The sequence below is a fragment of the Camelus bactrianus genome, chromosome 19 (assembly GCF_048773025.1).
Source record: "Camelus bactrianus isolate YW-2024 breed Bactrian camel chromosome 19, ASM4877302v1, whole genome shotgun sequence".
In the NCBI taxonomy this organism is placed as follows: domain Eukaryota; kingdom Metazoa; phylum Chordata; class Mammalia; order Artiodactyla; family Camelidae; genus Camelus; species Camelus bactrianus.
In genome coordinates, this window is record NC_133557.1 from 10132397 (window position 1) to 10258356 (window position 125960).

The following is a 125960-nucleotide window of genomic DNA, read 5'->3' on the forward strand; positions in this document are numbered from 1 at the left end:
CAGGGTCGGGGCGCGGCTGAAGCGTGCTGTGGGAGCAGGATGACAGTGAGGGCAGGGCTAGGAGGGGGCAGCACCACAGATAACTGAAAGAGCAAGACGAGCCAGGGCGAGAGTGTAGCGTGCCCTGTGAAGGCAGTGCAAGGGACACAGGGCAAGGGACCCGCCCGGGGCTGAGCGACTGAGGAGGAGCTTAAGGGTAGGGGCGAGGCCGGCGGGCGGCTAAGCAAGGAGAGCTGGGCGTGGCCAGGGATAACTGACAGGACTGGGCTAGGACTGGAGACGGCGGAACGCAGACTACTAGGTAGAGCCCAGCCGGACGGGGGCACAGTGACTTCCCGAGGGTCGGGGAAGTACGGCTGGCAGCTCGAGGACTGGGAAGGAGGGAGGAGACGCGAGACGTAGGTGACGAAGTATGAGTGACAAGGCAGGTGGCGGGACCTAGAATAAGGGCCGCTTGTGGGTGGGGCTAAGGGGCCATGAGTGACAGCCAGAGGGGTTGGCCTCAAACGTCCTTCCTGGCGCTCTGTAAGGAATTCCTCTTCCGGCCGAACACCGTGGGCTTTGGGCATTTCGTGCCCCAGGATGTGGTGGTGCAGAGTTTTCAGGCCCGCCGGAAGGAGATTTCTATCTTCCAGTCCACCGGTCCCATCCCATCCCATTGAAATCCATCCGAGGGAGTCCACCTGACCCTGATCGCGTTACGGGGTGGTTCCTAGGGCCAGGAAACCCGCCATTAGCGACCGTCCCCGTGGCAGCCATGGTCCGGCGTCAGTTCTGACCCTGCCCGCCTGTCCACGGTTGCAGAAGTGCTTTCTGGACTGGCCTGTGCTGGATCTGCGGGTCTTCGCGAAACGTCCTCCGAAGCGCTGCCGCCCCGGCACCTTCACTCTGGCTCTGCCCTTCGCTAAACAGGCCTCAGTGTTCCGGAATCACAGCATCTCCGGAGTCCGCAGGTTAGCATGCTTTCCAGCTGGTGAGAGGAACAGGCCTAGCCCCTCTGTCCTGACCATGCCCACTCTGTTCACCGGCCCCTCCCTCCGACCAACTGGCCGCACCCCCTTAGTGCCTCCGTTTCCCAGCTCTTCTCTGGGCCCCTTTTTACACGCAGTCCCCGCACCTAAGGATAAGCTCCGCCTACTTCTACCTTTCCCTGATCCTCAGTTCTGTGCTCCGACAACCCTCATCTCTGGCCCCGCCCCTCCTGTCCTGGGTCTCCTCCTAAAGTTCAAACTGCTCCAGGCTCCCCATGGGCCGTGACGCTTTGTCCAACACCTCTTACTACTTTCGCCTTCGGGTCTTCCATGAGGTCAGGGTCTTCCTGAGTGTCTTCTCTGGGCTGAGGGCTAGGGGTGGGTCCTGCATGAAACCTGAATTGGGCGGGGGCGGAGGGGTAGTCAAACCAGCAGGATGCTGAGATCATGGCTCAGGTCTTCGTGTCTGGGCAGAATCTCGGGGGCTCCCTAGATCTGATCAAGTGAGTGAGCGGTGCCCCTTTCTATATGGGTTTCCACTGGGGCGTCTGAGCCGCAGGGAGGCTGGAAAGGGACAGATCCCTCTCACCTCCCAACCCTGCTGTTTCTTCAGTCTCAGCCTGCATTGACATGTAGGGCCCACTGCAATGAGTGGTGTGTAATACCCCATCCGGAACCCCTCTAGTGCCCACCAAATTTCCCGGGGAAGACTCCTACTCCTTAGACCCGGGGAGCCCTAAGTGACCTGCCTTATAGGAGAGTCTGATGATTCCCAAGCTCCAGACCTTGAGAGGCTGCCTGACATCACCCCCCAGGCACTGGTGCTGCCCTATATCAAGCTTGAGCTGCCAGGGCAGCCGTCACCATCAGCCCTGGGGGCTGGCTTCCCCAACAGCTGTTCCTTGTCACAGTATCACCCCACATCTGGGGCCTGGAGTTCCCACGGAGGTGGGGGTGGGAGAGGGCAGAGAACAGAAGGGTCGAGTTCTCCAGATGTCTTCCCTTGGGAGGCCCTGTGAGACATGGGGAAACTGAGGCCCCGACATTGTGTCACTGCAGAGCAGCCAGCACTTATCCGCCCCTGGAAAGGTTTAGACTCAAGGTGTGCCCTCCCCAGGTTGCCTGAAGGAGGCTCTTCCCGCATCCTTAGGGCTACTCTTTAGGACACCCTGGATAGCATCCAGAGGTAAGGTGGTTCTCTTGGGGTTCTCTCAAATCTGGAATTCTCTGGATCATAGGGAAGGGGGAGGAGCAGCCCCAGAAGTAAGCATGGCTAGTTCTGGGAGCTGGGGCCCTCTTGGACACCAGGAGACTCCCATGCTGCCTTCTCACCTCCCAGAATGAAGGTGACATGCATCCTGCCCACTCTAGGGTCTCTCTAGCACCAATTCCTGAGTCCCTGCCCTGCTAGGCTCATCTGCCCCCAGGGAACTAAGCCCTTCTTCCAGACACTTGCTAGACTGGGTCTCTCTGGCTTCACTGGGCTACAGGAACCCTGATAGATGGGTGGGTGCTCAGCACACCTCATGGGCCGAGTGCTTGGAGAAAGCTCTGGCCCCTGGCCACAGAGGGCACCCACAGCCTTCGTCCATCAGTCCACCAGCAGTATTCTAACAATCCCAAGCCACATCTACTGAACTCATGTTCTGCTCCATTTAACTACATCACTCCCCTGCTTACCTTTGGTGGCTTCCCATCTTTAAAATAAAATCCAAGATCCACAGTGTAGCCTGTGAGGCCCTGATTGGTGCTCCAGCCCCTTTCCAGTGCTCTCTTTTGCCCCTTACACTCTGGCCAAGATGGGCTCTCTCTGTTCATTGAACACACCTGTGTTTTTCTGCCTCTGGGCCTTTGCACAGGCTTTTCTCTGCTTGGAACAGGATTGCAAGTCCTATAATGACAGAGACTGTGTTTTGTTTTGTTTGTCTCTACAGCCCCAAGCATTTAACCTGTTAAACAATAGATACAGAGTAAATACCAGCTGTAATAGGTCTTAATAAATAATTCTTGAATAAACGTACCTGATGCTTTTCTGTTGACTTACTTAATCTTTACAACAGCCATGCAAGGTAAGAACTATCATTAGCTCCCTTTTACAGAAAAGAAAACAGAAACTCAGGGAGGTTTGGCCATTGCTGAAGGTCACACAGTTAAAATTTGAACCCCAGAGGGAGGCTTTTTTCACCTCTCCTTGGGTATGGGGGCATGAGCACCAGGTGGTACAAGCCAGTTCCCAGATTCTAGATGCTTGTAGGCTTACTGGAGCAAGGGGCATTGGGTCTGGGCTGGAAAGTTGGAGAGACTTGGGTCCTCATAGGCCCTAAGAGAGCATTCTAGGTGGAATAAACAGCAGTGAGCAAAGCTGTGGAGGTGGGAAGATTCACCTCCTGGGACTACTGTACTCGGCGGACTGGGCCAGCCCTGGACACACAACACATCCAGCTGGTCCCAGGGTGCTGTCAGCTGGAGGTCTCCGGAGGCAAGACCCTTGTGGGCAGGGAAATTGATGCGGGGAGTCACTGTGCACTCCCTCTCCCCAGGCTGTGGCTGGGAGCCCCTGGGGACGCGGGCTGGGCGCTCCCAGGCCCCGCAGAGGCGGGAGGTTCCCACGCAGGGGCGGCCCTGGAAAGGGTTGTGGGGCGGGCCCCTGGGACGGGCGCCAGCGCTCCAGTCCCTCTGCAGCCGGTTCTCCGTTACTTGGAGCAGCTCGGGTCGCTCTCTCTTTCCTGCCTAGCCGCGAGGTGAGTGGGTGGGAGAGCCGGGGCGCCCCAGCCCCGCCGGTGGGGGATGTGGTGGGAGACGCGGCTGGGACTCTGGCTTTCACCACCCGGTGAAGGCCCGTGGGGGTCGCTGCTATAGAAGAGGGTTGGGGGGTGGGGTGGAGTGGGGGGTTACTGGCAGCTCGGAGTTGAGGGCTCCTGGGGAAGTCTCCTCTGTCCCCATATGGGGCGCGGTCTCTCCTCAAATGTAGATTACTCCTTCCCTCTCCCCCGTACGTGGAACTCTTCCACCGACTTATCACCGATGGGGAGCACGTCCTTGCCAGATGTGGAGCCCCTTCCCACTTACCACATGTGGTAACTCCTCCCTCTAATTATTGGGTGCCTCTCGCTATCCCTAGATATGGGGGCCCTTTCTCTTTCCGGAAGTGGAATACCCCTTTCTTCTCTCCAGATGTGTGCCCTCTTCCCCTCTCTGACCCAGTTTGGTCCTTGTCCTCCTCTAAATCCCCTCCTCACCCCCCTGGGATGCCAGCCCCTGAGATTTTTCTGAGAATAGTTGGGGTTGGGGTTGGGGTTGGGGTTGTGCTGGCCCATCCCCCTCCCCCACCAGGTCCCACAGAACAGGCTCTCCAGGCACTTAGGCAGCTAATTATGGGGGAAGGGGTGGGGGCCAGACCATCTGCAGGGAACCTTGGCAGATGGCCCTGTAGCAAAGAGAGTCCTGCTCCCTCCCTACCTGGACTCCCACCCTGTTTCCTCTGGGAGATAAACAGCTGAGGGAGGTCTCCCAACACAGCCACCCTGAGCTGGGGCTGGGACCAGAACCCAGGACCCCAGCCCCAAACTGTTCAGACCCTGCCTTAAGAGTTAGGCCTCCTCCCACTTCTCAGATGGTAAATTGAGGTCCCAGGAGGGGGCTCCAAATGTCTAGGACCCCCATCAACCCCCACAGGTATATCATACAAAATTAGAAAGGTCAGGGACAGGAAGTGACCTTGAAATTCTGGGACCTGCCCCCACCACACCTGTGAAAAAGGTGTTTGAGTCCTGAGCGGACAGGCAGGGGCCAATGTGGGAGCAGGACTCATCCACACATGTGCCCCAGATGTCCTTCAGAGCAGCCTGGAGCTTGGTGCTGAGAAAGGGAGGACTTGGAATTCGAGGGATCCACAGCCCAGGAAGCACTGGTAAGACCTGGACACACTCTTCTCTCACCTAATTCCAAGGCCAGGGCCAGGGGTCCTGTCTGCAGGCTGCCCTGGTCCCTTCCAAGCTGCCCTGGGCCTGCCTGGAACCATTTCCCACAATTCCACTCCTTGGTCTGGGGCCACGTTTCTCCAACAAATGGAGACTGGGGGTGCCCAGATAGCAGCCCCCTCTGTCCAAGCTTTCTCAGGGCCTGACCCCCAAACTTTGGCCCCTCAGGCCTTTGTGTCCTGAAGTGGAGGGTGCTGACAGAACCTTGGCCCTCCTTTCCAGACCCTTGTGTCTGTAGTCAGAAGAAAGAGGCCTAAAGCAGGAGAGACTTCAGTCAGATAGCAGAAGGGCTTTCCTAACCCTGGGGAGAATAATAACAGATAACATTTATTGAACACTTACTGTGTACCCTGAGCTGTGATAAACATTTTACGTAGGTTAACACATTTAGACTTCACAGCAACCACGTGAGGTGAATGCTGTGCTGTTATCTCCATTTCTCAGATGAACAAACTGAGGCCCAGGGACCTAGATATTAAAACAGCCAGGACTCCTTGCCCAAAGCCATTCCCATGCTATCTGGGCAAGGCGGTGCCAATGCCTTCCCTGTGGACATCTCTGATGACAGTAAACAGGAGAAGCTTTACTGAGACCCTTCTAGCACCCAGCCCTGTTCTGGGTACTCATACAGAGCCCCTGAGGGCTTAGCCATAAAGGAAAGCTTCCCAGAACGGAACCCAGAAGTAAAACCAACCTCCATCTATCAGTGTAATTTACGGAGCATCCACTGTGTGCCAGGCACTGTGTTAAGCCTTTTGAGTGTGTTTATCTTGAAGCTTCCACAACAGTGTGAGGTAGGACCTCTTATTATCCTGACTTCTCAGATGAGGGCACTGAACACAGTGAGGTGAATGGGCTCATCCAAAGTCATGCCCTTGACCACTCATTCAAAGCATGTAGATAGCGCTTAACAGTTTGCAGAGCAGTTTCCCATCAGTCTTCTCAGGCCTAACATGCCCTCCTCACCTCAGATCTTCCAAGGGACACAGGATTTGAAGACAGAGGGGCTGAATTGCAGCCCTTGCCCGACTCCCTGTTGCTCTATGAATTTCAGCAAGTCCCTTAGCTACCCTGTCCGTAAGATGGAAATAATACCACTGACTCAGAGTGATGCCCAGTCAATGAGTCAACTCCCCACAAGGCCTTAGAATGGCTTCTGGCACACAGTAAGTTCTTAATATGTGCCACCTCTTTGTTGATATTATGATTAGCACTGGCACATCCCAGGCACAGACTGAACTCAGCTCCTCCCTTGCACCCTGCAGCCCACGGCAAGGAGAAGATGTCTCCTTACACCAACTACCATGCCCAGCGCTCCTACCCCATGCCAGACGAGCCCTTCTGTGCAGAGCTCAACGCCGAGCAGCAGGCCCTGAAGGAGAAGGAGAAGGGCAGCTGGACCCAGCTGAGCCACGCCGAGAAGGTGGCCTGTAGGTCTCAGGGTCGGGCTGGGGTTGACTTTGCAAAAAGGGGCCTGGCCTGTCAGGGAGCAGCAGGCAGGGAGAGCCCCCGGCCTGGACAGCCAGAAACTCCCAAATACCTGAATGCATGCGTGAGAAGGAAAATTGATTCCTTTGTTCATTTATTTTTTTTTAATTCACTCAGTGGCTTATACACAGCCTGATGCTAGGCAGTTCTGGGAACACAGAGGTGAACTACTCGGATGGTTCCTGCCCTTGGGGAGCTCTCAGTCCACTGGGGGAACCACGTAAACCAAGATGACTTTAATATAGGATATGTGGCTAGGGTGAGGTGTGTTCAAGGGGCTGTGAGGACCCAAAGGAGAGAGAGCGATGGGATCCTGGTGAGCTTTCCAGAGGAGGGTTGCTCCAGCTGGCCTTGAATAGTGAGGGAAAGTGTGCTGCCAGGTAGTGGGAACAGCATGGGAAGGATATGGGAGCCAGAGAGCATGGAGAGTCCTGAGCATCACTGAGCAATGTGGGGGTTTGGAGAGAGGCAGCTGAGGTGGGTGGGAGAGCAGGGGCCTGACCCTGGGAAGCAGGAGGGATATGTGACTCCAAGCACTGCCCACCAGAGATGCCCCTTGGAGCCTGGTCACCAGCTCCTGGCCCAGCTTTGTACACAGTAGATGCTTAATAAGAATTTGCTGAATGGACAGCATCTGCTGTAGGGAGGGGGAGGCTGGAGATCCCTGAGGCCAAGAGTCAGCTGGATGCTTGGAATGGATGCACCTGAGGTCCCTTCTCCCCCCAACTCCCCACCTGCCCTCAGTGTACCGGCTTCAGTTCCACCAGTCCTTCGCGGAGATGAACCGTCGCTCCAACGAATGGAAGACAGTCATGGGCTGTGTCTTCTTCTTCTTTGGATTCACAGGTCTGATGATTTGGTGGCAGCGGGTCTTTGGTGAGTGGCAGGGCCTTACCTGGCTGCAGCCCTTGGCCAATCCCTGTGGCCACAGCCTCCAGCTTTTATAGGGGAATTATGCTGACACTCATCTGAAGAGTTATGAAAAATCCCCCAAAGAGGTATAGGGTGAAGGGCAGAGCATGGCTGCCTGGATTGGAACATAGCACTTCTGCCTCTCTGGACCTCAATTCCCTCATCTATAAAATGGGAATACTCGTGCCCACATCTCAGGGTTCTTATGAGGGTTTAATGAGAGGGAGCTGTAGACTAGTGCCTGGCACTTAGTCATGAATGGTGTTGTTACTAATTGCTGTTATTAACCATTAATTTTTCAGTATATTTTTTCAGCTGCTGTAGCAGAGTCTCCAAAAGACTTAAGAGCTTAAACAAGATAGAGATTTTGTTCTCTCTCACACAAAAGGCCAGGGGGAGTATGGGGATTCCACAATATCAGGCTCCTCCTGTCTTGTTGCTCTGTCATCCTTAACATGCAGCTTCCTTCTTGACATACAAAATGGCTTCTCCAGCTCCAGCCATAAAGCCTGCATTCCAGCCAAGAAAGGGAAAGGGGGGACACACTCCTCTTTAAAGTCCAGAAGTGGCACCACGCACATCCTATTGGGTAGAAGCGGTCATATGACTATGTCTAGCCACAAGGGAAGCTGGGAAATGTTGTCTTTAGCTGGGTGATCATGTACCCAGCTGACCATTGATTACTACAGAAGAGTGACTCTCAGAGCATGCTCCCTGGGCCAACAGTTTCATTTGCATCTCAGCCCCACTCTGGATCTCCTAAATCAGACACTCTGAGGCTAGAGCCTAGCAATCTGTGCTGTAACAGCCCTCCAGGTGATTCTGACGCCCAGCTGGGTTTGAGAAGCACTGCTCTGGAAGTAGGGGGAGAGGATGTCGGGGATGAGCTGGCAGTCTCTGCCTCAACTGGCTTCACCTCCAGGGGCCTCACCTTGTTTCCTCTTCTGTAAACGTGAGGGAATTCCTACCTTGTGTGAGGATGAAATGAGAGAGCCTAGGGGAAACATTCTATTCTAGCCCAATATTTGGCACTAATAAGTGTCCATAAAGATCTTTCCCTTTTTTCACACCCACTGGGATGGAAAGTACCAGGGACGAAGTTCAGGATGGCTGAGTCAGCCTCAGGTGCAGATGGTCCAGGAAGAAGGATATGAGCATTGCTGGGAGTTCAGGCCCCCAGACCTTCTCTCATCCACACATCAAGGCACCTAAAATGCCTCCATGAGTTCAGCCTTTAGTTTAAGTATTTCCCTCCCTAGATATTTAAAGTCCTACCTCCTACTCCTAACCCTCTCAGGAAGCATAAGAAATTGTCTTATCCCGGACCCTTCCCAAATGAGTGGGAGGAATCTAGGTGTGTATAATTATAGTAGCTATCATGTATTAGGGGCTTCAGATCTGTCTCACATTGTGCCAAGTGCTTTATAAATACTAACTCACTCAGTCCCTGCAACCCTAGTGGATAGGACCCGTTCTTGACAGGAAACCGGGGCTCAGAGAGATGAAGTGACTTGTTCAAAGTCAACATAGCAAGGGAGTGGTAGAGCTGGGGTCTGGATCCAGACGGACTTCAAACCAGAGTTCCTCTTACCATTGGGCAGTGTAGGTGAGGAAACTGAGGCTCAGAAAGGGGAGGGACCTTGGCCCAGGTCCCGCAGCAAGTCTAAGGCAGAGGTGGGATGATATCTCAGCAGTCCCTGGAGTGCAGTTTTAGTGGGGAGTCTGGTGGGGGATGGACAGGGTGGAGAGGGGTCCTTGGTGCAGGGCACCCTAACCTTGTGCTTGGAGACCCTCGCTCAGCGCAAGGAGGTGGGCCTGGCAGGGTCCTGAGTGCAGCCATCCCTACCCTGGAGCCTTCCCCACCCACAGTGTTCCCTAAGAAGCCCATCACCCTGACGGACGAGTGGAAGGCCCAGCAGCTCCAGCGCATCCTGGACATGAAGGGCAACCCTGTGCAAGGCCTGGCCTCCCGGTGGGACTATGAGAGGAAGGAGTGGAAGAAGTGACCCGCTGTTCCCCCTGTGGCTACACCCCAGCCCAGAGCCTGCCCCCCTCCCCTGCCCTCCCCTTAACCCCAATAAAGCTGGCCTGCTCTCATCTGCCTTTAGTCTCCACTACAGTCTTTACCTGCCATGAAACCTACAATCTATACCTAAGATTAGGCAGGACAGTAGGTGAGGGGCAATAAGCCACTTTCCAGGGGTTCAGGGCCCCACTTATCAGGGAGGGCTTCCTGGAGGAGGAGGGGTTGAGTCCTAAAGGATAGGTGGGATTAGAAAAGACAGGAAGGAGAGGGAAGGCATTCCGGGTGGAAGGAATGGCTTGAGCAAAGGCAAGGGCACCCCTTTATTCAGTCAGTTAACAAATACTTACGGAGTCTCTGCTATGAGTCAGGTACTAGTCCAGGCCCTGGAGACAAGGCAGTGAGGAAGACAGACGAAGTCTCTGGCCTCAGGGAGGAGGCATTTCTTCATGCAGGTGCATGAAGTACGGAAGTACGGAAAATTGAATAAGTAAGGATAATATACAGTACGTCGTGACATGGTAATATGTGCTATGAAGGAACAGAACAGAGCAGAATAAAGGGACAGAATTACAGGGGGACTCGGGTGGTGGGTGAAGCCTCCTGGAAGAGGTGACATGCGAAGAGGTCTGGATGGGATGAGGAAACAAGACTTGTAGCAAAGACAAAACAGCGAGTGCAAAGACCCTGAGATGGGGTTGTGGTTTGTCTGTTGGTGAAACTTCAAGGCAGCCACAGTGAGTGGAGTAGAATGCCTTAGAGAGTAGTAGGAAGGTGTGTGTTGGGGGAGAAAGCAGATTATATAGGGACCCCTACTCCACCCCCAACCAGCAAGAGAAGACTCCTTTCTTCTTGGTACGTCCCCTCCAGCATCCTGTACTGTAAAGGAGGCAATGCTCAGAGTCCAGCTCACTATTGTAGAGGCGGCACTGAGGGGTGAATTTAGACGTCTCTGTGTGGCCTGTTTGGGCTCCCGCAAAGCACAGTGGGTAGGTTCCAAGAGCGAGAGTTCCAAGAGAGCAAGAGGGAAGTGTATTGTATTTTTATGATCTTGCCTCAGAAGACACATAGTATCACTTCTGCTGAACCTTGTTCATTAAGACACTCACAAAGGTCCACCCTGGTTCAAAAGGGAGAGGACATGGGCCCCCCCCACTTGATGGGAGGACATTAAGGTCAATGTAAGATGTGAGATGGGAAATATGTTGTGGTCATCTTTGAAAAAGACAGTCTGCCACCCAAAGTCAAGCCCAGTATCAACGAGGAGAGAAATGTCCTTCAGCACAGTGCACGTGGAGAGCGTGGAGAGGGAAGGCAGAATTGTGAGTAAATAATACAACCTGCCGCAGACGTGTAGAAATAACCAACACAAAATCAAGTTGACAGAAACTAAAACTGACTGTGTTAAATTGGTTATGGACTAAAATTCAAACAGAGAAGAAAAATTTGACATTTAGATAGTCAAATGTGACCTGACAAAATTGGACCAATTAGAAATAATGGACACAGCAGACAACACACAATGGCAGGAAACGGGTGAAATCAGATGTAGACTAAAAATGACTGAGAGAAGAATCAAATCTTCATGGTGGCATTTACTCCATGAAACCAAGTGATTATCATGAAAAAATAATTTTTTAAGATTAAATTTAAAATGGGAAACATTAGCAAGAATTTAACTTTGGTGATAAAATAACTGATTAAGGAATTGAATTGGTTTTATGTAACTTGCTCATGAAAATTCTTTCCTGATGTATTGGATTAGTGTAATTCTGTTAAAAATAGTTGAACCCAAAACTCACAGTTGAAATAGTCTTGGGGTAAACACATTTATGAGGTCAAACCATTTGGGTCAAAATATCTTATAATATTAAAATTTTCAGTGAAAGGTGAGAAAGAAACTCAAAAGACAAGTGAGGAAATAAAAATTATGTATCTGTATGAAAGATAAACGGCTGATTTCCTTAATATGTTTAAAAAAAATCTGCCAAATCAGTAAGAAAAAAACAAGAATGCAGTAGAAAGTAAGCAAAAAATATGACCAGGGAGATTATAGGAAAAGATAAGAAATGGCTTAAACAGTTCTTATGCAAAAGTTCAGATACACAGAAAAGACTAGTCTAACAAACCTCCATTTGCCTTCTGGGAGTCTGCAATTATCTGCTTATGGACAGAATTTCTCCACCATTGCCCCTGAATTATTTTAATGAATCCCAGGCATCATATCATTTCATTTGTAAATATTTCAGTATGTCAATAAGCACCATTTTAATATATATAGCCAAAATGCTATTATTAGACAAAAAGTCTTAATAGTTCGTTAATATCAAATATTCAGTCAGTATGCAAATTTCCCTGGTTGCCTCAAAAATTTTTATTTATTTGAATTTTCTTGGAATTGAGGACCTACCTTAAATCTAGATTGCAGTTGGTCATCTGAATCTTTATCTGGTTTTGGCATCATGGTAGGTCCCTTCCCTCTGTTCTCTGGAAAATATTATCTAGAAATAGTGTTAATTCTACTTCAACCATTTGGTAGAGTTCTTCAGTGAAAAAATCTGGGTTTGGAGATTTTTTTGAGGGGCAGCTTTTACAATGTAAATTCAATTTCTTTCACTTTTAAAAGACTACTAAAATTATCTATTTCATATTGAGTGAATTGTGGTAGCTTGTACTTTTCAAGAAATTGATCCATTCAAATCTACGTTGAATTTACTGCTATAAATTTCCCTGTGAGAACTGCTTTTACAGCATTTTATTTGTCACTATTTTCTGATTTCCTTTGTGACTTCTTTGACTAACTGGTTATTTAACACTGTGTTAAACTTCCACATGTTTGTAAATTTTCCAGTTTTCCTTCTGTTATTTGTTTTTAGCTTTATGCCACTGCGGTCAGAGGATACATTATATGACTTCAATCTTTAAATTTAGAGACTTGTTTTATGATCTAACATACAGCCTATCCTGGAGAAAATTTCACATTCACTAAAGAATGTGTATTCCGGTGTTGGTGGTGGAGTGTTCTACAGGTGTCTGTTTAGGTCTAATTGGTTTTTAGTTTGTTTAAGTCCTCTATTTCTTCTCATTTCCTTTGGTGTATATTTTTAAGATTTTTTAAATGGTTACCATGGGGATTACAATTACATACCATGGGGATTATAATTATAACCATTTAGTATGAATTGTTACTAGTTTTTCTTCAATAACATCTGAAATCTCCTATATAGCTCTGTGCCTCCCCTTTTATATTATTTTTGTCAAAAATTATATGTTTATACCTTGTGTGCCCAATAACATAGGTTTCTAATTTTTTTATGCATTTTTATTTTAAATCATGTAGGGAATAGAGTTAAAAACCAAAAAGGCAATAATACTCCTTTTATATTACTTATGTAGTTGCCTTTATCAGAGTCCTTTATTCATATGTCTTCAAATTTCATTGATTTCTGCTCTTATCCTTATTATTTCCTTCCTTCTGCCTGCTTTGAATTTAGTTTTCTCTTTTTCTAGGATGTGAAGTGGGAGCCTAAATTATTGAGCTTTTTTCTCTTATGTAATGTATGCATAAATTTTCCATTTGGCACTGTTTTAACTGTGTCCCACAGATTTTGATATTTTGTATTTTCATTTCATTTAGTTCAATGTGTTTTTTTATTTCCCTTGAGACTTCCTCTTTGACCCATGAATTACTTAGAGTTATGTTGTTTAGTTTCCCAGTGTTTGGACATTTTCATTTATCTTTCTGTTACTGATTTCTAGTTTGATTCCACTGGTGGTCAAAGAACACACTTTGTATGACTTCAGCCCTTTTAAATTTGTTAGGGTTTGTTGTATGGCCCAGGGTATGGTCTATCTTGATATATATTTAAAGGGCTCTTGCAAAAAATGTGTTGAGTGTTCTGTAAATGTCAATTGTTTGTTGATGGTGTTGTTGAGTTCTTCATATTGTGGGTCATTTTCGATCTAGTTGTTCTGTCACTTGTTGTGAGAAGGGTACTAATTGTGGATTTATCTATTTCTCTTTTTAGTTCCATCAATTCTGCTGCTTTCCTTTGATTATTGATTGTATGGTATACATATATTTTAACATTTTTTTAGGCGGGAGGTAATTAGGTTTATTTATTTATTAGTTTGTTTGTTTGTTTACTGGAGGTACTGAGGATTGAACCCACGACCTCATGCATGCTAAGCATGTGTTCTACCACTGGGCTATACCCTCTACCCCCATTGGTATATTTTTTTTTATTCTTTTTCTTTCAACCTGCCTATATATTTTAAGTGACTTTCTTATAGACAGCATATAGATGGTTTTGTGAATTTACTCTCCTAATATCTTTTAATTTAGACCATTACACTTAATATATTTATTGACATGTTAAGACACACCACCTATTTTTTTTTCCTGTGGGTTCTCTCTGTTACTCATTTCCTTGTTTTCTTTTTTCTGCCTTCCTGGGGTTATTTGAGTGTTTTTTTAAAATTCCCTTTTAATTTATCCATAGTGTTTTTGAGTATGTCTGTATAGCTTTTCTAGTGGTTGCAGTGGGTATTACATATACATAACTTATCACAGCCTACTGGTACCATCATTTTCCCAATTTAAGTGAAGTGTGGAAACCTTACTTTCTTTTATGTCTCTTTACCCGCTTTGGTTATTGCCGGATGGGGGTGGAATTCCAGGCTCCCAGCGTGGTCTCCATTGGCATTGTGGGGAGAAGGGGCGGCAGGAGAGGGCTCATTAACTGGCAGCAGAGAGGAAAGCCCAGGCTCCCTTGGCCTTATCTCACAACAGCCCACAATGGTAGGGGTGTTGGGGCACCCTGAATTAGAATGGAGTCTAGGCTCCCCACTCAGCCTTTGCTGCTGTAGCTGGCCACAGTTTTCATAGTTTTTTGCAGTGGCATTTGGCTGGAGAAGAGCTGCTATTGTCTAAAAATTTTCTGTCTTGCTAGATTGTTTCTTTCCCAATCCTTTGAACAGAGAGACAGGCTTTGGTTGGCGCTGCTTTTTCTTTTCTATGTCCATTGACTTTTTTGGGTGACCTGCTCCAGTTTCTTTGGCCTCAAGTCTGGGATCTCAGAGGCAGAGAGAAAAACCAGGGAGCTTGCCACTGTGTCGTTCCTCAGGTCGTGAGGTCCCCGTCCAGTCTGCCCTCTCTCCACCTTCTGGAGTTTTCTTATGTTTGCTGCATACACACTGTCCAGGGATTCTGGTTTACTTAGCAGGAGAAACAGCAGGAGGCATATCTGCTGCATCTTCCCAGAAGCGGAAGTACAGAACAGGGGTCGTTCGTCCTGAGGAGTTTCCCCTAGTCTGCATTTTAATGATTGCATTCATCTGTATCATTTATTGTGTCCTTCCGGTGGTCACATTTAGAGGCTTTGGTCAGATTCAGATTTGACTTTTTGGAAAGAATATTTTGTAGGTGTTCTTTTGTCAGGAGGCACACGATGCCTCACTATCTGTGTGCTGTTTACAGCCTTTGCTGGTGATTGTGTAGATTCATTAACTTATTAGCTGTACAGACGGCTTTAAAATTACTAAAAGATGTCAACCTCAATTAGAGTTTCAAAAATGAAAATTTAAAGTATGGGATACTATTTTTTCATCGGCCAGATTGACAAAGATCAAAGAATGTTAACACAGATGTTGGCAAGGGTGCAGGAGACATTTTCATAGGATGCTGGTTTTGGGTGTGGCCGTCAAAATGAGGAGCAGCCCAGCAATTCTGCTTCTGCAAATATCCTATGGCTACCACTCACGTGTGCAAAATGATGGATCTGTGAGGTTGTTTATTTGAGTGTTGTTTGGATTAGTGAAAGTGGAGAACTACCAATCATTCCTGCCTCAGGCAGAATTTCCCACCCATCCAACTGGTTTCCTACAAAGTCTTGTAAGTTGTGGCAGATGTCTTGGCGCTCCTGCCATGTGCCTTTGGACCACCCTCGAAAGTCGTGTGCAGCTTTGGTGGACAGTTCTCACTAGAACAGGCACTGTGTCTCCTTGACCTTAGGTTTATGCTTAGCCCAAGCATGGGGCAGGCAGGAGGTGCCAAATGCTGAGGAGAAATAAGCTAGCTGCAGCCCTCAGGCAATGAGGCGTGGGAGTTAGTGGATAAATACCTCTGTGTTCTTGCCCCTAGAATGTTCCATGGGTCTTTCAAAGGATCCCCTGGGAAAGAGCCCCATTGCCTGAGGTGGCAAGTTACTCACCATTGCACCTTCTAGTGACTTCCTGTCTTTCCCAAACTCACTGTCCCCACTGCCCTGGGATTATCATTTAAACTATTTACACTTGAATCCTTTACACTTAGGCTTTGTGTTTGAGGGATATCCATACTAAGGCTAGAGCTTGGGACAGTTGGAGCTCCAGACTAGTCCCCTCAGGGGTCCTTAAAGCACTGGTTGTGAGGGGTGGGAGGTCTGACAACATAGCCTGATAAAATTTATATAATATTTATGGTGCCAGAAACCCTTCTTAAGTACTTTACAAGCATAAAATTTGCATTACATCTGCAATATACCCATCAGGTAGGTATAATTATCATTTTCATTTTACAGGTGAAGAAATTGAGGCACAGACAGGTTAAGTCACTTGTCCCAGGGCCCTCAGCTACCCCAAGCTGTCTGCTAATAGAGTCCTGCTGTTAACCTGTCTCTCCTCTGGCCCGCACTACTCCAGCAGGATGAGCTAAGCACAAAGTTGGGCTCTTTTTTCCTGGACCTCTACTGCAGTGGTCACCTGCATGGCATGTGGCCACCATGGGAGGGCCACCCACCATCCACAAGGACCCTCCACAAAGTCTGTGGAGCCACTAGAGAAGTTAGTTTTCCAGATGCCCAGAGAGCTTGGCACAAAATCTAAGAGAGATTAATGTGCCAACCAGCTATTGGGGGATGTTCCACCACGTAAACGGTTTGCAAATAAGGCCCTTATTCTTAATTTTGTTTATTGTTATTATTTTTACCATGCAATAGGATGGGGCACAGGTTTTTCTTTTTTTTTTTTTTTTTTTCTGTCCTGTTTTGCTTTGTGGCTGTAGGGGTCAGGGGTTTGGGGGAGCTGTTTTCCACATCAGTGCAATTCAAGCCAAGCCTTCCTGATCCAAACACTGGTCATTTCCCACTCAGCAACGTATTTACAAACCTTGCAAAACATCTAAGACAAGGGGTGGATACAGCTCAGTGGCAGAGTGCTTGCTTAGCATGCACAAGGTCCTGGGTTCAATCCCCAACACCTCTGTAAGAAATTTTTTTAATTAAAAAATTAAAAAAAAAAAAAAAGTAAGACAAACAACTGTAGCGGGCTAGGCCACTACATTATGTTACATGTTTTTTCATTTTATTCTCAGAAAACCGTTTTCTTACTTTATGTCCATTTCCTCAGTACCTTAGTGTTTTAAGATTGACTTTCTCAAACTTTAAGACTGACTTGTTAAAAGAAAAAAAAAAAAAAAAAGACTGACTTGTTAGAAGTTTGTAGTAAGACCCCTTAAACTCATAAGAATTCACAAGGCTCTTTATCATGGAATTATTCAAGCTAATTATTCATGTGTGAACCTACTGAAATGGGCTGCTTTAAATAATTTAGGAGGGAATTAATACTCCATATGCCCTGAATTCTAACATTAGTGCAAGGATATTTATTAAAAATCAAAGAAGACATAAATTTGTAGGGACAATATATGTTCATTTCTGTTATTTTCTATATAGTAAGAAAAAGTTCCTGTTATTTTTGCCTCATGACGAAGGCTGTGATGGTGGAGATAGAAAAATGGAGACCTGGATAGTATGTAATGAATTTGATCATGATATAAGTTGCTGATTTTTCTGCATGACTTGTTAATTTTAAAAAATTGCACAAGGAATGCACACAATCATTATCCTAGATGTTTACAGAATTCAGACAGGTATAAAAAAGTGAAAGCTAACTTTCAACCCTTGGCTCACTAAAAGATTTTTTTTAATCATAAATAGGTGTTGAATTTACAAAATACTATTTTGAGATCTACTGAAATATCATAAGGATTTTCTTTGTTAATGTTTCAATACAATGAATTACATGGAAAGATTTCCTATTTTGAGTCAATCTTGTTTACCTGAAATAAACCCTACTAGGTCATGATGTCTTATTCTTTTTATATGATGCGAAATTCCATTCATTAATATTATACTTAGAACTCTGGCTTGCATTTTCATAGTAAATTGGCCTAGAATTCCTTTCCTTTCTTTCTTTGCTTTTCTGCCTCCTTCCTTTCTTCCCCTTCTTCCTTTGTGCTTCACAGCCTCGCTCAGTTTTAATAACAGTTAAATGATTTTCTAAAAAAAAAAAAAAAAAAAGGTTTGAAAGCTCTTGGTCATTTCCTGTGTTCTGGAACTCAGGATTATTTTAAAATACCCAAAATGAAAAAGTTCATTTGGATTTGAAATCCACTTCATTACAACATTGTATTTGTCAATTAAAGTAAGGGAAGAACTACTGGAGCATAGTTATATTTAAATTAAACTTAAATGAAATTAAAATATTTCAATTGTGAACTTTGGAATGGTTTAACATTTTCTTTTATCACCTACATGAGGTTACAAAGTCCTGTTGATGCTGACTACCAAGAATCTGAGATCATGGATAATAAATCTTTATCAGGGATTGTGTAAACCATTCTGATCATTTGATTAAAACCTCAAATAAAAGAGTTACATTCACAGAGCAAGGTCAAATTTCTTAAGAAATAAATTTTAAATAATGCATTTTGATATTTTAATCAAAGCTAATACTTCATACTTCTCTAGTTGTATTTCATTTCTCTCATCATAAAAATACATGGAAATGGAATGAATTTTCCCCCAGGACCCACAAAGACAGTCCAAAACCACTTCCAGCTTTCTCTCACTGTGCAATTCCAAAATATTTTATGTGAGTGTCAGGGCATGTTTAAGGTTGGAGTCACTGAATTCAAGGTCTAGTTAAAAAGAAAACATGGAGTATTACATGGCTGGAAAAAAGAGTGGAGCTGCCCTGAATTAACTGCTGAGGCTGCAGGATGAGTACATGAGGATTCGTGTATGAAAATGGAAACTTCTATAAGAGATACTATTTTGGTAGAAAAAGCAAGGCACTGTGTGTGTCTGATTATGTTACTATTTGCATTTTTAAAAAGGATAAAAATGTATTTATATTTTTGTATTAGCCTGTATGTGAAAAGACGTTTCTGGAAGGATATCAAGCATCTGGGGAAGGGACTTGAGTGGCTACAGTAAGGGGTGGGGGCCAGGGACCTATCGTTCACCTAGGGTTGGCAGGAGGCTGGATGTTTTCGTCTTAAACTAAGGGGAGTGGTGACCCTGAGCCCCAGGAGAGTCATGGAAAGCTCTGAACTCGGTACCCAATAATTGGAAGTGTCGATGTCCTTCTGGTGGGCAGGGCAGGGTCTGGAGGACACAGCAAAAAACTGGCCAGGCGGGAGACTGAGATTGTGGGCACTGTGCGAGGACACCTGGGGTTGGAGTGTCTGTCAGGTGGCATCCCTCGGCCACCAGGGGGCAGTCAAGCACGGGACGGGACGGAGCTTCCGAGGCAGGCCCCACCTCCAGGCCCGCCCAGTCAGCTGGAGTGCAGGCCTCAGGAGCCCTGCTCCCTTTCCTAGACCCCTCCCCGATCTCTGGCCACAGCCACGTGGAACTCCATGAGGAGCGCCTCCTGCTTCCTCCAGGAGTGCTTGATGGCGGTGTTATCACTGCCGCGCCCCTTAACATCCAGTCCCGCCAAGCTTGGCTGGGTTATCTCATTCAATCTCGACCACAGTCGCTTGAGATGGGTACTGCCATCCTATCCATTTCATAGATGGGAAAGCTAGGGATTAGAGAGTCTAGGTAATTTGCCCAAAGACCAGGAATGGTGACTCAGGATACACACCTAGCCTGTCCACCCTCACACTGGAGCATTAACCAAAACTCGGCTTCTCCACTTTGCTCCCCCTCCAGAACCTTCTTCACCTAGCAGCCAGAGGGCGCTTTGGGGACTCTAAGGGGTATATAGCTGACTGACTGACAGCCTTCCTCTGGCTCTCACTGACCTCAGGATCAAGTTCAGTCTCATGACCCCACCTCTCTGGCATCATATTAACCCAGGAGCCTCCAGGCCTACCAGTTTTTCTTCAGCCTGAAGAAAACTCTTGCTCATCTCGTGCACTTGCTTCTTTATTTTGCTTCCTCGCTTCTTTTGGAAAACTCTTACAGACTCTTCAGGCCCTGGCTCTGATGTTACTTCCTCCAGGGTGCCCTCCCTGATTCCCAGACAAGCTCAGGTTCCATAGTAAATATACTCACTGTAAGCCCTTGGGTTGTGCTGGCCTCAGAATGTGCTTCATTTTGTAATTACAATGATATACCACTTTTCTGAAATCTCCAATCACCCTTGGTTCCTCTTCTCTAGAGCTCTCTCTAATCCATCAGCCGATCTTGTGGGATTATCTTTAAGATGTTACTTCAAGTATGACCCCTTCTTTCCTCCTTCCCTGCTAAGCCTTTCATGTCTTGCCATGCTTTCCTCGGGGTCATCCTGTTTCCACCTTTGCCCTGCAACAGCTAGAGCCATCCTGATATTCATGTGGCTGTCGCTCCTCGACCAGAATGGAAGCTCCATAAAGGCAAGAGCTTTGCTCCCTGAAGAATCCCCTGTGCCTCAGACTGTGCTTGCACAGCGCAGGGGTCAGTAAACACTTCCCAAGTGGCCACTTGACTGTTTCTCCCACTAAAATGTCAGCTACTGACAGCAGAGGCTGTGTTGTCCTGTTGACAAATAGCCCCAGTGCCCAGCACACAGCAGGTCTCAATAAAAGCCCAGTGCACAGGTGGAGGAATTCAGGCCCAGAGGAAGGAAGGGACTTGTCCAATGTCCTCCCCTGGAGGCAGCAGGGCCAGCACCAGCACCTGGCTCTCCTGCAGCCTCTCTGCCAGCCGAGCAGCCCCTCCTTCCCTGTCCTCCCGGAGCACACAAGAGCCCAGGCCCTTTGTTCACTGAATTAACAGTTTATTACTGAACACTTTCACCTTCACACAGACTATTTCAAAGAGCTGGAACAAGTGTGGGGTGGGGGTTGGGGGGAGGGACAGGTGTCCCTCAGGAGCCAGGACCCCCGGCTGGCTTCCCCGGACCAGGGCAGGGGAGGGAGCATCAGGCCGTTCAATCTCCGGGCAGCAGCTCTCCACGTGCACGCGCACAGCAAGCCAGCAGCTCCTCACACATAAATACAGACACGCTTAACAAAAATAGTAATATTATCTTCACAAGGAATAAAAACTAGTCTCAAATATGTACAGCAGAGAGCCCGGGGTGGCCAGGGCTAGGCCAGGACCCCCAGGGATGAGACAGGCCATGGGTGGAGCAGAGGAGAGAGGGAGGCCTGAAGAGCTCCTGGCCAGGCCACTCTGACCTTGGCAGCCCAGCTGCCCAGGCTGAACAGGGGTGGGGCACAAGTTCTTCAGGCCCAGCAGGACTGGCCCTTCCAGCCAGCCCTACCTCCACCCCACACACAAGGCTCTCCTTCCTGCCCTTCCTGCCTGAGGTAGGGAAGACCCTAGGGCTCCCACAGCTGCTCCCTGTAGCTCCCCTTCACCTCTGGGCTGAGGCTCCTGAACCCCACAGGCAGCAGCCTAAGGCAAAGATGCCACAGGCTGATCTCCTTGCAAGAAGTGAGGCAGCTGAGGCCATAAACAGCTCTGGGGCACCTGTCTTGGGCCCAGTTGGTCCCTCAGTCATGGTCATGGGAGCCAGGGAAGGGGAAGGGAACTGGGGTAGTGCTACACTGCAAGGGCTACCCAAGCTTTGGCATGGGGTGCTTCCTGCGGCCATAGCCCCCTCCATCCCGCTGGGCTGGCCACTAGTCAGAGGCCTCTAGAAGACATTGAGATTGGGGGTAGGGACTTGGGCCAGGCCAGAGGTGGGGAGGGGGTCCTGGTCCTTGTTTCTTTATCCCAAGCAGCCTGAATCCCTAATTAGTCAGAAGTGGCCCCTAAGTGGCTCTTGGACGGTGGGGATGAAAGGAAAGGGAGCCCAGGTCCGGGAGGAGGAGGAGATAGGAAATGATCAATTCTGAGGCCACAAACATCAAAACGAAGGCAATCTAGTCTCTCTTTCTAGGGAAAAGGGTCAGAAAACTTTCCAGCTCCCTGGCAGGAAAGCGTTCTTGGGTAGGCTAAGGGGGAAGAGGGTTCCACCAACCAGGCAGGGCACTCTAGCCCCCAGCCACAACCCTCCCCACTACCTGTTAGCTTTCATGGGGCAGATTTTGGGGAAACTTTGTGGGTTTCGAGGCCAGGAGAACTGAGGTGTTGGGGAAGGCGGCTCTCACAGAAGCATGGTAGATTCTAGAAAACTAACTGCGGGGACCACGTCTAGGCCCAACCCTGTGATGGGTGGGTGGCCATGGGCTGCATGTAGTGGTTCTCCTGGTGGCAATGGTGGCTGGACAGAGGGACGCGGTGGAGGCAGGATGGGGGTGTGGGACTGTGAGTGGGTGGTCAGTGTCTGGTCATTTCCGACTGAAAAGCGAGCCCAGCAGAACCACACCAGCCACAGTCATGCCTGTCAGGAACCAGCGGTTGAAGCGCTCCTGGCCCTTCCGGCTCTCGGCTGCTGCGTTGTTCCCATAGAGTTCCACAAAAGTGTCCTGCAGGGAGACAGAAGAGAAGGGCACATGCTGTTTGAGTCCTCACAGTAATGTGGGTGGGTGGGACAGAGAAGGGCCAGCGGCAGGCAATGGCCCTGGTGACCTGAGAAAACGGTAGCTGTCCATGCCCACTCTGAGCCAGATGAGGGTTAAGGGCTGCCCTCCTTCCTGACCTTCAGTTGGGGATAACCAATCAATTTTATTATGGAGAAAACAGGTGGGAAGTGGGAAAGAGTTTTGTCCAAGGTCAGACATCTGGGAAGTGGTACTTCAGGAGGTGGGAAAGCAATGGGCAGAGTCAAGGAACTGACAGGAGGCCAAGAGAGGAGGGGAGAGGGGTGTAGGGCTGAGAGATAGCTGGACCACACGTGGTCTGGAAGCCACAGAGGAGCTCGGAGTTGAGGCTGAGGGTAGTGCAGAACCAGCGGGCCTCAGCCTTCCCACTGCAGCAACAGAGGGAGGCAGGCAGAGAAAGGTGACAGGGTGAGATTCCCAGAGTGATTCAAGGGCAGAGCAGGGCAGAGTGGAGATGGTAACAACGATGCAGGACAGGGATGGGGTCTATGAGGCCTCAGCCGGTTCCCCACCCCAGGGGGCTTGACCTTGGTCCCACAAGGAGGTGAGCACCAGCCCTCTGCCCTGAAGCCAGTCAGGAGGGAAGCACATGATGTGGGGAAGGAGGGGCTGCGGGTTAAATTTACCCAGCCTAGGGTGGAGCCAGCCTGCGGGGCAGGGAGAGGGAGCTTGGAATACCCTTTAATGAGTGAGCTTTGCACCCCATCTGTCCTTTAATCCGCTCAACAATGCTGCAGTGCAATGCTGTTTCTCCTCATTGACAGGCCAGGAAGCTGGGCCACTGAGCGCAGAAGGACTTGGTCGGGTGAGCCAGATTTGTGGTAGAACCAGAATCCAAACCTGGTGTCTGGCACCTAGAAATCAGTGTGTTTTGTGTCCAGGGAGGGAACAGATCACTGGCTGGTTCTGGAGCTCACACCATGGGCCCACACCTCCACCTGGGCCCAACTGGCTGAGGAGTGGCCGCCCCCGACAGCGCCTGCCATTTCCAGTTGGCCCCACGGCCCACACAGCCAGTTTGCTCACTGTAATAACTGCTTGGCCCAAGTCTAGTCATGACAACATCCCCTCAGTCCATGCTCCACGCAGAGATGTTTAGAAACACAGATCAGATCACGGCTCACCAACAGCTTCCCCTCCCACTTAGAAAGCCAGCATCATTTCTGTTCATATCCCTGGTGCCTAGCAGAGGGCCAGGTGCACAGAGCTGCCAACCTGACTCCAAGAATTCTCAACATTTATGAAGCCATTAGGGAGGGAGCAGTGATGCAGGAGCCAGAGTGACCACAGAGCTTAGCACATGCTGAGGAGAAGGCACCGGGAGGGGAAGGCAGGCAGGTGGGGAAAGACCCACCATTCAGACCATATCCCTCTCCAAGACTCCCCATCACACAGGGAATCAAGTCTTAACCACGCCCAGTGAGGTCCAGTGGGACCTGGCCCCTCCCCAGTGCACATTCCACTCCAGTTGCACTGGCCTCCTTTGCTGTTCCTGGAACATCTGCTGAGCTCAGACCTTGCTGCCCTTGAGTGTGGAGCACCTGACCCCAGGTCAGCACCTGCCTTACTCCCTCATTTCACTCCTGACTCTGTTCAAATGTCATCTCCTCAGAGACACCTTCCCTGGCCACCTTGTCTAAAATGGTTCCCCCACGCCATCTCTCTCTACCTATCCCCTTACCGTGCTTTATTTTTCTTCTCGGCACTTATCATAAGCAGAGTCTACACTTGATCTTTGTATTCATTTGTCTCCTGCAGTGGCCGTGGCTTGCTGAGGCAGAGACCTTGTCTTGTTCCTACATACCCAGTACCCAGAACGGTGTCTGGCACAGAGTAGCACCAAGTGCTCAATAAACACATGAACAGAACGAAGGTCTGCATGTCTCCTGAGTGCCGGGTGCTGCCACCCCATTTTGCCTTTATCAGAATCCCCAGATGTAGAGCTCTGAGCCCCATTTCACAGATGAGGCAACTGAGATTTAGAGTAGGAAAGACCTTGCTTGGAGTCACCCAGCTAACAGATGGCAGAGACAGGATCAAAATCCAGGACTGCCAGGCCCCACAGGGAATGCTGCTACAGCAGGACGTGTCCCTGTGTGGAGGCTGGGGGACACGCAGCTTTGGGCCTGGGGAGAAAAGGGCAGCGGTGGTGGCAGCTGCCAGCGTCCTCACCCTTTGGCCTTGTTGCTGCCCAGTCTCTCCCCCTTCATCCTTGGTTAGCCTCTATGGGTGTTGGCAGACCATAAAATTCTTATAGAAATTTGAATTTTTCTGGTCCCAAGTGAAGTAGGCCTAGGTGAAGTCACAAAAAAGACTGATCTGGGATGGGGGAGAGTCCTGGGCTGTGGAGCATGGGAGAAGGGAGGCAACAGCCAGAGGCCCTGGTTATCCCATGGGGCCAAATGTCCCACAAGAAACCAGGGACACTGGGTTGCAGCCAAAGTGGGAGAGGCCTGGCTCCCTGGATGGGAACTTTCCTGAAGGAGAGGGCTGGCAGCCACAGGAAATTTTCGGCTCTGGGGCTGTGTTGGAGTAAACAGGCCCTGTCCCTGCAAGGGCACAAAGCACTCACTGTCCAGGAACAGTCATTCCAGGGAGGAGGGAACATTCTCACGTCGGTGCCACAGAGACAAGGCTCTGACTGGCCCAGCCCCCACCCATGCATTCCCGGTTGGACAACCTTCATCTCCATTTCAGAAGCTCCTTCTCCTAGGGAGGAGGGAGAGGATCTCGAAGGGCCATGGATTCCGGGGATTGCTTTTGCAGAGAGAGCATAAGCAAAACGGGGCGTGCTGTTCCAGGGCGGGTGCTGGGGAGGCAGTGGTGTGGGTATATTTAGCCCATGGTTCACACGACACACTTGGAAATAAACACAGCCATTTTCTCAGCGGGCGGCTGCTCTCGGTAAATAAACAGGATTGCAGAGCTGCCCTGGTCTGGAAAAGCAGAGATAAGCCCCCACTGCTGCTCAGGGGCTCTCACTGTTTTGAGCCAGGGCTGGCACGGTGGGCAGGGGGTGAGATGTAAGGGTGGGCTGCAGGGAGGTCTCTGATGTCACAGAGGCTTTCAGGAGACCCAGGCCAAAGAGACTACCTGCATACCCAGCTTGGATTAGAGCACAGTGGGCCAAGTTTCTCTCTGGAGCTGTGACCACTACCATGGGGAATCCACGGGGGGCAGTTTCAGGGCCACTGGGGGCAGGCAGTGGCTAATGAGCTCCATGGGAGAACCACGGACTCCTAGGCAGGCAGACCCCCAAGTCAGCAAGGCCAACCTACCCACCCACTTTACAGTTTCAAACAGCCAGTTTGCGGCAGAGCTTGGACTAGGTATTGGGGGCTCCTGACTTGGCATTGGGGCCCTTCTGAGTGGTGGGACAAGAACCAGGGTCCCCAGGAGAAGCTAAGGCCGGACTACTTTCAAGGTCCTTCCTCTAACAATGCTGGCCACACTCATGGAATGGCCCCACCCCCACCCCCCAGAGAGCCTCATGCCACTGCGTCTCCGCCAGCACTGTGTCCTCTAACTGGTCACCCTCCCCACATCTGCCCTCCTCAGTCAGCAACCCTACTCAGCTCATATGACTCCACTATGGAGTCCTGTCTTCCAAGACCTCCCTACTCATCCCTCCCTTGACTCCAGGATGAATGTCTGTCTCCTTTATGCTTCCAGGACTTTCCTCTTTGAACCTTCACTCACGCCGTAACTACTGAGCGCCTACTATGCACTAGAGACACAGGAGTGAACAAGACAAAGTCCCTGCTTTCACGGAGCTCGTATTCTAGGCCACGCATTCTCCATGGGGGGTGGCGGGGGCACAGCACAGAAAGATACACGGCACAGCTGCAGCATTCAAAGTCATGGCAGGGCAACTGAGACAAAAATATCTAAAAAAAAAAAAAAAAGGACTCCTTAGTGGAGGGGTGGCGATAAGGAAAAAAAGGTTGAGAAACACTGTCCTAGTGGGAAGCAGAGAGAATAAGAAGCAAGACAATTTCAGGGAAGATGGGGTTTTGAAGACAGTATGTCCTGAGCAGGTGATAAAGAATACTGGGGCACTGATGGAGGTGAAGTGGTCAGAGAAAGCCTCTCTGGGGAAATGAGGTTTGAGCTGAGACCTGAATGAAAAGGTGGCAGTGGCTGAGGAATGATCAAAAATCTTGGGTTAAAAAGAGCATGTTCCAGCAGGAGCAACAAGTGCAAAGGCCCTGAGGCCTGAAGGAGAGGCAGGGCATCCCTAGGTTGAGGCCCTCTGTGTGTCAGTCCCCCCATCAGTCTGAGGGCTCAAAGCAGATAGGGACCAAGACTGACCCACATCAGAAGCCAGGGGCCCATCCAGACAGGAAGATTGACTTCGGCTAGATCTCTGCCCAGAGACAGCCAACTGAACAATGCAGGTCACCCTGCAGCCACTTGAAACCCTAGAGAAGTCAGAAAATAGGCTGGCACAACGATGCCCCTGGGGCAGTGGCCCGAGTGCCAGGGGACCACCTGCCCTGCCAGGGGCTGAAGTACAGTCCTCCAATTCCCACCCTTCTCCTCTCTGGCCTCCCCCGTCTCCACGCTTCTTCCTAGCAGTGTGACTCTGAGAAGGTTACTTTACTTCTGTAGCCCATAAGTGTCCTTGCTTGTTAAATAACAATAAAATAACTTATTCTAGCAACTGACCTTTATCCCACACCTGAGTGTTGTACCCATGCCAGGTGCCATTCTAAGTGAATCTCTTTGAGAGGAACAAATGAATGACTACTTTCATTTAATCCTCAGAACATTTATCACAGCCTCATCCTACAGATGTGAAAATGGAGGCTTCCGCGTCCACCCACAATCTGTCTCGGAAGTGGTGGGACTGGGATTTGTCTGAGTTCTGGCCTCATGCTCATTCTGCTGTCTGACCCTGCCACCTCTGTCCGAGCTATCTCCACCCACAGAGAACTAGCCTCTGCAGTGGCTGCGGCAGCAACAGATGACATTTCCTGAGTACTTACCTTTTGAGACACTCTTTGTGGTCCTTTCTGTGGATTCGTTCATCTGACCATCTCTACAGCCTGTCGGTCAGTGGGTACTACTGTTAACCCATCATACAGCTGACAGACCAAAGGCCCACAGATGATTTGTGGCTTGGCCAAGGTCACACACTTGGTGGCCTGGCTGGGCTGCCTGCACCAACAATCCGACTCCAGTGCCTTTGCTCCTAACCTCGACACAGCATTCTGCTCACTTTCAAAAGGGCAGTTCTTCTCGAGACTCCATCACGGGCCAAGTGCATGCACTTCTGTTCCTGAAAGAGGTCCTCATTCTAAGCCTATGTAAACTGAGGCTCAGAGACACGAGAGACCTGCCCCAAATGAGTAAGTGGGGAAGCCAGCTCATTTTCTGGGCCAGGTCTAGAGTCTTGAGTCCCTCTAGAAGGAGGAAGGTGGCCTGAGGCCACCAGCTGAATGAATGAGTTCTAGCCCCCAGCCAGCAGAGGGGAACTGGGTGCCACAGGAAAAGGATGTGACGCACTCCAGGAGAGAAAGTGAAACCCTTCCGTCCTGGCTTCAGTGGGGAACAAGTACCTCTGCCAGACGGCCCTTCCTTCCTCTAGGGTGACTCGGGAGGGCCCAGGCCCACCGCTTCCTTCCTGCTTGGTTATTTCGGGAAAGAGGTAGGTGGAGAAGAGGAAGGGGCTCCGAGCAGCCCGGGGAAAGTGCCAGGGACATCAGGAATGTATCTCACCTGGCCTCGTCACAGCCCGGCACGGGCAGGCCAGAGTCCCTTTCTGCTCCCAGCCTCAGTTTCCCTGAGGGAGGGGCTGGTAAATGCCTGCTGAGTAGACAAATGAGGCCTTACTAGGAGATCCCAAGGAGATGGCAGGAAGGGGCATGGGGAGGGGGCAAATGAAGAGACCTTATCACCCTCTTGGCAGGGAGTTGTAGGCGGAGACTCGGAAGAAGTGAGGTTTGTGGTTGGAATCCACTTCCCTTGGCTTTCCCGGGGGAGCTGTTGGCCTGGGCAATGTGAGAGGAACACTCCTCTCTCCTCTACCCCGGGGAATGTGGGCCTGGAATGTGGGCAGCCCAGAGAGGCCACTCAGTGAGGCAGGGGCAAAGGGATGGGGGGCCAGACTGTCCCGGGGCCAACGCCTCAGCCTAGCCAGCCTGGCTGTGGGTGGTAGGGCAACCTCTCTGCCTCTGAGCCCCGGCTTCTCCTGCACTAGTGGTGAGACCGGGGAAGGGAAGACTTGGTAAAGCGAGGTGACCTCGGTGTTAACTGGCTGAAGAGGGTGTCATGAAGGGCCCAGGCCATCTGGGCTTTAGGGAGTATTTGGAGGCATCCTCACTGCAAACTTCGTGTTAATCTTTCTCTAACTGCCCCCATCAGCTGCCAGCCTCTCCTCCTCCGCCTCCTCCCCCACCATTAGTTCTAAGAAGCGCAGCCTGACAGATGTGCTCATTTCTCAGAAAAGGAAGTGGTTGTGCCGAGAGGAGATAACACCTCCGCTGGGGATTGAGAAAGCTATCGTATCGGGCCCAGCAGTGCGAGCGTGGGCTCCCCACCTCCTCAGCTCAGAAGCGGGCACTAGTCTTGGAGGCAGAGAGAGAACTGAGAAGAGCATTCGCTGGGGGCACAGATGCTCACTGAGGGGCTCGTGGCTCCTTCCAGTGGAGTGATGGCTGATATTTATTTGAGCACTTACCACGTAGCAGGCATGGTGCTAAGAGCTTCGTGGTGTAGACAAATTCACTTAATCCTCATAATAACCCCACGAAGTAAGTGCTATCATTACTCTCCATGGTACAGAAGAGAAAACAGGCATGGAGAGGTCAAGTGACCTCCCAAGGCCATGCAGTTCATAAACGGCAGGGTAGGGATTTGAATTCAGGCAGTCTGGCTCCAGAGTCCAAACACTTAATGGCTCCTGGGCAGCTGCTACCTGCTCAGATGCCTTCATGTCCTAGAATTCTGAGGCCTCCCCGCATCTCATCATTGGTAACTCCCTATTCTTTCATGAGTAGATGGCCTTTCATTCTTCTCCCAGTGTCCAGAGTGAGAAGGCCCAAGGCTTACCCTTGAAACAGTCAGACACCCAAAAGTGACCTTTCAACATATTCATCCAACCTTTACGTGATGCTCAAGCTTACCCCTAACGTTCTCATTTCCCAGATGGCGTTCAGAAAGGTGGGGCACCAATCTACAGATTCAGTGCAATCCCTATCAAAATACCAATGGCATTTTTTACAGAACTAGAATAATTATAAAATTTGGATGGAAACACAAAAGACCCTGCATAGCCAAAATAATCTTGAGAAAGATGAGCAAAGCTGGAGATGCCACACGCCCTGATTTCAAACTATACTAAAAAGCTACAGTAATCAAAACAGTACAGTACTGGCACAAAAACAGACACATAGATCAATGGAACAGAACAGAGAGAACAGAAATGGACCCACATTTATATGGGCAATTGATATATGACAAAGGAGGCAAGAATATACAACAGGGAAAAGACAGCCTCTTCAACAAACGGTGCTGAAAAAACTGGACAGCTGCATGCAAAAGAATCAAACTGGACTACTCTCACTATGAACAAAAATAAATTCAAAATAGATTAAGGACTTAAATATTTAAGACTTGAAACCATAAAACTCCTAGAAGAAAACACAGGCAGTACGCTCTTTGACATCAATCTTTGTAATATTTTTTTGGGTATGTCTCCGCAGGCAAGGGAAACAAAAGCAAAAATAAACAAATGGGACTACATCAAACAAAAAAGCTTCCGTATGGGGAAGGAAACTGTCAACAAAACTAAAAGGCCACCTACTGAATGGGAGAAATTATTTGCAAATGATATATCTGACAAGGGGTTAATATCCAAATACACAAAGAATTCAACATCAAAAAACAAACCCAATTAAAAAATGGGCAAAGGATCTGAATAAACACTTTTCCAAGGAAGACATACAGATGGCCAACAGGCACCTAAAAAGATGCTCAACATCGTTAACCATCAGAGAAATGCACACCAAAATCACAATGACCTGTCATTTCACATCTGTCAGAATGCCTATTATCAAAAAGATAACAAATATCAAGTGTGGGTGAGGATGTGGAGGAAAGGGAACCCTCGTGTACTGTTGGTGGGAATGTAAATTGGTGCAGCCACTATGGAAAACAGTATGGAGATGCCTCAAAAAATTAAAAACAGAACTACCACATGATCCAGCAATATCTCTCCTTGGATATTTATCTGAAGAAAACAAAAACACTAATTAGAAAAAATATATGCACCCCTATTTCACTGCAGCACTATTTACAATAGCCAAGATATGGAAGCAACCTAAGTACCCATCTACAGATGAATAGATTAAGAAAATGTGATATATACATATATATAAACAAAATATCAGACATAAAAAAGAATGAAATCTTGCCATTTGTGACAACATGGAGGGCATGGAGGGACCCAGAGGGTATTATGTTTAGTGAAATAAGCCAGACAAAGACAAATATTATGTGATTTCACTAATATGTAGAATCTAAAACAAAACAAATGAACAAACAGAACAAAATATAAACAAAATTATAGATACAGAGAACAGGTGCATGACAAAGTGGAGGGGGAAGGGGTAGGAAAGAAATAGATGAGGGAGATAGGGATACAAACTTCCAGTTGCAAAATAAATGAGTCTCGGGGATGAAATGTACAGTGTGGGGAATATAGTCAATAACTATGTAATGTCTTTGTACGGTGAGAGATCTTAACTAGACTTACTGGGGTGATTAGTATGAAATGTACAGAAACAGTGAATCACCATGTTGTATAACAGGAACTAAATAAACAAACAAATAAAAACTCATAGAAAAAGAGATCAGATTTGTAGTTACCAGAGGCAGGGATGGGGGGCTGAGGGGAGGGGAAGGAAGAAGGTGGTCAAAATGTACAAACTTCCAGTTATAATACTTGGCATATGAGGTAGAACATGATAAATATAGTTAACACTGCTGTATGTTATATAAAAAAGTTGTTAAGAGTAAATCCTTAGAGTTCTTATCATAAGAAATAAATTTGTTTTCCTGTTTAATTGTGTGTCTAAATGAGATGATGGATGTTCACTAAACTTATTGTGGTAATCACTTCATGATGTATGTGATCAAATCATTATATTGTAAACTTTAAACTTATACAGTACGGTATGTCAAATATATTTCAGTAAAACTGAAAGGAAAAAAAAAACGTTGGAAGGTCCAGATCACATAGTAGGTCTGTTTCACTCCAGCGGGTCCATACCCCTGGGAGTTCTAAGTCATCTCCAGGGCATTCTCTGCTTAAACATTTGTGAGAAGGGGCTCCTTCCCTCCTGTGGGGAGCATTTCATCTTTGGGCAGTTCTTTTGGAAAACCTTCCCTTCAATCAGCTCTACCGGAAAACTTTTTCCTTTCCCTCTACCTCCCCCCATTGGCTGGCCTTAGTTCTGGTCCTCTCTCCTCTGCTGCTCTCCTCCAACTCTGAAACCAAGGGCTGCCTAAGAACGCAACATGAGCTGGTGGGACGCCTTGCCGGTCTTGCTTCGGGCCTTGGACCAGGTCCTGCTGCTCTCCAAGTATCAGTTTCCTAATTTGTAAAATGGTGGTACTATCTAGATGAGGCCAAGGTGACAAATTAACTTCTATTTTTCCACCAAGCTGGGCTACCAGAGCAAAGAGTAGGCAGGTACCAAAAGAGTCTTAAAATTAGACTAAGATGTTTAGCTTTGGACCTCTCTATAAAATGGGGATTAAAAATGTACTTATTTCACAAGAACAGTGTGAAAATTCAATAGTAATACATGGCAAGCTCTTAGAACTATGTGTAACACATAGTAGACTTTAAGCAAATGCCAGCTATTATTTCTGTTCTTATTATTAGACCAAGGTTCAGCTTGAGTCTTAGAACCTTCTCCATGGCCTATAAGACCCTGCAGGTTTCCTCAGCCTTGACTAGGGCCAGGCTGCTTCACCTCGCACGTGCCACGTTCTCTTCAGCCTCAGGACCTTGGCTCATGTTGGTCCCTCTGCTGGGCTCTCTCCTACTGATCTCATAGTTCTTTGAGGAGGCCTTCTGCTCTCCCCCTCCACGTCTCCTTCGGCTCTCTCATCAGTTTGCTGAGCTGCTCACTCCTGACCACGAGCTCTGTGCACCAGGCCTAGGTCAGCACTGGGCCCAGAGACAGTACCAATGAGTATGGCTGACAAGTGAGGAGGGAAGGGAAGAAGGCCAGTTCCTTCTCTCTTCATCCCCATCCTCAGTGTCTGGCAAAACTAAGGAGGCCCTGAGACACCAGGTGATTGGGCAGGGTAACTGGGTCTCCACAGACACCAAGTTCTCCCAGGCTCATGCAAAAGTTCTGGATAAAGCATCTTTTGCATTGTGCTGAGGTAATAGGCAGGAAGGACTGGGGTAGCAATCTACAAGGAAGAGGGGCTTTGTCTCTGGGGCCAACCTCCTCCCTAAAACTCTGCTTTCTTCTGGGGTCTATGCCTCCAAGTACTCCATGGTCCAAAGCAGCCACTCCTTCCACCTTTCTGCCTGAAGCTGCCTCCACTCCCTCATCTGGTGCTGATCAATGCCGCATGCTGTGGAGAGCACTGGACTGAGAGTCAGCAGGTGTGGGCTTCACGCCCCAGCTCTGTCACTGGCTTGCTTGCGGTTAGTCCATTCTGCTGTCTGGGATGCTGGCAAAGTCTGGGACTTTCCTCATCTGCAAATGAAGGGGATCACCTCAGAGGGCTCTTACTAGTGCTGCCGCATGAGGAGGATGAAAATAACTCACCCATGGGCAAATATGTGACCACCTGTGTTCCTCTCTCAAGGGTATCCAAAAGTTCTGATAATTTAGTGCGGAGGGTGAGAGGCAACATTCTGGAGTAGGACTTGTTGCCTCCACTTCAAAGCCTGCTGAGCCTTGCCCTCCAACCTGCAGATTCCAGAGGAAAAGGGCAATGGGCAGGTCTGTGACCAGGGCCAGCTCCTCAGAGGGCCAGACCTTGCCGGGCTCTGCCCCAGTGGCCTCAACCTCCTCACCCCAGCACCGCCTCCAACTAGCCCAGACAAGTCCCGGATATTTTCAGCCACCTTTATCTGATCGGAAATGTTTGGAATTCCACAGCAGAAGGCAATGGCTCTGGAGGATTTGGGGACGGTAGCAAATCCACCCCTCCAACATATGAATGCTCACACACACACCCTTGTAACCAAAACCTCAGAGCTGAAGTCTCCCTCAGGCTGCATTTCGTACATTCTGGTTTCTTCCAGTCTTCTCATTTCATCTCCAACTCAGTCCACCTGCCTACCTCAAGGTGCAGAACAGCAAGATGCCTGAGGTGGTGCCAGGAGAGCTGGCATACTCTGTAGCCAATGATGCTGGGGGACAGCACCTGGAGGTTTGCTGTTCATAGTCAGTGCCCACAGGACCAATAAATTACAGATCACCAGCAGCAGCAGCAGGAGGCCCAGAAGCAACTCACTGAGTCACCTGATGTGGCATGGGGACCACTCAGAAACCATGTATCATGATCTGTGGTTGACAGAGATGTCTAGTTTGACCCCGACCCTAGACAGATGGGAAACTAGACCCGAGGAGGTGAAAGGATTACCCCACACAGCCTCTTCACCCCTGGAGCCCAATGGTGTGGATCTATAAAGTGAGAACACTGTCCTTATGTCACAGACTCAGCAGCAAGAATTAAATGGTCCATGGAAAGCACCTAATAAATGTGAACTGTTATCTTTTTATATCTAAACATGAATGACCCTATTTGTGCTTCTCACCTTGTTTTCTCATTATTTACAGCCACAAATAAAAAAATAACATCTCACATTGACTGAGCCCCTGCTTGAATTTTCAAAATCTTGCAAGTAGGTGTTGTCCCCATTTTACAATTTACATTTTATAAGGAAACTAAGACTCAGAAAGGTTAGGAGACCTTGCCTGAGATCTCTGGTAACTGAATGAAGGGGGCTGACTCCACAGCACGCTAAATCTGCCAGTGCAACAGGACAGATGCAGAAGGATGTGACTGAGCTCTTCCTTCCTTCCCCTTTCACCCAGCCACCACCCACTGCTTATTGAGGCTCTTGGGCCCTGGATCAGAGACGACTTTGAGGACAGGGCAGAGGCTTGTCCCCTGGGCACCTTGGAGGGGCGGAGGAGGGGTGGGGAGAGGTATGCAGATGTCAGCTCTGTGCTTCGCCCCACCCCCAACCCAGCCCCTGCAAGGCCAGTCCTTACAGAGAGCCCCTCCCTCCATCTGGTCATTATCTTGCAAATAAAATGATGCCAAGTAGCTTTGGTGGAGCTGTTAGCTGAGTTTTCTAAGATAGACCTTGACCCTTTTGTGGGTTGACCTGTGGGGTCACAGGAAAGCTTCCTGCTTTGCTCTGGACACCCATTCATTCCATAAATTTTTATAAGTGTGCACTAAATGCCAGGCACTCTGTTAAGTGCTGAGGATAAAGCAGTGACTAAATTAGATGAAAATTCCTTCCTGCATGAGTTTATAATTTAATGCAAAGAGAGGCAACAAACATATGTGTCAGATGGTGATAAGTGCCAAAAAGAAAAATCAGTAAGAGAAAGGGATTAGAGAGAAACATGGAAAAGTGCGGAATTAGAACCTGAGGTCAGGGAAAGAGAGGTGACATTTGATCACAGACCTGAGTGAAGTGAGGGAAGCAGCGATGCAAGATCTAAGGAAAGGAAGAGGGAACGGCAAGTGTCAGGCTCCGTCAGGAATGCACTTGGGGAACTCCAGGAACAGGAAGGATGCTGGTATGGCTGAAGCTGAGCAAATGAGGGGAGACTGATAGCAAAGGGGTCTGGCCAAGGGTGAGATTGTGCAGGGGCCTGTCCTTTGAGTGACAAGGGAACACTGCAGGGTTCTGAGCAGAGAAGGGACATGATCTGATTTTGACTTTAACAGAGTCCCTCTGGTTGCTGGGTGGAGACCTCCAGGGGCAAAGGTGGAAGCAAGAGGTCTGATGAGGAGCTGATGCAGTCAGCCAGGAGAAATATGAGGGCGGGTAAGCCAGGATGGTGCCAGAGAAGCTGGGGAGAAGCAGTCAGATTCAGAATTTATTTTTAAAAGTAGATCTGAAAGGATTTGCTAATGGACCGAATGCGGACTATGTGAGTTGCTTGCTTCTCTGGCCCTGTTTCTCATCTACAAAAGGCAGGGGAAGAGGTCTTTGAGGATTTTTTTCCAGCTTGATAACTATGGGAATGCTATGGCATGGAGAAAGAGACAAAACCATTTCTGCTGTCATGGAGGCAAAGCCATTTGCTCACCTGACCTCCAGGTATGTGCAGGATCATGGAGTGGCTGGCCTAGGGGGTGGATTGGGGATAGCTTGATTTATATTGGGAGGGAAGGGGCATTAGAGCTGTGCTGGGTGTCCAGGGCCTGTTTGGCAGAAAGTGCTTAGTGAGTGAGTGAATGAAGCAATGCCAGGAGGCCAGGATGTGTGCAAGAACTTTCCAAGTCCTTCTAAATGAACAAGAGGTTAAGTGTGGCCCAAAAGATTCCTCCCCTGTCATTCCTTCTGCATCCATTACGTTCTAGGGTGAATCTCAAGTCCCCATTCTTCATGAATGGGAGACTTCGAGCTCTGAAATCACTAAAGCAGAATTTTAGAGCTTAAGGAAGCACAGACACATCTAACCACAATTTCATTGTTTTGGCCTTATCCATGTCATCATTTATCATTAACATCTTCCTGTCATTTGATTTACTGTAAAAAAAAAAAAAACTTAAATGTATTGAAAATTCTTAACCCACCCCCCAACTTGTTCTTTCAGCAACTTTTCCCCTCTCAGTGAATGGTAGCACCTTCATCCTCTCAGGTACTGAAGCCTAGAACACCTTGGAGTTATCCTTAAGCCCTCTCTAGCTCCGATCTGTCAGCAAATTCCTCTGGATCTATATCCAAAATTTATCCAGAATCCCATCACTTACCACACCCACCCCCATCATTTGGTCCAAGCCAACATCATTTCCTGCCTGTATTGTTGTAACAACCTCCTTACTGAGCTATCAGCTTCTTACTTTCTCGTATGGTCCCTGCCAATACAGTAGCCAGAAGGGTCTTTCTAAAAGCAGTCGGATCCTCTCTGGTCAAAACACTCCACTGCCTTCCCACCTCACTCAAAGGACGAGCCACAGGGTCTCACACAAACCTTTAACTTCCACCACTTTCTCCTCTGCTCACTCTGTTCTAGCCACACTCATCTCCTCTGCTCTTCCTCAACACTTGCCAAGCACACCTTTTTCACCTTGGGGCCTCTGTACCTGTTCCCTCTGTTTGGAATGTTCTTACCACAGATTGCTACATGTTTACTCCCTCAGGTCCTACAGATCTCTGCTCATGTGGCTCCTCATCAGAGAAGCCTTTCCCAATCACTCTTTTAAAAAAAAAATACATAAATACCAGAAGTTACCTAGCCACCCTCCACCCCCACCATCACTTCTTGTCTTTTGAGAATGTAAACTCCATGAAGGCAGATATCCCCAGCAGCTAGAATGGTGCTTGGCATAGAGCAGACATTCAGTAAATATTTATTAAATGAATAAACGAAATGAAAAGTCAACTTATTACTACTATAAATAGAAAATCAGTATCATTTGCCACAAATGGAAATCAACACAAAATAAAAACACTGACTATTAATAATTTTAAATGTTTATTTGTATATCACCTATAAGTTATCTAGACAATCAATGGTACATGTATTGATCTTGCTCCCACATCTTTATGAGAGAGGTATGTGAGGCCTAGGGCAAAAGAAAGCCTCAGGACAAAATCAGCCAGCCACTCAGAGGCCAGTCCAGAGCAGCCACACAGATGCCCCCTCCCGGCCTTGGAACCACAGCCCCACACCCCAGAGTATACACAAAGACGGTGAATCTTGGGAAGGGTATAGCTAGGTTGGACCAACAGAGCTCGTCTTGACGGGCCAGGAAAGTTCTCCCTTGGGCCAGGCACAGAACTGGCAGCTCTGCTGAAGAGAACAAAGGCCAAGGAGGAGCGTGCCAGGCTGGAGGAGCCTCACAGGGCTGCATTGTGGGAGACAGGCACGCACAAACCTGTAGGTGAAGTCCATGGAGACCAGACAGCTGAGAACAGAAATGAAAACAGGCTAGGTCCCAAAGGGTGGCAGCTTTAATCCTGTAAACACCAGACAGACGTGAGGGTTCAGGTGCAGGCCGGGGGGGCAAGCTGAGCCCAGGGGAAGATGGGACCTTCCCACTCTCCTCCGTCAGTGATGATGACACTAAGCTGAGCTGCGCAGAGGCACCGCCAACCCTGCTACTAGTCACAGCAGCCATCAGACACTAAGGGGGAACATCACGGAGACGCCCTCCGAGTCCCGATATTCCAGACGGTCTCTTCCGGCACCCTCCTCAGTCTCAGCCAGCTCTGCCTCCGTGGGCCCTTGAGGATTTGACCCCTGTTTGGAGAGGAACATCCTTTTCCCATCCCCACAGGGCTTAGCAAACATGGCTGCAGGTGCAGGGGGTAAAGCTAGAGCTGTTATAACTGCCAGGCCAGCAATGCCTGACCTACATCTCCATGGTTGGTTGCACGCAAAGAAAAATACCAGGGATTTCCGTTGGTGTTCACCAGATGCAGCTGCCAAGGGAAGGCTGGGCCTTCTGAAGGCTTATTGTGAGGAGGGCAGGACAAGTGGTGAGCTGGCTGGGAGAGGCTAGGGGGCTGGCCTCTAAATTATTTCCTGGCTTTGAGGACCTCCCTAGATTTCAGAGAATCTATCAAAATTTTATTTTCTCTACCAAAATCTTCCACTGAAGCTCCCCTCCCCTCCTTCTAGTATATTACCTTTACTAAGAATTGGGAGAGAATGAGAATGAGATTCTATCTGGGAAAAAACTCCCCAAACTAAACAGTCATTCTAATTGTAAACTGCTGGCATTTGGAGTGAGCCTTTAGATTTGCATAGAAAAAATGGCAATGTGGAAGTTTTGCAAGGCAATATAAAAAGGATCTGGGGCCTTAGTGCTAGGACACTGGGTTTACTCCTGTCTTTGGTGGCAGAGACATATCTGGCTATGGACATCTCAGTTAAGCATCCTGGCCTCACTCTTCCTATCTGTCAAGTGTGGAGGATGGACCGGAGGGTCTCTAAGGCCCTCTCTCCAGCTCCAAAGTGCATTCTATTCCTAGGCCTTCCTCTAGCACCCCCGCACCCCTGCAGGGGAGCAGTATTGTGTAAGAAAAAGTAAACTCTGTTAGGTGACAAGGGACCAGAGTTCTAATCCCAGTGTTGCCATTTATTAACTTTCTGTGTGGTCTTGGGCAAGTTACTTCACCTCAGGGTGCATCTTTTTTCACGTGTAAATAAAAGACTTGAAAAATGTGTTGAAAAAAAAAAGTACTATAGGTACTTTGGTGTTATCATGCCTCGCTTATGTCATTCACCCCTCAGCATATGCCTGCCTCCCAAATGGCATGGTCTTCACCCTTCACCTGCAATTGCCCCAACCTGCAAACAGTAAGATCCTGGAGACACAAAATGGAAAAAGGGGGTCAGAACCCAGGTCTGTCTGATTGCAGAGCCTGTGTTCTCCCACTACAGAAATGTGGAGGCAGCGTGGATGGTGCAAAGGACTTGGGACTTGTAGTCAGAAGACCTTGGTTCTCTGCATGGTAAGAGGAACACCTCTTCTACGTCTGCCAGCGTAGTCAGAGGCTCAATGAGACAGTGTAAGGACACAAAGAAGCACTGGACAAACCTTAGTCAGTGGTCCTGTGCTATCACTTTGGGACCCAAGCCTGGGTTTCCCACGGAAGAAAGGAGAGCAGCAGGCTCAGCTGTGATATCTTAGGGGTATCACAGCTCCACTTTTCAGCCATTAGTCCTAAACCTCTTCTTGTCTTCTCTTTTTTGGTCTTCTCTCTTGTCCGTATCTGGTCCAGACTCCCTTTACCTAGCACAGAGCCCAAAGCCCACAGCAGTCTCCCCTGAGAGTCTGTGGAGGGGTTCAGTTCTAAGTCTGACACTTATGCGCGCTGCACACTCTGGGCTGATCGCTTAAACTCTGAGTCTCAGGGTCCTTCTTTACAAAAAGGGCATTAGACCCAACCCAGTGTCAATAAGGGTTTGCTACAGGTCTAACTATGTTCTTCTTCCTGTCTCGTCTGAACTCCTCTAACCCTTGTAGCCTTTTCCACTGACTTCAATACTTGCAGTCTCATGACATAGCTGTCGAGAGCTAGGCCTGTACTTTATTCATCTCTTCTTTCCCATGGAAGCAGTGAGCACAAGAGAGGTGTTCAGAGAGCACCTGCTGTGTGACTGGGAGACGGGTCCTTTATGAGGCAGTATCAGTGGGCCATCGCCCAGGATATCACCCACTAATCCTTGGACGTCACACTACAGCTACCCTGGGCTCAACACTGGGGATGGGGTGGGGAGTATGAGGTAAATGGAAGCTATAGGCTCTCTCCTTTAAAGCAGTCAGTGTGAGGAAGAGAACCCAGATTCACCCTCTGAAGGGGGCACCAAACAATATAAAAAAGCAGAGAGAGCCAAGGGAAATCCATGGACGCCAGAGTGAGTGAGTGAAGGAGTCCGAGTCTAACAGATTGCTATTTGGATTCTGTCTTTATTAGCATTTGACCTTGAGACAACTATTTAATTTGTCTTGCTCTCAGTTTACTAATCTGGACAACGGGAACAACAAAATGCTTCCCAAGCAGGATTATGGTCAAGGTTAAAATTACAACACAACATACTTTACTGCACCTTGCACATAATAGGTTCTTAACAAATGGCAACAACTGTATTTCACTAGTATATTAATCATAGATGGGTTACGTCTATGAGCCCCTCTGACAGCCAACAGAGTTCTCACCAAGAACCAGTAAGACTATGGTTCTCTAACAGCAACTGGAGCTCTGGATGGAGAAAAGTTCTCCTGACAGAATCCTAATTAGATTTGGAAACTATCTCAATGGAAGGAAGGGAGGTAGCTCAGAAGAGATCAGAGGCCTCAGATCAGACATGTGGGTCCCATTAAGGACTCCATAGCTTCCTGGCTGTGTGTTCTTTTGGCCACTTACTCTCTCTCAATCTGAGTCCTTATCTGTGTTAGACTCTAAGAGCCCATGTGATTCCTCCTGAGAGGCAGTCAAGGGTGTTCTTTAAGAACACTGGCATTGAGGATTCAAACCTGGGTTTAGATCCCAGCTCTGCACTCACTAGATTGGGTCAGTGACGATGGCACACTATTTAACCTTTCTGAGCTTCAATTTTCTCATCTGAAAACCTTCCTTGTTGGGTGGCTCTGAGTATTACCAGATAATGTGCCTGTTTGAAACACAATAACAATTTCATTTGATACATGAAAGTGTTATCTTTGTATCCAGGGCCTGGCACTGCAAAGCACTCAGTAACTGTGCTGAATTAAACCCTGCCCCAGTGGAAGGGGTGCAGGGAGAAAAGACACCCCTGTAAACTGGCTCTGCACAAGTGCATACACCCTTTGACCCTGCTACTCCACTTCTAGGGATTTATCCTCCACAGATACCTTGTATTCACACATGGGCCAAATGACAGGGCTGTTCACTGAGTATCCTAATTGCAAAAGACTGCAAAAAAGTGTCTACCACTGGGAACTGGTTAAATAAAAGTAGAAGACAGGACCATGTATGCAATGCTATGTAGCTATTGAACAGAATGAGAAAGTTCTTGAAGGACTGATATGGAATGATCTCTAAGAGACACTGTCAAGTGAGAAAATCAAACTGCCAAATAGTGTGTGCACACCATTTGTGTAAAAATCAGGCAAAACATATGTGTTTGCTTATGTCTACAGAATCCATTCTCCCAGGAAGGGAACTAGCTGGCTAGGAATGGGAGGGGAGACATTTGTTCCTTTCAAATTTTGAATCCCATGAATATATTACCTGTTCCAAGTAAATGAATAAAAAGTTAAAGGGAGAGAGGTGGTTTGAGAGAAGAGAGAAGAGAGAGAGAGAGAAATTAATCCTCCCATGAGAAGCAGTTGGGACTCCCCAAAGACAGACCCTTTGGCCAGTTATCATGCTATCAGAAAAGAATGACAACTCTGGTATTTGCATCCTGTGACACCAAAAGAACACCACTACTATGTGACCAACTGCACTAGAGTTAACACCATCTCAGCCTTTAGCCCTAGTAGAGGACCAAGATCCGTGATGAGGTTCCTCTATCCTCTGGGTTAAGTCTGTCCAGGTAGAGTAATAGGGAAAGAAGGTCTTGGTTAAAATAAAAATTATCCCTGAGAGTCTCTGAAGACAAAAGGGAAGGGAGGGAACCTAGTCTTGGAGGGAGTTGGGGCAGTCAGGCTCTTAGGGGAAGGGCTGGCAAGTAGGCCTGAGAAGCCTCCTCTTTTTTCTTCCTTAAGCCCCTACCACACTTTCTCCTATTTTCTTTAACAATTAATCAGCCTGCTGCTAAGTGCACTCTGTCAAGGAGTCCTGGAAGTAGATGGAGACCCAGCTGGCTCTGGAAGAAATATAAATGGCTAATAAAATATTAGAAAAGATGACTTATCTCATAAGCAACCCTGGAAATAGTCCTTGGACATTTTTAACTTTTTATTGAGAATATTTAAACATGTACAAAAATAGACAGAATGATAAAATGAACTACCATCATTCAGCTTCAACAATTATCAACTCAGTACCAATCTGATTTCATCTGTTTCCACTATCTCTCACCCCAGTATTATTCTGAAGCAAATTCTAGACATAGCTTAGTATGTATTTCTAAAAAATAAGGAATTTAAAAGAGAAAAAAACCATAACCACAATGCCATTATCATATCTAAAATTTGAAAGAAAAAAAAAAGTCTTGGAAGGACTTTAAATGTGATCAAAACTCTTTCCCAAAGAGGGCACCTTTGTTCAATATGAAATATTAATGCAGTGTATATAACAAGCTCTAGGTACAACTCATGTTATAAATAATTCAGATTTGTAGATGTTAAAAACCTATTGAAATAAAGGTATTCCCCTAACAAAAATACTAAGATGACATGAGAGTCAATTTCAGATCTATCAAGGACTTAAATGTGAAAAGGCAAAACTTTAAAACTTTTAGAAGAAAATATAAACAAATGCCTCTAGGACCACAGATTAGGAAAGGATTTCTTCAACATAACATAAAGGGTGTAAATCATAGAAGAAAACATTCAACTATGGTAGAATTCTAGTCATCAAAAGCTATCATATACAAAGTGAAAAGGCAAACTACAAAACCAAGAGCCTATGTTATAACACATGTGGACAAAAGTATTCAGTATATATACAGAATTTCTATAAATCCATAAGAAAAAGGCATAAGAAAAAGAAAACAGCAAAGATTTGTACAAAAGAGGAAACATGAATGCTTAATAGATGTAAGGAAAGATTCTCAACTCCACCTGTAATCTGAGAAATGCAAATTAAAACCACAAGATACCATCTCACACCTACCAGCTCTATAAAAATTTTAGTCTGACCCTATCAAGTATTAAGAAAGATGTAAAGTAATGGAAACTCATACACTGCTGTTTGCAGCATAAATTCTCACAAACACATAGGAAAATATTTGGGCATTACCTTCCATCAAGCAATTCCACTCCTCAGTATACACACACAGTACAGCAGTATCTGTCAAAGTGTGGGCCCAGGACCTGCAGCAGCATCACCTGGGAACTTGGTAGAAATGCAATTTCTCAGGGCCCCAACCCAGACATACAGAATCAAACCCTGTGGAGGTGGAGCCCAGCAACCTGTGGTTTAACAAGTCCTCCAGGTGATTCTGATGAGCGGCTAAAGTCTAGGAACCACTGCCTGGGAGAGATTCTTGAACATGTGCATGTGAAGGAGACATAAACGATGTTCAAAACTCAGCTGTTTGAAACAGCAAAAAAAAGGGAACAACCCAAATAACCACTGACAGTAGAATGGTACATAATTTGAGATATAATCATCCAAAGGGATATGAAAATGAATGAACTACAGCTATACAAACAACATCGATGGATCTCACAATGTTGAATGGAAAAAGCAGACTCAAGATGAATACATGAAGTATGGTATTTAAACGAGATTTAAAAGTTTGCAGACTATATATCTATATATATGTATGTATATATATAGTAAAACTATTTTTTTTTTTTAAAAGGCAAGGGAATGATAAACACAAATCCCAGGAGAATGGGTAGGGTATGAATGTAATTGGAGAGGGGGCTCTAAGATGTTCATAGTTTGATTTCTTAAACTAGGTGATGAATTTACAGATGATCATTTTCCTATTCTTGAAATTTACATAGTCATAAGATATTCTCTGTTGTATTTATGATAAATTTCTTTAAAGGGGGGGGGTCTACTGGAACAGTGTAATATATGGAACCAGAACCACAACCACTAAGTGGCTACATGTGTGGTGTCCAAAGGGTTAAACCTTTTCTCAGCCTGTGGGTAGGAGGGCAGGCAGCAGCTGGGGCACAGTGGGAGTTCCTGGCTCCAGCTGGCTCCAACCTAGATCTGCCTGGATCAAGCACCACGCCCAGGAACTGGCACCTGGTGGGGGGGGGGGGGGGCTCCGGACAGGTGGCACCTGAAGCCCTTGATGACCTGAACCATGAGAGGGATTGAGCCCAGTCAGATGGATGGTAGCCTCCTCCTTTAGGAGCCCCTCCACCTGGTAAGAAAGTGTGCTGGTGGCAGCTTAGAGCTGGTGAGGAGGAAGAGGGTCGGGGACTCGGGGTGGGGGTGGGGAAGGAACCGGGTGGGCTGGGCTCAGATACCAAGGGAGGCTGCTGGGATTAGCACCTGCTGAGAATGAGATTAGGTTTCTTGGGAAGGGCTCATCTATCTAATGCCCCCCAAAAGCTGTCTCCCTGTGGCTTTTCTCTGCTGGACAGATGGTGTCTGAGCTGCCTCTTGGAGGGTGGGCTCCTTGAGGGGGTGGTGGAGGTGGGGTGGGAGCTGATGCCTGCTTGGTCATGGGATTCCCTGTCTTCCACAATAATCATGATCAGAGCTCTTACTGAGGACTTACTAAATGCTAAGCACTGTCCTAAACCCTTCACACAAATTACCCCCATTTAGTTTTCACAGCACCCAACTGCCTATGGCCTAGAGGGTAGGTTTACATTTGAGGAAACCTAGGCTTGGTATACTTAAACACTTGCCCAAAAGTTAAACAGTGAACTAGGACTTGCATGCAGACAGCCCTTGCAGGAAACTACAACGATGACATCTTCCCCTTCTCATTAAAGGGCAGCAGGCTCCTTTCAGTTGCTCAGGCCAAAAACCTGGACTCTGTTGTCTCTCACACACCCTTATCCAATCATTAGCAGATCCAGCTGGCCGACCTTCAAATTATATCGATGCTCTGACACTGCTCACCACTTTGGCCACGCCTCTACCCCCACATCATCCACATCACCACCTGCCTAGCTGCTAAGTGGTCTCCTGCTCCCACCCCTGCTCATATAGTGGATACTAGGACTTTGGTTTGTTTACCCTATATGCCCAACTTATAGCTCAGTGCCTAACACATGGAAGCCACTCAATAAATATTTGTCAATGAACAAATGGATGACCAACATCTCTCAGGAAATGACTCAGATTCAGAAGGGAGGAAGGCCTGCCTGAGTGCCTTTAGCTTTCTCAGTCCTGATGACCTCTGGTATCCCAAGGCAGTGGTCAGCGCCCTTCCCTATTATGAAATGTCCTGGGTGTACAGCATCACCACTGTGTCACCTACTCATGCCTGCACACATGCACATACACAGGGACACAGGAGCTGGACAAGGGCTGCTCCTGAGAAGGAAAGAACCTAGGGCACTTATTTCTAGGGGACTGTCCTCCACCTGTCCCTGCACTGTATACACTTTGGTTTTTATTCTCAAGAAGGAAGTCATTGGAGGATTCTGAACTGAAGAATGACATGATCTGACCTCTACTTTAGAAGGATCACTGGTTGCTACATGGATAACAGACAAGAGGGAGGCAAGGGCAGAGGCAGGAAGGTGGCTGGTAGAGTTGTCCAGGCGAGAGAGGGAAAGAGCAATAGCTCTGCCCTCTCACATCCCACGCACAGCCTTTAACCTGGCCAGCTCCCCTGCCAAATAAGAAACAGCAACAGCACATGCCTGGGACTCCCTCAGCATTTCCATGATCAATATAGCACCTCATTAATCAGAGAAGAAAACGGAGGCTCTGAGAGGCAAAGTCACCTGTCAAAGATTTCACAGCAGATTGTCAGCGTCGAAAGTCTGTCTTCTTCCCACCTGAATAGGCTACTTCCAGCCAGCATCCATCCACAGCCCATCCAGACTCCAAAGCCCAACTCCCAGACCTTAACTCAATGGCCTTCCTTTGAGAACCTATCTACAGGGATACCATTCATGGTGCACCCCGTGGGTGCTGGGTGCACTGCTGATTGCTTTACATGTGTTACATAATATCCCAGTGATCAAGGGGCCAGATACCCTGGTGACGTCCAATTTACACATGAAAACAGTGAGGCTGAAGAGGCAAAGTCACAGAGCAAGTAAGCTGTCTATTGTCCTTCTCGCCTGGCACTAAGCCAACTTTTTTTATTACTTTCTTTTGATTTTCTTTCTTCTTTCTTTAAAAAAATGTATTTCACTTATTTTTCTCCCTTTTCGGTCACTGGGTCAAGGGAGGAGATACAATAGATCACCATGTGAAGGATGCTCTGCTCTAAAATGTAAGCTGTCTTTTTGTCCCCTTGACTCAACTCTAAAATGTCTTAAGGTCAAAGTTCACAAATAACATTTGTTTGTCTATCCTACAGTGCTGGGCCTGAGCCTTGGACTTGGGCAAAGGAGATCAGAAGGGTCAGGAGTTCTTGTCAAAGTCACAGGGCTAAATGAAGTTGGAGGAGAGGCGCAGGGGCACTCTTGGGAATCCTACCCCTCAAGGGTTCCCCTAGCTTGAGAAGCCTTGAGGGCACCTTTCTCCAGGAAATGCACCTTCCAGCTTTTTTAAAGCGGGAGAGAGCACTGTTCCAGCTAAGACCCTGCAGACAGGTGGAATGCCTGCACTCAGCCTTGTTCTGAAGAGACTTGCAGAGTGGGAAGGAAGGGGCAATGACTTTCAGTTCCCGTTAATGTGTCTAGAAGCAGCAGCTGATTCAGCTAGATGATGTCACCTTCCCAAACCTCCTGACCAGCAGCTGAGATGGTAAAAGCAGGAAACTGGGGGATACTCAGCTGGCTAAGCCTGAACATGCCTCTGACAAGGGCCAACTGTGACCCCAGGCTCTGGGGCATCCTCCTGCAGTTGAGCACAGAGTGCCCTCAGGTAAGAGGACAGCAGGTGTCCTTCAGGACCCTCATTCCAAGATGCTGCCCAACTCTCCTTTTGCTCGGCAGCCTTCCGCATGTCCTGGACTAACAATGTTTCACTTATTCCGAGGGTGGAGCACTGCAAAGAAGCCTGGATTTGGAGTCAGACTAATTTGGGTCTGAATCCAGGTTCCACCATGTCCAGGCTGCAGGTCCCTGGGCATGGAACTTCCTGTCTCTGATCCTCAGTTTCCTCATGGCAAAGAAACTGGGGCTAACAGCCCCCTCACCCACAGACTGGGTGGGAGAATAAACGAGAAAATGGATGTGGAGTGCCTGGCGTGGGAGAGTGGCTCAGCAGGCGGTAGTCACACTTACTCCCTGTGATCTCCGAGAGGGAGGAGTGAAGGACCCAGAACACAAAGGGAGGGCAAGGCCCAGACTGGGCCCACCAGTGTCAGAGCTGAGTATCTGTGTGGGCCTGAGGCCTGGCCGAGCCAGGTTCAGTCTGCCTTGCTTTTCTGTTTGCAAAATCTTTGCTTCAAATCTTTCCAAGCTGGCTCTTTCTCCTTAATCTATTCTCAGGTCAAACGTCACCTCCTCAGAGAAGTGTCTTGACCTTCTTATATAAAACTGCTTCCCTAGATACTGCATTACCTCAGTTTCTTTAAATCACTAAATCCTCTATCAGGAATCATCTTATTTGTTTATTTCTCGGGCTAGCTGTCTCCCCAGCTAATATAACAGGTCTGCCAGAGCAGAGTTCTTGACAGTCTTATTCATCACAGTGCCCCCGGCACTGAACACAGGGCCTGGCATGTAGTTGGTGTTCAATAAACGTCTGCTGAATCACCAAATGAATGAACGCATTTGGGACGGCCAAAGGCTGAAGTGATGATGATCCCACACTTACTTCTGTGCTCACTGTCAGTTCAAGGTCCTGGCTCTCATTCCAGATGCTGGCACTGCTGCCTGGGAATCAGTGGACTGACAGGTGGCCGGGATGGGCATCCATGCCTGGCAATGACTCACATACTGAGATACCAAGACTGACAAGGAGGGCCTCGGGACTCTTTCCCTGGCACTCAAGGATCGCACAAATCTAGCTCCAGGTGACCAGTTTCTGGCTTTATCACCTAATAAGTAACCCTTCTTCGCACACTCCAAAGTGGACTGCACCCCTATGGGCCTCTTGAGAGTCCACCCCAGCCTGCAAAATTGTGCTTGCTCACGTGGGGTGCCAGCCCCTACTTTGCCTGTCTCCGTGGCAACCACTGCACAAACCTCACCTCCTCTGTGAAGTGCTTCTCTTATTTGGCATTTAGCATCTATTGTGGGCTTTCACAAGATCTCTTCTTCTCAGGTGCATTATTTCTTCTCTAACTCAATTGGAAGTGTTCTGAGGGCAGAAACAGGTCTTCGAATGGCAATATTTCAATTAATCTTCTGGGAAAAGGCTCTCTTTGAAACAAAATTGGCTGGGCCCAGAGGGGTTTGGGGAGAGGACCAGGCTCCTCGTTGCTGGACTGGGCCCTCAGGTGAAGGAGGAGGAAGAGGCCATTATACTGTCTCAGCCCAGGAGCCCAGCTATGAGGCAGCGAGGGAGCCAAAAAATCCTGGACCATCACATGCAGTCTAGGACAATCCCAAGGTCATGTGTATGACTGGATTTTTAAAACACCATCATTTTTAAGAATCTGGGAATAATTTAATTATCAATGATAAAGAGTGAAAGAAAAACTTTGCTCAGTTCAAAGGGACTTTGTAGTACCTGCTTCTGTGAACTAAGCTTAGTCCTGGCCCTAGTCTCCTTACCCATACTTTCCTTTCCCTAGACTCCCCTCGCTATTTTATCCTTTTGATCGTATGAATTTTCCTAAGTTGTCTTCAGCTCTTTGTAAAATAGAGTGAGGCTCCAATAAAACACAAGAGTTGGTCCAGTTTTCTTTTAAATGCCACATGGTGTACAAAAATGATGTTCTAAACAACTCATCAGGACAATTAAAGATAAGTGCCAAAACTCATACATGTGAATCACTAAGTATCATGCTTGGCACTCAGTGAGCATTCAAAAGGTTAAGTTGAAAGAACACACAATTCTTATTAGCATCTCTTCTCTGGGCTGAATCAGTTTTCTCAGGGGTAAAATAAAAACAATGTCTTAAAGTTGTTCATTTTTTCAATCATTCTTTCCAATATCATTCATGGAATGTTTACTGTACCTATAAGGAAAAGCTCTAGGTACCAGAGATAAAATGATGAATAAATCAAAGTCCTTATAATCATGGAGCTTATATTCTAGTAGAAGAGAGGCAGAAAACAAGTAAACAAAAAGAAAATTTCAAATAGAGGTTGGTGCTATGATGAAAATACAAGAATGTAAAAGACTAAAGAGTGATTTAGAAGCAGCTCGGCTACTTTAGACCAAAGGTCAAAGAGAACCTCTCAGAGGAGATGACCTATGAGCTGTCAACTGAAAGAACTAGCAAGACAAGCACCAGGGGCAAAGCACTCCAGGCAGAGGGAACAGCAACCACAGAGACCCTCAGACAGGCACAAGTACGCCAGGAACCAGGAATCAAGCAGGAGCCCCAGTGGCTTGAGTGCAGAGAGGGAGAGAGAATGATGAAGGACGGAGAGGCAGTCAGTACCAGAGATTGCAGGCCTCAGAGGCCTTGGTAAGAACTCTGGGTTTTATTCCACGTGAGTATTGGGTTGTAAGCAAGAATGAAACAAGGTCTGAACTTAAGTTTTCAAAAGACCACTCTGCCTGCAGTGGTGGGGCAGAAGTTGGTTTTTAAGGTCCCTTCTTAGCTCCAAATATCTGACTCTTTTCTCTGTTCATTCTAGGTTTCCATGAACTGGTTGCTTGAGCAAGAAAGATGCATCCTCCTCAATAGAGAGGGAGCAAAGAGAAAGAGCCTTTTCTGCCCCGGCAGAAGCAGGGAATCTGTGTCACCCTGCTCTGCAGGAGACGGAGGGAGTGGCCCAACCAGGGAGTGGTGGGAATCCCAGCTTGGAAAACATCCCCAAGCCACCTGTATTGTTTCTACCTCCCTGTGGAAGTTTCTGTCAATGACACAGTGCTCTGGAATGCTCCCCCCAACCATGCACACCCAATCTTCCGTTTACAGAGGCATAGTTGTACTTTGCATTCCTCCCAGGATTTAGCTCAAATCTAGCCTACAGGAAATGGTCGATAAAAAGCTACTGATTGATTAATGAAGAGAGGGAATATTCTCAGCCATTAGGCAAATATTAATGAGTACTATGAGTACTATGTTGGTCTCTAGGGATACAGGGTGATTAGTATGGGTTTCTTGTCTTCACTGAGCTCAGAATTCAGCAGGCAGACCAAAAACCACAGACAGCTACAATGCTGGATACAGGAGTAAAAGGAGCTGCATTTACTAGACCCTCTTTATCCAGAAGCAGAACACTGTGAGCTCTGGAGCCAGACTGCTGGGGGTTCAAATCATGACTTCACCACTTACTAGTTATGCATCTTTGGACAAATTCCCTAGCTTCCCTATGCTTCTACTCTGTAAAATGAGAATTACAGTAAGAATGCCTACCTCATTGTACTCTTTTTGAGAATTCAATGAATTAACACAGACGAAATACTAAAGTGTAAGTGCTCTATAAATGTTAGCTATTAAAATTACTGTCGCATCTGTGCTAAGCTTGACATGTATGATCTCATTTCATCCTTACAAAAACCCTACAAGGCAGGTATTATTATCTCCGTTTTTTTCAGATATGGGAACTGAGGTTCAGGAAGGGGGGAGTTATGTGCCCAAGATCTAACAGTTGGCATGTGATGGAGCCCAGATTCAAATTCAGCTCTGTCTGACTCCAGAGCCTGGAATTCCAACAGTGAAATGATCCCATTCTCTTAAAAAGCCCCCAACACAGTGCCCAAAACATGGCAGAGGCCCCATAAAGGGAGCTACGGTTATTATTCCATCGTTCCTGGAGATTTTCCAGTAGTAGGTGCTGTGGAGCCTAGAAGAGGTGCCTCTTTCACCCTGAAGGAGTCTGAGAAGGGTTCAAAGGTAAGTGACCTAGGCGCCAACTGCAGGCTCTGCTTTGGAGTTCTATGGGTTCTTCTAACTGAAGCTTGGGGTACTAATTTGGAAACCTACCTTCCACCACTAAGTCAGACCCAGAAACTGCCCCCAGGTGCCCAGACACCTGCATGGACAGGCAGGCAGCTTCCTCAGGGCTGACTTCTCATCTGGCCCTACACATCTCTCAGTTTCACCACTCAGCCACCAGCCTGGGGCCTCAGGCCTGCACCTGCTGCTGGACCCAGTCCCAGGGGACCCTTTCCCAAAGGACCATCTCTGAGTGACTTTCTGGGGACTTCCTTCATATGGTAACCCCTAGGGTTCCATATGAATGTGGGTGCTGTGAACAAACGGAAATTTTTCTCACCAAGTAGCAGACGGAGTGGGTAGAACAAGGAGGGGGGGTGGTTCTTGTTCTGAATCAGAGGTGAGTGTGGGGTGAGGCCCACTGGGCATCCCAGTTTTATATTTAAGCAGCACTGATCCTGGCCAGTCAGAGCTCCTACCCAGCAGTCCGGCTGAGGTGGGTGATGATCTCCTAGGCTGAGGAGATGATAGTCATTTCTATTTCCCATCTGAGTCATACTCAGAGGTCTGGCCTAGCCGGGTAATTTACCTGCAGAAGGCAGCCAATGGCTGAACCAATGACTGACCAAACTTGACAGTGAGAGGAAAAGGAAAGACGCACTCTTTGGGGAGCTTTTACTCCTCACCAGGCTCTGTGCTGGGGCACTTTTCATGCACCGCTCATCATTACGAATGTTTATCAACTCGGACACTAAACACTCAGCCACCAAGTGCTAGGTCCAACAGTAGCTGATGACAGTGAATGAGACGTGGTTTCCACCCTCAATAGGCTCAGAGCACATTGCTCAGCCTTTCTCCCAACAATCCTGTGAAATGAGTATTATTTCCCTTGTACAGATGTCTAGGCTTAGAGAAGTAAAGTAACTTGTCCAAATTCATGAAGCTAGATAAGTGAGAAAGCTGGGATGTTACTTCTACTCAAAAAGCGCTTATTGGTTGAATGAAAGAATGAAAGAATGCATGAATGGCACAGTTATGGTTTTGACCTCAGTCAAGGAGCAGCAACAAGACCAAATATTTGTAGTTCTCAAAGTGCTTTTTCATCTATCATCTCCTTGGGCCTCTCAGCTAGCCCACGAGGGAGGCACGGCAGGCGTTATCTTTCTTCAGCAGATGAGGCAACAGGCTTACGGCCACGCAGCAAACAAGGAGAGGGGCCATCCTGGAAAATTTCCCAGTCCCCATGGCACCTTGTTTAATCATTCGAACACATGTCAAGCATCTACTATGTGTTAAGCATGTTCCTAGGCTCTTTAAATACTCAACTCATCAAGTCTTCCACTCAGTCAACAAATAATGATCGAGCACTTTCTACGTTCCATGTTCTGTGTCAGGATCTAGGGATACAGCAGTGAACAAAGCAGAGGAGGAGACCCCTGCCTTCCTGGAGGCACTCAGCAAAGATCGAAGACAATATGCCCCATTGCCAAATGCCCAGTCGGCAACACTGGCCAAACCCCTACTGTGTACAAAGCATGACTTGAGGTCCCTGTGGAGGAGGCTGGGGACAAGGTTATGAGCTATAGTCCCCAGCTTTAGGAATCTTAAAATCTCCAAGCTCTTGGTTCAAAGGACATCCACATTCTCTGTCAGCCTAAAAGTCTGCTCTTGGAGAGTAGCTTCAACAGTGATCACAGCTACCTGATCACCTGTGAAGGCAATCTGCTCATAACAGCAGTAATAGTGGCCGGCATACCACGTAATTACTATATACCAGGCTCCGCGATAAGTGCTCCATGTATTTTACCAGTTATTTTCAGGATCAAAAGAGTCTTTCAAGAAAAGTACTACATATTATTTTCACCTTTTAATAGATGAGGAAACTAAGGCTGGGGAAGGTTAAGTAATTTGTCCAAGGATAATTAGAGAGCAAGCAGGATTCAGCATTGGTTTGTCCAATTTTATACCTGGCTCTTAACAGTGACGGAATTTCTCCCAGGAAGGCACTGGTGAGGCAGACACCAAGAATACCAATAGCAGCTGCTGCCTGGGAGGGCTGGGGCCTCTGGAACCCCCAGCAGATTCTTCCTCACCCTCTTTTATCAGGTTTGAAGGTCACACTGATATGGAAAGGTAAGGAGGGAACGGTTAGGTATGCTCAAGCTACCCTAGGGCCACAGGAGTCTTTCCTTTGCCGTTGAACCTCCAGGGAAGAAGTTTGTGACCTCCATTTGCCACCACCAACCCCAGAGAGAGACAGAGGGGGCGGGGATGGGGGTAGGGAGGGGGTCTTTTCCCAGAGATAGGGAGAAGTGGGGCACACCAGGGAAGACGGGAAGAAACCTGATTGGCTCCTTCCTGTCTTGAACAAGAGGCCTGCGCATGCGATATGGTGCATGTCCTTCACATGGAAGCCTCATGGGGGAATGCCAGGGTACCTTTTGGACCTAAGAAGCCTCAGAGAGGAGAGACTGGCAAGCCCTGAACTGCAAGCTACGCTAACAATTTCTAAGCATTGTAACTAGGTCATCAGGTTCCTGGAGAAGCCAGCTGTGGCTGGGGGATGGGGAGGGAAATTTTGCAGTCTACAAGATCCTTACTTCCCTTCAAGCTCCGCCCTCCCCGAAATCTGCACCTGCTCCCAAACTGACCCCTCCCCCAAGCTGGGCCCAGCTGTCAACGGCTCCCAATGCCCCACCCCTGCCTTCCATGGGCCAGAACCATGCGGAGGGGGGCATGGGCTCTTGGGCAGGAGGTACCTTATTGCCACCTGAACCCCTTAGAAAGGAAGTTGTGGGGCAGGGAAGGAGTGGCCTCTCCTGGGGGTATTTCTTGTTCCACAAGGGCAGCAAGAGAGCTGGGCCCTGTTGGGCCTGCCAAGGGTACCTTCCTGGCATTGTTGCCGCAGGTGGCAGGAGACAGGTGATGTTTACCCTGCTGAGACCAGAGTTGCCAAAAGGCTTCAATCAAGTCTTTGAATCTGCACCTGGCCTGGAGCCCCAAAATAACAACCAAGGCAGCCTACCTGATCGGCAGGTCACAGGTGCCTCTGACTCTTTTTCCCCTGCAGCTCTGCCTGCTGAGCCCTGGCTGCCAAGGGATTCTCTTTTCCAGTGATTACTGGAGACCTCTCCCCTTTCGGCCCACTTCTACCATCAACCAGCCCCATCCCTCTGCCCAAAGGCCTGCACCTCAGGCATCCTTCCCTTCTTCCTTCCAGAACCCAAGCTGCCTCTTCACTATCTCCCAAATGCTTCGTACACATTCCACCCTCCAGCTCTGTCTGGGTGGTTCTTACCTACCAAGGCTGCCCTTGCCACATTCTTTCCACCTACTGAAAGCCTTCATGGTCCACACCTTCCTAACAGGTGGTAGTAATGCTGCCCAACGCTGACAGAGCACACCATGTTCAGGCACTGTACTAGGTGGGCTACAGAGTCACTCACTCATTCAACAAGTATTTGCTGAGTGTCTCCCATGTGCTAAGCATTCTACTAGATGCTGGGGATGAAGGAAAAATGAGACAAAGCCCCTACACTCTGGGAGCTTAGGTTTTATAAGAGGAGATGGGCAGTAAAGAGGTAAACATGTGTGGCCCCTCTGAAGAGGTGATATCTGAGTTGAGATCTAAATGATAAGATAGCCCTGATCAGACCTAGGGGGAGGGTGACCCAGGCAAGCCTTTGCAAAAGGGATCACCACCACTATCTTCATCAAGGGTTGACTATTACCTTCATTTTACAGATGAGGAAACTGAGGACTTGGTGTGAATTGCACAAAGCCACACGGCTGAGAAAACTATTATTCAAGCCTCTAGTCACCTTTCCCCTTCCTGACACTTTCCAATTCTGTCAAAGAATTGGGCCTGGGCTGGCGATGTAGTTGGAGAGGGAGACGGTGGACACTGATGATGCAGGCTGAGGGTGGAGGCCGCCGGTCTGACAGAGGTCCAGGGCACCTGTGAGATGCAGCCAGTGGGTCTGTCCTCTTCCATTTCTGGAGTCTACACTACAGATTTGGCACAGTTTGCCTGGAGCCATTCACCAAGTGTTGTGGGTCTATTCCTACTGCTTTAAATGAGTTTAGGACAGAGACATCTTTGTAGTCTAACTTGCATCTAATAATAACAACTCTTCATGTTCATTGAGCAGATCCTGGCTGAGCCCTTGCCCAACCCCAGGCCCTGTGCCAGGTACTCAGGGTAAAATAAGCCAGTCTGGGCCTGCAAAGAAGCAATGATGCCATTGGCTTAAGTGTAGGCTTTGGCACCAGATACAGCTGAGTGCAAGACCCAGCTCTGCCTCTCACAATGTGTGTTACTGTGGACATGTTACAGAGCCTCTTGAAGCTCTGGATTCTCCATCTTCCCACAAGAGCAGTTGTGAGGACCAAACAGGATGATTATGTCAGGGGCATAAACATAGCACCTGGCACAGAGCAAGCACTCAACACATAGCATCTGTCATTATTACTAAAAAACACTTCTGTATTTCACTTGCTCATCTGAGCCTCACTTCCTCTGGTAGGCTGGTACTACTCTCTCAGATCTATGGATGAGAATTTAGAGATGATTTGCTTAGTGCCACAGCACCAGCAAAAAATTAAGCTAAGTGTCAAATCTTGAGTGCAGTTTTATCTGTGGGTGTGTCGAAAGTGATTAGTACATACTATAATGAACCCTGCCTGGTGTGTCTGGGAGCTGAGGGGACGGAAGGGTGAAGCACACGGCCTGACTCAGACAGCAGAAGGACAGCAGCAAGGCCCAAGGTGTGGGGCACGGAAACAGGCCACTGAGGGATGGGACCCAACCCCCTGACCGCAAGAGCCAGTCTCCCCAGCACTTAGCAGGTACAAAGCATTCATCAGTATTTGCTAATTTAACAAATGCAATACAACTTGGAGCACAGCTCTGAGCGATGAATCCAGCCTTAGAACACAGAACACAGATTCTCAGCCATTTACTGTGGGGTAAGGCCCCTTGCCTTAGCTTCCGCTCTGAAGTGGGACTGAACATACCCACTTCACCCACCTCACTTTGAAATGATATATACAAAAAGGTGTGGTAAATTATAAAGTATTATCATGCGTATAAGAGCAATTATCCTCATGCTATAGACCACTACGGTGGTCAAGGGTTATGAAGTCAAGCACCTCAAGGTTGAATCCCAAGTTGTCCTGGTACCAGCCTGTGAAGCCCTGAGCATGTCACTTTTCTCTGAACCTCAGTCATCTTAACCATAAAATGAGGATAACACCACCTACCCCGTAGGGTTTTTTAAGAGGGCTTAGAGATAAAGAACATAGGCTTGGAGTATGACAGACTTGGTTTCAAACGCTGACTCTACTTCCCACTGAGTCCCCCCAAATCCCATCATCCTATAATAATGACGTTGTTGGACGGTGACACAGAGAGGACACTGGTAAAAGCCCTGTCACATGGTGAGCACTGGATAAATGTCAAAAATCATTTAGACATTGGTACAGTTGGGGGAGGGCACAGTGTAGTGTTTAAAAGTGGGAGCTTGGATGCTACCCTCACAGGCTTTGTCACTTACTAACTAGGCTACCTTGCATAAATTGCTTAACATCTCCAGACCTCGGTTTCCTCATTTGTAAAATGGGGATAATAATAGTAGCAACTTCAGAGTGTTGCTGTGCGAATGGAATAAATGAATACGTGTAAAGCATTTTGAACAATGTCTGGCACAGAATAAGCACTTGATAAATGTTAGGTGCTATTAATAGTAATGTTAACAATAATATTAATCACCAAGTGGAATAAGAGGGAGGGACTATACAACCCTGGGACATGGGCATCACGTGGAAGAATACCAGGGAAGCCCCTGGGCAGCTGTTGCAGGCCAGTTCTCAGCCTCTGAGAGAAAGACTCTTCTACGGAAAGGACATGAGGCAGGGGGCTCCTGAGCAAAAATCTCAGTCCTGCTGACCAGGAGGCCAGCCTCTGGGGAGGCAAGTCAGGCTCCTTGGAAGGACACAGTGTTCCTGGCCCCGCCTGACTCAGGGGAACAAAGGCACGTGTGTGTGGCCAGGGAGGAGGGAGGGGAATGTTTCCCTTTCAAGAGCGGAACAAAGGATCTGAGGCATAGTTGAGTGCGTTCCAATCCCCTCCCAGGCTAGCTCCCATTCCTCAGATGATTGTCCAACAAGGTTTTCAACCTCCTAGCTTCCTCCTGAAAGGTGACCACGGGGAGCGGTGGCGGGCTCCGCTTCGCTCTACCCTCTGTCATTGGTCTCCCAGAGCAGGGTTTCTATGTGCCAAACCTCTAAGACCTCTCTCAGGAGTCCCAGGCCTGTGCAGGGGGTGGAGGGTGGGGACTCCTAGGGGAACTCAGGGTTAATGGATGACACAAAGCACTGCAAGTGACAGGTTTAATGTCCCTCTAGGGGGAGTCCAAGACTAAAACTGCTACTTAGTGGTGGAGCCATCAGAGAACACGGGAGTTCTGACCAACCCCCAATGTTGAGTGGGTGGAGAGGTCTGACAGAACTCAGTGGAAATACATTTTCTAAAACTTAAAGGGATGATCTTGGGTCAGAGAAAGAAGTTAGGTGAAGGGTGAGGGGGAAGGGAGCAAAGAAAGTAACTGACAAGAAGAAAGGGAAGGACATGGCCAAAAAAAGTACTTTGTGTGCGTGGGGGGGGCAGCCTTTGGGGATACTTTCCAGTTTCCACACTCTCGCCAGCAAGAACCCGGCTGCAGGGCTGGGACAGGAAGCAGTCCATGGAAGTCATTGCAATGGTATTTCCTGAAGAGCAAGAGAAAAACCTCTAGTTCTGAGGGGAGCTCTGGAGTCTGCCCACAAAGCCCTGCAGCTCGGAGTTAGCCTTAAGGCTCCTGCTTGGCTTGAGAGTCTCATCAGGGATGGAACCCAGTAGCAGAAGGTCCCAAAGGCAGTTTCTTTCTGCAAAAACACTATTTACAAAAATCAATATGTAATAAACAGGAAGCCAGATGATGTGACTGAAGGAGCCCTAGAATGTGGCTGCTGTTTGCTGATATGAACAGATACTATTCTGAGAGGCTTAGGACCTGAACTAACTCATGGAATCTTCAGAATAAGGTGCTGTTATTATCGCCATTTACAAGTTAAAAGACTTGCCCAAGGTCATGCAGCAAGTTAAGTGGTGAAGTCCAGATTTCAAAGTCCTGTGTCCTCCTCCTGCTGTAACCTTGGCCAAGTCACTTCATCTTTCTCAGCCCCATTTCCCTCTGCTCACTTTCCTGGACAGTTTATAAGCCTCAAAAAGGCCAGGTGGATAGGAAAGCACTTTCTCAGCTGTAAAGTGCTACGTAAACGTGGGGTAGCATTTACTGTGGGATCAGTGATAAACTACCCTCCATGGATACTGGGATTAGTTACTTTTTAGCAGTCAAAGTGCTGCAGTTGTTCATAGGAAAGAGCCGTCCTAAAGCGTAATAACTACTGTGAAATATGCCATAATGGTGGAATCTGCCACAAGGCCTAAGGCCAGTGAGAACCAGGATTCCTAGACTGTCTACTTCAACCCTCCATCTCACAGATGGGGAAACTGAAGGCTAGGGGTGAAGTGACCTGGCCAAGGTGAGACAGTGAGTTGAAGCAGATTTGAGTGTAGAACTGGGATCCTGCCTCTAAGACCAGTGCTTATACCAACATGGTAAAGAAGCACTACGGAGCTCCTGCCATGACAGCAACCCTGCTAGAGCCTGCCTGCCCTAAGGATGTGCCACAGCGTCACCATGGAGTCCAAACAAGGGAAAATAGATGCTGAAGATCCTGTGAATGGGTATCTGACATGAGTTCTGTGGCAAAGATGATCAGAATTATGATACCAACCCGTGCCAGGCTCTATGCATCTCAGGCAGATCTCATTAGGTCTTTGCCATGACCTTGTGAACAGGTAATATTTGTCCCAAGGATCAGAGAGTTCAAGGAGCTTGCCCAAGGTCATAGAGCTAGACATGGGTAAGCTGGGACCTCAACCCAGAGTAGTGCAGTTATTCAGACAGAAATAATGCTAGAGTAGGGGGAATCATTCAGGATACCACATTTGAAAAGAACTATCCCCGAAGAACATCCAGCTTATTTAGCCCTGATTTATGATCTTCAAGTTGTTAAAAACTGTGGCTTCCAAGGTGGCCAGATCCTTCAATACACCACATGCAAGCCTGGTCTTGTCCTCTAGTCCGTTTTTACTATTTCCACTTTGGCCTCCTGATCCAAGTCACCATTCTTCCTCACCCAGCAGTTACATCAGCCTCTTCCCTGGACTCCTGGCTGCCACTCTTGCAGAATTCGGATCACTTCCCCCTCTCACTCCAGATATTCTCCTGGCCTCTTTCTCACTCAAAGCCACATCCTCATCATGGCCTACAATGGCCTATGTGATCGGGCCCCTGGCAACCTCTCCCTGCTCAGTCCCAACCACTTTCCCTTCTCACCTTTGGCCACTCCCCTTCTGCTGTTTCTTCTCCAGCCACACCGGCCTTCTTGTTCATCCTTGAACCTGCCAAGCACACTTCTTCTTGAGCCCTTCCCTCTGCTTATAATACTCTCTCTACAGGTACCCATAACATTCACCACTGACCTTCTTCAGGTCTTGGCTCAAGTATCACCTTTCAGTGCTGCCTTCCCTGACCACTCTTCAAACTGCAGTCCCACCTCCCTTGCTAGGAATGCCCTATGCCTCAACCTGCTTTATTTTCTTCACAGCTCTATCACCTGGTACATGTTGTATATGTATGTAATTACATGCTGTCTGTCTCTCCCCACTAGAACGTGAGCTCCACAACACAGAAACTTGGTTTTGTTTAATGCTATACTGCTAGTACCTAGGACAGCCTGGCACACAGTAAGAAATCAATTAATACTATTTGAATCCATGAATGAATAATTAGATAAAAGGCAATTCCCATTATGATTATTCCAGTTTGATAACTATCTGTTTCTTCAGAAATGTGGTGGGCAACTCTTTCATTAGGTACCTGCTATGCCTAAGACTTCTGCTAGCACAAAGGAAGCAAGTATGGACAAGATGTGGACTCCACCCTCCGGAAGCTCCTAAACCTGGGAGAGGTATGGTAGTTTTAGAAATGCCTTCTTCACACTCAAACTGTACCAATGTGACTTTCCTCTCATATATCCAAATTCTGCTGGGTACCATGCCATAAAAAGGCTTAGCCCCTCTTCCTACAGATATTTGAAACCAGTGATCATGCTCTCTTGGGTCTTCCCTTCCCCAGGCTAAACAAAAAGACCCAGTGGGATTGTCTGACTCAGATCTGCCAAATGGGAACAGGGAAGACAGACTGTCGGCTGGAGAGGCAAAAGAGGAGCGGATCCAGGAGTAGAGTGACTCCTTCAAAGAAAAGAGCCAGTCCTTGGGGAGGACTCCATGGAATTAGGTTGGGGGTGGGGACAGGGTCTTGCTAATTAAGGTAGTAGATTATGTTTCTATAGCAGAGCAGCCCACTGGGATCATCCCCAAATCTATCTGTGCTAAACCCAAACAAAACCTTGGCTGCTGAAAGAAAGTCCTGTGATGGAAGGCTGCGGGCACTGGAAAAACCAGGGAGGCTGAGCGCAGAGGAGATGCTCAAGCCCACTGGCCTAAGGATGGATACCTGCCAGGGAAGGGACAACTAACAACTGCTGCTTCCTGTAGCCCAAACAAACCTGGTGACTGCCCACACAAAAGTCAAAAAACTCTGGGTTCCGCTGCGGCTGCCTGAAAAAATACCTGGGTAATTTTCTACCAGAAGCTGAAGGGCTCTGTGGGGCTACTGGGGAAACTAGTCCCAGGACGTCTGGAAAACCCTGTGATGGTGATGGAGTTTTAAGGGCAACTTTAAATGTACATCCAGAACTGGGTGTTTTGTTTTGAGGGGGAGCCCCTGAGACACTTCTACCTCACTTTGGGACCTGAATGAGATTACTAAAAATTTCCACGTTTGGGGTTTCTAATGGGGTTTCCCCAAGAAAACCGCAGAATTGCCAGCAGCTGCCGAGACCTGCAAAGGTCACGGAGGTGCTTCATTGAAGCACGTATCAGTGTCAAAGAAGCCAGAACAGGCGAGAAGAAACCTACAGAAACTAGAAGACCATGGAGCCATGAAGCCCGGGAAAGGCCAAAGTATGTTTTCTCCCCCCCACACACACTCTTCATTGCTCTCAACAAGGTGTTTCCATCAAGCTAAGGGGTTTCCCAGGGACAGTAATTCCAAAATGTCCTGGCCCACCTGGGTCCTCACCCCACAACTGTCCAGATTCCCATTGGAAAGCCCCAGAAACATGCTGTCCCTTCAGGGAAGGTCACATCATTTACCATTCTAGGTGAGTATCTCAGAGGCTGGCTTTGTTTCTCCAGAAACTCTGGGGGCAAAGTTCAGTTTTCTGAGGCAGGTAGCCCATTCATTCAAAGAGGTGGCTCCACCCTACAATTAAGCCCAGGAAAAGCCTTTGTTCTAGAGCCTTTACTAGAGTCAAGCTATGGCAGGTGGCTGTCATTATTTCATTTTACAGGTGGGAGAGATGGATGGACCAGAGAGACAGGTTCAGCATCTTGCCAGGTGACTCCAGGTAGGCAGCATGGCTATATGCCTAGAATTCCAGCCCTTAGAGAATCATGCACAACTCAGCAGATATACCTGGAGCAGGCCGCCATCCCGTTTCATGCACACGATATTCATCTATTGGTTTTAACAACAAAAAATTAACCAGAAGCTCACTCTCCCTGGGCAAACCCCTGATAACCCCTTTGAGTTTTGCCAATGCCAGAATCTACAGAGGCTACACCCATACCTCTGGGAACCTGTTCTTCCCGCAGTTTCTGAACCGCTCACAAAGGTGCTGCTCTTCCTGCAGCTCCTGAACAAGGCCAGCATCACAGATCCGAGCAAGCACCTTCACAGGCATGATGTGCTTGGCCCAACAGCATCTCTGGCTCACATGATTTCTCCTACCACAACCTGATATGGATGGAAAGAACTTAGGCTTTGGAATCAGGCCCACCTAGGTGTAAGTTCTCACTTAGTCACTTAACTGGCAAAGGGATACCTGGGGCCAGTCACTTAGCTACCAGGAGCTTCATATGTAAACTGGGAATAAACCCACCTACCTGAGAAGGTTATTGTATGGAATATATGAAATAGCATGTCATTTCCACGAGGGGAAGTACTGTGTCTGGCTTATGGCCAGCACCTAGCACATGCCCACCTCATAGGAGATGCTCAGTAAATTTTGGTTGCATAAGTAAAAGACCTAACACAATGCCTCATGCCTAAGATGTATTCCATAAAGGCTCATTTCCTTTTCCTTTCCTGTAGGGATGCTAAATTTAGAGCATATCCCAGGGTGGAATGGCTCATAACTCTTAAACTCATGGACTCCCCCAGCCACAGCCTCCAGGAAGGTTATGAGATGCCACTGCAGTAGCCAGTCTGTAGCTCAAACAGGACGATACCTGAGAGGGAAGTGGGCAGGTACCTTCTACCCAAAGGATCCCACGTCAAACGTTCTTTACCTCCTGGCCTCAGGGAGAATGTGTGCCCAGAAATGGTTCTGACATAACTGGCTCTTCTGCACACATCCCCTCTGTTCACCAAGAGGAAGTAACATATGGTATGTTGTCCAACTGGCTCTGACAATTCTTGAGCAAAGAGACAGAAGATGGAATTTCAACCCAGGATTGATCTAATGAACTTGCCAGATGCTGTGTCTAAAGCCTCTTTCCGTGTACAATACTGGGTGACTAGCAATTCTCTGATCCAGGTAGCCCTCTCAGAAGCTGGCTGGCAGACCAGGAACCTCTCCCACATTGCTTTTTGTTAATAGCTGGCAACAATCCACCTGGTATTAGGACCACTGGCCAAAGACAATAGTCAGGCGAAGTGGGCAAATGGCCCAAGTCTCTACTTGGAGATGCTTCTGAGGGTGTGTCTGAAGTGCTGGAATCCTGTCCCTCCTGTAATAAGCTGAACAAATATTTGCCCCAAAGAGAATCAAAGCAGGAGGGAATAAGAGAGGTCCTCACACTAACCAAGAGGAACTATTTAATCATTTATCCCCCCAGGGAGTTCATTTACAGAACGGCTTTCAAGTCTGGTCAGCCCAGGCTGAAGAGAGCCCTCCACCTTCACCTTCCCCAACCCTACCCCAGTCATCTGACCCCTACTGACTTGACCCCTTGGCTTACAAGAACCAACAGCGGGAAGAGTTGATGAAGTTGCAAAAAAAATGGGTGGGGTTCCAGGAGGTCCCCGGCTCAGTGGTAAACTGAAGTGCCTGCCACGCCTTAGGCCCAGCCTCTGGATAATTGCATTCTTAACATTCCTGAGTTCATGGTGCATGGCCCTTCCACCTCAGCTCCTTCAATAGATGATGAATTTTCCACAGCCAGCTCCATATTCTGGGTTTTCTGAGGGGAAGGAATACCTCTCATAAGCCCTGCACCTCCCCTAGGCAGGGAGATAAGCAAGGAGATAGGACTAAGTTCACCGCAAAAGAGCAAAAATAGCCTACAGTGACCACTGGTAAAGGCTCTCACCACTATCTCATCCTGACTTGGAGATAGGCAGGGGAATTCTCTTCCCTGGGAAAGGAATGAGGCATGACTCCCGGGCCCAGAAAGTGTATCTGGGACCATTAACAACTACTACAGCAAACTTGCTGGTATCAGTCAGTCGTCTCATATTAGCTCCAAGATTTACAATATCTGCAAGGCAAGGAGGGCTTGCCACACATTTTTAGTGGAAGAGACTGAAGGTAAAACTGGCCTGTCCAAGGTCACATGGCTAATTAAGTGACAGGGCTGGGACTTGCACCCGTGTCAGTTTCCTAAGTCTGCCACTGAATCTCAATGTCCCACAGAGCCCCAAAGACCGGGTTCTTGCTTTGCCAGCAAAACAGTGCTCAGTGAAGAGGCCCCAGGGCCCTGGCCAGAAAGCAACAGGCAGAACAGCTGGAGCTCCCCAAACGACCCCAGGCACTGAGGTGCAAAGTCCCTGGGCTTAATGCGTGTCTCAGCAAGAGCTCCGCAAACAGGCCAACCACACAGAAAGTTGCACACTTTAGAGCCAATGAACACAGGGGTGCAGGAGAAACACAATTGGCCCACCGTAACAGCTTACACCCTAAAATCAGACAATCCTCAGCCATCCAAGCCAGTGGAGCTCCTGCCTGGCCATATAAACCTGAAATAAAGGGAACTCAATTTGGGGGAGGGGAGCTCGGGACACCACTGACATCCTGTGGGAGTAAGATTGGAGAAGCTTGTGGGTCACTGATCCTCCCTATCTCCTCCAGGTGTTACACTCATCACCCCTTAGCGTGGTGAACCATTATGTCAGGGTAACAGGAACACTGGATTAACTTTCAACTCTCAAAAGTTTGGGACCAAATGAACACACAGACTATGTTTTCTTCAGCAGAGAAACTGGAACACAAGTATGAAAGAGTAGGGTCATGAAGATGACCAGAATGAAGATGTCTGGTCCTTGTGGAACTAGGTCATGTGTATTTTAGAACAGTTAACCTCTTGTGGTGCAATGAGGTCAGTACGTCTCCTTAACAATCAACATCTCCAATAATCACCCAGCACAACAGAAAGAGATACAGGGGAAAGGCTGTTAGAGATCTGCCAAAAGGTCAAGGAAAAGGAACACACAAGGGGCGTGGTCCTTACCCAGCCGCCGTTCTCCTGGATCCAAGGCTCTAGGTGATCATTCAGGTAAGTGGCCATCCAAGTTGCGATCCGACTCACCAATACCTGCATCTCCTTGTCTACGCTTTCCACGCACAGTGCCCCACCGAAGGAGAAAAAGGCCACAATGCGACCCCAGTTCACCCCATCCCGGAAGAGTTCATTCACTACCTGCTCAAAGCTCTGATATGCTGTCCCTGGGGTGATGTGGAGCTGGGACGTCAGGTCACTGAATGCTCGCCGGTACCTCAGTTCAAACTCATCACCCGCCTCCCTCAGCGCTTGCTTCACCGCTGCCATGGGGATCACCTCCCGCGCATCCAAGCTGCTGCTGTGGCCAGTGGCTCCATTCACCGCGGGGCTGTCTGCCAGGTGCCAGGATGGGTTGCCATTGATGGCACTGGGGGTTTCCATCTCTGATTCAGTCCCTTCTGGGGCTTCAGTTCTGTTCTCTTCCACATCACTAAACTGACTCCAGCTGTATCCTTTCTGGGAAAGCTTGTAGGAGAGAAAGTCAACCACCAGCTCCCGGTTGCTCAGAGACATTTTTATAATAGGGTTGGGCTCGACCAGTCCATTGTCCAAAACACCTGCTCACTCACTGAGTCTGGTCTCTGCTTAGTGGTTCTCTTCTGAGATCCAAAGTCAAGATGAGGTTCTGAAGAGAGAGAAAGAGCTTCAGGAAAAAAAAAATAATAGATGCATGCTATTTACCCTACAACACCCCATTCCCGCTCCACGTACCAGAACTGTGTTCTCTGTGGCTCTTAAGAAGGTCTAGGTCTAGCTTCCAAGGGACTTCAATGAAGTCAAATTGAAAGCACCAGTGGACTCTGAATCATTACACCGGTCTTTTTTTTTTTTTTAAACCCCAGCCACCCCCTTTTCTCCGAATTGTCTTCCTCAGAAAGTCACCCCCATGGGCAGTCTGCCCCAACCACAACCCCCGCACCACCTACATTCAAATCCGTCTCAGGCGACGGCAGGCAGGTGCAGCCCCCGGAAGATCTTTTGTATCATATAGGTCGGGAGAAGAGGTGGCAGCCGGGATGCCGGTAACTCAGCCGGCCTCGAGGAGGCTGGCAAAAAAAAAAAGGCAGCTCTGGCTGGAGGGATCATACGACCCGGCAGACCGAGAGCCCAGAAGGCGACACAGGAATTACGAAGCTTAGGAACCGGCCCCCTCGCTGGCTTCTTCCTCCATCGCCCAGATCGAGGGCGGCCGCTCAGCAGCCGCGGCCTCCTGCCACCCGGGAGCCCAGCCCCCTCGCTCTTGCACGCCCCTTGGCTCTCCGCCTCCTACTGGGAGCCAGGAGAACTCTCCCGGAGGTGGCTGGTGTGAGGTTTAGTTTTTGTTTTTTTTCTATTTAAGTACCAGCCCAGTGTGAGGCTTCCGAAACCCTGAAGGGACTTCTCAATGAGGCTCAAGGTTTCGATGAGGGACGGAAGGAGGGGGAAACTGCCTCGGATTTGCGGTCTGACTTCGGAAAGGCCATCCCCGGGCCTTTCTGGGAGGCTGAAAGCCGGGGACCCCCCAGAAACGCCGCTGGTTTTCTCTGAATTCCCCAAATGCCCTGGACGTGGCGGTGGCGGTGGGGGATTGCCGGGTCCTCCATTCCCCGCACGGACACAATGGCCGCCGGCGCCCTGCACAAAGACCGGTGAGGGTGAGGCGCCGGGCCTCTCCTCGGGTCAGCGAGAGGGGTTGAGGCCTGCTCGAGGGCCCCCACAGCTGAGATCACGTTTTCCTGGGGACAGGCCCAGGGCGGCTTCTTGGCGCCCCCGGGAAGGCTTGGGGGTCGGGGGCTGCACCTCTTCGGAGCCCGGGGTGGGTGGGCTGCGGCCTCGCGGCTTCCTCCGCGCGCTAGGCCGGGTACCCACCGGGCCACCGCCCCGTTGCTAGGCAACCGCTCTCCCTCAGGGGCGCCCCCTAGACCTTTCTGGGAGGAGGGGTCTCGCCCCCGGCGGCCCGCCCAGGCGTAGCCAATCAGCGAGCCCAGGCAGCACGGAAGCAGGACGGCGAGGGCTCCCATTGGGCGCAGCGCCTGCCACGCACAGGGGAGGCGGCACTCTCACCTGCGAGCCCCGCGAGCCGTTGGGGGCCACATCCCCCCTTCATCGGCCAGGTCGTTTCCAGACGCGAGCGCTCTTCGCGGCCGAGTTCTGCGCCGCGGACCCGGGCCGGCCTACCTGGCTGACGGCTCGCGCTGTCTCTTCCGAACGAACCGGCCTCAGTTTCCCCTGAAGAGACCCGGGGAACTTGCAAGCTCAGTCACTTCCGGTGCCGCGGCAGCGCGCGCGAGCCCGAGACGCAGAGGGAGTGCGCGCCTTGAGGACTGGCGTCAAGACCTGGGCGAGAGCGCCCCCTTGCTGTAAAGCTGGGGAATCCGGAGACGCAAAAAAAAAAAAATCGTTTACATTCACTTTTCCATCCATTCATACGCTTATTAAGTTTCATCCACCTGTCAGTTTGCATATCGAAAAAACATCGTGTTGTGGCTGAGAACCTTGTGTCTGAGATTCCAATTTTGCCAACTGGGGAAGTTACTCAACTGTTGTGTGCCTCAATTATCCCTAACTGTAAAATGAATAAAAACTAACCTTCCTCATTGAGTTATTGCCATGATTAAAAGAGTTGTTATTTGTGAAGTCCGTAGTATATGCCGCATTAACTCATTCAGGAAATGTTTCTTTGCGTTGCTGAAGATAGAGTTAGGAACAAGACAAGACGTGGCCCATGCTTTCACAGAGACTTAAGCCCTGTGAGATGGAGAGACAGTAAACAACTAGGATAATAACAAACAAGGTAATTTCAAATAGTTACTAATGCTATGAAGAAAGCAAATCAGGGTGTTGTTATAAAGAGGGTGAAGGAAGAGGTGCTGCTTTAGGGTGGGTGGTTACGGAGGTAAGCCCTACCCTCCCTGCCCAGGGAGGAAGTGAGGCATTTTTTTCAACAATTGTGCGTAGGGTGGCCAGGGATGCCCTCTTTGAAGAGATGACATAGAACCCAAGGCTTAAGCATAAGAAAATGCCAACTCATCGGAAGAGTTTAGAGAACATCAACCTAGACAGAGAGAACAATTTGTGCAAAATGTCCTCAGGCAGGCAGATCTTGGCACGTCCCAGAAGGTGAAGGAAGGTAGTGACGGAGGACACATGTGAGGCGAGAGGAGTTTGGAGAGTTGACTGTAGAAGTGAGTTGGACTTGATTGTAAACATTGAAAGGTGTCTTATTTTATAGTATTTAATCGATTAAAAATAGAATATTAAAAATATACCAAATAGCATAGAATTAAAAAGTAAGTCCTCATCCCACTCCTGCTATTCAATCCGCAGTTCTTGTCACAGAAGTCATCACTCTTAAGCCCTTTCCTCTGTTGTCTTTCAGCAGATGGTCCGTGTATTCACAAGCAAATTTATATATATAAAAGTTTTACACAGATAGTAGCATGCTATAAACACTTCTACATCTTTTTTTTTTCTGAGCTCTGTGCTTTGAGTCTGCCTCAATTTTTTAAATTAATGCACAACTTTTTAAATATACGCTTTAATTTATTTGCCCAATCCACTGTTTGGGAACACTTAGGTAGTTTCCAGTCTTATCTTATTACAATAAAGCTATAACTTGTCCATTTGTTATTTTGAATATGTGGGAGTTTATCTGTTAGGTAAATTCCTGGAAGTGGAATGACTGGTAAATGAGTATATTAATTGTCTTTGTTTTGTTTTAATGGATATTGGCAGAGTGCTCTACGTAGCAGTTGTACCAGTTTGTCCTCCCATCCATACTGTAAGAGACTGCCTCTTTCCTCACATTCTGAACTACGCAGTGTGTTATCAAACATTTTTATTCTTGCCAATCACATAGATAAAAACTGAGAGGTGCTTTTATTTTTCATTTCTTTCTTTCTTTCTTTTTTTAATGGAGATGCTGAGGATTGAACCCAGGACCTCCTGCATGCTAAGCATGTGCTCTACCACTGAGCTATATATCCCTCCTCCCATTTCTTTTTATTAAGAGTGATATTGAGCAATTTTTCATGTTTATGAGTCCTTTGGGGGGGAGGACTCTTGTTCTGGCGAATTCTCTGTTCATTTGCCCTTTTTTCAGTCAGTCTGTTGAACTTTTTTTTCTCATTGGTTTATAGAATTTTTATCCTTTTTTTCTACATGTAAGTTGTAAATAGTTTTCCAGGTATTATTTATTACCATGGAAAAACTTTTATTTTGTATGTATTTTTATTTATGAGTCTCTTCCTTTGTTGTTTCTGGGTTCTATGTTATTCTTACAAAGACCTTATCCAGTTTAATATTATAAAAGGAATTCTCTGGTTTCTTCTAGTTTTTACATGGTTTCATATTTTATGATTCAATCTTTGCTCCATTATATGGTCGCTTTGGTGTGACATGTGAAGCAGGAGTCCATAATTTTTTTCCAAATAACTACCCAGTTATCCCAGTATTATCCTCTTTTCCCAACTCACTTGAAATGTCTCCATTATCATAGTCTACATTCCCCAGTGTACTGTGTCAATTTCTGAACTTTCTATTATGTTCCGTAGAAGGTTTTAAACCAGAGCAGGACATGATCTGATTTCCAGCTTTAAAATTTGTGGTATCACAATCATTTCAATGTGGAAATTTTCATTATAGAGGTTTATGATGTGCTTTGGGAGCCCAGCAGAGAACAGATCAACTCTACCCAGAGACATGGGCTTAACTGAATTGGTCCTTAAAAGGAGAGTAAGATTTTGCCTGGGAGAGAAAAAAAGTGAGGGATATTTTAGGCGGAAGGCACTGCCTGAACAAAGGCATGGAGGGTTAATGTGAGAGCCCAGGTGTATCCTAGAAATAAACTGGGATGACTGAGAGGGAGTGACGGCAAAGGAGACTGGATGGAAACGTGTATCTACGTGTGCAGGACACTAAATAGACACTGGAGAAGCCAACTGGGCTTTTTGAAAAGAAAGGACATGAAGAGATTTATGTTTTGGGAAGATAGAGATTTTGGGGAAGAGAACTTTGCAATATTTATCAAGAGCCTTCAAAAATGGCTCTGGAAAGATCATTGAGAAATAATCTTTGATTGGAATCAAATTTAAGAAAAGAAGTGAAATGCAACCAAAGATTTACCAACAGAGATACTTACACAAGGTTATTTATAATACAGGAAAGAAAAACTAAAACTGAGCAGTTCAATAAGCAGGGTGATGCTTTCAATGGGTTAAATTCACACAGATTTAATGATGTGGAAAAATGCTCAAAATATAACACTTTGTTAAAAAAATTAACAATGCTATACTGAGAATTATTCTAATTTATTAAAAAATGTACAATTCATGCAAAATACAGAGGAAAGAATTATACCAGAATGCAAAAAGGTGATTATTGCTGCATAGTCAAATTATGGATGATTTTATTTTCTTTTTTATACGTCTCTGTATTATCTAAACATGACTGTATTTTCTTTGATTGGAAAAAACTATTTAAAAAAAAACATGTTTGCTAAGATTTAGATGATGAGGACATGCTTATGGTAATGTTTAGTGAAAATAAAAGTATACAAAATTAGATGTGTGACATGATCTCAACTCTAAATACCATGCAGAGGAAAAAAGGCCGGGAAATCAATATGATAAAGGCACAAGAAAAATGGAGGAAGCCCTGTACAAATGCTAAAGAGGAACAGAAACAGAGTGGTCAATAAACCAGAGTTTGAGGTAGATGCTCAGCCTCACTAGTTATCAGGGAAAATGCAAATTAAAACCTCAGTGAGATACCATTTCATACCCACCAGATGGGCAAAAATGAGAAAATCTGATAAAATCAAGTGTGGTTCAAGAATATGTAATAACTCTGGAAAAAAATGTATTGTTAATGAGTACAACTGAAGATGCCCACAACCTATGACCCAGCAATTCTATTCTTTGATATACACTCAAAATAACCCCCCCCCCAAATAACTCTTGCATATGTGTGAGATGCAGGTATAAGAATGTTTATAGCAATACTACTTGTAATAGCAAAAATTTGGAAACTACTCAGTCGTCCATTACAGCAAATGGTTAACCAAAGAGTAGTATGTTTATACATAGTAATATGATACACTGAAAAAAATAAGCGGATTTAGCTACACTCAGCATGAAGGAATCTTAGAAACATACTGCATGAAAAACATTGTTAAAGAATAATGCAATCGGATTCCATTTATATATAGTTTGAAAATAAGCAAAATTAATCAACATACTGTGTAGGGTTTGTGGCAGCCAGGCTCCTCCAAGATGGCCCCCTGCCTTCTGGTATTCACACCGTTGTGAAGTCCCCTCCCACCATGTACCAGAGTTGTTCTGTGTAACTGATAACAAATGGCAGAGATGTTGGCATGTCATTTCCAAGATTAGGTTACCAATCTCCCTCTCTCTCTCTTTCTCTTTCTCATCACCCTGGAAGTAGCCAGCTGCCATATTGTGATCAGCCTCATGGAGAGGCGCATGTGTGATAGGGAACTGAAGCTCCTGCCTCCAGTCACAGGGGGATCCTCCTGCTCCAGCCAAGCATTCGGATGACTACAGCCAACACTTGACTTTAAACTTTATTTGAGTCCCTGAGTCAGAAACACTCTCTGAATTCTTGACCCTCAGAAACTGTATACCATAATAATATTTGTCATTTTAAGCTGCTAAATTTGGGGGTAATCTGTTCTGCAGCAATAAATAGATAACTCATACAGTGAAATATACCTATATGGTAAAATGATAAAGAAATATAATGGAATAATCAACACGAAATTCAAGATAGCCATTGCACATTAACAGGGGAGGATACAGAATGAACGAGAGAACAGGATAAAATTGGGACCTTGAAAGAGAATGGAAATATTCTTCTTACTAAATTGAATTGGATGTATACAGAATGTGTTGCCTCATTACTCTTTAGACTTTTTATGCATTTTACACGCATATATATTTATATTTGTATCTACTACTATTTATTATATCTAATAAATCAGTTTTAAAAGGACTGGAAGGAAATACACTTAAATGCTAATAGTGGAGATGTTGCCTGTAAAGGCTAGGTTACTTTTTTTTTTTTTATTTCTTCCTTAATAAATTCTGTATTTTCCAAATACTACAAACAAGAAGGTGTTACTTTTGAAATGAAAAAATAAAGACACATGTATAAAAGTATAAAAATGCATGTGTGTGTAGATAGTTATATGAAGGTTTGTATTTGCATCAAAAGATTTTTAAAAGATACACATTCATCTTTCAACACTAGTTTTTAAACTGAGGTGTAGAATTGGCATGTGAAATGGGGGCATTTGCACTTTTGACTTCATACCTATTTATGAACACTGATGGACCTGGCTGCAAATCTTAACTCTGCTGTGTGACCTTGGGTAAGTCATGTCACCTATTTGAACCTCGTTTTTTTTTCCTTCTGGAAATCGGAAATAAGAGCACCTACCTGGTAAGGTTTTTACAGCAATTAAATGAAAGAATAAATGTACAGCATCTAACATACACTCTCACTCTGTCATAAGCATGTATTACTTTTGTAATTTAAAAACTTTTTTAAAATAGAAAAGTCTTAACTATTAACTATTACCTTGACCTAGGCCAGGGCCGACTGCAAATGCAGAGGATGGAATTTCAAGCGATTCCCTTCTTCCTGCTCCCAGAAGAGGACAGAAGCACCACTTGAGCCCGGTTACCGCTGATCTTACATGAGTTTTTTTTTCTTTAAACTTTAACTGAAGTACAGTCGGTTTACTATGTTGTGTTAATGGCTGGTGTACAACATAGTGATTCAGATATACATATATACATATTCCTTTTCATATTCTTTTTCATTATAGGCTATTACAAGGTATTGAATATACTTCCCTGTGCTGTATAGTGGGACCTCACTGTCTGTTTTATACATGAGCTTATTGGGAGAAAATCTGCATCAGTAGTTACTGTCTACTCCTCCAGCCCCCAGCCCCTGACAACCACTAATCTACTTTCTGTCTCTATGGATTTGCCTGTTCTGGAAATTTCATTTGCATGGAATCATACAATATTTGTCCTTTTGAGTCTGGCTTCTTTCACTTAGGATGTTTTAGGTTCATCCATGTTGTCCTACATATCAGTACTTTATTCCTTTTATTAAAGAATACTACTCCATTGTATGGATTTATCACATTTCATTTATCCATTCATCAGTTGGTGGACACTTGGGTTGTTTCCTATAGTCTATTACTTTTAATCACAGTGTGCTAAGGTCTCTGTAGTCCTTCCTCCAAAATAAATTCCGTATCAGCCTTGAAGGAAGAGACTGGGACACCCACAGAGCTTCCTGTGCTTGTTTGGATGGGAACTGTGGAAGACAAGAGAGGTGGCCCCTTCCCCAGGGATCCTTTTGATGACTGTCACCTGCAACCTTCTGCAAGAGGTGTCCGTGAGTGATCACAGCCACCTCTCCTGGAAGTGTCTGAGGGTTGTGTTGCACCCAGAGCCAATGACCAACAGTCCTCTGTTCTCCAAGAAGGAGGTCTCCATTGAGTTGGAAGGCAGGTCCATATTTCTGGCTTGGAGACACCAAATAGATGGTGGAGAGGGTGACAGACACAGAGTGAAGAAGATCCGGAAGGGGCAGGAGTAGAAGTTGGAGCTTTTCCCTCTCACTTTTTAAAACAGAGCCTGAAGAGCCTGAATAATTTCTCCCAGACAGGCTCCCCCTCCACCTCTCTTGTAAAGGGTTTGGCCTCTAGAGTTGGCCTTCCTGGGTTCAAATATTGGCTCTGTCACTTACAAACTTGTGTGTGACCTTGAAGAAGTTATCTAACCTCTCTCTGAGTCTCAATTTCCTCAGTCTATAAGATGGAAATGATAACCTTACCTACCTTCCAAGGTTATTGTTAGGATGAAATGACTTAATACGAGCAAAGTATTGCCAACAGTGCCTGGTAGACGGTAAGTGCCAGGCAAGTGCTGGGTGTTATCACTTATTCACACCCTTGGGAAAGGTGGAGCATTGTTCTGCATATTTTTAAAAAACCTAATGGTTTTGTAATGAATTTATATTAATCAGCAATTTATGTTTTAACTAAAAAATGTGTCTCAAAAATACCTCCCTGTCACTCCAGATCTGTACAAACTCTCTTCGAACTGATGTTTAGTATTTCGCCCTGTAGACACTTGATTGAAATCCCCCCCACCAACAATGGACATTTAGGTGGTTTCCAATTTCTCATGACTTCGATGCAACAGCCTACTCATTGATTTCTCTATGTCCACACTTGTTCGCCTTCCGTCTGTTTTCAGCACAGCAGCCAGAATTATCTCATTAAAAGCACAGACTAAATCAACGCTCCAAACCCTCCCAGGACTCCCACCTCATTCAGAGTGAAAATCAGTTTCCTTACAATGGCCCAGCTGGTCTGCATCCAGCCCAGAATAAATCTGGCCTCATTTACCGGTACTCCCCTCCTTGTCTGTTTGCTCCAGCCACCCGGACTTCTGACCTCTTTCTAAAACGTGCCTCTCTGCTCCTGCCTTTGCACTTGCCGTTCCCTCTGCCTGGAACACTCTTCCTTCAGATATCTGCATGGCTCACTCCTTCACCTTCTTCAGGTCTTCGTCCAAATGTCCCTGAACTACCTTATTTAAAATTGCAACCCCTTTCCCGTGGATAAAGCCAAAAGCATAATGCCTGCAATTGTGGATAGAGTGGACCAGGTGTGTCTAGGCCTCCTTTCAGCTCTAAAATTCTGCTTCAGTGATTTCAGGCCTCAGTCTCCCATTTAAAAAGAATGGTGACTTGCGACTCAGCCTAGAATATAATGGATGCTGAAGGAATGACAGGAGAGGAATCCCTAGGGCCATGCTTACCTCTTGTTAATCTGGAAGGACTTGGTAAATTCTTGCACACATCCTGGCCTCCTGGCATTGCCTCATTCACTCACTCACCTTCTGCCAAACATGCCGTGGAAACAGCACAGCTCTACCACCACTTCCCTCCGGAAGTAAAGTAAGCTACCTTTACCTCCACCCCTACCCTGGGCCTGGTTGCATGTACTTGGAGGTCAGGTGATGTGTCTGCTGAAAGTGGACAGCCACAGCCTGGACAGACTCTGTCCTCCCTTTGTCAACGTCAGCTTCCTGAAGACAGAGATTTTGTCTGCCTTTTCTCTGCTGTTTCCCCATACTTAGCACAGTGGCTGGCACATAGTAGGTGCTCAGAAAATGCTGCAAGTGACTGTGCCTCTGTGTCTCTGACAAAGTTGGTTAAGTGTGTCTTTTGGAATTAAACCTAGAAATAGAAGTCCTAAGTTGCAGGGCACATGTGTTTGACATTTTTAAAAACTTTAAAAGTTAGGTTTATGGAGGTTTAATTGATGTAAAATAAACTGCACATTTAATGTGTACAATGTGATGAGTTTTGCCTTATGTATAAACTATTACCACAAGCGATATAAAGATATCCATTGCCCCCAAAAGTTTCTTCATGCATATTTGTAATTCATGCCTCCCATGCTCCATTCCCATACATTTATTTGCTTTGTGTCATTATAGATTAGTTTGCATTTGCTAGAACTTTACGTAAGTTAAATCAAACCTCTTAAATAGATGTTGCCAAATTGCCCTTTCAAGCAGCCAAACCCATCCATGGTCCCACCTGCTGAGTTACCTTGCACATCCTTGATACCATCAAACTTTTCATTTTGGTCAATCTGATGGGTGAAAAATGGTACCTCTTTGTTTAACCTAAATTTAAATTTTAACTTCAGTATAACTAGTGAGGCCAAGCACCTTTTCAAGTCTTTAATGACCAGTTTTGTACCTTCTTCTAAGAATTGCTTATTTTCCCCATTTTTTTCCTATTGAATTTTTGTCGTTCTCTCACTGACTCATAGATTTTTTTTTACATTCTAGGTTCTAATCCTTTTTTACATGTGTTGTAAATATTTCACCCCTCGATCTTTGTTTTCTTTTTAAAATGTAATTTTAAAATTGTGTTTTGACCAGTCTTTTCCTTTATATCCTAGTTTTCCCCTTATATCTTACTTAAAAAATTTTACCCACTGTCATAAACATATTCTTTTAAACCTTTAAAATTCTTAATTTTTGTACCTTTAGGGTTTTAATTCATCTGAAATTTGTTTTTGTAAACGGTATTGGATACAAGTCTAACATAATCTTTTTCCCAAATAAAAAGCAAATGTCCCAACTCCGTTATTTGTTTGTTTCCATCTGATTTGAAATCCTACTCAGCATTTACTAAATTCTGATATACGTGGGATGGTTTCTGGACTCTTAAAACTTTTCTATACTGATCTGTTTGTTTTTAAGTATTTTGTGGCAATATCCTGCTTAAAAAATTGTGGATAAACTATAAACAACAAGCTCCTACTGTATAGCACAGGGAACTATATTCAATATCTTGTAGTAACCTATAATGAAAAAGAATATGAAAAAAAGCTATCTATATATATATGTATAACTGAATCACCACACTGTTCACCAGAAACTAACACAACATTGTAAATCGACTATACGTCAATTAAAAAAACAAACTGGGGAAAATTTCAAACACATATATATATGTATGTGTATGTATCTATGTATCATGAACCTGTCACTCAGTTTTAACAATTTAATTTGTGGCCAATCTTGTTCTATCTATACTTCCACTTACTTTCCTTCCTGGGAAACTCCTGATTATTTTGAAGCAAATTCTAGAGTCATTTTATCCCTACCATTTCTATACGTATCTCTAAAAATAAGAAGTATTAAAAACAAAAACAAATAAAGAAAAAAATGCCACTCTTGCTGTTTATCTTTTGAAGAAACAAGACCTTTTGTCCTGGAGAGTTTTCCCATCCGGATTTTGCTGATTGCACCCCATGGGGTCAATTAATAACACTTTAAAAATTACTGTAATTTCATAACATATTAATATGAGATCTGGCATGGAAATCCCCCTGCCCCCGCCCAGTCCCCTACTATTTTTCAAAATTCAAATGCCACTTCTTGGGCTTTTCCTCGTCCATACGAATTTTAGAATCAATTTGGCAAATTCCATGACAAAACCTATTGGAATTTTCACTGCAATTGCCTTGAACTTTTCATATGGAAAATGAACATCTTTACAATATTAGATCGCCCTATCCGTTAATTAGGTATGTAACCTTATTTAATTATTTTTATAATTATTCAACAAAGTTTTACAGTTTAAAAAATTTCCTGTAAAAGTCTTGCTTTTTTTTTTTTTTTTAAACTTCGTAGCATTTTTTGTTATTACGAACGTCGATCTTTTTGTTCTCTTCTGACTATTGATGATGTATGGGACCAGACTTTCTTAATTCAAATCCCATCTCCTCCACTTAAAAAAAAATGTGGTTTTAGACAAGTTTACTTAGCTTCTCGGAGCCTCTTCCACAATTGAGGATAATGAAGCCATGGAAGTAGATGGAATTAAAACGGAAGAAACAAGCACACAAAATACCGCCACTTTTGCCAGGAAGAGGGCGTGGATTTGGATAGAGTTTGAGAGACTCCTTCAAGTTTGGCAGACTCTGGGGCGAGTCTATGTTGCATGCAGGGGGCTCCATGATAAAAAGAAGTGAATTCCTATGAATATTCAAGAGACTATGTACAATTTCAGGGAGAATAATAAATGAAGGATTTTCTTCCGCGAAACTTTTGGGGGGGTGAAGGACGTGCACCATCTGTTACCTAAGTGGACTCCCCTGTCTCTTCAGTTGGTAGTACCACCTTTCCCAGTTTGGAGCCGAGCATTTTGGGCTTTGTAGTAATTTCCTCATTCGGGCTGTTCCAACCGGCTCACGCCGTCTTACGAGACTACATTTCCTAGGAGTCTCCGGGGCCGGTTGTTTGCTTGTCCCTCATCCTGACTTCCGGCGTCGCTGCGCTCTCTAGAGCCAATCGGGAGGCTGGGATTGCCGGTTCCCGGCACTCTGATTGGTCCGTTTGACTGAGTCTGGGTTCAAATTTTCAACCGTAGTGAATGAGTCCCGCGGCGGGTCTTCCGGGCGGTTGGTTGTCAACGCTGAGGCGAGGTGAGCCGTGGGGAGAAAAGGGGAGCAGACTGGAGCACGGGGCCACCTTCTCCCTGATTTCCGAGCGGTAGGAGGTCGCCTCCCAGCGCCCAGCGCGGCTCGCGCCTCGAGGGACAGGCTTCTGGGACGTTGTGGTGCGAGGGGCGACGTCCTGTCCGGCGGAGCTGGAGCGGGGCTTCCGGCCTCCCTTCTCTTGGCGACAGGATTCCCCCTGAAGTTCGGCGGCCCGGGTCTAGCGGGCTGTGTCTGCAGGTAGAGGCGGAGGCCGGCGGCGGGAAATAGGCAGAAGGAGGAGTTGAGGAAGGTTGTGGGCTAAGGATAACGGTGACTACAATTAGATTATTATCCTGCACACAAGAAATAAGGATTTACTGGACGAAACACTCTGTGATTTCTCATTTAATTTTCGCCGCAAGCCAGTGAAGTCAGTACTGTTCGTAGCCTTCCTTTATAGGGGGGAAACTGAGGCCCGTAGTCTAGACACATTTCGAGAAATGGGTGAAGCAGCAGTCCTGCCCTCAGGACGTGTGGCAGTTGGTGGGGGAAAACAGATGTGGTTACAAACAACTACATTTAAAAACTACTGTGTAAGATAGAAAGGTAAATGAGGTAGTGTGGGAACATAATTGAGGGAGAGTTTAATTCCACTTGGAGTTGTCTTTCTGTTTTGAGAGTTAAAATTTGTTTTATTCCTATTTGCCCAGCCCTCCCCTTTTGTGGCGAATCACTAGGTATTCTTACCTTTCTAATTTCCTGTCCTAAAACAGGACAGCGGGAAGGAAAAGTGAACCAGGCTATGTAATATTGTAGGATTGTTTTGCTCTCTGTTTTATTAATATGTGGTTACTTTTTCTCACACACAATTTTCCAGTATTTAAGTACCAAGGACTTCCCTCCAGTCAGTCCTGCTTGGGACTTGACAGCATCTGGGTGTTCTACTGATTTTGCTTGGAGTTTTCCCTGGTTCAGCCTTACCTTCTCTTTACATCCTATGGTCTGTCTTTGAATTTGTCACACTCATCAGATGTCAAAATTCGAACTATTTGCTGTGATAATAAGGATATTTTTGTTTTGTGGCCTCAGTGTATCCCATGTCCTGTCAAGCCACCCTTAAATCAAACGAAGTCTTATTGTGGGTATATCAATTCAGTATTAAGTTGTCACACACGGGATCAAAATTATTGTGGCTCCTAGCTCACTTAGCTAATTAAATGACCTTTGAGGTTTTACTATGTGCTCAGATTGGTGTTAGATACTTCGGGTATACAGAAAAAGGGTTTTCTGGTTTGCTTGAGGACAAAAGTCTGATTCAAATGGACAAGTAACAGAAAAGACAAGATAGCATCTGAGTTCTCTATTGTTTTGTACTGTAAGTGCCCTGGCAATTTAGAGGTGAGGAAGATCTCTGAGGCTTAAACAGACAGGGGTGGCTTTGTGAAGCAGGTGGGACATAAACTCCTCTTGAAAGGGGAGTTTGGTTAGACAGGAACTAGAACAGTCTTGGTGCACAGAAATCACCCATTCAATATGTGTTGAATTGGAGAGGCAAGAAGGCGTTGTCTAAATTGACTACAAAATTTCAGGTATGGAAACTGGGTTTAGTGAATTAGGTTGATACACTTGTTTAAACTTTCAAATTATTTAAATGAAATAGAGTTAATTTGGTCAGGCTTATTCTTAAGTCTGTGTATTCCCAACCTTAAAAAAGTTAATTTATCCTGCAGTTGCAATTAAGCTTCTCCAGGAAACAGGATTATGTGCAAAGGTCCTTCATTTCTTGTTTAGGTACCGGGAGAGGTTCAGAGTTCTATAGTCCCTAAATATTTTTTTCTTCAGCCTTTCCTGGATCTCTTCCTTAATTCTTTTTGAATTGCTGAGGAAGAAAGGAGGAGGAGAGATTTAAATGTCCTTTGGCAAACTGAATTTTCTTTGTGGTAGGTGAAGGTAGGCAGCAGAATTGACTCCAGAGAGATTGAACACCCCAATCCATTCTGTGAATAGATTGTGTTTGAAACAGATCAGCAGCCCAAGGTGCTTTGTGAAAAAAGTATAGATGACTGGGAAGGGTTCTGTTTTTGTTTGTTTTCATCGAGAAACTGGATTGGAGAAAATTAATGATTACTGAGAAAGGTATAAAATTGTATGTAGGCGCTTACTTTAGAAATTTTTTTAATAAAATTCTATTTCTACTTTTTTTAAACTAAAAAAGATAGTAAAATGTTTTTCTTATTTTAAGTGTCCCTACTGTTTCTCCTGATGTTTGAATAGGATAGAAGTGCACACTACCACCTCTTGGTGTCAGTGTTCCTAAATTGCAGGGTTTGGAAAGGTTGTTTGTAAGTGGCAGTATGTAATGTAGAAGACACCAGGAGACAGCAACTGTAGACTGAAAAAAATTAAGAACACTTTTATACTAATGAAACAACAATCTGCTAAGTTTGGCATTTGAGGGTATCCAAGCTATTTAGACCTTAGCTCTCAGAAGCACTCTTTGGTTTTAAGAGTGGGGATCCTTGGTCTTTTAGCTCCTCTGTTTTCTGTTAAGCTTTTTTACTAACCTTTTTTCTGCTTCTTCAAGGTTCCTGATAAAAAGTACTTTTTAGACTTCAAAATTTCAGAAGAGAGGTGAAAGAGCGTACTGCAACTTTGAGTCAAGTTTATAGGCAGGTGGGCTGACAGACGGATTAAGCTACAGGTAAGTCTATATCCACGGTGTTAAATTCAAAATAAATAAGGGTAACATTAATATATTAGCTTCGAAAGTGTTAAAATAATTTTAGTTTATTATTATAAAGTAATTATTTTGGAAGAAAATTTATGTAATATGGAATAGCAAAAGAAAGTAATGTTACCCACTATCCCACCTCTCAGATAAACTATGGCTAGCACTTTAATAGATTTCTTTCCAATTTTTTTGTGTGTCTATATTTGGTTTTAAAAGTTAATGTACTAAAAACCTTCATTTTTTTGCTTAATAACTAGGTTATGAATATTTTGTCATATCATTAAAATTTTCTGTAACATTATTTTAATGGCTATATGGTATTCCATAATATGGTGGAACCATTGGTCAAAAAAAATACATATTTTTTGGTATCTAAAAAAAATGATACAAATGAACTTATTTATGAACCAGAAATGGACTCACAGACATAGAAAGTAGCTATGGTTACCAAAGCGGAAAGGGGGAGCAGAGGATAAATTAGGAGTTTGGGATTAACATATACACACTACCATATATAAAATAAATAAACCATAAGGACCTACTATATAGCACTGGGAACTATATTCAGTATCTTATAATAACCTATAATGGAAAATAATCTGAAAAAATACATATGTATGTAGCTGAAACACTTTGCTCTACACTTGAAACTAACACAACATTGTGAATCAACTATACTTCAATTTAAAAAATTTATTTCTCCTTTAATTTGAAAAAAAAGTGCATATTTTTAAGACCTTGGTACATAACACCAAATTGCCTCATAAAGTTATGCTGATTTACATATCCACTAACAGTTTATATTTACACAGACACAATTTTACATTTTAAAAATATGTAATAGATTCACATGGCACAAAAGTCAAAATAATATAAGAAGATTTATAGTTAAAAATCTGCTTCTAACCCTGTCATTGTCTACCTTACTCCCTGCCATCTCATTGGTAATCACTTTTTCAGGTTCCTGGGGAGTGTGTGAGTGTGTGTGTGTGTGTGTGTGTGTCTGTGTCTGTGTCTGTCTACTTTCCCAACCAGATACCTTTTGAGGGATATAAATCTCTACAAGACTGAGTAATTGAGATTTGACTAGGATTATAACCTCCTACAGCCCCACTGTCAACCCTTATAAACTCTTTCAGCTTCTTTTGGAACATCAGAACACTTTGGTATTACAAAGATCTCTGTAATTTGGCCTAGAGGTAGAAGGCATCTTTGATTTCTATCCAGGTTCTAGTAATCGTGTAAGAGTGGATTAAGGTTTACAGAGTTCTGTGGATGAATTTTAAAAAGCAGAACTGAACTGAATTTGTAATCCTTCAAAAAGAGCGGTATGAAACTCATACGTTTGGGAGGGAAATGATAGAAAAATGTATTTGCTTGAGATTTCCGGACAGTGATGAATTAGAACAAGTGTCCATGTGTCCTGTGCTGACTTCTGAGTGCTTGGACAGTGAGGGATAGTCGTTGGATTTTAAATTGACCCAATTTTGGAAGCTTCATAGATCTGTTTCTGTAAACAGATCCGATTTCAGCATAGAAGTTAGCAAATGAATGTGGAAACACAAAGTCCATTAACTTCCTTCAGATTTAGTTTGTGACTCTGGTTAACAGTTAAAATTGCAGTCTGGATTATGTTGCCATTTACTGTCTCATGCCAATCCTTATGTACAAAAAAAAGGGGGGGGGGGTAGAATGTAGGTATTTTCTCCCTGGGTAAGATGAAAATAACTCAACTCTATTTAACTTGTGGTAGTGTAACAGGATCTCTTATCCCTTATGAAAATAGAGTGTCCCTGGATAAATGGCACTGCCTGGGATGGGACCATCTTAACTAACTACACTTCTAATGGGGTCTTGACTTACTCTGTTTATTCTATTGCATTTCCAATTATTTAACTCATGATTTTTCCTCCCACAGAAATAGGCAAGACACAATTCACAAGCGGGATAGTGAGGTGCTTGAGAGCACCGAGGTCTTTGTTTTGCTTATAGAGCTGTCTACTATTTCAGCCTTGCTTAGAATGCACCCTTTTCCAGCTTTCCCCCACCTCCTCTGAACCTGCAACTTCTGATTTATAGAGCTTGTCATGGCTAGTTATTTTTGGTTTGAGAGTGAAGAGAGACAGGAGGCCTTGGAGGTTAATTTCAGATAAATATGAAAATAGGTTACATTGCTGCTTCTTCAGACTTCCTCAGTTGTGTACTTCCCCCCATATGTTTTCCCCTTTCCATTTATCTCTTCCCCTAGAAAAAGTCGATACTCATCTTGAGCCTGTAGAGCTCTGCAGGGCTGTCTTTTATGTATCACTTCCACCAGGAAGCCTTCTCTGACCCACCTCACCTGCTCCCCTTCTCTGTACTCCCATAGTACCCTTTGTTTATCCCCCACTACAGCAAGGGTCACCCTGTATCCTAATTGTCTGTGAATTCCTAAATGGAAGGTATTACATATATCTTTTTAGTCTTTGTTTTTTGGAAACAAAAATGAACTATATGATATGATTGATAGCACTTAATAGGAACTTTCAAATGGAACCTAACCAGTTCATAGCATTTGGAAGAAGCTTTTTCTTCAGGTCTGTTGTAGGATTATTGGTCAGAAAGAGCTATCTTCACTCAGAATGTTTCTAATTTTGCAGGAGTCTGAAGCTGTGGTGGATTCAGATAATTTTGAAATGTGAAGCTGATTCTTTTGCTTGGCAGCTTGATTTGTGTAGGGGAATGTGCTTGACGCATATGCCTTTTTTTTTTTTTTTTCTTCAGTGAAACCTGTTGACAGAAATTCAATCTTGATTAAGGGGTGCAGGAAGGCGTCCAGTTCCACCCTGCTTGGGGCTCTCTCATTTAAACGGTTGGCTTTGGCCCTGGCCTATTCCATTTCCCACTAGGCATTTAATTTTTGAAGGTTTTGAATCCTAATATTTATTATTTGTGGGAGAGGCAGTGTAGTGAAGCTGGCATAACCCAGTAGTTAACTTTTTGTTTTGCTCATCCACTTGTGCTATCACCCGTTATTTAGGAAAGTCAGACTTCTCAATTCATATGTATTTATTTATTTGTCCTCTTTTTTTGGTGGTGGTTGTGGGGTGGTCTCTTGAGTTGGCCATATAAGACCAAAAGATAGCTCAAGAGAAGCTTTTTTAAAAAGAAGTCATTTTTAGAAAATAGGATTTTGGTTTTAAAATATCACCTAAATAAAGATAAGGTATATTTAGGTTTGAGCCGCTTTGCCTTTTAGTAGATCTCAGAGGACATCCCTCCTTCCGATGCTTGAATACCCTTTTCATAGTCTCTTTTACTCTGGAATATCTACTGAGAGGTTCAGACTAACCTCTGTCTTATTTATAGCAAAAATTTATATGCAAGAGTACAAACTTAAAAAAAAGAGAAGTTAAAGGGTGATATTTTACTTTAAGGAAGATTCAGCTCAGAGCTTTCCTGGTGTATTTAGAATATGGATTTTAATTTACCAGAGTGTTCTCTATGAACAACTTGTCAGGGATGCTTAATTTTTGTATAGAGCAGGGTTTATTTTTATATTTGTCTAACAGGTTAGTAAGATTTGGTTACCTACCTAATATTTGAAGGAATATTTATAGGAAATCCTGTATATTATAGTGACCCCAGATTTTGGAATCCTATAACACTGCTACCTGCTAGTTGGTGATCTCAGAGTAGCTTAACTTCTCTGAGCCAGTTGCCTTATTTGTAAAATGGTGATGATGTCATCTGCCTTCTATATTGTTAATGCAGTTCACATGAGATGATTTATGTGATGTGCCTGGTGAAGTACTTGGCCTGTACTGGTAGTATTTGGAAGTTATTATCTATAAATGGTTTTGTCTCTTGCTCCTTGATATTTGATATTGTTCTTTATAAATATCTATTTTTAACTAAATATGAGAGGCAGTGGATAAGGACACCCCCTTTCGGGCCTGTCTGGGTTCCAGTCCTGGCTTGGCTGGTTTTTAGTTGCATGATCATGAACAAGTAGTAAATCTCTCTGTGTCTCAGTTTCCTCATCTGGAAAATGAAGATAATGGTACCTACTTCATAGGATTACTATGAGAATTTAGTGAGTTAATACAAGTAAAACACTGCCAACAGTGTTTGGCATGTCATAAATACTCAGTAATTAATAGCTATTATTATTTTTTAACTTTGTTTCAAGTTTATATACCTTTTTAATAGGTCAATATACAGGAACATTTTACTTTTATACAGAAACATTAAAAAAAATGTGTAGTGTTTGGATATGTAAAGTTAATAGCCAGTTTGCAGGCCATGTAAATGTGAAGCATTATTTCCAAAAATCAAAAGGTTTAACAATTATTGCTGGATTATAAGAATATTTAGTAAAAATTCCAGAAAGCCTAGTGACTTCTGGACTGTAAACAAAGATTTAGGAGGAAATAATACTGCTTAACTAGTTCTTTAAACTGATAAGGTATGCATTTATGTAACAAAACATATACAAAAAGTATAGAAGTTCATGTAGTGAAGTCTTCGCCTGGCCCAGACCTGCCAAGCTTTATTCCCAGACCCAAATACTGTTAACACTTTTGTGTTTTTCATAATTATGTATGTGTAAGGGTATATATGAGTATACATTACCCCTTTCCCTCTTTTTAACCTGAATGGTAGCATGCACTTGTACATTTTACTTTTTTCATTTAATAGCTCTTGGAGTTCATTTTGTACATATCACATATATAAAGTTACTTAATGTTTCATTATATGATTGTGCCATAATTTATTCAAATAATCTATCTATGATGGCTGCTATAGCTCTAGCCATTACATCTGCCTTCAAGGCAAGAAGGATGAAGGGAAAGGGCGAGAACAAGGGCTGCTATGTGAATTTTTTTTATACTTACATATGCATAAATACACATCAATAAGATAAATTTCTACATTTGGCAAGATCTATCAAAAAGGAAAACGCAAATTACCCTCCAAAGAGGCTAGCAGTATAGCTGCATAATTAAAAAAGATAAAAAGGATGTGAGGGGTTAAATTTGAATACTTTCTGGGTGGTTTTCAGCAGCATCCTTTGGTGGAATCATAGTTTTTAGGAGGCTAAGTGGAGTTGCTACATATTACATTCCTGCCTCTTTCCTCCCCCAGCTTTAATTGTCTTCATTACATTCCTGCCTGGGAAGTGTTCCCAGTGACCTGGGTTAGGCATTAAGATCATGGGAATCCAAGATTTTCCCATGTCTTCCAGCATGTTTGTTCACAAGAACAGGGAGACTTCTTCCTTGCAGCAGGGGAATTTTAACCACTGTCAGTTGCGGGAGAATCTTTCAGTAGGGTCCTTTGAATAGAAATGTGGTCAAGAAAAGGAAAACTATCAGTAGGTCGAAAGGCAGTGATTATATCACATGGTAGTGTATTTCATAGCACTCAAAATACTTTCTCATTTGTTTATAGGAAGCAGGTAGGCAGAAATTTGGAGTGACTTGCTTGTTGTCATGCCAGAGACGGGGCTAGAATTCTGGATTTCTATGTTGGGGGATTATTTTTGCCTATATATATGTGACAGAAAATGTGACTTTAACAGCTTATACAAAAAGAGTTTTATTGTCTGGAAATAGATGGTTGCTGATATTTGATTATCAGTGACCAGTATCTCTGATGTCTGGACCATTGTCTGTTATTCTCTTTGCCATTCACTCCTGTGTACATGATGAGTGCTATAGCTCCAGTCATTACATCTGCCTTCAAGGCAGGAAGGATGAAGGGAAAGGGCGAGAACAAGGGCTGTAGCTGTATCAGGAAGGTAAGAGTTTTTCTATGAATCTCTCGGCAGATTTCTACTTTGTTCTCATTGGCTAGAACTGTCCCATGGCTACTCCAAGCTTGGAAGCTTGGTGATATAGGGGGTGACTTCTGTAAGAGTACAGTTACTATTTTGATGGTGTTTAGTGAAAAATATTTTATCATAGCTTGACTTAAGCTTGACTTAGTCTTGAATTCTCTTTATACTTATAGTTTGTACTATATAATTTAAATGTTTATACTGTCGTATTTATTGTGATAGGATTCCTGTCTAGATTTTAAATTCCTTTGTGTTACCAGTATTTACTTCTCTTCCAAGATACAGAATACTTTAAGTACATGTTGTTCTGTGTGAAGACAAATGGCTCATTGTGTTTCATAGGGAAATTATTTGCCAGTGAGTGTAGCCTCTAGGCTGTTTTTCAGATTACTTTCAGCTATTTTCTTAACGCACAAGGTTTCAGCAGGACAGGACACAGGACAGTACTTAAAGTACAGAAAAGTAGGGATAGGCCCATATCTTTGTTTGACTTGTTTCTTTTACCCCATTTGCATGTTGTGCCTTTTATATATTTTTGAGTCTTTCTCTTCATGCCCAGGAATAGTATTTTTATGAAAGCATTTTCTAAAGAAAAAGCTTGTACTTGGCAAAACTGTATTGAACTCTTACTATGCGTGAGATACTGTTGTAAGCACCTTGATGGATGGATAAGGTATACACAAGTGAGTAAAACCCATCCTTGCCTATAAGAACTTAGTGTCTACTAGGAGAGACATTTGCATAGTTAACTAATATAAAATTGGTTGGCAAAAAAGCACTATGCCTTTGGAGAGGTAACAAGTATGTATGATAGCTGGAAACTGGGAAAGAATTTATAGAGAATTGAATTGAACTTTGAATGATGAGTAAGATACTGGTTGGCATGTATAAAATTTAATGGTGTGTTTCAGAAATTGGGTTTTTCAGGGTAGAGAGAAAGTAAATTTAATGTGGGGGAGGCTAGAAATGAGAAAACGGTAGATTGAGGGAAAATAAAATAATGAATGTAAAACACCTGTCACAGCACATGGTGTGTTCATCAAATTTGCCCTTTCCCTAATTCTAACATATTTACCTTAAGGAGTCCTTCAAGTTACCAAAGAAGCAAAGTTAACTTTTAGTGTGATTTGAAAAGTAAGACATACTGCCCAGGTGGTTTTCAGAATTGCAGATATGATAGTAAAAGCAAGGTAATTGCTAGGGAATCAGTACCTTAGATAAATGTACAACCAAGTTTCTGAACCCTTTCTTTCCTTAGGAGGTGACTTATTGAGAAAAGTGACACGAACGCTGGGGAAAACCTGCTCTTCTGCACCAAGGGTGGGGAACAATGTCACAACTTACAACCTCTTATTCCTATGATGCTCCCACGGACTTCATCAATTTTACATCTTTGAATGATGAGGAAGATACCCAAAACATAGATTCCTGGTTTGGTAAGTGTCTGCTTTATTTGGTCACTTTTAGGGTCAGTGGTTTGCTTTGTGCTGAGGACCTTTCAAAAATAGAAAGAGTTTTAAGAAAATAACTAAAATATAAATTTCTTTCTGCAAGGTACTTTGTCATCCATGATATGATAGAAATAATTGAAATTCTCACTATTTTGGGAAAGGACTATCAGTAGAAATCAGTATTTTACAGTTAAGAATGACAAATATTTAAGCTTTAGGAACATATGGGGAAATCCAGATAAGGCAAAGCTGAGTGAAATTCTCAGACATGTCTGTAGTGAGGGCAACCACATAAAAACTTACTCTACTGTCACTGGACATAGAGTATAATATTGCAACTGGGGCAGTGATACTGATACACTCCACCAATCTTACTCACACTTCCCCAGTTTCACTTGTACTTCTTTTTATTTATGTGTATTAAGTTCTTTGCAGTTTTATCACCTATGTAGGTTTGTTGATCTACCCCCACAGCCAAGATAGCAAATAGTTCTAACATCACAAGGATCCTATGTTGCCCTTTTATAACTATACTCCCCTCCCTATTGCTGCCTCTCCCCAGTTCATTTTTAAATGGAGGGATTATACTACTCAGAACCAAATCTCCAAATAGAGTTTGGATTGCTTGTTGTTGGGTCGTGTGGTATGACACAAACCCTGACACCAGGTCAACAAGTAAGGATGTGATTTTGTTTTTATATTACGTTGGAATAAAATATGAGGCCAGTGATATGTCAGGCTAGTAGTTGCTGGGGCACTTTCATTTTTTTCTTTCTCATGTCCTTTTTCTCCTCATTCGGAGAAATCAGTATGTATTGGGGGACAGAAATGAGTCCATTGCAGCTATACTCAACACTTATAATGTAGTGTCTAAATGTGATGGCACATACCATTGTCTTGGAAAAGGACTTTAATGAGATGCGGTGGGGATCCTGAGGGGAGGGGTCTGCTGGGAGTGGTGTAGGAGGAAGGGTGGATGAGACAGTCATCTGCCACTCAGAGGTCTTCCCTATGCCCTTATCCACTGAAACCCTGAGAAGTAGCTGGATTGTCTGACTAGCTCTTTTTCCAAGGTTTTCTTGAAAATCGGAAAGGAAATATAACAATACTATTAAATACAGTTTGGAAGAAAAAATGAATCCCACAATTTTTTCAAAATCACCTTAGCTCTAATATATTACTTCCTAATTTTCTTCTAAATAATCACATCTTTTTACACAGTTGCAATCAGAGTGTATGTTCATAGAGTTAGTGCTGGGACTCACTGCATTCCTGAAGCTTCTATTAGTCAGCTGTTGGTGGAACACACTTTTCACTGCTTTGCCCTAGCCTTTATGTACCGCAGAACCAAAGATAAAATTTTTTGAGAGCCTAGCTCTGTTCCATCCTCACATACCCCACACTCGCCTAGTTGAGGAAGAACCTCAACTCAATTATAGACTGTAAGGTGTCCCTTGTAAGCCTTACAGATCTTGCTGGCTACAGTTTTCTTTAAGAGGAACATGATGTATTTACGTGGTAGATAAGGCCAGTTTATGCTTGTATGGCCCTAAAGTGTATCAAGCAAAGGTAAGCTAATCACAATGCAGAGTCTGCACTTCTCCTTTTTTCTAATACATTGTTGCAGTGTTGCCAGTGTTTTAGTGATAGTTTTTGCAGTCTCTATCTCTGATGTACAATGTGTTCTTATTTCTTCTTGATCACTAGAACTGTGCTAGTACTTGCCAAATGAGTTAGAAGTCTACTGGTAGGAGGCTTTAGGCCCCATTTTAAGTATATGGCACTGATTTATTTTGCTTCTCTGCTGATTGTTTAGATGATGATGGTTTTACTTTTTCACAGAGGAGAAGGCCAATTTGGAGAATAAGTTTCCTGGAAAGAATGGTACAGGAGGGCTTTTTCAGGGCAAAACTCCCCTGAGAAAGGCTAATCTTCACCAAGATTTCACACCTTTGAGACCAGGTAAGAAAGAACATCTCAGAAAAAAGCTCCTTGGCAGAATGGTGAAGCAGTATATTAGAAACCTGAGGGATCTGGGGAAATTACCTAAATGCTGTATCCCTTGGTTTTTAATTGGTGAAATGGGCTAATTCATTTACTTATTTCATGGTGAATGTGAAACTAATGATTTAGTGCTACATTTTTTCCCCAATCTTTTGGAAATTAAGCTAACATAGAATTTTATTGCTTAGATACATAACTGTTTTCTTTTTATGATAAAATTTAATGTACCCTAACCTGAATCTGGCTGGGAAACAAAACAGCAGGAGAGAAGAATGTACTGCTTGCACACTGTACAAGAATTCTTTGAGTCATATATCTTACTTTGAAAGATGATTGACATTTAAACTAGCATTTACTAAATCTGCAAAGTATTGTCTATTTGATTAGAATAAGAGAAGAATTCTTTAATAAGTCCTAAATTCTCAAAAATGATTCTTGTTTTGAAATAGCAGCTATATTTAGCTGTAATTTATATATCATACAATTCACCCGCTTAAAGTGTACATTTCAATGTTTTTTCATATTCACAGTGTAGTTGTGCAACCATCATCACAATCAATTTAGAACATTTGAAAATTAATCTTTACACCAGAAATTGACACAACATTGTAAACTGACTATATTTCAATTTAAAAAAAAAAAGATTTTAAAAAAAGAGAATTTGGGCTTTTTCTCTTTTTCTTGATGAGTCTGGCTAAAGGTTTATCAATTTTGTTTATCTTTTCAAAGAACCAGTTCTCAGTTTCATATTGGACAATGATCCTTGAAAGGTATAACCTCTTAATCTGGGGAGGGAATTATTTTTCTTAATATCATCTTAGTATTTTTGCTGCCTTGTTTCCTAGATCTTATTTCTTCTTTCTTGTGTTCTTTCATTTGTTCTTCATTTTGCAGGGGTACATTCTCAGGGAACTCCTAATATTAGGTGTAGGAGAGGACAACTTTGAATTGTCACATGTCTGAAAATGTCATCTTTCCAGCTTCATTCACAATTGAAAGTTGAACTTAATATAGAATTACAGATGAAAAGATTTTTTTTCTTGACTTCTGTGAAGGCATTGTTCCTTTGTCTTTTATCATCCTGTGTTAACTGATGAGGAATTCAGCTTATCCTATTTTCCTTACTTAGGTGATTTCTTTTTCTCTATGGAAACTTTCAGAATTTTATTTTTTTTAAATGTCATGAGAATGTGTTTGGGATTATTTTTTCTGAGGTAGTACCTCAGGCTGGCAAATAGGCAGGGCCCCTGGATACTTCATTTCTGCTTCAACCAAAATAGCTTTAATAAAGTGATCTTCTGCATAAGATTTTATTGGAACTAAAGGTTCCACTGTTTGAGAGGGATATATACACACACAAAATTTTCAATCTAGTGTTTTGTATTAAGTCATATACATGTAGATGTATCTCTCATCTCCGATTTGTTTCCTTGGGATTTGAGTACTGACTAGTTTTTGCTCTCCTGCAGTTGACAACACTTACAACAAAGAGGCGGAAAAAGAAAATCTGGTGGAAGAGTCCATTCCATCAAATGCTTATTCTTCTGTAAAAGTCAAAGGAACCACAACAAGAAATACTACAGCTCAGCCTCAGAGGTAGGACTGTTTGGGGCTCAAAAGTGGTGATTATATTAATAATGTTCAAAGAATAGTAACTGTAGCATCTACTATGTGAACTACATTGGACTCTTCGTGTTACCTTTTTTAATCTTCATAACATTTATGAGTTATACATAATATGCCTGATTTATAGATAAGGGCTCAGAGGTGCTAAGTGGCTTGCCTAAGGCAAATTTATTTCAGAGACAGGATTCACACTGATCATTTTGGCTCCAGAGTCCTTGCTGTCTGCACTAGCAACATGGGTTGCCATTTTACGTTTATTTGTGTGGATATTTGACAGATTTTTTTCCTGTTGTAAGTAAACTCCATAAGGGCAGGTATCATGTATGCTTAGTGCCTAACAGTGTCTGGTAGGAGCAAAGCTGAAAAACTGAGCAAACGGGTGGATGGATGGGTGGGTGGGTTAAGCTGCACTCTTGGCATTAGTGACTTCCGAAATCTAATGTCTTTGAATGTTGCACTTGGTTTCAGTATCCTCTTTTTAACCAAAACACAATGTTTGTCAGTCTTAATATTAGTTGTCTTCAGATGGCAGTAATCAAAAGAATATTCAAATTAGATTTTTAAAAACTTTTACCACCTAATAATTACCACTCACTCATAGAGTTTAAATTCTAGGACTGTTTATTGCTTTATACTTTGATGTCACCAGAATATCCTCAAGGAAGAGGAATGGCAGAGTATTTCTAATACTATTGCTCAGAAGTAATGAAATGACCCTTTACAAAGCCTCAGGCTGGTATAAGAGGATCACCATTTGAGGATGGTATCATACATGCTGATTTTAATCTTTCCTAGTTAAGAAGCCCATTTTAATTAAAGAATTCTATGAGATCTCAACCAACTAGGTATGTATCACAGGAGATATAAGAGATTGCTATTGGTTGATACTGTGGTTTCTGTTCCATGTTTAGATTGTTAAGTGAGGCCTACGGAAAAGGGACCCAGTGTCCTATAGGTTTTTTCAGAATCCAGAATAGTGTTAGTGTCTTGGCTTCTCCATTTTGTATATGTATATGATTACTAAAAATGTCCCACATTCTGACTGAATTCTGGAGTGATTTTTGAAAATGATGATATGACCTAAAGCCAGCTGTTCTCAGAGTCAGAAGACCTGAATTGTTTTTTTGTTTTGTTTTAAAGGCAGGTACCTCTAATACTCAAAACCTTAGTTTACTGACGTATCTCAGGCTTATTGCAAGAAATAGCAAATAAGGTAACATGTGACATTAGTTTGTAAATGATACTGCATTATGAAAATGCATGAAGAAGTAAAACATTAGTGCCATTTATCTCAGATCTCAGATTTATCTTAGTCCAGGGATGCCTAATATAGAAAGGAACAGTAGATGAAATAGGGAAGGTGTAGATAATCATACAAATTCACTATTTCATTTTCACATGGTTTTGATGAATAGGCTAAAAGATGGCCATAACTCTTTTGACACAGAATAGTTAAGAGTTAACAAGGCCTTAGTCTACAGTAATAATTTCTTCATGCAGGTGTTGCTTTACTACAAATATACATTTTAATTCTTGTAATCTCATCTCTTAGTGATTTCTCCCTAAAGACACCCAGCAATTCTTCTCTTGACTTTATAACATCATTGTATGCTGAGTTTAAGTGATAGTCCAAAATGGTCATGTCTTCATGTACTTTGCCTTCTTTCTAATATTTATGAAACCATGTCCATTTTAAAAAATCAATTTTATTGGGGTATAATTTGCATATAGTACAATGTACAGATCTTGAATGCACAGTCTGATTAGTTTTGACAAATGTATAACACCATGCAACCACGACACCATGATCAATATAGAACATGTCCATCACCTCAGAATGTTTCCTCATTCCTACCCCTTTGCAGTCAACTTTTACTGCTCGCTCTTTCTGCTTTCTCACTCTCCCACCCCCCACCCAGAAGCAACCACTGTTCTGATTTCTGTTGCTATAGATTAATCTTGCCTGTTCTAGATATTTTTATAAACGGAATTGTATGGTATGTACTCTTTTATCTGCCATCTTTCACTGAACATGTGCTTTTGAGATTCATCCATGTCATTGCATGTATTAATATTTTGTTCCTTTTTATTGCTGATAATAAATTTTATTGAATGGATATACCACAATTTATCCATTAACCAGTTGAGGACATTTGAGTTGCTTCAGTTTGGGGTTATTATGAATAAAGCTGCTATGATTAGTTGCCTGTAGATTTTTCATGAGGAAATGTGTTTCTCTTGGGTGACTATCTAGGAGTGGAATTGTTGGGCCATACTGTTAAGTGTGTTTTTATAAGAAACAGCCAGAATGGTTTCCGAGGTGACTGTACCATTTTACATACCTATTAGCAATATATGAGAGTATCAGTTTCTCCACATCCTGGCCAACACTTGGTATTGTCATTCTCTTTAATTATATTTCATTGTGTTCTTAATTTGCGTTTTTCTGATGACTAATGATGTTGGTCTCATTTTCATGTAATATTTGGCCATTCATATATCTGCATATGTAGTTGCTTTTTTGGTCTGGCTCCCTAGAGTCTCTGCTGTGCCTGAAAATGTTAGTGGTCCGCCAAGACTGAGTAGAGGTTATACTCAGGTTTAAGTGTTCATCCTCTTTGTGGTTCTCTTGCTTCTGGAGTTTTGCTCCTAAGTTTCTAGCTGTTTTGCCAGCCCCAATGTTTGTCTTCTGACACTTAAAGCTTAGTAAGACTTAAGCTGTGTAGGATTCTACTGTATACACATTGGGGAATGCACTAAATAAAAAAAGCAGCAAACTCACCAGTCTCACCTAGTGCACTTACGTCTTTAAGGATGGACACCTCACCAGTTTTTGCTTTTTCACTGGGGCCCCCTTAGACTCCCCTAAATATGCATAGTTAGCATATGTGTGTATACATAGCATATATAGTAGCACATAGGAATTTGTGCTGAGTTTTGGCTCAGATTTTGGGTGACAGCTTTTCTGTAGCTCTTTCATTTCCAGGATTTTTCTCCTAAATTTCCAGCTGCTGTACTGGCCTTGAATTCTATCTTCTGTTATCTATAGCCAGTGAGACTAGAGTTTTCTGCTGCTGTAGCTGCCACATTTGGGGAGTGCCCTCAGGCAAAAAAGCTACTAACTTATAATTCTTAACCTTTGCAGTTGCTGCTTTTCATGGATAAATGTTCCTCTTTTTCTGCCTGCTTTTGGTCACTTTACAGTGCCTTCAAATAGTTATATTTTTGTATTTTGTCTACATTTTATGATAATATGCAAGAAGATTTGTGTGATAAATTCACTCTGCATTACTCCATGTATTTGTTTTTATGAGTACTTTGAGAGATTGATACGAAAATATTTGCAGATGAAAGATAAGAAATTTGAGATTTGCTTTAAAATCTAGGGAGTGGATGGAGGGAAAATTGACAATGTGATTGGCTGTAAGTTAATCATTTTTAAAGCTGAATGATGAGTACCTAGTGATTTATTATAATATTCTCATTTTTTAGTTATGTTTCAAATTCCCTATGATAAAGATTTTAAAATTAGGTAGTCTATGCAATCTCATAAAAATGTGAATATATAATAATAAATCTTAAAGTATTGAGGGAAATTAACCAAGATCTAAATAAATGGCAGGGCATACCATGTTCATAGTTTGGGAGACTCTACTGTAAATATGTCAAGTCTCCTTATCCAATCTGTCGATTCAATGAAATCTCTATAAAAATCCCAAAGGTTTTCATTTTGGATATTGATAAGTTGAAGTAGAATCCACAAAGAAAAGCATTGACATGCTTTTAGAGAAGGAGGTTGTTGTATTTGAGCATATTTACCTAATCAAATGATAACCATAAAGAGAGTGAAAAGCCAATCCCCGGATTAGGAGAAGATATTTGTAACACTTAAAACCTACAGAGGGCTCATATTCACAGTATATAAAGAATTCCTACTAGCCAATTAGCAAAGGATTGACAATGCAGTAAAAAACAACCAAGAGATTTAACTAGCACTTTATGAAAGAGGACAACCAAATGGCCAATAAACATGTGAAAAGGTGCTCAAACTCACTGGAAAAAGCAGATTAAAACCACAATGAACTTCTACTGTATACCAATTTATATGACTAAAATTAAATCATTTGACAGTACCAAGTGTTTAGGAGAATGTAGAGCAATGTTGGACTCTTAAAGATTTGTCAGTGTAAGCATGAATTGGTATGAGTACTTTGGAAAATAACTTTAGTTGATAAACCAACGTCCTATGACCTAGCAATCTTATGAGTTAACATATCCAACAATGTGTGCAACAATATGTAAGAATCAGCAGTAGACTGGATAAATAGTAGTACATTCCTACAGTGTTATACAGCATTGAAAATCAGTGACTCAAAACTGTGAATCAGTGTGGTTGAATCTCACAGACATAATAGTGAGTGAAATAAACCAGATAGAAAAAATACTTAAAATAGTCTGATTATAGTATAAAGTTTTTTGTTTCCTTTCTAAATGTACCATATTTATGGAATACATGTTTGTATGATAAAATGATAAAGAAAAAGTAATGATTACTGTAAAAGTCAAGGTAGCACCTGCTGCTAGTGTTTTGTTTCTTAGCCTAGGAGGTGATTTCATGAGTCTTCACTTTGTAATCATTTAACTTAAGTTTTGCTTTGTGCACTTTTTGTTATGTGTTATATATTTTAACAAAAAGGGGTGCCATGGCTAAAACAGGAGAAAATAAACACGTTAGTAAATTTCCAGGAGACCTGATTTCTAATTTCAAGTCTGACAGCAGTTAGCTATGTCACAGGGTCAAGTCACCTCATCTCTTTTTACTTTTATTCATACCTCTAAAAGGAGGGAGTTGCACCAAGTGATTGCCAGTGCCTTTTTACAAAATTAAATCAGCTTTATGGAGGTCTAATTTATGAACACCAATGCACTAAAGTACCAACAATTTATGGTGAAATTTAAAAAACTATCAGTAAGACAAGAAGATACTAGATTTTTAGAGTGGAAATAATACCATTTTTTATAACCCTTCATAGTGTGACATATTTTCACATTTCTGAAGAGCATTTGCATATCTAGTAGATGTACTCATTAAAGATAAGTTTTATGAATTCTTCTACCATAGAAGATCTCTTAGACTCTCTGCTCAGAAGAATTTGGAACAGAAAGAAAAACATCATGTAAAAATGAAAGCCAAGAGATGTGCTACTCCTGTAATCATCAACGAAATTCCACCCCCCAAAAAAATGAAAGTGTAAGTAGCCACAGCTTCTGTCAGTTGGCATAGGTTTTACCTCTGTTTGCTCCTGTGATAAGAGCAAGTGGAATATGTGGTGCTTGTTCTTATTTTTATCAGTTGGGAATGTATTTTGCCGAAGGTAACAGCCATTTAACTAGAGTGGCTTAAAGAATAGTGAATTATTTGCTTCACACAAGTCTAGTTTACTGCTAGCTTTATTTGGTTCAATGACATCTCTGTGAGTCTTAGTTTTTTTTTTTTTTTCCCATACTTGTTGCTCAAGGTGGCTGCTCTTTGTTTCTTAGCTTCTTCCTTGTACTTGTTGTCTCATTGTTACAAGATAGCTGCTGTATATCTGTAGGTATCATATCCATGTTCAAGAGAAGAAGGGTCTGGCAAAGAAAGAGGGGCAGCACCCATATCAGGAAAGTGAAGTATTTTCCAGAAACCCTTATGTTATACCTCAGTTGACCAAACTGTAAATTAGATCCACTCTAATTGCAGTAGAGATGGTTGAAACAAGTATAGTATTTTTTGCCTTCATACATTGTTGCCCCAAACAAAATAGGAGTTGTATTAATAAGAAAGAAGGTGGATACATATTAGGAAGACAACTAGCTGTCTGGCATTTGTTCATTTGATGATGAGCATTTAGAATCCCTTCCTATCCTCCTGAACCATCACCAGACAACTTTTACCTTGACTTCTGTTGGTGTTCTCAAAGTTTACCCATTGTAGCCGTTGGTATATATGATCTGATTGATACTATTTGGAAGAATCTTGCTGCTGAAGCATGGTTGTTGTCCTAAAGAATGAGAAAATTTAAGCCATGTGTGGTAGATCTGGGGAGGAGGGTAGAGCAGGATATGCTGCAGGGAACTGAGAAGATGTTTTTTGTCCTTTTGAACTCAAGTTCTCAAAATAAAAAGAAGGCAAAGGAAGAGGAAGAAAGCAATGCTCATCAAGATATTTCCGAAAAGAATGAGTCTTCCCCAGAGAAAGCCAAGACCAGACATACTGTGCCGTGTATCCCACCTGTAAGGTATGATTCTTTCCTGAATTTCAACTTTAGACTCTGTAGAATAAAATTACAAATGGGTAAATTTACAATCTGTTTGATGCATATGGAGCTTGGGAAACTCCTAAAGCTGTAACCTTGGTATGGTAAATTGTTTTATGTCCTTGTGGATACTTGAGTCTTACACATTGAGAAAAATATATTAAAACAAATGTAAAAGAAATATAAAAGGAAAAAGTTAGTAAAGGTTATAACTATCTAAATTGAACAGTTTTTATTTTGCAAAGCTCCATTCTGAACTTTACTTAAGTGAAATGCATATTTTTTATAATCAGTGTATAAAGTCTTTGGGTTCTGCTTTACTCATTCACTGTGAGACTATTTTATTTTCTGTACTGCTGCAAAATCTTCACCTTTACCCCTTTTTGAAAGATTGTTAACATTCTATAAAATTAAATTTAACTATTTCTAAATTTTCATCAATATTTTGGAATAAATTTTGTATCTTTTTTCCATAGTGTTACCTAAGTTAATATTGATTTATTAGATAATATTTTTTGGTTTTGCTGGTTATTTTGTCATATGTTAAAAATCTAATCTATATAATCCCTTTAGATTTTTTGAAACATTGAGTCTCTTTCTCCTGTCCCCTCTCATCTCCTTTACTGGTTTGCTGTTTAGGCAGAAGATTCTACAAAGTACTGAGGAGCAAGAATTAGAGAAGAGAAAAAAAATGCAGCAAGAGGTGATGGAGATGCGGAAAAAGAATGAAGAATTCAAAAAATTTGCTCTTTCAGGAGCAGGTCAGCTTAGTTCTGACTGAGTCTGATTTATGAGGGGGTGTTTCTCATAATCTTGGTAGGGTTTTTGAAGTCTCTAAAGCAAAAAAGTCTGTCTTGGTCAGTGGTCAGCATAAAAAGATGTGTTTACTTAGAAGGCTTAACATGGGTCCCATTCCTATCCCAATAATCATTTCCTAGAACATTTTACATACATTGGTCCTTTCTTAGAGCATGCTATTCCTCTCCCTCTTTAACTGGAGAAGTCATACCTATCTTTTGAGGCCTTTTTTCATGAGGACTTCCCTCCTTTCTCCAAGTAAAATTAATTCCCACCTTCTTTTTCCTCCTAATTCCTTTTCTTTGTATTAGAAAAGAAAGAACTAGGATTGAGAAAGAAGGTAAAGCAATTGGGAAGACCAGTTTTTTGCTGCTGTTTTCCCATTTTATCCTAGGCAGAGGAAGAGAAAGCTGAGTGAATCCAGTAGTAGCTATGGAAGAAAAGGATGAGGGACCTGAAGGGATAGATTTCTCCTTTGCTCTGGCATAATTATTATTGGTGGAGTCAAAGTTATAAAGCTCTGTTTACCAGGTTGAAAAAGCATCTCTAGTGTTTATAGGGTCTCTCTCTTAGAGATGTTTAGTTGAGTGTATTTTAAAGTTAATTCATAGCTTTTCCTACCAGAAGTGTTCCAGTTACTCTGTGTCACCAGAGCTATGACCACACCCAGAGATGGGATTATTCTTCCCTGTGCTGCCTTATTGTAGTTTGACCAAAGGGCCTCCAACCCAATAGTACTCAATGAATAAGGCACATATATTGGTTTCCCTGAGGACTGTTTCAAGTGTTGGGTTGTATGTGGAGTGTAAACAAAGTCAAATCTATGATAATAGAAATACCGAAAGAACTGGTTAAATGGGGACTTACTTTATGTTCTCTGTTCTTAGTGTTACATGTGTGTTTTACTCTGTTCCTCACTTAGGGCACCCTGTGAAGAAATCGGTGAGCCAGGTGACCAAATCAGTTGACTTCCACTTCCGCACAGATGAGCGAATTAAACAACATCCTAAGAACCAGGAGGAGTATAAGGAAGTGAACTTTACATCTGAACTGCGAAAGCATCCTCAATCTCCTGTAAGCTAATGGACTAAATTAATATTTTTGTTACTAATTCAGTGAGGATTTGGTGTAGTATTTGTGGTCACTACTTAGAATAATGTAATTAGAGAAGCATATGCTTTTGAGTTAAGGTAGATCTACACCCTCACTTTGCCTCCTGTTAGCTGTATAATCTTGGATAAATCACTCTATGTCTCTGGGAGGCATCAAGTTGCTGTGAAAATTGAATTGAGAATGTATGCAAAACACAGAATTGTGTGTGGCAAACTGTTAAGTATAGGCTTATTACAGCTTGTGCGATTACAAAATTTTTGAAAAAAGCTTGTGTCTGCAAAGTTGTGTGCAAAATATAACAGAGTTTATGAGGAGAATGAGGTTGGGGCAGACCACTCAGATCCTATGCAGTTTTGTTACCAGAGCACTAACAAAAACAGTAACAATCCTAAATAAAAATTCTAGCAGTGAGAATTTCTACTTGAATTTGCAGTCAGCATCATCACTTGTTGAAGTTAGTCCTCTACAGTCATAAATCCTGGGATTGTGCTTCTTCCTTTGAGATGTAGGTCCTTGAAGATTTTTTTTTTTCCCCAGTCAGAGACCAGTTTTATCAAAATTAATGATCTAAGGAATAGGCTTCTTCATCAGTCAGTTTTTGGTAGGATGTGTGGAGGAATTTGATTCAGGCAGCTGTCTGACCTGATCCAGACCCAGACTCAATTCTTTTTTTTTTTTTTTTTAAAGGGGAATGGGAGTGGGATACCTTTGCAGCCATTGTTTTCCCTTCCAGTTAAGAGAACTTGCTCTTAATTGCTTCAAAACTTAACATGCTTGGGAAAAATCATCTTATGAACTATTACAGGACGAACAATTTGTTAGGTGCTAGATCCTTTCTCCCTTTTTTTAAAAGATGGGAATAGCCTGGTTATAACCCTTGCTCAAGGACTGAAAAACCTAAGAGTAATTATCTTGGCTTTACACAGGCCATTTTCCTTTTGATTGTCTGTGCTGAATATGTGGCTTGTGGTCAATCTGAGGTCTTTCGTAACACTTCGTTTCGGGAACAACTTCTTTCTTTCAGGCCCGAGTGGCTAAGGGGTGCACCATTGTTATGCCTTTCAACCTGTCCCAAGGGAAGAAAAGAACATTTGATGAAACAGCTTCTAAATATGTGCCCCTTGCAGAGCAGGTTGAAGCCTTCCATAAACGGACCCCTAACAGATACCACTTGAGGAGCAAGAAGGATGATATTAGTAAGTTTCTTTCCAATGTCATACCTGGTTGGAGAATCATACCTCCGCTAGAATTCCCTTTGCTTACATCTTAGGCACAAATTTGCCTTTAGTTGAGATCCTAGCTTTTGAACTAAAGCATGGCATTCTGCCTACGGGCAGACAACAAATGTATACATAGTTGAACATTTCTCAAACCACCCACCTCTCTGTCCACCTTGATCCTCCTGGTCAATAATTGGGAAGGGGGAATTAAGGTAATGTGAGATGTCACTACACACAAGGCTATTTTTGCCATGTGTCAAAGTGCACACTTACTCACCTACAGAAAATGAAAGCATTCCATTCATTTAAGGTTGTGTGCTTTTTGTTCAGCGTTTCGACATAATGTTTTACCACTGCAGACCAGACACTCTCTTTGGTGTAGGGAGTTGTAGAAGTGAGAAAAATAGACTTGGTACTATTCAACATCAAGTTTCTAATTCAGTGGGAGACAGAAACAAATAGATGGTAAGTGCTGTTAATGTGGAGGGAGATGTAAGGATCAAGGGAGGTGCAAGATAGGGAGAGAGAAGTATGCTGAGAAGTCCCTGGAAGGGAAAGAAGTTGAAGATACAGGAGAGAAAAGAGATAACCAATCACTAAGTCCCTGTGCAGGCAGGTAGGAGAGAGATACTTAGCATAGGTGGAGTGATAGCTCTTTGAAAGGAGGATGGAAGAGGGGAATGAGTGCAAATGCTGATGGGTTTGCAGGTTTAGTGGTGAACAGATGAGAGGAATCTAGTCTAATAGTGTCTTTCTTTTTGAAAATAATTCTACAAAAAAGTAAAGAAGTTTGAGGAGTGGAGATGTGATATAGAATGGTTGTCAAGAGCATAGGGGTAGCATTGTTGGATAAAGCAGAATCTGGTTGTTTTGCCTTTGAAGGTTTCTAAATTTTTTCTACCTTTGTATAGACACTGTTTAGTGCTATGTTATGTAGCCAGATGAGTCCCTTTAAGGGCAGCATTTCCTGATACTGTTACTATGTTCTAGTAGCCATTTGTCAAATTTTATATTATGAAAATAATTAAATGTCTTTCTTTATCCTGCTAGAAATACAGATATTAACCATGACTTTCCAGATAACATATGACTCTTAGGGTCTGATATGCGCCGCTCTTGGAATCTTGGTTCTGGCAAATAGAAAGAAAAATTATTTTCTGCAGTTTGAATTTAAAACTTTGTACAGTTATAGCTCAGTAATAGTTATAGGTATTTCTGAAGCCTGGGTTATTTCTAAAATAAGTAGATTTGGTTTCTATCTCCTACTGTTACGTAATAAGGTCTAACTTAAAGGATTTACTTTATATAATTATGAAAATTGACAAGGTTGCTCCTGGCTGGGTAAATCAATATTTTCTGTGAGTGATGGTGATGATCTTAATATCGACCCTTTGACATAGTTGTTTTACTTTTTCCATTTGACTTTCCGTGAGAGATGGTCTTGATGTTTTGTTGTAGCTGCTTTTAGGGAATTCATAATATTAGGACTTATTACTTGGTCTTTACAAAGGACTTATTTTAAAACTGGAATAAGCAAAAGTTTTATTTGTCAGTAACAAGCAAAATAGTTGGCATTGTCAGTAGAAAGGCAGCACAGGCCTGTGCAGTGATAAGAATCCATCAGATACAGGTGGATTCTAGGTTCAGAATATGATAGTAGAGTTTACCCAAAGGCTACCTTCATTGTTACCCCTCAGGAAAGAGTGACAGAGGAGAAGGGACTGAATGTTTGTCAGGTTGACTGACATGAGCTGAGCTGAGTTGTGGAGGGCCAGCCACTCTGTAGTTTGGCATCTCTGGGCTGCCTAGCTGAGTTAGCACCTACAGGTAAACGGGGTCTTGGAGAGCTGAGTGAATGTCTATGATCTTGCTTTATAGCTCTGTTACCCTCTAAATCTGTGGCCAAAATATGCAGAGACCCCCAGACTCCCGTACTGCAAACCAAACAGCGCGCAAGGCCTGTGACCTGCAAAAGTGCGGCGGATCTGGAGGCCGAGGAGCTCGAGAAACTGCAGCAGTAAGTTACAGTATTTGTGAAAGAGTTCCAAGAACCTGCCTACTTTCTTCTTGGTCCTGTAAGGGGGGCAGTTGATGTTTCTCTTGCCTTGGGAATTGTGGCTTTTGAGTGACAGGCTCTGCCCTGCCTCTGTGGTGAAAGGATTGAAAGTGTGAATATGGAGCTGTCCTGGAGTGTAAAGTGGCAGTTGGGGGGGAGAACTTACTTATAATTCCAGTTAAGGAGTGTCCTCTGAGGTTAGTTTAGGTAGATCCCACCCTTTTATGGCTACCCGAGGGGTTATTAAAGCTAATATCTGTGGAGGGAACCGGAGCTTAATGTGGTTAGCACTGGAGTTTGTCTCCTGGTTCCTTTCATTCCTTCTTGTACTTCTTTTGAGAAGGGGAAGCTTCTTGAAGAGAAACCCGGTCTTTAAAGTGATAGGAATGTTAGTCTTTCTTATTTATTCTTTGCTCTTGAGGTAGATGTAGTGGCTTGGAGAGAGCTGAAATTTTGCTGTGCATGATGGGTAAGCCTAATGATTATTATTTTTCTGGTTTTGGCTTACTTTGTTCTTTGTGTAGTTTTCATTTTATTGAAAACATTTTTTTTATGGTCATCACTTAATTCTCACCTTATAGATACAAATTTAAAGCACAGGAACTTGATCCCAGAATTCTTGAAGGTGGTCCCATCTTGCCCAAGAAACCACCTGTGAAGCCACCCACTCAGCCTATTGGCTTTGATTTGGAAATTGAGAAGAGGATCCAGGAGCGAGAGTCAAAGAAGAAATTGGAGGATGAGCACTTTGAATTTCATTCCAAGCCTTGCCCTACTAAGATCTTGGAAGATGTTGTGGTAAGAGTGATGAGGCTCTGTGCTGGCAAAAGTGTCCTGCTCATACCAAATGTCCACCCACTCACAAATGCTTGAGTAGATACTATGATCAGGGCTTCATATTAAGAGCTGTGGCTGACAGAGAGACATGTCAGAGGTGGATTTTGCTCTCAGGAAACTTAAAGTCCACTAAGGAAGACAATATCGGTGTAAATAATATAAAATGAGACAGAAGTGCTCTAAGAGAGATGACAGTTAAAAGTGCTATAAGAATTCAAGGAGAGAATGATTTCTTCCAGATAGAAGTTCAGGGAATGCATTGTGGAGGAAGAAGCATTTGACTTGAGCCTTGACAGTGTCATTGTCATCATCTTGTTGTTGTCACTATTAAAAAACAATAGCTGACACTTTCCCTATGTTCTAGGCACTGCTCTTAGCTCTTTTTGTATATTAACCCATTCATTTTGACCACAACCCCTTTAGTTCGTTTACTGTAATCATCACCAGTTTCATATGAAGCACTTGAGGCACAGAGAGGTTAAGTAGCATTCCTAGGGCCCTCAGCTGGTAAGTAGTGGAGCAAGGATAAGAATTCAGGCACTCTGGCTCCAGAGTCTATGATCTGAATACTTCATAATACTGCCTCTCCACTTTTTAGTAGAATTTGGACTTGTAGAAATGCAAATGAAATGGACTGGCTGAGCATTCTCAGGCAGTGGGAGTTAGAAAAAAAAGAAAAAGCCTAAAGTTGGGAAGCATGGGGCAGCTATTGGGAACTGTGAGTGAGTCAGTTAAGCTGGAGAAAGGAAGTATATCAAGAGGAGCACCTGGAAACTAGATTAGAGAAATGGGTTGTAGTTTGATGGTGGCTCACAGTCACAGTTTTAAACAAAATATACCATCAAGAAGAGATGCCACAGTCAAAGAATAAGTAATGCCATTCAGCAGCTGCATAAGTGCAGAGATGGTTTTCAGATATATTTCTGTGTAGATGGAAAACATCCTCTTCCCCAAGTTTAGGTTGACTATGTCCAGGTACTCAGGACTCTGTTTTCCTGTCCTCTTTCTTTTTGCATGTCCTTTAGAGTCACCATGGTTTTAAGTGAAACTGTGCACCAATATACAGTCAGTCCTCCTTATCCACAGGTTCTGTGTCTGCAGATTCAACCAGCAGAGGACTGAAAATATTCAGGAAAAAAAAAACTCCAGAAAGTTCTAAGAAGCAAAACTTGAATTTGCTGCTCTCTGGCAACTATTTACATAGCATTTACATTGTATTTTCAACTGTTTTCATAGTATTTACATTGTGTTAGATATTATAAGTGATCTAGAGATGATTTAAAGTATGTGGGATGATATAGGAGGATGTGCATAGGTTATAAGCAAATCATTTTCTATAAAGGACTTGAGCATCCTTGAATTTTGGTATCTTCAGGGGTCCTGGAACCAGTTCCCTCAAGAGACCAAGGGATGACTGTATTACCTTTGACTGGATACTTAGTTTTGTTTATTTTATTTTCTTAGCACTAAGTCGGAAGCAGTCTGAAGTTATATTTTTCTAGGCTTTAAAAAAAGCATGATAATCCTTAGAAATGATTCTTCCCTTCTTCCTTCCCAGTACCTTTTTTCAGTTTGAAAGCTTTCTGCATATGAGACCTCTTTCTATTCACAATGCTTTTTTTTCTTTTTTGCTATGATGCACATGTATGATAGGCCAAACTCTGTTACATATCCTTTTAAGAAAGCTCTTTCCACTCAGGTGATTAGTCTCCAAGAACTGTACCTTCTTTGTCGTTGCTTACTCACTGAGGAAACTGTTCTGAATACAATAAGGGAAATGTAGGTTGTATGCAAATTTCAGATTCCTAGAGGCCAGAAGGGCTCAACTTTTTCATTTTACACACCAGGAACCCAAGGTCCAGAGATGAGAAATGACTTCCTCAAGGCTTCTGTAACATGCATTTGGCCCCTTACTTTTGATAAGCTTTTTCTCCAAGCTCCTGGCTTTTCCCCCTGCTACAAGTTTTTGTTTTTTATTTAATTTGCATATCATGCTCTCAAGTTTTACTATGTCCTTGTATGTCATATACCAATATTGACTTTATATATTTGTAAAATGAACTCATAGTTAAAGTAATTTTAAAGGGAACATGAAATCATTATATAAATGGAAAACCAGTACTTTTTGCCATGAATAATGACAATAATAGCTAATACTTAAATAAAATAAGCACTTTGTATAATAACTTACTTCTCATTATAACCCAAGAGGTAAACACTACAGGTACTATTATCATTCTGTTTTGTAGAGGTTAAATAACTTGTCCAAGATCACAAACTAGCCAATGGCAGAGCTGGGATGTGAGTAATTTGGGTAACATGGTTTCAGGGTCCATGCTCTTGTTTTAAAATAAAAGGTTCTTAGGAAAATACATGACCATTAAAAAAAGTCTACATCCTGCTTAATGTCCTCTTCCATACTGACTCCATTTTTGGAAACACTGATTTAGGAAATTGGTTTGGCAGTTTGTTGTACTTTGGAAATGCTGAGGTGACGTGGTAAGTGGGTTAAGGGTGACTAGAGTTCATTGGGAGTTAGTTAGGTGAGATCTTAGATTAGCATTATACCAGGTTATGCCTTGTTGAGAATTCTGGATAAACAGATCAGCAAAGCACTAGGTAAGTAATTAAGTTGTGACTGAACTGATATGTTGTGCTGTAGGGAAGTGATTGCCAAACCCAACCGGTTCTCAGAATCCTCTGGGGATCTTATTACATAAACAGGTTCCTGGGCCCCACCCCTGGAGTTTGGATTTGTTAGGTGCAGTGTAGACTAGAGAAAGCCCGGGTGAAGAACTTGGTGTCTGACACACAGTCAGAAGTCATGTTAATAGTAATAATTGTAGCATGCTTACACTGTACTGAATGTTTTACCTAAATTATCTATTTCTTATAATAGCTCTTAAGAGATAGTTTCTATCTTTATCCCTACTTTTTAGATGAGGAAAGAGACGCTAGGAGGTGTCTAGTATGCAGAACCAGGATTTGAACCTGTCATCTCCTTAAACAGTGTATTATTCTACCCAACAATGCTAACTTATCATCATTTGTCTTGGCAATAGGAGTTTTTGAGTCTGATGTTGGCTGTTTGCAGCTCTCTCCCTATGGAAATTTCCAGTGATTTTGCTTCAACTTTTGGATTCTTGAGAAACAAAGCATAGAAGGACACATAGATCTATTCCCTTCCACCCTCTTCATTTTTTATTAAGAGAGGCTTTGAGAGGGGAATATGGCTTGCCCATAGAAACATTTTTTAAAGTTGGTGGTAGAACTGAGGTTAGGTCTTTTAACTTCTAGTCTTGGACTCTTACAGTGGAAGAGCCTGCCCCCCAGAGCCTGAACGTAGCTGCTCTGTCAACCGCTGTTATGCCCATCTGTGTCCCCCGGTGCCGAAGCTCTCTTTCCGTGTGTCCTCTTGGTGTTTCTTGTGCTCTCCCACTTGTTGATAGGTGGCAAGGAGACAACGGGGCTGATGAGAGATGGGCTTGGGCAGCAGTGGGCCGTGAGGCAGAGATGGAAAAAGGGTTCTTGGGGCAGAGGTAAAGTGATGAAAGCCTTGAGCTCAAGGGTGTGAAATGTGAACTTGGTGCCGACATCTAGCGGGGAGCTGGAGCACCACAGAGGTGGGTGTGGTGACGGTGAGGCCAGTGAGTAATTTTAGCAGCGATATTTTAGGGATGACTCGGGGAGACTGGCAGGCTTTTTGAAAAATTTTTTCATACTCTGAGCTATAACATTGCTTCATAGTAATTTCCTAATTGCTCTGGGACAGGCCTGAGAATTTGTCACAGGGCACTTAGGGGCATATCTTGCTTTAGGGAGAGGTGCTCACTCCCAATATCCCATCCCCCATCCTGGGCTGCTTTTCCTAAATGCATCATCTTTTCACCCACATTGCCCACTTCTGACCATATATGACCTCTTTAGAGATATCTTCCCTCAGCTTCCTTTCGGAGTTTCCCCCATTATCCTTCAGCTCCACATTCTGTTTGGTTTCTTTAGAGCACTTGTGGAAATCAGGAAATATTTGATTTGTTACTTTTTCATTGTCTCTTTCCTCAACTGGAATGTGAGCTCCCTGATAGCAGGGACCATGATATCTGTATTGTCCACTTCTGTTTCCCCAGCACATCAGCATAGACACTGCAATATTAGATAACTGAGTGACAGGCCAAGCTGAAATGCAGCAGCCTGTGTTAGACACTGGGAATTCAGGTGGAAGTAGACAGTTTTTGTCCTCAAAGCTTTCACAGTCTGGGAGAGCAGATTGACATGTAAACAAGTAAGGACAGTGATATTAATCAACACACGTTCATTGGACAATTGCTACTTCTTGTAGGTGCTGTGGAGAATGCAAAGGAATGCAAATGGCAGTATCCCTGCCCCCAAGGAGCTTATAACTAAAATACGTAAAATAGCAAAACAAGACGCCTTCTCTGTTTCTAGAAACCCAGTTTTCTTTATTTCTGATTGAGCCCCCAATTGGCTTTGATTGCAGCAGAGATGGGATGTGGATGGATAGTTGCCTCAAAGTTGACTTCCATAAATCACCTTTCCCCCTCCTGCAACTAATTATGAGGACTGATCCCATTTGTAAACATCTCTTTCTTGACTTATTTATTAGAGATTTCTTTTAAAGTGCACATCTCTCTGCTGAGAGGATGCAGAGAGAGGGGAAAAATAGGAAAAGAGGGATTATTTTAGAACTAAAAGAGTCCTTAGATATTTATTTCAATTACTTTATTTTATGAAAAGAAAAAAAAAAAAAAAACCTGAGGCCTGGAAGGCTATCTGCTAGTGCTATACAGGCTATATAGATTGGAATCCAAGCTAGGCTAGACCAGAGTTCTGAATCCTTGCTCAGTGTTCTTCCCATTCCCACATGTCCTGGTTGTGTTTAGGCAAGAGGGTGGTGTCCACCTGTCCGGGATGTCTAGAACAATAAATTTTTGTTGTTGTTTTCTGACAAGCATTATTTGAAAACCCATTTCATGGACTTTTGTCGCTGATTGCAAGTTCTGCTGTATTAAATTTTACCATACTAGTGATTCTGGTTTTCTTTAGAAAATGTATTAGAACTCCCACAGCAGAATGAGAATTACCTTTACAATGGTCACCTTGACAGTATTAATTCTTTCCAAAGATTGATATTGTACAAAGCATTTTGGAAAAGCCATTTGTCTTTTATCCTATGGCATAGTCTTTTGGATCTCTTTAACAATGGCAAGTCTTCATATTTTAAAGATTGCTTTTAAGAGCTGATCTAAAGTTATTTGGAACTAAAACTTCTGAGTAGTGTAAAATAATAGAGCTGGAAACAGTTTTGTTTAATTAAAAGTAAAGATTGAGCAACTACCTTGCATGGCCCTAAAACTGGCTTCGAAGGCCACTCCAAGAAAGAGATTCCAAACATGTCTGGAGCAGTTGCAGCATTGTTGGGATTAAGGAGAAGTCTCCCAAGGTATAAATTAGAGTCCAAGAGTCTTTGAGTCCAAGTTATAAATTTTGTTATTCATGCTTACTATATTCACTTAACAAACATTTACTGAATGCCTTATACTTGCCAAGGTCTGTGTTAGATATTAGGGATTGATGGAATAACAGTTCCCACTCTCAGAGCATTCACGGACTAGTAGGAGGAGATGAACACCTGTATAAACAAGTGCAATGAAGTTTTATATGTACTGTACATAACAAACTATATTTGGGGGAGAGTGGGGTCAGCTCTTTAGGTTATGGGAGTGGAGAGATCTACTGAAAAGTTTTACAAAAGAAGAAATGCTTCAGTGGAGTCTTAAAAAGAAGGGTTAAGTCCTTCCAAGGAGCCAGATCATTTCGGAAAGAGCACAGGCAAAGGTACTGAGATGAGAACCAGTGTTAAATTTTGGCAGCTGCCAGTAGTTCATTGTGGTTGGAGGGTGATGCCTAAGGAGGGGCAAGAGATAAGGCTGGAGAGTCGGGTAGGGAACTAGATTATGAAGCATCTTGAACTTCATGTCAAGGAATATGTTATACTGCTGTAGGTAGACAGTAGGAGCCATTAACAAATTTTAAGTCAGGAAGTAATGTGATCAGATCTTCTGACTGTATACAGCAGATGGACTGACGGAATGAAATGAGAAGCTGAAAGACTATTAGAAGGCTAGTGGAATGGTACAGGCAGTAGATGATGTGGCCTGTGGTACGAGTTAGAGAAGGGGCAGAACAGAGAGCTGATGGGGCAGCATATGGATGTAGGTGTAACAGATAAAGAGTTACAGAGGATGTCTCAAGGTTGTTTTGATTTTTTAAAATTGATTTGGTCATACACTTTATTCAAAACAATAGCCTGAGAGATACCATTTTGCAATTAGGATTAATTGCCAGATTCATGATAGAATGTAAATTTGATGAGAATCGGAAAATATTTATAGAACAACTTTCTAAAATATGTTAGTTTTGAATGCATGTAGAGTGGGACACATAATTCAGTCTGCAAGGATTTGAGGTGTTGGCAGTGTTTTGGAATCACAAAAGGGGCAAAATCTTCAGAGTAGTTGAATGTATTAGAATTATGGAATATAGAAATTAAATGGCTCTCTTAATCCACCCTCAAAGAGATGTGAGAGTTAACAGTTTGGTGTTCTTTCCAGATTTTATTTTCTATACTTAGGTAAATTACATATACATTTTAAACACACACAACAAAAATATTGTCTGTTTCAGCAGCTTATCCTTCCTCCCTCAATATTATGAACACTGCTGTATGTCAGTAATAAAGATTTATTTTATTCTTTTTGATGGCTATATAATATTCTGTTGTGTGGATGTACCACAGTTTAAGGAAGGATTTAATTAATTCCTTCTTGGTAGATTATGGGGTTATTTGCAATTTTTTACTCTTTTTAAAAATGCTATATTGAAGTATACCTAAAAGCTGAGCTAGAGATCAAATACTAGAGTGTAATATTGGGTGAAAGAGAATGACCATGTAAAGATTTAGTAGTTAATTCCTAAAGGTTGTACCAGTTTGTGCCCTGTACCCTTAACCACTATATGTGATCACCCACTTCTCTTCACATGCCAACACTGGTGTTAATCAGTTTTTTAAATAATAGTCCTATAAGAGAAAAATACCTTAATTTACATTTTAAAAGTTACTGAGATTGAGCCTTTTGTGTATCTTTGTGAACTGCTTGTTCTTTGCTCATTTGGCAAAAGGAAATTAAGCTAGCCCTTGCCCAATACTATTTTCCATTTGCTTTCTGAGGGTAATGTTTTTGAATATAAGTTCTCATTGTAGAACTGTATGTGGAATAGATTTAAGAGGATGGTATCTATTCTGTTCCTAGATAACATTTAGAAGTCTTTGTTTTTGAGGGATTGGGGTATAAAAAGGGAGAGAAACAATAACATATTGATATTATTTTCTGTTGAATGTTTTTCATAAATACCAAAAAACATTTTGATGAATCCTATTTTTATTGAATATACAACTCAAAACTATGTCTTTGTTGTTTGCTGGGCTTCTGTCATGTTAATCCACCTTTTGAGTACTAATAGATACCAATCTTAGTTGGATAAATAACAATATACTGAAATATTAGCTTTTTTTTTTGATTCCTGGTGTATGAACTTCTGAAAAAGGGATTAACCTTATCACACAGCCTAGTAGAGATTGTTCTGGGATATCTAATTGAGTTGCTTACTACTTCCAGGGTGTTCCTGAAAAGAAAGTACTTCCAATTACTGTCCCCAAGTCACCAGCCTTTGCTCTGAAGAACAGAATCAGAATGCCCACCAAAGAAGATGAGGTGATTCCCTGGGATGAGGGTTTCTATTCCTTCCACATAATCTAAGCATTACTCTTTCTTAAACTTAGTGGAATTCAAAGGCAGTTACTCTTGCTGGAGTTGTCTTAACAATGGGTATGAACGTTTGATCATCTTTTTGGTTCTTCCAAAAGCAAAGTAGTTAGTAAGGGTATGAATCTTTCGGCTTTCAGTGGTAACTGGTTGTAACTTAATGGAAGCTTGTTTGTTTCTATTGCACTGAAAATTAGCCTGCTGTTGTAATGTGAGTCAAAAGTTGCCAAGACTTACACTCTTTTGCCTAAGTTATTGTCACCATTCAGTGAGAGACTTTTAAAATTCATACTAAGCATTTAGGTCTGCCCTGTCCTATCTCCATTAGCCCAAGGGTTGCACAGGTGACTGTGTGGTGGTGGTTTATGAAGTTGGGATACATAAACTGTCATTGATCAGGCTAGTTTCTTGTTACATCTCCCGTTTTATCTATAAATATCCAGAGTTAAGGTAATTTTATAGCAGATCTCAAGCATAAGCCTTTTTATAGTTTCACTTGAAACTAAAATACACAGTAATCTTATGTTACCAGCTTGAACCCAAACAACTTACTTGGTCCTATTCTGGGTTTGGCTACTGAGAATACTCCCAGTCACATGTTTTAGTGGAGTCTGGAGGCTGGGTCAAAGAAGAGGCCAAGGTACATGCTTGGTTAGTACCTTCCTTCTGTTCTTCATTTTATTCACACTATTTGACCTCATTTAGTTTTTACAACCTTCTTGTGAAAACTTTTAGATCCTTTAAGAGTAATTGGGTTAGTTTATCAAATGCTTTCACATTGGTTTCACCCCTGTGAGTTGTTAGGTGACTTTGTAGGTTGGTGAGTTGGTGGGTATCCCTCTTTGATAGAAGAGGAAGCTAAGACACCTAAGAGGTTGAGTGACTTGCCTTAATTAGTGACTTCTCTCATATAATGTCTTCTGACTCCACATTCAAAGGAGGTGAGAGAGAGCAAGTAGTCTTGTTTCTAAACTGCAGTTTTTTCCTCAGGAAGAGGAGGAGCCAGTAGTGATAAAAGCTCAACCTGTGCCGTATTTTGGGATGCCTTTTAAGCCCCAAATCCCAGTGGGAAGAACTGTGGAAATATGCCCTTTCTCTTTTGATTCTCGAGACAAAGAACGTCAGTTACAGAAGGAGAAGAAAATAAAAGAACTGCAGAAAGGGGAGGTAGGTGTTTCCATTTTTGCAAGTAGCACGATACTATTCTTTGATGCCTCAAAGGTAATCTTTTATGTTGCAATGATAACTATAAAATCACTGACTTCCTTTGATCCCTCTGAGAACCTTATGAAGTATAAATAGGGCAAGTAATTTAAAATAACCGTCTGGCACAAAGAGGTTAAGTGACTTGCCCATGATCATGCTGCTAGTTATTGGCAACATTGGGAGGAAAACCTCTTTTTCCTTTTGAGCCCATTACTCTTTCTGCTACACCATGCTGCTTTGGTAACTGGCCTTTTCTATTTTTCAGATTCATTCAAATATTCTGGAGCAGCTGCTGCCTTCTGGCTAAAAAGACTATCTTAAACCTTAAGTTTTCTTTTCTATTAGGTGCCCAAGTTCAAGGCACTTCCTTTGCCTCATTTTGACACTATTAACCTGCCGGAGAAGAAGGTGAAGAACACAACTCAGGTTGAGCCTTTCTGCTTGGAGACTGACAGAAGGGGTGCTCTGAAGGCACAGACTTGGAAGCACCAGGTGGGGATGGGGAGAGAGCAGCTAAAATGTGAATTGCTTGATTGTTGGTTTGTTACAATAGGTAGACCCACTATACTGAATTTACCTGGGAACTAACATACTGGATTATTTCAGGGGCTCTCACTCTAAATTAGAGGTCAGCAAACCTTTTCTATAAAAGACCAGATATTAAATATTTTAGGTTTTGTAGGTTACATATAGTGTCTATCACATGTTCTGTATGTGCGTGTGTGTTTCAACTCTTCAAAAATGTAAAAAGCATTTTTTGCTCAAGAGGTATACGAAAAGAGGTTGCAAGCTGGATTTGGCCTGCAGGCTTAAGTTTGTTGATCTCTGCTTTAAGTGATCATCTGGGGAATATGAGAAATGGTAGGCTTTTTTTTACCTCAAGAGTTAAGATCTTATCTATTAGACTTGTTCATTAAATGTTCACTCCTTTCTTTTCTTTTTTTCTTTTTTTTTAATTGAAGTATAGTTGATTTATAATCTTGTGTTAGTTTCAGGTGTACAGCATAGTGATTTAGTTATACACATATATATTCTTTTTCATTATAGGTTATTATAAACTATTGAATATTGTTACTGTGCTATACAATAGGACTTTATTGTTTATCTATTTTGTATATAGTAGTCTGTATCTGCTAATCTCAAACTTAAAATTTATCCCCCACCAACCCTTTTCCCCTTTGGTAACCACAAGTTTGTTTTCTATGTCTGTGAGTCTGTTTCTGTTTTGTAAATAAGTTCATTTGTGTCATTTTTTTTAGATTCCATATATAAATGGTATTATATGATATTTGATACTTAGTATGATCATCTCTAGGTCCATCCATGTTGCTGCAAATGGCATTATTTCATTTTTTTTTTTATGTTTGAGTAGTATTCCAACATATATATATATATACTACAATTCTTTTTTGGGGGGTGTTTAAGGAAAAAAAAAATACATATATATATTTTTTAATGGCGGTATTGAGGACTGAATCCAGGACCTCATGCATGCTAAGCATGCACTCTTACCACTGAGCTATACCCTCCCCTGCTTATACCACAACTTCTTTATCCATTCATCTGTCAGTGAACATTTAGGCTGTTTCCATGTCTTGGCTATTGTAAATAGTGCTGCTATGAACATTGGGGTGCATGTATCTTTTTGAATTAGAGTTTTCTCTGAATATATGCCCAGGAGTGGGATTGCTGGATCATCTGGTAACTATTTTTAGTTTTTTAAGGAATATTCATACTGTTTTCCATAGTGGCTGTACCAAATTACATTCCCACCAACAGTGTAGCAGGATTCCCTTTTTGTTCACTCCTTTCTGTTGGTGCTTTGATAAGAAAATACACGGTGAGAATAAATTCTCAATATGGTATGTTGTTTTCTCAACATAGTGTGCTCTTTGCTCTTTATAGATGACAGGTGATTAAAAAGTTAATCGATTGTTGGCTGATTTAATTGGAATCTAATTCTACCGTCTGAAAAAAAAATTCTCTTGAGCCCCTAAGTTTGTCAGTATTGATACAGTCTCTTATTCTGGACGATGAAAGGGGCTCTGGCCTAATCTTTTTGTCTGTGGAAAGACACCCCTCTGATGTGCAAGAGACGTGATTGCTTATGTGACTAAGCACTTATGTAGGCCCCTTGTTAGCATTGTTCTTGAGGAGAACTTAGGACTATTGGCTTTGGAAGCAATAGTGAAACTCTCTTTCAAGGACCATGACATAGAATGTCTATGTGTGGGGTACTTCCCATAATAAAAAAAATGTTTAAAACTTTTTCAGACATACATAAAAGTAGAATAGTATAATGAATTTATATGAACCTGTCACCTGGTTCTCTCGTGATCAAAACATGGAAAATCTTATTTCATCTATAGTTCTACCTACTTGTCTCTATACTGGATGCTTCTACCTACACAAGATTACTTTGAAGCAAATCCTAGGTATCATTTCATTTCATCTAAAAATACTTCAGTGTGTATCTTTAAAATATAAGGATTAAAAAAAGCATAACCACAGTACTATTATTGCATTTTAAAAGATTAACAGTAATTCCTTAATAGTGACAAATAGTCAGTGTTCATATATCCCCAAATCCCTCATTTTTTTAGTCATATTGTTCAAATCAGGATCCAAATAATGTCCACATATTACATTTGTTTGATAAATCTCTAAATCCCTTTAATCTATAGGCTGCTCTACTTGCATTTTATTTGTTGACTAAACTAGATTGTCCTATAAATTTTACAGTCTGGATTTTAGTCATTGTATTCCCATGGTGTTGATTAATATGTTCCTCTATCTCCTGTATTTCCCATTATTGAGTATTTAAATCTAGAGACTTGATTAAATTCTGGTTAGATTCTTTTTGGGATTAGTGGGGAGAATACTTTACAGGTGATCCTATCCAGGGGTATATAATGTCTAATATCTACTTGTTTATTTTTTGTGATGTTAAGATAGGCCTTAAAAGTATCTTTAAGGTACTTTCTAATTCTCATGGGGTTCAAATATTGTTGATCTGATCTACTTAATGTAAAAGGGATTTTAATTTGGGTTTAAATTAAATCACCTGCTGTTTTTATTGATGAAACAGTTCAGAAACACTAGAATTTGAGTAATGAGGTGGTAGTTAGGGAAAGTTGTGTAGTTGCCGATCTAACAGATTTTCTTTCTAATAGCTGGAAGAAGAACTCAAACAGCAGAAAGAAGCAGCTTGTTTCAAGGCTCGTCCCAACACCGTCATCTCCCAGGAGCCCTTTGTTCCTAAGAGAGAGAAAAAATCCCTCACTGGTAATAGTTTATGTGTTCTTGTGGGATTGGGGCAGTATTGTCAGACTTCCTGGGACTCAGTTATGTCAGTACAATGTTGTGTCAATTAGGAAAGCATTTGCCTGTAGAGGATCTAGTTTTCTCCCCCTCGATCTTTGTTGAATCCAGCAGCTATGTTGATTTGTAGAATGTGTTGGGGTCGGATTGAAAGAACAAGAGCCTGGGCAGAGGCAGCTGGCAATTCAACAACAATTATACTTTCCCCATCCAGGGAGTAGCAAATAAGTGAGGGAGGGAGAGCCAGGACTTCTTTCTGGACTTCACCCTGAAGCAAGCCTTCGATAGAAAGCATTTGATTTGTTAAACAAGGGCAATGTGTCAGAAAATTGGGATTCTCCTCCTAAATCTGTCTCAAAATCACTATGTAGTTTTGAGCAAGCTACTTTTCCTGTGCAGATCTTGCTTTTTCCCTAATTAGATGATTTATGGGAGCTCTTCCAACCCTTAAAATTTTAGAACTTTTGTGGTTTTACCCCACCTTTCTCCTAGCAGGGCTTCCTTAGAGCTCAGCCTTTCTGTTTCCATGCATGTCTGTGCCAGTTGCTGGAACTGTGGGAGGTTTATGCAAGTCCTGCTTGTGCACCAATATTCTCTCTGTTTCTGTACTCAGAGGGTCTAGTTCAGGAAACTTTCCAGCTGGCCACTGAGAAGAGGGCCAAGGAGCGGCAGGAGCTGGAGAAGAGAATGGCTGAGGTGGAAGCTCAGAAAGCCCAGCAGCTGGAGGAGGCCAGGCAGCAGGAGGAAGAGCAGCAGAAGGAGGAGCTGGCCAGGCTACGGAAAGAACTGGTAACCGGGCAGCCCGAGCACTGACTAACCCGTGGTTGTGTCTGTTTTGTTTTATCTGTACCTTGCCTACCTTGCCTTGTTCCGGAAAGGATCTAAGGTGGCCTACAAGGATTCATCAAAGAAGAGTGAAAATGAGAAATCGCACAAGCCAAGAAGGGCGGTGACAAAGTTGAGATGTGAACAAGGCTAAAGATGTGTAAATTGTGATCTATGGATCTGCTAAGTTTGAGCCATAATTTTGGCCCTTTTTAGGAACCAACCTGTCAGTTACAAAACTCAAAATGATCAGGAGATATAAACAAGCTAGTTATTTAAAAAATACATTTATCCTTGATACTGAATTCAGCCAGAATTTCTTCCAGGGGATCTTCATAAGGAGGACATCTTGTGCACAACTATGCACAATTATGCATTTGTAGGACTTTATTTAACTTATTTTTATTGTTATTTTGTTAAGGCTTAAGAAAATCAATGTGTTTTACAAGAATACATAGGTAGAGAAGGACATGGGAATTGTGTGATGACTGTATCTTCATTTTCCTCTTAATACTTGACTCAAATTCCTTGGAGTTAAAGTGCATATCAGTCCAGGTGGCCCTCCATGCTAACACTAGATAGTGATTTAGATATTAGTTATCCGAAAAGAAAGCGTCGTTCACATTAAGAACCCTTTCACTAGGAGGGCAGCAAGCCACATTAACTTTATTAATGAAGAAGACAGTTTTAGATGAAACTGCATATGATTAGTAGAAGGATGAATATAGAAACATGTAAGTTGTTGAGGTTCTGTCTAAAAATGCTAAGCCAACAGCTGTATCAGCTGTTGGCAGAGGTGGCTGGCCACAGGAAGGCTTTAGGGACAAACTATTAAAGGAATTAGTTCCTCGACAAAATCCAAGCTACCCTTTGCTGATTGGATTTTAAAAACATATGTATAATCCTTGGTCCTTACAAAACCAGCCTTTTTTCCAGCCTCAAGTGTTTTGAATTTTCTACAGCACTTGAGTCTTGTCTCTTGTGTTTGTCCATATCATAGAACTTTCTACTAATCTGGCTTGATTCAGGGTTAATTCTAGACTGTCAGAAGGATGGATGGGACCATATGTTCTCCCAGAAACCTTTCCTGGTCATTGGTTTTGTGTGTGTGTGTGTGTGTGTGTGTGTCTATGCTTTTGGTGAATATTAAGATTCAATAAGCTTAAGATTATACTCTAGCAAATTCTTAATATACATCTCTTTTCTTCTGTAATTGAATACAGCCCCCTTATACCCTAGTAATAAATAGTCAAACTGAAGATAGATGCAAGCTGAGGGGCCCAGCACAACCTGAATGAAAACCAACTTGGGCTCCAAAGCACATGTGTGTTGCTGTTAAACTGTGTTGCCACCCCTCTGCCACCTCTTTGAATTAGTGACTGGGATCTGTGAAACTATACCAAAATTTTCTCAAGAAGAAAAATGAAATCACCCATAAGCATAGTTCTCTAACATCCTTAGCAATGGTAACCCTGTTTTTCTCATTCTGCAGGTGCACAAGGCAAATCCAATACGCAGGTACCAGGGTGTGGAGGTCAAGTCAAGTGACCAGCCTCTGACCGTTCCTGTATCGCCCAAGTTCTCCACTCGATTCCACTGCTAAACTCAGCCATGAGCTGTGGACAACACCTGGGAACTGGAGCTGCTCTTTCCATTAAACCAGGAGCCTTCTTTGTCACAGGAGCGTGGAGAGAATCCATTTCTCCAGGCTTTGCCCTGCCCATGCCCGACAGAGCATGCCTGACAAGTGTGGACTCCGATTCCTTTGAGGGTTGTTTTCCTACATTACTGAGGCTAATAATGAGACTCGACTCACATATATCTCAACCGGACTCCATGTAGTTGTTACCTTTGAACCATCAGTTGACCTTTTGTATGGGTCCTAACTCTGACTAGAATTTAAATTCTCTGTATTAGCACAGTGTTATTTCTGTTGCCCTTACCCCTCCTTTTTTTTTTTTTTTTTCTATTTTAATCAGAAAATAAAGATAGTTAAATACTGAGACAGGATTTAAGTCATGGATTAAATGAGGAACCATCAGTAGTATATCAGATTCTTCTCTGCAAAATGAATTTAGAGTTAAGAAGCCCTTGGCTACAAGGGGGAAAGGCTCGTTAACTGCATGACAAGGAAGAGAACTTACGGGGAACCTCACAGTGGCCATCAGCAGGCTTCGGGTAGAGCTGCTGTTCAGGCACATTCTTCCCTTTTTGGTGCTGATGATAACAAGGAATGCTGAGCAGTGCACGTTTTAAGTCCTCCAGTGACCTGGACTGTAATAAATATTTTTGTCTTCCTCTCCCGATTTTGTTATTTGATGTTTTTAAATCTGTCAGGTCCCTTTGGAGGTCACATCTTATTGGGGAAAGTAGGTACTTTGAGAGGAGGGCTCAGGAACTTTTAAAAACATATGCTCTATCCTTAAAGGAAAGTGCTTCGTGACTTTTTTCTGTGTTATGTCAGAATATTCTCCCATGTTTTGTTAACTCTCTCCTAGGAACCACTCTGGAAGTGTGTTATTCCAACAGACAGACTGTGCCTTCTTCCCTAAGTGTGCCTTTTCTCACCTGGTAAACTCTTCCTTATGAAACTCAGCCCTAGTAGAATCTTTTTCATAAATCCTTCCTTGACCATCTGACCTCAGGTAAGATGACAGCTTCCTTCTTTGTGCCTTCCAAATGTTCCTTCTGTATGTCTCTAGTAGAATAGTTATACCACTGAGTTACTTGTATTTGTTTATGAACTAGTAGAGATGCAGATAACTAAAATTATGTTAGTCTTTGAAGGTAAAAATTATGTTAATCATCTCTCTATTTCTCAGCACAGAATTTGCTAGGTGCATGTTAAATGGTATATTTTCTTTTAGATTTAACATTATTTATGAACTCCTACTCTGTACCAGTCATCTACTGTGCCACGGACTATAAAAGCCCAGGCAGACCTAGGCACCATGTATGATGTTAGATCTATTTTATATTCCTTTTGTTTATTCATTCAGTAAGCATTGTCTACAGACCACTGTGGATTTAGTGACAGACGACAAAGCAAGATGATTTGCAGATCCCTGGGCCTCATGTAGGCCCACAGACTGATAGAAAGAGCAGTTCCTTTATTCATTTCCTAGAGGTATATGCTCTACAGTTCCATAACTACTTGTGTAGTTCATTTAACAAATAGTGATTTGCTGCTAACTCTATATACCTTGGCACTGTTCTAGTCTCTGGGAATATAGCAATGAACAGAAATAGAAGACCTTGACTTTGTGGAGCTTACCTTTTAGAAGGGGAGACAGACAATAAACAAGTAGTTGTCTCTTCTGTTGGGTGATAAATGTTTCTGTGACTGACTGCTGTGTGGAAAATAGACAGGGGTGGGGAGTTGAGGGCATGTGAGATTGGAATTGGAAGGTGAGGAGGTTCTTGTTGTTCAGGGGAGAGCTGATAGTGGTTTGATAGGGTGGCAGCAGTGGAGGTGATGAGAAGTGGTGGGACCCTGAATGTATTTTGAAGCTGTAACTGACAAGACTTGCTAAGAGATTGGAGGTGGAGAGAGAGAGAGAAGATAGTCAAGGAGGGCACCCAGTTATCAGTCCCAGAGAGAGTTCTCCACCACTTGTACTGTGAGAAGCCCCATTCTACCCCAGTCCTCATATCTCTTGTGGATTCTTGGTGGTGGGGTTTTCATTTTTTCCTGGTCACCTCTTACTTTGGTTTTCCTGCACCTGTTCATCTCTTGAGCCCCCTCTGTGTCTATCCTCTGTAGCTTTTCTCTCTCCAATGTGTCAGCAGTTCTCTAGCAGTTTGCTGTCATTCATATGTTACTATCTGGTATTCCGTGTATTTTGTCTACTTTTTGTTTTGGTTGTTTCAGGTAGAAGAATAAATCTGGCCCTCAAGTTGAGGGTTTTGGAGAGAGTGTTATTGAAAATTATGGACCTATGGAATCCTTACACCTCATTTGTTCCATTCTGGATTACTACCCCCTCCCCCAACACACCCATGTCAGGGTGGTAATGTGTGACAGTCTTTTAGAGGCAAAACAGGGATTATGTTACTTTAGAGCAAATAGCTTTTAAAATTAAGGTGCAGACATCCATTGCCTCTTGTTTCCCAGAATGTCTCAATTTCCCAGGGGCTGTCTGCTCCTCAGCACAGTCTGTCTGGTATCGAGTCCTCTCTTTCTGGACCATCTCACATGACCTTCATTTTTCTAGTGCAGCCTCCCATTTCCCCTGAAACTCAAACTCCGCTTTTATTTTACAGAGAAATTCAGGTTCTTTCTCTCTCTAGGCCATGTTCAAGAGGGAGCTTCTCTCCCAACACTCAGAGGTTACCCCAGAATTTTCCTAAACAAAGACCATGTCCTCTAATAGGAATTTACTGAATTCTCCTGAGAAATCTGGCTGCCACACTTGGCAGTTTTGCAAATCTCTTAGCACACACACACATGCAGATTGTTGGAATTCCCACGATTTCTGGGAAAGACTATTTTCAGTGTTGTTTTGATTGGTCGTGGTTTCCCATTGCTAATAGTCTTGTGCTAATTAATACAAGATTATGGCTCACTCTTGCTTTGGTTGCTCATTTTATTCTTGTGTAATTGCTTTGTTGCTATCTTGACTGCTGTTTTATTCCTTACCTGTTCTCTCTCACTGAATGTTGTCCTTGGAAAGTGGATCTTGAGTGGTAGACAGGCTACAGTGACAGTTGCTCCAGCATTTGATAGCGATAAGTCCTGTACACAAGTAATTGTAACGCAAGATAGGATGTGATTGAATAACAGGAGACAGAAAAAAATGCTGCAGGAGTTTAGGGATTCTTGTTGGAGGTGAGATTGTAGTTCTTAAAGATTTTTTCTTTTTTTTTTTAAGTAAAAATTATGAAAGTAATACAGTCATCCCTCGGTATCCACAGGGAATTTGTTCTAGGACCCCCTGTGGATACCAAAATCCAGTGCTCAAGTCACATATAAAATGGCATATTTGCATATAACCTACACACATCCTCCCATATACTTTAAATCATCTCTAGATTACATATAACTGAAAAGGAAGCATGTCAAGATTTACCTAAAGGTATACACAGGTTTAACCAGATATTCAAGCCAGTAAGCCCCCAAGGCTCAGCTAAGCCAGGAACTAAAAGACCAAGTGTTGCTGACCTGTCCTCGAGTCCTTGGGACCTCAGGTCACTAGCTCAGGACATCACGTAGAGGAACTAGACCCCACTACAGGTATGCAGTGGGTTGAACCTGCAGGTGCGGAACCTGTAGATATAGAGGGCTGACTGTACTGCCTTTTGAAAACAGTACAAACTATAAAATAAAACATGAAAGTCTCCTTACACTCCCTACTCCCATTCCCCTCCATTGATAGCAGTTGTATATTCTTCCAGAATGTTTTCTATGTACATACACAGATTTATAGAACATTTTTCTTTTTTTATAACAAGATTATCGCATTATGCATTTGCCTTTAATTTTAATTTGTCCTTTGAAGGTTATGCATTCACATCGTTCAAAATTTTAAAGCTACAAAGGTGCTCAGTTCCCCAACCCAGGGATAGTGCTGCCAAGTGTGTTCCTGTGCAGAGGTGGCCTCAGCATAAATGTCTTTCTACCTGCTCCCTCTTATTTTTGCACAAATAGTATCACACTTCACACTGTACCTTGTGCTTTTTGTGTGTGTTCTGCATTGAATGATGTGGTTCAGATGCTACCCTGGGTGTGTACTAGCTGTCTTCCTGGCTGAAGTATGAAGCCTCTTAGGAGAATCTAGTGACGTGGAGACAGACCTGTAGTGGGGTCTATTCCTCTATGTGATGTCCTGGGCTAGTGACCTGAGGTCCCAAGGACTCGAGGGCAGGTCAGCAACACCTGGTCTTTTAGTTCTTTTAGTTCCTGGCTTAGCTGAGCCTTGGGGACTTATTGGCTTGAATATCTGGTTAAACCTGTGTATCCCCTTAGATAAATCTTGACATGCTTCCTTTTCAGTTCCCTTCTGAATCTCGTCTGCTGGGAAAGTTCCTCATTGCTGAGAGTAGCAGTTACAAAAGCTGTCAGCCACGTGGCTGGGCTCCTATTTCTGCACAGGCAGGCTGAGTTACAGCTTGGTGGTGTGGATCCAGGTAGGAATCAGTCAACATTCTGAATCCTGAGCTGCCATCTGCCTTGCAGCCTAGTGGGATGCTCAGTTTAGACAACATATAAAGTTTCCTGGATGTGGGACAAACCCCGGCCTATGGAAAGAGCAGGGAGGTTAAAGTGTGTGGTACTTTGAGCAGTGACGAAGGCGTAACCAGGGAGTTGACATGTTTGCTCCAATGCCAAGAATTCCAGGACAATTTGTTACCCAGCTGAGGCCAGTGTAGTTGCTACAAAAAAGAAGCCTGAGGACAAAAATGTACTTTTCCTTTGTTTTCTTTGTCTTGCTGCATACCTGCTTTGTTTCCTAGTGCTGTAGTGAAGGTTACTGACATCAAAAACAAATGTCTAATGGTGTTTGCTGTTCTCTTTCTTGCAAGAGAATAAGAGGCTGGGCTCAGGGCAAAGCATGGCTCTTCTGTGCTGAAGGTATCAGCTTCCTAAAAAGGCTTGACAAATGCTGACATTTTACTTGGAGGAACCATAGTTGGAGGGGCTTAGGAAAATGCTCAGTTTTATCAGGAATGATTTCACCAGATCAAGCCTAACCTGAAGGCATCAATTGCCATTTCCCTTTTTCTTAAAATTTCGTTAAACAGAAAGAAAAACCTGGCCTGTCTGATCTGCCAAAACCCATGTAGTTAAGGGACTCGTGTCCCAGAACATCTCAGGCAGGTGTGTGAATGAACTAAGAGTTATAGCCAAGTACTGTTACCTTGCTTGTTTCAGCACCGGTGGTATTCTCAGGGCTTCTTTCAGGAGCAAGGGTGGGAGACGTAGTTTTCAGTGAGTCAAATACTAAATAGTCAGTGGTTGTAAACTGTGGTATGAAAAACACATTGGGGTGTTATTGTCAAGCTTGCTGATAAGGAGAGATGAAAAGTCTCTGGCCTGACACTGATGTTGATGAAAGATTAATCAGCCGATCTAAGAAAGAATTGAAAATTTTTATTTGAGTCAAATTTGAGGATTATAACCCAGGAAGAGCATCTCAGAAAGCTCTGAGAACTGTTTTGTCCACTAGAAATCAAGGCACAGTTATATAAGTTTTTTGAGACAGGGCTGTACATCAAATGATGTATAAATGACAGTTTACCTAATCCAGATCTAAGCATCATCCTGGTGGGTCGTGTGACCCCTTACAAGATCAAGAAGGAATGTTATCTTTTAAGGAGTTGTCTTGGTACTAGAAGAATGTTGCACTTGATGGTTGAGGAGGTATTCCTGCCAATAGGCGAGGTTTGGTTGATGCATAATGCAGATACATAGCGCACAGTGGGGTGAGAGGAGGTCAAAGGGCAGAGAAGACTTTTTTTTATGTTTGAATTTTTCTTGTCTTGCCAATTTTACTTGACACTGACATACTCCACTCACAGGTAAACAGACACACCCTCTTCTGTCACTAAACGACAAGAAAATGACTTTGAATTTGCTCTGTGAAAAATCTCAGCTGGGTTTTGCAACATTTTTGTTTTCAGTTTTAAAATTGGGATTTTTTTGTTAATTGTATACAATTTGGAAAATTGGTAATAGGAGGAAGGAACAAAAAGATCTGTGGTCCCATCATCCTTGAACACATGATTCTCTGCATAATCTTTTGTTATGTAGAACTTTTTAGTCTTGTTCTACATTGTAGGGTTTTTCTGTTTATGTATATACATTTTTTTTTGTATTCTGCTTTTTTTCACTTAGCATAGTAGTAACTCAAATATTTCTCCTATATTACTGCATACTCTGTAAATACCAATTTTAACAGCAGCATACTGTCCCATTGTTCTGAGTTTGCTTTCTCCCCATTGAAAATGTTTGTTTTGCAAAGGATTTTTCTAGGCTATTTATAGGACAGATTTGTTTGTTCCCCTAAATTTATCATATCTGTCTCCAAACTTCAAATGGCTGTTTCAAACCACTTAAGTCAATCTTTGTAATTAAAATATTAAGAGGAAACATAAGTCCCTCCCAAAAGTATAGTTAATGATGTCACCTGGCATACACATTAGCAAATTGGAAAGCTCCATTTGACTGGCATGATTTCAATGTTACTGACACTCATGCCCAGTGAAAAAAGTTAATTGGCGTTTAGCAAGGCCTTTCTGGAGAGAATTTTAGTTATGTTATTTTAAAGTCTTGGAATTCTACATCTTAAGACAGACTTAACACAGTAGATTGCTGCCTCAAAGCCTTCAGGTCAGATTTGAAAGGGAATGTCCTTTGTCTTTCTTAACTCTAGCTGGGCTGTGATGTGTCTTTTGGGAAGAGTGGAGGCAGGGAATATAATCTCCCTTCTGGCACTGGCACACTGGGTGACCTTTAACAAGGCACTCTCCTCTTCTGGACCTCAGTTTCCACATCGTCAAAGAGGAGATTGCATTAGAAAGATAAATAAGGCTCTTTGGAGCTTGAATATTTTCAGATTTTTTTTCTAGGCAATTTGTTCATCAGCCCCTACTTTCACATTTATAATTTTCTATAGCCAACTGCTCAGTCACTGCAAGAGGGCACCTCTAGCAAGCTCCCTGCCCCTAGATTTCCATTTGAACTTCAATGAAGTATGCTGGAGATCAGTGTGCTAGCTCATTGAGGACTTTCCAAGGGTTGTTCTGGAAGCGGAAATCTAGCCCAGATCACTCCAGGGGACTAATCCCTGAATAATGTCCTCTGACACACACACATATTTTCTGATGTTTCTCTTGACCTTGGAACTGTTTAAAGACTGCACAGAATGCTCAATGAATTCTGACAGACGACTGCAAGGAAGTCCCTCCCATCCTTGGCTTTTCCAAGCTGTGAGGTTACTAGTAGTGTTTCTTCAATTGTTGGAGGCAGTTCAAGGATGTTACAGTGAAACTGACAGCTTGCCTTGCTGCCCTTCTATTTCTCTCCACTGCATTTCAGTTTTTGCAGTGTTTGTGATCAAAGGGACTTGGATTGTTTTAAGATAATTATCACAAGGTTCTTTCTGGAGGATCATGAGTTATTTAGTGGAATGAACTCTGGGGGTTGGGAGAGTGGCTTCTGGTTTTGTGACCTTGGGCATGTTGTTTGAATTCTCTGAGTCTCAATTTCTTCATCTTAGAAGTTAAAACAATGTTTCTAGAAAGGACCATTCCTTTGGTTCCATGGGTGAGAATTTGCTCCTAGCTTTAAAATGACCCAAAAGCATGCTCAGCATCTATGGTGACTGTCACATTGGGCACTTATTCATCCCTGTTGGCCAAGTGACTCAGTGTGACCCTGCCTGAGTTACATATTCAGTATTAACTGTCAGTGGGTATGTGTCACCAGGGGTTGCCAGAAGCCCCTGCTATTTACCCAAAACTAACAACCTGACAAGACGGGGCGAGCAGCTGCTGGTCAG

The 125960-nt window shown here is 43.6% G+C and overlaps 3 protein-coding genes across 13 annotated transcripts; 2 read left to right on the top strand and 1 right to left on the bottom strand.

Moving 5' to 3' along the window:
* The first annotated feature begins 557 nt into the window (after positions 1-557).
* COX4I2 (cytochrome c oxidase subunit 4I2) lies at positions 558-9453 on the top strand. 5 transcript variants are annotated; one of them, XM_010960898.3, is made up of 5 exons: positions 558-953; positions 4800-4881; positions 6217-6381; positions 7184-7315; positions 9221-9453. In XM_010960898.3, exons 2-5 carry the CDS (start codon positions 4800-4802, stop codon positions 9355-9357), a joined length of 516 nt encoding a protein of 171 aa, XP_010959200.3. In that variant the 5' UTR covers positions 558-953; the 3' UTR covers positions 9358-9453. The 5 variants fall into 5 exon arrangements, with proteins under 5 accessions (XP_010959200.3, XP_074203195.1, XP_074203194.1 ...); XM_074347094.1 differs by lacking the exon at positions 558-953 and adding an exon at positions 3427-3712 and having other exon boundaries at positions 7286-7315; XM_074347093.1 differs by lacking the exon at positions 558-953 and adding an exon at positions 3544-3712 and having other exon boundaries at positions 7184-7285.
* A 10928-nt stretch (positions 9454-20381) lies between these two features.
* On the bottom strand, positions 20382-66591 carry BCL2L1 (BCL2 like 1). Of its 5 annotated transcripts, none has more exons than XM_010960897.3 (3): positions 66439-66591; positions 64231-64906; positions 20382-22041 (listed from the first exon to the last, which is right to left on the bottom strand). In XM_010960897.3, exons 2-3 carry the CDS (start codon positions 64792-64794, stop codon positions 21904-21906), a joined length of 702 nt encoding a protein of 233 aa, XP_010959199.1. In that variant the 5' UTR covers positions 64795-64906; positions 66439-66591; the 3' UTR covers positions 20382-21903. The 5 variants fall into 5 exon arrangements, with proteins under 5 accessions (XP_010959199.1, XP_010959196.1, XP_074203193.1 ...); XM_010960894.3 differs by having other exon boundaries at positions 66325-66478; XM_074347092.1 differs by lacking the exon at positions 66439-66591 and adding an exon at positions 65208-66129 and having other exon boundaries at positions 64420-64906.
* Positions 66592-77183: 10592 nt separating this feature from the next.
* On the top strand, positions 77184-118766 carry TPX2 (TPX2 microtubule nucleation factor). 3 transcript variants are annotated; one of them, XM_045521058.2, is made up of 18 exons: positions 77184-77317; positions 79896-80012; positions 87122-87299; positions 89157-89276; positions 90788-90914; positions 96067-96195; positions 97094-97222; positions 97880-98001; positions 98961-99112; positions 100176-100347; positions 102250-102388; positions 103009-103225; positions 110962-111057; positions 112099-112275; positions 112660-112806; positions 115488-115599; positions 116249-116424; positions 117953-118766. In XM_045521058.2, exons 3-18 carry the CDS (start codon positions 87194-87196, stop codon positions 118061-118063), a joined length of 2232 nt encoding a protein of 743 aa, XP_045377014.2. In that variant the 5' UTR covers positions 77184-77317; positions 79896-80012; positions 87122-87193; the 3' UTR covers positions 118064-118766. The 3 variants fall into 3 exon arrangements, with proteins under 3 accessions (XP_045377014.2, XP_010959193.2, XP_045377015.2); XM_010960891.3 differs by having other exon boundaries at positions 77273-77569; XM_045521059.2 differs by lacking the exons at positions 77184-77317; positions 79896-80012 and adding an exon at positions 85377-85824.
* The last annotated feature ends 7194 nt before the right edge of the window (positions 118767-125960 follow it).

Bases quoted from the DNA above. Each gene is read 5' to 3' on its own strand.
- COX4I2 (XM_010960898.3), top strand. From the start codon at position 4,800: ATGTCCTTCAGAGCAGCCTGGAGCTTGGTGCTGAGAAAGGGAGGACTT. The intron at 4,882-6,216 runs GTAAGACCTGGA...TGCACCCTGCAG, and splicing joins CCACAGCCCAGGAAGCACTG to CCCACGGCAAGGAGAAGATG. The intron at 6,382-7,183 runs GTAGGTCTCAGG...ACCTGCCCTCAG, and splicing joins CCACGCCGAGAAGGTGGCCT to TGTACCGGCTTCAGTTCCAC.
- BCL2L1 (XM_010960897.3), bottom strand. From the start codon at position 64,794: ATGTCTCTGAGCAACCGGGAGCTGGTGGTTGACTTTCTCTCCTACAAG. The intron at 22,042-64,230 runs GTAAGGACCACG...GTCTCCCTGCAG, and splicing joins TCCAGGAGAACGGCGGCTGG to GACACTTTTGTGGAACTCTA.
- TPX2 (XM_045521058.2), top strand. From the start codon at position 87,194: ATGTCACAACTTACAACCTCTTATTCCTATGATGCTCCCACGGACTTC. The intron at 112,807-115,487 runs GTGGGGATGGGG...TCTTTCTAATAG, and splicing joins CACAGACTTGGAAGCACCAG to CTGGAAGAAGAACTCAAACA. The intron at 115,600-116,248 runs GTAATAGTTTAT...TTCTGTACTCAG, and splicing joins AGAGAAAAAATCCCTCACTG to AGGGTCTAGTTCAGGAAACT.